At 46.9% G+C, this 101,714-nt stretch overlaps 2 protein-coding genes across 4 annotated transcripts in view; both read right to left on the reverse strand.

The window, feature by feature from the left end:
• The window catches only part of KLF11 (Kruppel like factor 11), a 9,350-nt gene extending 7,840 nt beyond the window's left edge, over window positions 1–1,510 (reverse strand). Inside the window, exon 1 of the mRNA XM_041756525.1 lies at window positions 1,301–1,510. Within this exon, the coding sequence (XP_041612459.1) occupies window positions 1,301–1,342 (42 nt within the window). The 5' untranslated portion in view covers window positions 1,343–1,510. The remainder of the gene's footprint in view (window positions 1–1,300) is intronic.
• A 32,801-nt stretch (window positions 1,511–34,311) lies between these two features.
• GRHL1 (grainyhead like transcription factor 1) lies at window positions 34,312–85,830 on the reverse strand. Of its 3 annotated transcripts, none has more exons than XM_041754186.1 (16): window positions 85,673–85,830; window positions 82,142–82,328; window positions 79,342–79,412; window positions 76,722–77,112; window positions 75,636–75,712; window positions 74,057–74,213; window positions 73,753–73,864; window positions 72,656–72,750; window positions 52,896–53,054; window positions 45,493–45,580; window positions 44,115–44,254; window positions 42,633–42,670; window positions 40,385–40,476; window positions 39,969–40,054; window positions 37,124–37,188; window positions 34,312–35,960 (listed from the first exon to the last, which is right to left on the reverse strand). In XM_041754186.1, exons 1-16 carry the CDS (start codon window positions 85,690–85,692, stop codon window positions 35,846–35,848), a joined length of 1,893 nt encoding a protein of 630 aa, XP_041610120.1. In that variant the 5' UTR covers window positions 85,693–85,830; the 3' UTR covers window positions 34,312–35,845. The 3 variants fall into 3 exon arrangements, 2 of the variants coding, with proteins under 2 accessions (XP_041610120.1, XP_041610119.1); XM_041754185.1 differs by having other exon boundaries at window positions 75,636–75,739; XR_005987690.1 differs by lacking the exons at window positions 34,312–35,960; window positions 37,124–37,188 and having other exon boundaries at window positions 40,016–40,054; window positions 44,111–44,254; window positions 75,636–75,739.
• Between the last annotated feature and the right edge of the window lie 15,884 nt (window positions 85,831–101,714).

Here is a 101,714-nt window from a genome sequence, read left to right on the forward strand (position 1 = left end):
ATTCCCGCTTCGCCCGCCCCAACACCTTTCCAATTTGGCTCCGCCCCCTGCGCAGGCCATCTCAGCTCCGCCCCTGCCCCGCCCCTGCCCCGCCCCCCGCGTGCCCCCTTCCCGCCAGCTCCGCCCCCTGCGCAGGCCATCTCAGCCCCGCCCCTGCCCCGCCCCCCGCGTGCCCCCTTCCCGCCAGCTCCGCCCCCTGCACAGGCCATCTCAGCCCCGCCCCTGCCCCGCCCCCCGCGTGCCCCCTTCCCGCCAGCTCCGCCCCCTGCACGGGCCATCTCAGCCCCGCCCCTGCCCCGCCCCCCGCGTGCCCCCTTCCCGCCAGCTCCGCCCCCTGCACAGGCCATCTCAGCTTCGCCCCGCCCCATGCTCCGCCCCCTGCCCCCGCGCGTGCCACCTTCCCGCCCGCTCCACCCTGCCCCTGCCCGGCCCCCACCCCTTCCCACCGCCCGATCACCGCCCCCTGCGTGCCACCTTCCCGCCAGCTCCGCCCCGCCCCATGCCCCGCCCCCTGCCCCCGCGTGCCACCTTCCCGCCAGCTCCGCCCTGCCCCTGCCCGGCCCCCACCCCTTCCCACCGCCCACTCGCCACCCCCCGCGTGCCCCCTTCCCGCCAGCTCCGCCCCCTGCACAGGCCATCTCAGCTTCGCCCCGCCCCTGCCCCGCGTGCCACCTTCCCGCCGGCATCGCCCCGCCCCATTCCCCGCCCCCTGCCCCCCGCGTGCCACCTTCCCGCCAGCTCCGCCCCGCCCCTGCCCCGCCCCTGCCCCCGCGTGCCACCTTCCCGCCAGCTTCGGCCCCTGCACAGGCCATCTCAGCTCCGCCCCGCCCCTGCCCGGCCCCCTCTCCCTGCCCACCTTCCCGCCCGCCCCGCCCCTGCCCACCGCCCGCTCGCCGCCCCCGGCCCCCGCGTGCCACCTTCCCGCCCGCCCCTTCCCGCCGCCCGCTCGCCGCACCCCCGCCGCCCGCGTGTCGCTCTCCCGCCAGCCGCGCCCCGCCCAACGGCCGCCTCCTCGCACGGCCCGGTGACGTCATGGCTGGAAATAGCCCCGCGCCGGGAGCCGGCGGCCGCTGCGGAAACGCCAGACAAAGCTACGCGCAGGGCGGCGCGGGGCACACGCCCCCGGGCAGCAGGCGTCCCCGCGCGGCCGCTGCCCCTCCCGGCTCCGGAGCCCGCAAGGGCCCCCCCGGTGCGGACGCGGCCGCGGCCGGGCCCCGCGCCCCCGCCCCCTCCCCGCGCCCAGGCCCCGCAGGGCGGCACGTCCCCGCCTCGCCCCCCGTTCAGATGGGCGCTCACTCACCGCACGCGCGTCGCCCGCGCCCCCGGAGCCCGCGGTGTGCATGGTGCCGGCGGCCCGGAGGCAACAAAGCAGCCTCGGGGCGGGAGCTCGGCGCACGGCTGCAGCCGCACGTGCCCCACGGGCGGCGGCCACCCGGAGCTGCTGCGGCCGGCGCGAGCCTCCGCCCGCCCGCGCCGCTCTGCCCCGGCGCGGCCCTCGCGGTGCGGGAGGGGCGGGGCGGCCGCGGAGGGAGCGGCCGCGGGGGCGTGGCGCGAAGGGAAACCAAAATACACCGCGCCCCGTGGGGGCGGGGCCGGGCGCCCGCCAGCCAATCCGCGCGCGGCCTTTGCGCCGCCGGCCAATGGGCGCCGCGGGGCGCCGCGTGATCGGAGCCTGGCCGCGGCGTGATCTGGCAGGGCGGGATGCGGCACGTGTTTTGGTCGGAGTCGGGGGCGGGGCCTGAGGCCCTGGAAAGTAGGGGAAAGGTCCCGGCCGCCGCGGCGGCAGCGCTGGCGGGAGCCCGGCTGGACAGCGGGGCGGCGCCCGGGGCCCGGGGAAGTCCCGGGGCCTGCAGGCCGGCGGGGCGCGGGGCGTGCTTACGGGGGTCCCGCCTGCGGCCGGCCTGGTGCGGGCCCCCGGACGTGGATCGCTCCCGCGCGGAGATCTCACCAGGTTTTGCTTGGTTGTTTGCCTTCCTTTATCTCTGGTTGGCTCCTAGGAGCGCATCCCTGATGGGGAGGAGTTTCCCGGTGACGTTCCCGCATCCCCGGCTCCCTTCTGCGGGCGCCCAGAGCCCAGTCTGCCTTTGACCCTCCTTCCCAGGCAGCTCTGGGCTCGTTTCCACTCTCTTAGGCAGGGAGAGGGTGAACCAAGACCTGAAAGGTGCCTGGCGACACCCTCCCATTCTTCCCAGACACCGTGTCAGCATCACCCCCTCCAAGAAGTCCTCTGACTTGAATGAGAGAGAGACCCACTGGCATCTTCCTCCCTCCCTGTACTTGAGTTGCCCCTGCCTGGGTGTGGCTTACCCACTTCTGCAGCTCTCAGTTCTTGCAGGCTGTGTTTACTTGTACCCCTACAACCTGCAGCCCCACCCCCACCCCCGTGGGACAACACTTCATCCACCCACAGGGCGCACAGTTGCTGAGCTTAGATACGGGGTTGGTGCGGCGGAGGGGCAAAGGCCACGGGGAGGAGTCCTCAGCCCTAAAAGCAAATGACTGGGAAAGCGGAGGATCCCATCCCTGCACTGTGGATACTGTGCTCTGAGCTCTAGAAGCCCAGGGCCCAAGGGACAGGCCACAAGAGCACGCAGGGCCTCCCCCTTCTGCTAGTAAAGCAGTGGGTGAGGCCCAGGGGTCTATGCACTGCCCCTCCCCGCAGGCCTGCTCTGGTGGGGTAGGGTTGGGGGTAAGCTAACTCCTCTCCGCTTCTCCTTCCGCCCCTTCGCGGCACCTTTCATGACCTGTCGCTTTTCAATTTTAGTTATTTGTTAATAAGCTCCCCGCCAGAAGGAACCCTCCCTAGGCTAGGGAGTTTATCTGAGCCACTCTGAAGCCCTGGTGCCTGGCCCAGTGCAGGCACACAGTTGCCATTGGTTGAATGAGCGAACAAAGGCAAACACGGCTCCCTCCCAACCCCCGCCCACGCCCCACCCAGTCAACTTGGACATCCTACAGGCACCTCTAATTCCATGTCCTTGACACTGAACTCCCAGTCTATCCAGATCTGGACTTCTCCCCATCTGGAAAGGGCATCACCAGATACCCAGAGACTTCACCCAGAGATTGGAGTCACCCTGACTCTTCCCTTTCCTGCACTTGCTTCCCTTTGACAATTCCTTCATGTTCTTCTCCTTCCTAAATATCTTTCACCTTACTAGCTCCTTCTATCACCCACTCATGCTCCAGCCCAAGCCACCATCCTCTCTCACTTGAGTTGTTGCCACCTGCCTCCCAGCACATCTCCCTGCCTCCGGCCTCACTGCTGACCATCTGCCACCCTTCATCTCACTGCTAGAACGATCTTCCCGACGTAGAGATGGTACCAGAATGGTATGCAAACTCACAGCTGGAAGCGAAGTAGTTCCAAGACTGAACCTCACTCCTTAGGCAAGAGTCCATGACTCTGCATAACTGCCCCAGGCCAGAGCTTTCTGCATCATGCTGACCAGTTCCCCAAATCCCTTTTCATGCCTCTGTTGCTCCAGTACAGAACTCTGTGCTTACAGTCCCCAGCCCCACGTCGGGTCCAGTCACCCTCTTCTGCTTTGCACATGGTGTGCCTTATGCACAGCACATGGCAACCCTTCTCTCCTTTGACTGTGAGACTGTGACTCCTCAGTGAAGCCCTCCCTAACTTCCCTACAGCAGGAAGACAACTCAGCAGAATGCTAAGTGCAGGGCCTGGGAGTCAGACCTGGATCCAAACCCCAGCCGTGCCAGTGTGGCCAAGTCATGCGGCTGGAGTGTCTCCGTAGAATAAGAGATGGCAGCTGCTCGCTGTGAGCCTGGAACATGAGCTTCTCCATATCAGGCTCTGTGCCTGCTCCCCAGACAGCAGGAATATCTGGAAACTTGGGCAGCAGGCGGCTCCAGGGCTCTTCAAGCAGAAGGCTCTATCCTTCCCTTGTCTAGCCCATGTGACCGACAGACAGACGGACAGGTCTTTGCTCATGCCAGTCCCTCCTTATTTCTCTCTCACCTCTACCCAGATACTGCTTCTCCACGAAGCCTTTCTTCACACACATACATGCATGCGAGGCTATGGTGACACCAAGCCCTGGATGCTGGTCCCACGTGGCGTCAGAGGGATAGTGGCATGTTTGTAAACCTAAGACAGCTACAAGTCATTCATTCACTGGGAGACATCACTGAGGCCATCATCGGCACCAGACCCTACAGGCCCTCAGATGGGTGTGGACAGACTGGATGTGGGCACACACAATGGCCACTGACCAGACTGCCACCATAGTCCATTGTGACCTTCCAGAATCTGTGCATGTGCAAACATGCCCTTACATGACAGTCTTCGCGCATCTTCTGAACCCTGCTTGGTCATTTCCAAGAAATAGATCTCATGACTTGTAAGGGTTAAATAATGTTCCATTATATGAATGTATCCTAACTTACTTAAGCACCCCTGGTTAAATCAGCAGGGTGTTCAGGTTAATTCCAGCTGCCCAGGACGTGATGTCCGAGCATAGCTGGCCCATGTACGAGGACATCTACAGGATCGCCTCCTGCAACTGGAATGGCTGGGTCAACTGTCCCAGCATTTCTTCTCTGCCCTTTTTCCTTTAGATAAATTCCGGTGAAATACAGTACAGATCCAAGAAAATGTGGAAATGAAAGGGTACAACTCACTGAATTTGCACAAGGCACACACTTGATGTCACTGGCACCTGGATCAAGAAACAGAATATCCTAGAAGCCCCACCCTGACCCCAGCCAGGACAATCCCTATCATGGCTTCTAACACCAGAAACTTTTGCATATTTTGAAACTTGTACAGAGAGAATGCTTTGGTTCTCTTTTGAGTCTGGTATGTAGTTGTGTGTAGTTGGAATTATTGTATTCTTGTTGCAGAACATGCCATGATGCATTGGCCCATTCTTCTGTGGATGGACTTCAGGATTGTTTCCAACCTGGGGCTGCTGGGAATACGGCTGCTGTGACACTTCGGATACATGAGTACGTGCATTTTAAATTTAGAAAGATGGTCATGTTTTCCTGTAAACGTGAACTCGTGCCAATTTATCCCACCAACAATGGACTGCAAAGCCAGTCCCTTATTTCTTCACTAATCCTGGGCCTTCTCAAATTTTCTGACCTTTACCGAGCTAAGTGGAAAAAATGAGAGCTCATACTATCATATTGCATTTCTCTGATGGGAGTTTCCTTCTGAGTTTTTCATATGTTTAGAAGCCATCTTGATTTCTTTTTCCATGGACTTTGGAAGGAATTTTAAATGACAGTACAGAAACTTGAGCATGTTTATATGCTGGAGACAAGAGGCCAGTGGAGAAAAGTGAATGATGCAAGACAGGGGTTGGGAGGATGGGGGGAGGGGGTGAGGGAAGTGTGTTGGGGAGGGCCAGGGGGACACGCGACAGGAAAGTTGGCCCTGAGCAGGATGAAGGGCTTGCCTTGTGGGAGAACATGGGAAAGGAGAGGAAATGGCTGGAGATCCAGGATGATTCTGGGATGGAGAAGATAGAAGGCCCAGCCAAGGTGTTTATGTGTGATCCGCCTTCCTGGTGATGTGGGAGCTATCCCTGGGGAGCAGGCCCTGGTGGGATGAGAAAGATTTGGAACAGACTCAGACAGTGACAGTGATTGCCCCCCACCCTGAGGTCCCAGTCATAATGGTGGAGTGACCCTGGACCAAGAATTAGGCTCTTGCCCTAGCTCCAGGGATTAAAGTGCTGGGTCACCTGGGGTGGGCCTCTTCCTCATCTTTGAGCTCAGTTATCTGACTCAGCTCTGTGATTCTAATCAGTCCCAAACTATGATCCAGTTCATTGCCCTGGTTTTGTTGCATTTTTTTCCCCACCTAGCAAAGTACAATTTAAGGACTATAGTTTATTACAGAGATCATATCCTCTTAATTTTTTTCTTGTTAGAATGTCCTGAGTCTTAGGAAGAGGTAGTGAAAGCAGATGGTACAGAATGCCTTAACCTGTGAAAGCAAAACATTGGCAGCTCCCCAGATTTTTTCTGAAGTTTTATGGTCAGTGAAATGCCCAAATGTGGGAATCTGTAGGCTAGATGTTTCCAGAGGCCCATTCCATCTCTGACAGCCAGGATTCTACAAGAGCTGGCTGGACTCCTTTCCATGTGGAACCAGGAGGAGCTGATTTCAAAGCCAGATCAGAAACAGGTGGTTGGAGGGGCGCCCGGGTGGCTCAGTCGGTTAAGCATTTGCCTTCAGCTCAAGTCATGATAGCAGGGTGCTGGGATTGAGCCCCGAATCCGGCTCGCTGCTCAGTGGGGAGCCTGCCTCTCCCTCTCCCTCTGCAGCTCCCCCTGCCTGTGCTCTCTCTGTCAAATAAGTGGATACAATCTTGAAAGTAAAGGAAGAAATGAACAAACAGGTGGTTGGAGCTGACTCCACTGCACTCTGGCCCCGGCCTGGGTGCAGCCGAGATGCAAAGACCCATGGCCAGCAGACCCATTCCTCCTCCTGACCCTCAGCACCTCTCCCCTGGGACACTGACTGGCAGTCCCAGGCCTTGCCAGTTTTTGAGGGTTTCAGCTTTGGCCAGAGCCCAGCTGTGCAACTCAGAGCAGCAAAGTAAAGCAGGCAGGGGGCAGGGTGGAGGTGCAGGTGGAGCTGACGCGAGGGGGAGACCTGGCTCCCCTGGGCCTGGGTCCCATCCTCCCCTCTTCCTCCTGGGTTGGGCTCACTGGCTGGAAGCCACACAAGGACCAGAATGTGCTGCAGACCAACTAGCTGGTTGACTGTGGTCTGGTTTACTAAGCGGCTTACCTCATTGCTGACTGATGAGAAGATGGATTAATGAATCACCAACCCATCAATCTCCCATCTGTTGAGTAATCGATCCACCAACCTGGCAGTGGGTGTCTGTCACCCCTAACACCTTAGGGCCCCTGTCCCTCTAGCCCTGCCAGGGTGCTGGCACTGGGGGAGCAGAGGGGCTTGGGACAGCTGAGGCACACATCATCCTAAGCAACCCCTTCATTTTACAGATGGGGAAATTGAGGCCATTTTACAGATGGGGAAATCGAGGTGTAGTCTACATGGAGCCACTTTGCTCAGAAGAGAAATAATAATGATGTCTGATGCGCTTGAGTTATAAGAAAGGTTCAGCTCAACAGATATTAATTAGGTACCAAATATGAGTCAAGAATTGTGCAAGGCCAGCTCTTCCTCCCTTTTAATCCTCTGGTTTGGCCCCATTTTACAGTGAAGAAACCAAGAGCTACAGAGGTGGAGCCATCTGCCTGTCTGGCGCTGCTGGTGCCATTTGTGCCACGGCCCATCTCCTGGACTTGAGTCCAGGGCTTCTTTTTACGGACTCTCTGGCAAACAGGCGGTAAGAAGACAGGGGAGTCCCTGTAAGTGGGCCCAGGTGACAGGAGGCGCTGCTGCAGCTCCCACCAAACACAAGGGGATGGCCGGATCTCGCCCCTCCAGGGGAGCGGGTGAGGAAGCAGGTGGTGCCTGGTCATGTCCTCCTGTGACTGTGTGTCTCCAGGCTGGAGCACAGCCTATATATTATGCCTTCAAACCTTCCAAGAGGGAGAACCAGTTTGTACCTATGGGTCAGGTCCCCAGGCTCCAGAAGCAAAGCCATGTGGGCCTCAGGCTGCAGCTTTTGCCAAAGGAAAGCCTCAGGATGGGTCCCCTGGAGGCTTCTTTGCAGGGGGGCCTTGAGAGCCCAGGCACGATATAGTCTCTTGTGTTGGGAAGGAGACCCCTACTGTGTGCTGGGTGCTCCGGGACCACAGAGGAAGACCAACTCTTGCCCTTGAGGCTCCACTTGGCGAGAGAAACCGATCCACAAACAAGGGAATGTACTATCCACCAGGCGCCTGCTGGAGGCATGAGTGCAGGCAGAGCAGAGGAGCCCTGGCTCCCTCCGCCTGCAGAGCTGGGGAGAGTGGTCCGGCACCATTTCCCCCAGGAGCTGTCATCAGAACTAAGGAGCCAGTGGGTGGTAGACGTCTGAGGAACGGAGGGGACGTTTTAGTGCTGACGACACACCGTGTCCACATTGCACACAAAATGGGTGCCCGATAGAGTGAAAAGGCCTTGGGAAGAGACCTAGGAGAGTATCCAGGCCAGCTGTCCTCACACGAAGCAGCACCAGAGTTCCCTGGAGGGAGTGTTGTTAGAACACAGACTGCTGGGCTCAGGAGGTCTCGGATGGGGTCTGAGAATTTGTGTTTCTAACAAGTTCCCAGATGTTGTTGACACCACTCTTCTAGGGCCCCTGCTGTGAGAACCACTGATACAGTCCGACCGCCTCATTTGGGGAAGAGAAACAGACCCAGAAAACAGAGGCATCTTGTCTAAAGTGTACACAGAGAAGCTACTAGAACCCACACCTCCAGACTGACTCACCAGCTCAGTGCCCTCCACCAGGTGATAAGGCCCCCTAGATGGATGCTCCAGGGCTGCTGTCCTGGGGAAAGCCCAACAGAAAGCCTTTGGCGGCCGGTATGGCCCTGGACAACAGCACAAACCACCCGCTGGCCTGGGAGGGCGACGATCCAAGTATCCCCGTGGCCACCCAACCCGCCTGCCTGGCCACCTGCCTGGAGCTGGGTAGGCTGCCAGCACGGCTTCTGCAGCCACCCAGGGCAGGCCTGGCCACAGCCCAGACAGGCAGCGGGGCCAGCGGGGCGGCGGGAGAGGAGCATCTCCCGGGCGACTCATCCCGCCTTCCTGCCCAGGGCCTCCCAGCGCCCTCCGTGGCCAGCAGCACCAGCAGAGGTGGCACTCGGCCCCCTGAAGCCCCCCTGGCAGGAGGCAGAGGGAAAGGCAGTGAAGCAGCTCCCAAACCTGGAGCCCTGAGTGCTTGCTGCTCCCAGCTCTGCTGACGCCCTGATGCCGGAGCGGAGGCCCAGAGAGGGACCCAGGCAAGGTGCCCGGGACAAGTCGGGGCGGGAGGCATTTCCTAAGCTCATCCCGGCTAGGCGGGCTGCTAACTTCTTGGTGAAGAGTGAGCCCGGTCAACACCCTCCTGCTCTCCAGTCAGAGTGGCTGGAGCTTCCAGTTCAGGGTAGAGACAAGTGGAAGATGGTGATGATGGTAAATGTGAGTGAAGAGAAGCCCCATGGAGACACCGAAGAGGGGCACGGATGGCAGCCTCGGTGGAGGGGGCAGCACAGCTAGCTGGGGCCTCCACCACCAGTCTCTTGGTGGCCGGGCAGCAGCTGGCAGTGGGACCAGCCAGCCGGCTCCTGCTTCTGCCACGCTCAGCCCTGGGCCGGGGCATCTCCCGCAAGGAGTTATAATCCGACCCTATGGCAGGTCAGGGCCAGGCCGGCGGGGCCACAGGAACAGGGCAGAGCTGATAGACATAACCAAGCCCTGGGGGCAGGGGCTACCCTCACTGGGGCTCAGGTGTGTCGATGTTATAAATCCCTGAGAACAGGCGAGCCGGGCACTTCGACCCTGTGTGATTCCTCCTGAATTCCACAACCCTGGTCGAATCGTGAGTATTGTCGGACAAACCCAAATCAAAGGACACTACAGAATGCCCTGACTCTTCAAAGGGGTCAAGGACAGACCGAGCAACCAACCTAGATGGGAGGAGACTAGAGAGCACGAGGATGACTGTGCTGTGGTCCCTTGACAAGATCCGGAAATCGTGAGAGGGCACTGGTGGGAGAACTAGTGAGAACTCCGAATAAGGTCTGCAGTGTGGTCTGTAGTGTTGTTCCAGTGTTGATTTCTGGGTTCTGATGAGCGGACCCTGGCATGTAAGATGCTAGCACTAGGAAGGCTGGGTGGAGGGTGTGCCAGGACTCTCTATACCATCTTGGCAACTCTTCAGTAAATCTAAAATCATCACCAAAAATGTGGTTAAGTAATGCACTGTGAGAAATGCCTTGGAGCAGGTTTTCCAGGCAGGGGGTGTGTGTGTGCACGCGTGTGCATGTGCAGGTTGGGGAGTGGTGCTTGTGTGCGGAGTGGCCATGGAGACTCAGGGGAGCCACGAGCGTGGCTGGGTCTGTGTGCGAGGGGGTCCTGGGAGGCAGGCAGAGTGGCTAGGGGCGCAGGCTCCGGGAAGCCACAGTGAGGAGTTTGGGTTTCCAGGGAAGGGATGTGTTGTGCCAGCCAGAGCTGACAGCCCAGCTCTCAGGGGAACTGGATGGATGCTTGAGGTGCTCCATCAGCAGCCATCAAGTCCCTTGGCCGCTGAGCCCTCCTGCTCCTGAGATGTAAGGGAATAGCTTCAAGTGCTCAAGTACAACTCTTGTCCTGGTTGGAAACCCGCGTCCTTCTCAGCACCATCAGGGACCTCCAGGGCCATATCCCTCCCTGCTCGTGCAGATTCCTCCTTCTTCCCTCATCGCCTGGGCCTAGAGTCCTCTTGGACCAGCCTGATCCTTCACAGCCAAGCACATGGACACATGTCACAAAGGTCACAAAGAGGAGGGGGTACAAGTGAAGGCTTAACACAAAGTGGAACGATCCTGTCATAAAAGCCCGAGTCCTTGGGGCACCTGGGTGGCTCAGTCAGTTAAGCGTCTGACTTGATTTGGGCCCAGGTGCTGAACTCAGGGTCCTGGGATCGAGCTCTGCATCAGGTCCCTGCTCAGGGAGGAGGCTGCTTGAGATTCTCTCCGTCTCCCTCTGCCCCTCCCCCAGCTTGTGCGTACACACATTCTCTTTCAAGTAAATAATCTTTTTTTTTTGTTTTTTACGATTTTATTTATTTATTCACAGAGAGAGGCAGAGACACAGATAAAGGGAGAAGCAGATTCCCTGCGGGGAGCCCAGTGTGGGACTCGATCCCAGGACCCCGGGATCATGACCTGAGCAAAAGGCAGACGCTCAACCGTTGAGCCCCCCAGTTGTCCCTCAAAGAAAGAAAAGCCTGAGTCCTCCATCCTCCAGGAGCTGCTCTCCGTAGGCAGTGCTCCCGTGTCTCTCCTCCCTGCCTCCCTCACCCCGACCCTCTCCAACCCCACAGGGCTCAGGCCCCGGGGCCCTGTCTCTACAACCAGTGACCCACAGACCTAGGCAGGTCTCTCCTCCAGGAATGGTTCAGCGGCCAGCTCCGGGACAGACGGCCTTTCCTCCCGCTACACCAGCCGTGAATGGGGAAGGAGGACGACAGACCTCCCCCCGCAGACGGCCCCCGAGGGGCGAGCTCCCCGGCAGGAGGCCTACCTGAGCCAGGCCGGGCAGGTGCGCACCGGGCCTGAGAAGATTGCTGCCTTGTGGGGTGGGCTGGCTGCCTCGGGTGGGGTGGGCTGGCTGCCTCGTGGGGTGGGCTGGCTGCCTCGTGGGGTGAGCTGGCCGCTGAGGTCCCCAAGCCTTGGGCAGTTCTTGCCAGAACAGGGGAGCGCCAGCAGCTGGCCTCCCTGCCCCTGGCAGCCCCCTGCCCCGACGGGTCCCTTCCTCCTGCCTCAGCTCCCTCTGCGTCTGCCACGGCCGCACACCGGGTCCTAGCTGGGTCCCTCGGTCCCGGCGTCTGTGCCAACCAGCGAGCGGGGCCGCCCGGCGGTCATTCGGACGCTCAGGGCCCCCTGCCCCGCGCCCGCCGAGGTGGCAGCCCCGAGGGCTGGCCAAGGTCCAGGGAGGAGGCCCGAGGACCCTTGTCAGTAACTAAAGGCCCGTGGGCTCTCCTCGCCGGATCGGTCAGCGTGCATAGGTCCCGGCCTCCCTGGCGTTGGGAAGCCACCTCCGCTGCCTCACGCAGGGAAGCAAGGCCCAGCAGGAAACACTAACTTGTCGGCAGCCTCCCGGGGCCTTCCCCCTCTCCCGCTCTCCCGCTCCCGGGCGGCCGCAGCACGTCGGGCCTCCCTTACCGGGGCTTCCTGAGGCCTCCGGCCCTGCTGGCGCCTGGAGAGCCTGGTGCCTGGGCCCAGGAGGAGGCCCGATGGGCTGGGTGATGCAGCCTCCTCGCCCCCGTGGGAGGACAGCTTCCCAGAGGCCGGAGTCCCTGACCTGAGCGGTGACCGCGGGGCCCGCGGGAAGCCTGACTTTATTGTGTTTTTTTTTAATTTTTATTTATTTATGATAGTCACACACACACACACACACACACACAGAGAGAGAGAGAGAGAGAGAGAGAGAGAGAGGCAGAGACATAGACAGAGGGAGAAGCAGGCTCCATGTACCGGGAGCCCGACGTGGGATTCGATCCCGGGTCTCCAGGATCGCGCCCTGGGCCAAAGGCAGGTGCTAAACCGCTGCGCCACCCAGGGATCCCGGAAGCCTGACTTTGTCCAGGTGGGAACCCCTGACCTCTGCTTTGTCCGATCCCCAGGCCTGACCCCAGGGCTCAGGCAGGAGTCGGGGGCTGGGCACGCTCGGGCTGTAATGGTGTCCCTCACGGCAGATTTACAAAGCACTTCTCCTTCATCACCCCCTCCTGGTCACAGGCGGGCCGTCTCCGCGAAGGAAGGAGGCTGAGAGAGGCCAGGCGGTTCAGCCTGGGAGGGGCTCTCGTGTGTCCCAAGTGTCCAATTCCGTGGTGCTCTCCACGTAGGCTTGCTGGGAGAGCCTTGCAGCTGGGCACACCTGTCTTCACCAGGCCTTTGGGGTCAGGGGCTAGGATGCCTTGCCCCCAGGGTGGACCACCAATGCGCCTGGCCAGCCATTCAGAACAGCAGCCGGAGGATGAGTCGTGGAGGAGCGCGCAGCAGGGCTGGGCACAGGCTGTGCAGAAGAGGACACGGGCGGGGGATTTAGAGCCCGAGGCAGGTGGCTCTAGACAGTGGCAGGCTGCTCCTGCGTCACCAGCACCACCTGGTAGAAACAGCCTCCAAGGTGTGTGGGCTGGTCCCCCGATGCCAGGCTGACTCTCAGGGGGTGCATGGGAGTCCCCTGGAGGGTTAGTAGGGCAAGATTGCCCAGTGGCCAGGGGGTGTCTGTCCTTCCTCAAGATGGACCAGTGATGCCACCTGCACGGATGCAAAGGTGACCGGCTATGACTCGTGCGTGCTTCCCACATGTGAATCCAGACCACCTCTGTTCCCTCTGCCACGAGGACGGGGCACCCTCAGAGGCAACACCAGCTACTTGCTCCTTGAAACACTGAGCAAAAAAAAAAAAAAAAAAAAGAAACACTGAGCAGATCTTCTCCATCAGCGCCAGGTGGGACCTGGCCTCAAGGTAATGCAGACAAACGTCCCTCTGGAACCTTTAGCATAACACGTGTGTAAAGGATCAACTCACACATGGACACTGATAAAGCTTTGGACTCCCACGTTGTCACTCCTACTGTGAGGAGTAGGAACAACACGAATACTAATAGTAAACAAAAAATCATATTCCCCACTATTTGTCACACGAGGTGCACCTGTCACTGTCGGCACACTTAAAAAAATTATTTAAGAGAGAGTGAGCGAGAGAGGGAGAGGGATCACAAGCAGGGAGGAACAGAGGGAGAGGGGGAAGCAGGTCCCTGTTGTGCAGGCAGCCGGAGGCAGGGCTCGATCCTGGGACTCCAGGATCATGACCTGAGCTGAAGGCAGACGCTTCACCCACTGAGCCCCACAGGTGCCACAGGGCATGTGCTGACTTTGCCTCATAGGTGCAAATGACCATCTTACAGAGGACGAGGAAGTTGGGGAAATTGCCCCAAAATCATGCAGCAGGTTGGGGGTGGTGCAAGCCCTGCCTTTTGCCTCCCACCCTGGCCCCCTGTTATCGTCCAGGCCCACACTGAGCGTGACCACCAAGCCATCATGCACCGCGGCCTAGGAATTCCTGGGTTAGACCCTTAAACGGTATCTGGTTGTGGCTGGTCCAATTGAAGATTTATTTTAGTAATTTATGTAATAATTCAAATAAGTGTGAATATCATTATTGCAAAAGCAATCGTCCTCATTATACAAAACAGAGAAATACAGAAAAGCACATAAAAAAATACAATTTCTCTTCTCCCTCCCCCTCTCTGCCTCTCCTCTGTTTCTCCCTCCCTGCGCTCACGCTGTGGACAAACAGCACAAGTCTTCCCCGCTTCCCAGCAACCTCGCTAGGCCCCTAATCAGTGCCAGGCTTTTTTCTATATGTAAACACACACATGTGCACACGTGCATGCACACACACGTATGCACATGCCCGCGTGCACCCCCCACCCCCACGTTTTCATTGGGTTGGGTTTAGCTTTCTGCAGTCACACACATCTCCAGGGCGGTAGGTGTCACACCGCGGTTCTCTTTCCCTCCTGAGCATCTTCTGTCCAGGCCAACACTGACTGCCCTCGCCCTTTTGTTTTCTGGACCCTCAGGGGCCCACTTGACAGCCCAAATCCTGTCCCTCCAACTTGAAGATGGGAGTCGTCATACTTCCCTCCGCATAATACCCTCTAGCTCCATCCACATCATTGCAAATGGTTCAATCAGAGGAAGACAATTGTCTTATGATTTCACGCATGTGGAATATAAGAAACCTGGTCAAACAGAGGAGCATAGGGGAAGGGAGGGAAAAATAAATGAGACAAAATCAGAGAGGGAGGCAAACCGCAAGAGACTCTGAACCCTAGGAAACAAATAGGGTTGCTGGAGGGGAGGGGAGTGGGGGGGATGGGGCCACTGGGTGATGGGCATGAAGGACCCCACGTGAGGTGATGAGCAACAAGTGTTCCACGCAGTTGACGCATCACCGAACTCTACCTCTGAAACCGATAATCCACTAAATGTTAATTAATTGCTTTTAAATGTAAAAAAATGTAAAAAAATGAATACTTTCCTAGCTGAGTTGTTTCAAGAACTAGAGGTTTTGTTCCACAAAACAAGGCACCTACAGCAATCCAGTTGTGCCCACCCAGAGCAGGTTATCTTTTCGGTTTCCCTGGGCCCAGCCTTCCCCTCATGTCAGGACTGGCTCATGCATGATGTTGGGTGGAGGGAGCTCTTTATTTTCTGCAGAGGGGAGAAGGCGACAGCTAGTGATCTCACTCTGGGGGGCTGATTGACTGTCCTGAGTGTGGGACCCCAAGAAACCCTGGTGGGGGCAGGGCAATCCCACAGGCAGGGGGGGCACCTCTGGAGCTCGGGGGCAGAAAATGAGCTCCCTGAGTTTGCACCCCCAGGCTGGCAGGCCGGCCCCCGGTTGGGTGGTCCCTGGGTGCTCTCGGGGAGCACGCTGTCCTGCAGCCGGGCCTTGGTGCATCTTTGGACACAGTCTCACTCTTTGCTGCTCGGGTGCTGCAGCCCAGGACTTGGAGACCATTCAAGTTCCCAACCCTCTGGCTCCCTGGCTCCAGTTCACAAAGCTCTGGGTGGGGAAGGAAGGAAGGGGATGAGGGTGTCACAGGCCCAGGGCATTCTTCTGGGTGGAGGCAGGTCGGAAGGGGTGCTGGAAGCTCCCTTTCCCACAGGGTCCCACGGAGGGCTTTGTCTAGTAGTCAGGGAGCAGGAAACTCCCCACCCTGGGGAAACTCCTCCCCACACATGGCGGGGGCCCAGCCACCACTTCCCCTGCAGAGGGGTACACCCAGGCTGAGCGCCTCAGCAGCCAGCGGGGAGTGGTCCTGGGGAGGCAGGCCCGTCTCTGCCCCTGACTCAGTTTCCCCTTCCAGCTGTGAGAGGACACTGTCAGTATGGTGGCAAAGGGCCAGCAGAAGCTCAGCTAAAATAGTCCACGGGAGCTTCAGCCGGCCTCTCAGGATTCCAGCAAATGTCTGGGCTCCATATGCCCTGGCATCCGTAGCGACTTTGCTCCCAAGATCGCCCCATTCGTGCACGCCTCCCACCCCTCATCTAGAGGGCGTGGACAGGTTAAATGACCCCTGCCCCCAGGGATGGGCATGCTATCCATTAATATGCACCCCCGTGAATATCCATGCTATTCACTTCAGCAGACCTCTGAGGTAGCAAGCTTCTGCTGTCTTCCCAGGGTACACACACAGTCTGGGGGAGCGTGGGGGGGACACGCAGGTGACCAGGGGTTGGGGGCGGGGCCAGAGGAACTGTGTGAGGCATGGGGAGCCCGCGGCAGATGGTGCTCATTCCAGGGTCAGAAGGCTGCCTCCTGGCCATGTATGTCTGAGCCGAGCTTCGAAGAGGAAGGGGAAAGAGGAAGAGGAAAGGGGTGTGTGTGTGTGTGTGTGTGTGTGTGTGTGTGCGTGTGCGTGTGCGTGTGTGTGTTGGGGTGCGGGGCACAGAGAGCCAGAGGAAAGTGAGGAGATCACAAACATCTGAATATGAGAAGTTGGGGGATTGGTCTCCCCCTCACCACAGATAGGTGGGAGTTGGTGAAAAGGCTCATTTATAAGATCAGGTTATCAGGGGCCTTACAGGCCCTATAGAGGATTTGCATTTTATTCTGACGACCAAAAGCAGGCGTGATGGGTCTCCACTAGGGGAAAAGGTGATCATGTTTGCACTTTGGAACCATGCTTCTGACCACAGCGTGGAGAGTGGGTTGGGCTGGAGCCTGGTGCCAACCACTCTGCAGGCAGCTGCAGGAATTCTCGGCCTCAGGGACAAGACAGGGGTGTTTTAGCTCTCTACTCTGTGTGACAAATTACCACAAACGTAGGGGCTTAAAACTATATGCATTTATGGGATGCCTGGGTGGTTGAGCATCTGCCTTCAGTCTAGGGCCTGATCCTGGAGTCCCAGGATTGTGTCTCGTGTCAGGCTCCCTGCAGAGCCTGCTTCTCCCTCTGCCTGTGTTTCTGCCTCTCTCTCTCTGTCTCTCATGAATAAATAAATAAAATCTTTAAAAAACCCACAAAAACAATATGCATTTATTGTCTCAGTTTCCATGAGTTACTAAAAGAGCAATCTGGACGTGGCTTAGCTGGGTCTTCAGCCTAGGGCCTCAGTGATCTACACTCAAGGTGGCATTTGGGCCGAATCTCCATCTGGAGGCTCGCCTGGGGGAGACTCTGCTTCTGTGCCCTCTCAGGCTGTGGGCACAACTCTTCCACTTGCGGCCGGCCGCGTGGCTGAGGGCCAGGCTTCCTGCCGGGGGCCACCCTAGGTCCTCGAGGCCGTCCGCAGCTCCTGGCCGCAGGTCCTCTCTCTAGTCCTCTCCCACAAGTGAGTGGGGGGCAGCCTGTCCTTGTATCTGGCTCCCAGCTCCCTCTCTCTCCCTCTCTTCCTTCTGCCTCCCCCTCACCATTCACCCCTCTTCCCAGCTCCGGGTTCCAAAAGCCTAAGTTCACCCTAGAGGGAATAAAAAGGATTCAGGGCACCCCGTGTTCATGGAGATAAGGCTTTTCCACAGAACCATCTGCTGCACAGTCCTGGACGTGCCCACCTGCCTCAACCCTAGAGCAGGAAAAGGAGCCACTGCCTCAGCCGAGGGCCTGGAACTAGGGCTCTTTGCTACCGAGGTCCACACTCACGACACAAGGGTTCTGGGCAGCCCCAAGGTATCAGGGTTTCCACCGGAGAAACAGAAGCAGCATGTTCGTGTGTATGTAGATACACGTAGATACCTTCATATGTGGGTGTGTAATGCAGAAGCCAATTCCTTGCAATACGTTGTTTTAGGTAAGTGTATAGATGAGATTTACATATTCAATACAGTATTAATATGGGGAGAGAGAGAGCGAGAGAGCGAGAGAGAGAGAGCACGAGGAACTGGTGGGCACTGCTGGCTGGGAGAAGTCCACGCGGTCAGCAGCAGGCTGGACCCTCTTGGACGGGACTGTTGCCACAGTCCACAGGGGGAGTTTCTTCTTCTTCTTCTTCTTCTTCTTCTTCTTCTTCTTCTTCTTCTTCTTCTTCTTCTTCTTCTTCTTTTCTTCTTCTTCTTCTTCTTCTTCTTCTTCTTCTTCTTCTTCTTCTTCTTCTTCTTTTCTTCTTCTTCCTTCTTCTTCTTTTCTTCTTCTTCTTCTTTTCTTCTTCTTCTTCTTCTTCTTCTTTTCTTCTTCCTTCTTCTTCTTTTCTTCTTCTTCTTCTTCCTTCTTCTTCTTTTCTTCTTCTTCTTCTTCTTCTTCTTCCTCTTCTTCTTCTTCTTCTTTTCTTCTTCTTCTTCTTCTTCTTCTTCTTCTTCTTCTTCTTCTTCTTCTTCTTCTTTTCTTCTTCTTCTTCTTCTTCTTCTTCTTCTTCTTCTTCTTCCTCTTCTTCTTCTTCTTCTTCTTCTCTTCTTCTTCTTCTTCTTCTTCTTCTTCTTCTTCTTCTTCTTCTTCTTCTTTCTTCTTCTTCTTCTTTGAAACTTTGTTTGTGCCACCCAGGCCTTCGCAGGGTGGGTGAGGTCTGCTTTCACTCCCTCAGCTGGCGGTGACCACCTGGACGACGTCCCTTCCCAGCAGTCTCTAGCTTCCTGCTGCTTGAATAACGGGATGTGTGTGCATGTGTGTGTGTGTGTGTGTGCACGTGCTAGAGTCTGGCCATGTTGGCACGTGAAACTGGCCACACTCCCCGGGCAGAGAGCTGCTGGAAGACAGGTCGGGAAAGACAAGCACCAGAGCCTCAGCCCTGGGGACCATGACTTTCGGGGGCCACCAGCCTCACCCAGGTCATGGCCTGATTCTGCCCTCCTGCTCTGGCCTTCATCTTCCAGCTTCCCGGGGCTGCTTTGCGTGTGCATGGGTGTAGGGGAGGTCCGGGGTCACAGAGCAGGCTGCCCCGTCCCCAGGGCTTCACGGAGATGTGCGCAGGTTCCCCCACAGCTCAGGGGTCGGGTGAAGGGCTTCCCGTCGGCCCGGGGCTGAGCTCAGCGTCGCTTCTCAGGCCCTCTCTCCGCTGAGCAGCTGTTGCCCAGAGGCCCAGAGGTGGGGAGAGAAGCTCCCATCCCCACACCCCGGGCCCTGCTTCTGGAGCTCGAAAGGAAGAGAAGAGGAGACCCCAGAGTGCTTTGCACCCTGACCCCCAAGATAAGGCCCAGCCGAACTCTGCGTCCTGAGGAGAAAAGTGTTTCTACCTCATACAGGTCGCCTGCCTGGAGCTCCGCTACCCCCTCCGAGCTGCTGATCCCGGTTCTGCAGGTGGTCACCTGCTGGAGCAGCTCGCACCTGCCACTGCCCGCATTTCCTCAATTCCAGGTTCAGTGATCCCAGCCTGAAATCAGCCCCGATGGGAATGTTGGCAGACATCGGCGGCCGCTGCAAACAGCTCCCTGCGCCGCAGTTTAGAAAGTCCCTGGGCTGCCCCCGCGCACAACCTGCCCATCCTTCAGTTGGTCACCAAGCAGTTAACCCTGGTACCCGTTGCTCCGCAGCTGGAGCTGGAGTCCCAGTGGTCCCCTCAAGATCAGAGGGTGGCTCCCGTGTGACTCCTCACCGGTGCGTCTGTGAATGCCCTCAGCTGTCCCCAGGACGGCCCAGGCTTGGCCCCTCTGGCCGGGACGCTGACTGTCCCCCCACCTCCCCGCCGAGAGGCCTAGGAGGGCAGGTCCCACCAGCGTGGTCCCTGCTACACCCTGTTCCCATGGCCCCAGGCCTGGGACGTTTGCATGAACAGCTGTTGAGCAAGGGAGCTGAGCAGCACACTCGTGTGCACAAACACACAGGCGATTTTCGCAGCCTGCAGACGGGCCCAGTCTGCCCCGGGTCTCAGGGACGTGCAGTGCCTGGGGGGGTGGGGGGCGGCTGGGAATCCCGGGGGGAGGGCGCCGGCACCCCGGGTCCTGGGCCCCGGCCTGGGTCCCCTGGCCCCTTCCCTCTGCTCAGTGGGGAGGAGGTGGGCCCTGTCCGCAGCCTTCCCTCCCAGAGCCAGGCCCCGGGGCCCCGGGCAATCGGAGGTAAGGGAAAGGCTGTGGGGCTGCTGTGTGGCTCTTCCAGGAAAAGGGGGCCGCCCTCCCAGAAGCCACCTGGCCTCGCTCTGGGGAAGGGGGCGTCCTGCGGTGGGCGATCCCGGGGCACGGGGCGGCACGAGGTGGGCCCAAGCCCCCTGCCTCCCCTCCTCCAGAGGGGCCGGTCGGCCAGGGCTGAGCGGCCTCTCCCTCCGCGGCTAAACGGCCTCCAGCCTGGGTCCGGGCCCCACTGCACCTCTGCTCGCAGGGCTCCCCCTGCTGCCCCCTCCTGCCCCCCACCCTGTCCATGGCTGGGTCTCTACCGCGGCCTTCCCAGTCTTCTCCTACCCCATCTCCTGCCCGCCTCGTCCAGTGGAGCCAGAGTCCTCAGGTCTAGAATCTTCCTGCTCAAGGCCCCTCAGTGGTGGCCCCCTCCTCCCTGGGAGGGAGCGATTCGGGGGCCCAGGCCCAGCTCTGTACCCACAGCCGCTTCCTGGCTGAGGCATGCAGGTGTCCAGGGAGGGCCTGGGGAGGGTGCCCGGGTCAGCCGGCAGAGGCAGTGGGAGGGCAGCCCGGCGCTGAGGGGCTCAGCTTGTGCCCACCCTTCTGGGGAAGGAGATCCTTGGAGCCCCTTGAAGGAGCCCCAAGTGCCCGTACTTGGTCCCCGCATCATATCTGGGCCCACCCTTCCCAGGAGGCTCCTGCCAGCCTTCTTGAGCACCGTCACCTCCTCCATGAAGGCTTCCCAGATCGTGGCTGCACCCCCAGCCCTCCCTGTGTAGCCCCTAAAGCTCTAGACGCTGCCCAGATCTCCAGGATTTCTGAGACACTGGGGACATGTGCACACGTGCCCCCTGCCCTTCTTATCTCTGGGGGAACCCTGGTCAGGAAGTCTTACAGGGGGCAGGCTTGTCTCCTTCTGCAGAAGCACAGGGCCAATCCTCCCCACCCCACCGGTGACCGCAGCCGAGCCTCCACCCGGAGCGACACCTGGAGGGGGGCCCGGGGGGCCGGGTGGGAGCCCTGTATCCACCTGTGACAGGGTGGGGGGAGGACATGTCCTAGGCAGCCATGGGCCTGCTTCTGGGACACGGCCTTGTCCATGGCTCCTGCCCATTTTCTCACTCTGGTTCCTCAGCTTTCTGCCTTCGAGAGTTTTCTTTCCTCTGAAAGCAGGAGCCATGCAAAGCCAGGAGAACCCCCCAAACCCGGCAAGGCCCAGCTTCAAGCCTCCAGCCTGGGTCCGGGCCCCACTGCACCTCTGCTCGCAGGGCTCCCCCTGCTGCCCCCTCCTGCCCCTCCTGCCCCCCACCCCATCCATGGCTGGGTCTCTACCGCAGCCTTCCCAGTCTTCTCCTACCCCATCTCCTGCCTGCCTCATCCCTTCCTCATCCCTTCCTCTCCTCCCTCAGAAGGCTGCCCCCCGCCCCCTTTCCAGGGATTCCAGGGTGGCCTCAGGCAGTCCCTGTGCCCCACTCTTCCCAAAAGCTGTGGCCAGGGCCCTGGCAAATCTGCCCAGCTGACCCAGCCACCACCACACACACACACACACACACACACACACACACACACGCACACACTTGCGCACACATGCATGTGCACACGATGGTCGTGCACCTGTCACCACCGCTCCTCCCCCACGGGAGGCCTTGGCTGCCACGTGAGGTCCCATGGACCCCGAGCCGTGCCCCTCGCAGCACCGCTGTCGAAGGGTGCTCCTTTGCTGAGCACCCCGTTTCAGGATCACCTTTGGCTGGGTTCTCTAACCACACTGGAGCCGAACCCGCTTCCCTCCCTGCTGCCCCATCCCCTCCGCCCGCAGCTCTCAGGCCAGCATCCGTGGGAGGTGCTCCCCGCGAATCCCCCTCCAGAGCCCTGGCTTCGTCTACACTGGCAGGCCTCTACTACCACTGGTGAGGTGAACCAAGTACCCCAGCCGGAGAGACCCCCGAGTGGATGTCAGACCATATTTGACGAAGCTATCAGGCCAGAGAAGTCTCCGGAACCTTCCTGAGAGGGAGGAAGCCCGCCCTGCGCCCCCAGGGGGCTCCTAGAAGCTAGAATCGGGGGCAACGTCTGGGGCAGGAACATCTCGGGCTGGGTGCGTGTCGTTCTGCGTGCGAGCAGCTCAGAGCCGAGAGTGGCTTCTCCCATCACGATTATGTTGGCTCCGATCGCTTGGCTAAGGTCACGTCTGCCTGGTTCTCCGCTGTACAGACACTTTGAGTCTGTGATTAAGAAATATTCTGAGGGGTGGTACTTGAGGGTGTGTAAATACCTGATTCTTTTTTTTTCTTTTTAGATTTTATTTATTTATTCATGAGAGACACAGAGATACAGGAGAGGGAGAAGCAGGCTCCCTGCGGGGAGCCTGATGTGGGACTTGATCCTGGGACCCCGGGGTCACGCCCTGAGCCAAAGGCGGACGCTCAACCGCTGAGCCCCCCAGGCTGCCCTAAATACCTGATTCTTAATAAAATTCTGATGTGTTCCTGTGTTAGTCTATAGTCGTGTGGGGTCGTGATATTGTTTTGTTCTGTGACGGTCACTTATTCTGAAGCTCCAGTCGTCCTAGATTCGTCCAGTGGAGCCCCTTCCAGGTGGCACTTGGGTCCCTTTGCCATGTCCCCAGGCTCCTTTGAGCATGTTCTTGCTTTTTCTGCCCAACAAAGTGCTCCGGGCTCATCTCGTGCGCTCCCCCCGCCTCATCCCTGGGATTGGCCGCTTCCCCCGGGGGCCCTGGCTCCTTTTGGTGGGAACAACTCCAAGAAGCCCAGGTTCAGGCCCCAAGTGTACACGCTGTTATCAGGGCGCACAGCTCCCAGGCCCTCTCACCGAGCCTCGGAGAAGAGCAGCACGCACACACACTCACACATATGCATGCACACATACACACTCATGTAAGCCTCCACACACACACGCATATATGCCTATACTCACATACACACATATACAGTGCACGCACACACATGCACACACATACACACATGTAAGCCTGCATGCACACACCCACACACATATATATGCCTATACTCACATAAACAATGCACGCACACACATGCACATACACGCATGTAAGCCTGCATGCACACATACACACATGCATATATGCCTATACTCACACACATATACAATGCATGCACACATATATGCATGTACACACATACATATACGCATGTAAGCCTGCCTGCACGCACATGCATGCACACATATACACACATGCCTGTACTCACATGTATGCACACATACCTACATATGCCTGTACTCACATACACACATGCACACATACATACACATATGCCTGCACTCATGCATGCATGCATACACATATGCACACATACACATGCATGTCAGCCTGTACTCACACACATGCACACATACCACATATGCCTGCACTCGCTTGCAGGCATCCACGCATGGTTTGCCTGCACTCACATATATGCATGCCTGACCTCATACACAAACACACACACACACACACATGCCTATCAACATTTATTCCTCTATCTGTAAATACTGAGAACTTGGAGTTCCCACAGGGAGCTTCTCCAGTTCCAACCAACAAGGTAGGTCCGCTCCAGTTTCCTCTGCTCCCATGCTTGTAACCCTGCTCCCAAGGGGGAAAGCCGGCTTCCTTCCATTATTTATCCCCCTCACCGGCTGGCCCTCCCCGGAGCCACCCACCCACGTGCCCTCCTCTCAGCTGGCACGGCCCACAGTGCTGTCCCCGGGCCAGGGCCCCTCGCCCGATCAGGGCTCTGACAGCTCTCATCAGCCCCCCACCACGGGGACCCCCTGCACACCCTCCACCCTGATGCCGCCCTCACCCTGCTCAGGAGCTGCACCCACCCTGGGCAGCACCTCCTCTTCTGCTGGGACCTGGCACCACGCCGTCCCACCTCACTGCTCAGTCTCCGACCCCGGGCCAGGCCGTCTCCCCTCCCTCCCACGGACCTGTCAGGCTGGAGGTGCCCCCCTTACCCCGCTGTGTGCCAACACCCGCGCTCACCACAGTGTCCCCCAACCTGACAGACACCTCCCTTGCACCCCCCTAAGGACTTGAACCCAGTCAGGCTTAGGGTTAGGGAAGGAAGTGAAGGGGATGCTGGCAGGGGAGGGGAAGAGTTGCTGTTTTGTTCTTTGTTGTTTGTTTGAAGTAGGCGCCGTGCCTAGCTCGGAGCCCAATGTGGGGCTCGAACTCACGACCCTGAGCTGAGATCAAGAGTTAGATGCTTAACTGACCGAGCCCCCCAGGCATCCCTGGTTTTTCTGGTTTTGTTTTGCTTTTTTGAGCTGCTATTTCTTGAGAGAAGGTGGAGGGTGGAGCCTGTGTGCCACGAGCTCTGGTACCCCTGCCGTCCCGGCTCACACGCGGCAGCCACACGGGGCTCAGCCCCTGACACGCACCGTCTCGGTCCTCACACGAGCCGACGAGCTGGCTTTATCACGGCTCGGTTCTCAAACTGCAAGCCCGGAAGCTCGGGGAAGGCCCGCGAGCATCCCGCCCCACGGCAGCCAGGCGCCGGCCCCCCGGGATGTTTCTGGGTGCCCGCGACACATCTAGAAATACAACTGGGTTCCCGTCTCCCTGTCCCAGGCTCCCGAGCTCTGCGCCCTCCTCACCGGGAACGACATCCTCTCAGGCTCTAGAGAAGGGCTGCAGCCACCCACACCCCGCAGCCTATGAGCTCCTGGGAGCGGGCCCCTGGGGGACAGGAAGGCAGGGAGCAGCCCCCCGGGAGCTGGACAGGTGCAGGGGGACCAGCGCTTGCCAGGGCTGGGAGCTGGCGGAGACTGGCCTGGGGAGGGCGCAGACCCAGGGGATCTCCGTGGGTGGCAAGGGGACCCCACCTCCTGGTTTGCTTGCTAAGGCCCACTACTCAGAGCACTGGCTTGACTCCGGGGCCTCCGTCCTGCAACCCCCAAGAGGCTGGGGACGCTTCTGTTGCCAGGCCTGACAAGACAGCAGGCCGGGGGCTCCTTCAGGGAGTGGGGGTGGGGGGCACCTCTGATGTCTGCAGGCTTCCATCTAATGGGGTTCCCTGGGAAGCTGGGGTGAGAGGCGTGACCCAGGGAGGGTAGCTCCAACCAAGATGATAGAGGCAGGATCGGAGCCTGGCCCTGTGCCCTCTGGGAAGAGGCTGGGAGCCCCTGACTCCATGCAGCCCATCATCCCCCACCCAGATGTTTGTTCCAGGGTCCAGGCAGGGCTTGGGGTTGGGGCTGGGCGTCTCCAGGGCTCAGTTTGGCCCCTGTTTACCTCTGTGCCTTAGTTTCTCCATCCTCAGTCTCACTCCTGGAGTGGGAAGACCCGCAGTCCTACCTGGGCCCACCATGGCTCTTTGGGAAAGCCCCCACCCCAGCCTGTGTTGTCACTGTCTGTCTTGAGGAGGGTGTCTGGGGAGTGAGGGATCAGGAGCCTCGTGGGGCAGTGACACGGCCAGAAGCACCAGCAGCTGGGTCTGTGGTGCCCAAGGCCGGGGAAATTAGAAGCAGCCAACAGAGGCTGGGGACACAGGGAGGGTCCCACGATGACTGGCCCATGCTGTTGGCAGCTGAGACAGCGGGTCAGGACCAGTGCCCACCAGCGACATTTGGGGCTTGGACAAGTGCCTGATGATGGACAGGGCAGGCACCGTGCTGATCTGGAGCCGGTGCTGGGGGTCCTGGCGCACAGAGGGTGGCCTGTCATCCTGCCCCCGCCCGGGCCCCAGCCTCAAAGGCCTGCGATGGGCCTCCTCGGGGGCCAGAGTTCTCTCCCCTTCTTGCTCGTGATCCTCCGGCCCAAGCAAGTAGAGGGGAAGCAGGGAATGGCCTGGGAGGCCCTGTGCCAGCGACATGTGACTCCTGCAAACTTTAGGGGCCTGGAATCATCTGGAGGCCCTAGCTGGAAGTGGGGGAAAGGTCTCAGCGTCGCGCCAGGCGTGGGCTATGCGCCAGGGGCAGCAGGAGAAAGGCAGCCGCCGTCCAGCTGGGCCAGACGCCCACAGGCCAGCCCCTGGCTGCCAGCCACCTGGGAAGGCTGCACAAGCCTCACACAGGCCCGGCCAGCGTCTGGCCTCCCAGGCCGGCAGGCACAGTGTGAGAGACCGTGGAGGGAGGCCTCGCGGCAGCCGTGCATCCCCTCCTGCCTCCGACCCACACTTCTCCCCTGGCTTCCTAACAGGAGGGGTCGCTGGGGCACCTTTGCCCTCTGGAGCCACAGCCCTCCAGCCCGCATGGTCTGCAGGATGTTTGCTTATTCTTATCACCGCCAGCATGCAAACAGAGATGAAGTGCTCCGTGTTGGCACCTGGTAACTGGGCCATCGGTGTGGGCCACCAGACTCACCACGGGCTCCCTCTGCAGCCAGGGGACAAGATGTCCACTCCCCGGTCTGGCCCAGCAGGACGTGGACATGGGAGCACCCAACTTGTTGGGAGTTGAGGAACTGTAGCCAGGAGAGCTGGCTGGCCTCAGGTCCCAGGAGGCCAAGGAGGGCTGTGACCATGTGCAACACCCTCCCTGCATGGCTGAGCCTCAGGTCTGATCACACGGGCCACCCACAGTGCCCACGTGGGGAACAGGGTCACCCCGAGACACCACCTAGGGATGGGGAGCTGGGAGGTGGCCTGCACGCCTCCCAAAGGGGTGCTCTTTAATCTTGCATTTGACCACAAGTCAGAAACAGAGGGCCGGCCGGGTCTTCAGGGGCCCTTGGCTTATTCCCGGGCACCTCAGGCCTGAAGGGGAGCAAGCCTGTGCATTTGTGTGGGAAAATGGTTTTATTAAGACTTTACTTTTTGACAGCAGTGTTAAGTTCATAGCAAGATTGGGAAAGCACAGAGATTTCCCATATACTTTTCTCCAACACACGCACGCCTCCCCATTATCACATCCCCACCAGAGGGTATATTTGCCCCAAGTGCTGAACCTACACGACACACCATCGTCACCCAAAGCCCACAGCTGACATTAGAGCTCATTCTCGGTGCTGCACCTTCTACGGGTTTGGACAGTCGGATGACGACGTGTGGACATGGATCCATCATTGTAACAGCCTAGAACACTCTCGGTGCTCTGAAAGTCTTGTGTTCACCTATTCATCGGTTCCCCATAAACCCTGGAAACTCTAATCTTTCTTACTGTGTACGTTGCTTCACTTTTTCAGAATGCCACGGAGTTGGGATCCTGCAGCACGCGGCCTTTGCAGGTCGGCTCCTTTCACCTAGAGATATGCATTGAAGGTTCCTCCGTGTCTTCTCCTGGCTTGGAGAAGCGCAATTCTTTGTAGCACTGAAAATATCCCATTGTCTGGATGGGCCATGGTTTATTTATCCACTTACCTACTAAAGGACACCTGGGTTGCTCCCAAGTTTTGGCAATTATGACTTAAAGCTATTATAAACATCTGCGTGCAGGGTTTTGCGTGGATATAGGTTTCCAGCTCCTTTGGGTAAATACCAAGGAGCGTGACTGCTGGATCCTATGGTGACAGAATGTTTAGTTTGGTAAGAAACCAGCCCGCGGTCACTTCCAAAGTGGTCCCACCGGTCTGCATTCCCGCCAGCGGTGAGTGAGCGTCCCTGCGGCTCCCCCCGCCCTCGCCAGCAGGCGGCGGTGTCCGTGCTCTGGACTTGAGTCATCCTAGGAGGTGTGCAGGGGCATCTCTGTTGTTTCCGTTTGTGATTCACTAATGACGTATGACATGGAGCATCCTCCTAAATCCTTACTTGCCATCCGTGTATCTTCTTTGGTGGGGGCGTCTGTTACGGTCTTTGACCTATTTTTTAATAGGGTAGTTTGTTTTCTTATGGTTGAGTTTCAAGAGTTCTTTGTATATTTTGAGTGACAGTCCTTTATTTGATGTTTTTTTTGCAAATAGTTGCTCCCAGTCTGTGGCTTGTTTTCTCCGTTCCCTTGACATCATCTTTCACAGAGGAGATGTCTTAAATCTCAGTCAAGTCCAGCTTATCTGTGATTTCTCTCATGGATGTGCCTTTGGTGTCGAATCTAAAAAGTCCTTGGCACACCCAAGGGCATCTGGGTTTTCTCCTCTGTTAGCTTCTAGGAGTTTTATGGTTTTGCACTTTACATCTAGGCCTGAGATCCACTGTGCTGCTTTAAGGTCTGGGTCTAGAATCATTTGAGGGGAGAGCTCTGCCTCCATTCCAACAGGTACCACGGGAAGTGCACTCGGGCACTCCCGGCAGAGCCGTGTGTGTGATAAACTCCCTGGTGAGTTTTAAAACCTGAGACCAGAAGGAAATCATGGCTCACTCCTGCAGATGGTTGTTTACAGGGAGAGGCCTCTCCCAGCCTAGAGAACAGGCCAGCTGGAGTTCTCAAAGCATTTTTGCATCCGATAACTTCCCTGGTCAGTGGTTTAGGTCCTGACATACACTGAGACAGAAAGGGAGGGTGGGAGAAAAGAAAGAGAAAGAAGGAAGGGAGAGAGAGAGGGAAGAAGGAAATGGAAGCAGGAAAAGGGGGAGATCCTGGAAGGAGATAGGAAGTAAAAAGCAATTATCTTGCACTGTTTTACTTTTTATCACTTAAGATTTTCCTGAAAATTAAGCAGATTGTGTTTTTACCCCCCAGTAGAGCCAAGAAACCAGGTCATGCGAGAAATTGAGAGATAGCCACAACGTGACTCTGACCTGCCGTGTGACTTCGGGAGGACCCTGCACTCGGGCTGGCGTGCGCTCATGTGTGAGGCAGTTTCCCTGGGCTCTGGGCTTAATTTCCTATAATGAGTAACAGGAAAATCATGCGCTGAGAGGAGAGGTCAGAGGTCGCTCTGACCACTGAACTGACCCTCCTTCGAGGACGCATACAGCACTTAAGCCTGATTACAGGTGTGCACCTGCTGGGGCTGCTTCAGGGAAAGAAGTCACATCCTCCTTCCCAATCAGCAAAAGAAAACCCAACCACCAGATTCACTCCCCTTCCTCAGCATTCTAGAAGTTGGAAAAGAGAGCAGTAGAGCGTCTCTGTAGTAGCAACATACAAGAGAATGTTCAGGAAAGTGGGTGATCTTCCAGGGGTTGCCAACCATTCATTCATCTCACAAACACTGGACTGATTGGTTCCTTCAGACACTGAAAATTTATTATTTTTTACTTTAGAGAGAGAGAGAAAGAGAGAGTGAAAGGGTAGGGGGAGGGAGAGGGAGACAGAGAATCCTGAAGTGGGCTCCATGCTCACGTGGGGCTCGACCCCAGAACCCTGAGACCATGACCAGGGGTGAAATGAAGAGTCAATGTTTAACCAATTGAAGCACCAAGGTGCCCCCCAGTTTTTTCTAAGTTTAAAAAAATTTTTTTATTCAAGTGGGGCTCAAACTCATGACCTGGAGATCAAGAGCCCCATGCTCCTCCGCCTGAGCCCACCTGGCACCCCAGTCCATGAACGTGTATTGATCATCCTATCAACCGGTGCCTCGGCAGGAATCAGATGACACGCTCAAGACATCGTAACTCAAGGAGGGACTATTTATAAAGGGACTATTTGCCAAGATGGAGGGAGGCCGACACCACGGATCCACACAAGTATCTACAAGGTGCCAGGCATTTCTGTAGGCATTTGGGACTCGTCAGTGAACAAGTCAGACTAAAGCCCTTGTTCTGCTGGAGGGAACATTCTAGCAAGGATGGTACATAGTAACCAATGAGTGTAATAATCAAGTATAATATATGGCAGGTTAGCAAGTGGCATGCTACGGAAAAAAGAGTCTGGGGCGAGAGGGAGGTAGGGAGGGGTGGGAGGCTGGGGGTGGATCACCCGGCCCCTGTTTCTGTGGCTTTTCTCCCCTCTGCACACAGGTACTTCCTAAGTGTCTAGGGCAGTTGCTATTTCCTGCTCAGCTGATCACAGCCTCATCAAGGGTGGGCTGAGTCCACGTCCTGTGGATATAAGGGAAGCTCGTGACGTACAGGAGGCCCTACAGACGGGCCTGATCAGGGCTGGAAAGTCAGGACAGTCCCGAGGTCGCCAGGGAGTGTAACGGTGGCCCTGACAGCTGGAAGCAAACGGCCTCGCATGAACTTTCCACACAGGGATGTGGAGAAACGAACTCGCCCACAAGGGCAAGCCTCAGACTCAGCCTTTCACTCACCTTCTTAATGCCACTAACATCCCATCAGGCCCAGAAAACGTGAATCTTTCTCCTCAGTAACATGACCCAGATTGGGCAGATGTCTCAGTCGTGGTGGTTTTATTAGGCCGACACCTGCTGTCGACATCATGTAACCTCAGGAGATGAAGCCGCGACGAAGGGGGAAGTTCCAAACAGTGAGAAGGCTGGAATGGCTAAAGAAGAAGAGAGGGCGGAGGGTGGTCCGGGGTGACGTCAGAAGGGTGAGTGGCACAGAGCCTGCCTACGTTAGAAGGGCTTTGGCTTTTCCTCTGAGGGAAACAGGGAGCCACTGTAGGGTTGTGAGCTGGAGTGGTTTAATCTGATTTACATTTCAGAAAGATCTTTGTGACTGCAAGATTGGGAATAAAATGAAGGGGCCCCTGGGTGGAAATACTGAGTCCGGCTGGGTGATTGCTCAAGTCCAGGCAAGAGATGGCAGTGAGCAATGGCTATGTTCTGGGTTATGTTTTCAAGAGAGAAGCAGCAAGACTTTCTTAGAGATTGGGGGCAGGATGTAGAGAAAGGGAGGTTGGTGATGGCTCCAGTTCCTGTTCTGGGCAACTGGAAGCACAGAATGACTATCGCCATTTGCTGGTGACCTTCTCTCTGCTGAGACCCTGCTGGGCACAGGCTCAGTCAGAAAGGCCCGGGCATGCGTTCCAGGCCCTTGCAGTCTGGGGCAGCGGTGGAGAGGAGTGTGGCCGGACAGCTCAGGAGGTAATTACCACATGACACTATGGAGGCGCCAAGGGGGATGTCGAGACTGTGCTCGTGGGTGCGGAAAGGAAAGTGCCCAGCAAAGCTCTCAAGCTGGTGATGGGTGAGCAGGGTCACAAAGGATGGAGATAGGAGCGCCTGGGTGGCTCAGTCTGTTGAGCGTCTTGACTCTTGACTTCCACTCAGGTCACGATTCTGCAGTTGTGGGATCAAGCCCCGTGTCAGGCTCCATGCTCAGTGTGAAGTCTGCTTTATATTCTCTCTCAAATAAATAAAATCTTTACAAAAGAAAAAAAAGAATGGAGGTAAATTCTCCAGCCAAGACAGGGAGGAGACCCTGAGGAAGCAGAAAAGACATGGGCACCAGTCAAGAGGAATCGTGAACAAAGGGCAGGACTTCTAAGCTCGGGGACAGGCTCTCGGGCTGGGGGCTTGGCAGGCAGGATGAGCCATTTGTGGTTTATCCTGACAGCGTCTGACCCACAGCTGAGGGAGCCCGATAGCCCAGAGGGCCTGGAGGTGGGTGAGCTACTGGCTGCAACGGAAGCTATTGCAACATGGAGACGAAGACAATGAGAGGAACGGAGGAAGATACGCCAGCCCCAAAGGTCTGGCTGGAGGTGGGGGATGACAGAGAAGGCAGTCAGCAGGGACCACGGTTTCCAGCTTGGCGGTCATCACAGTGGGAACCCCGGGAGGAGGCACATGATCGAGAAGGACAAGGTTCCTGGAAGCTCAAGTGTCTAGCGGTGAATGTCCAGGAGGTGGTTAGATCCAGAGCTGAAGGGAGGGCTCTAGATTGGAGAAAGGAATCTGGGAGTTGTGGCTGTTCAAGTGCCCAAGATCAGAGGACAGAGGAGACCACAGACTAGCCCCTGGGGACAGGGACACTTCAGAGCAGGAGTGGGGTCAGCAAAGGGGTAGCCGGAAGTGGGAGAACCAGGGAGTGTGCTGCCAGGTAAACATTCTTCCCTTCCTTCTCTGCCTCACTCCCCCCCCTTTCAGTTTCCCCAAAGGCCTAATTTCTCTTTGTGAGGCTGTGTTTGAGAGAGGGCTCCCATCCCGAGGCCATAATGGTTCACCAATGGACATTAAGTGGGGATGATCCAATTGGAGAGAAACCCAGGATTTTTGCTGGGAATCCTGCATCTAGGATTTCTTCCACTTCTGGACTTGAAGCAGGAGACACGTAGTTTAAGGAATTGCTGGCAACCACCTGGAGACCATAGAGAGCCAAACTTAGGATGAGGACCCCAAAGGAGGAAAGAAATTAGGTTGCTGGTGACACCGAGCTCCAAGATCGAGCTTTGCCACTTTTTGTTGACTTCTGTGTTATGTAAGTAGTACTTCCCTCATTGTTTAACCGGCTTAGAGTATTTCCAACACCTGCAGCAACCCAAACCTTCCAGAGGACATGCCTGTCATGACAGCCACAGTAATCGGAAAGGTTCTTCAATGGCCAGTGCCCCACAGAGAAAAAACCAGCAATCAGGTACCCGGTAAGCAGGGAAAGAGATTCCAGGGAAACAGCACAGGACAGTGGAAAGAAATGGTTTGGAGTCAGATGGGCATGTCTGTCTCTTCCTAGTGGTGTCATCTCCTGAACCTGAGTGTCGTCTGCAGGGTAGGGCTATGTCCCCCTTTCATTAGATCCTGTGAGGATTAAAGGGTGTCGTCAAGGAGCTGGTACAGAGATAAGTGGCAGGGCAATGTCGGGTTGCAGTGAACCGAAGTGCACAAGAAATGAGAATGGAGGGATCCCTGGGTGGCACAGCGGTTTGGCGCCTGCCTTTGGCCCAGGGAGCGATCCTGGAGACCCGGGATCGAATCCCACGTGGGGCTCCCGGTGCATGGAGCTTGCCTATGTCTCCGCCTCTCTCTCTCTCTCTCTCTCTGTGACTATCATAAATAAATAAAAATTAAAAAAAAAAAAAGAAATGAGAACGGATTATCTCCTTCAAGGGCAGAGGTACACAGTTGGCAGAAAATGAAATTAGCAAAAAGCCCGAACGTGCAGTTAGGCTCAACTTCGCTCGCACAGAAAAGCACAAATCAAAGCAGGAAGATGTCGGGAATCAAACGCTCATGCTCAGTGGGAAGGCGTGTAAATTGGTTTCGCTGAGGGCGACCTGGCAGTGTCTATAGAACGTTTACTGAACATATTCTGATTTGGCATTCTTCCGCCAAGAACTCATCCTATAGTTTCCCTTTACAAGTGTGTAAGGACAGACAGGTCAGCCTGTTTCCTGCAGCGATGCTTGTGATGGCAAAACCTGGCCCGGACATCCGTCAGTGGGCTCGGATTAGGGAAGAACACTGAGGTGAGTACAGTGCGGTCATTAAAAACATATCTGAAAGATAGTGGTGAATGGGAACCCTTGCAAAAAAAAAAAAATAGTACACTATTTGTGAAACAGCATGAATAGCACATGAGTTTGCAGCAAGGACTCCTGCACGGCCATGGAGAAATTATTGCTGGTTATCTATGGGGAGTGGGATTAGGGAGGTAGGAAATTTCCCCGAGAAATCTTCCCATGGAGCTCAATATTCATTCTAATAGCTTGGTTTTTCTTCTTCCTTAGCATGTGTTAGTTACATTTATAATATGGCAATTAAGACAGAATTTGGCTACAAGAGTTGAAGGGGGTGATGGCTGAAGAAGTTGAAGGCCAAATGTGTGGGAGGCAGGAGAGACAAGAAGGGAGAGAAACCATCTGTGTGCCTTCTGTGCCCGGGGAGGCAGGAGGCGTGGGTCCAAGCTCTGACGATACCCCGCACTGACCAGGGGGCCTCCACCTGCTACATACTGGGGACCGAGATTTGCAGGGGAGATGCACACAGTGCTAACACTGGGTGACACTGCTGTACTGCTTCCTTATGAGCGGTGGGCTAGAAACCGTGCCCAGGAGTGCACTCTGCACTGTCCCACCAAGGCACAGTCCTGCGTCTGCCTTCTCCTGGGGTTCCTTCCCTACCCTGTCTCGTGGGCCTCAGGAAAGCACCTCTTCTTGAGCACACTCTCTTAGGGACTTCTGCTCTGTTGACTTGATGTAGGCAATGTCTACCCTGGGGCCTGCTGGTCCAGGTCGAGGCCAGACTGTTTCATGAGCTTCTGACTTGTAAACAGTCTCTCTGTTGTCAAGGGAGAAAGAAACACAGCTGAATACGGGAAGCTCAGGGGAGCAGAAGGGAACCCGTGGAGCTCCTTGGAGCTTCGGTGAACGTGGAGTCCAGCAAAGGCTCCGAGCTGGGCTCTGGCACCACCGAGTGACGAGGAGTGGAATCTGCCCCGAGATTCTTGACCTGTGGCCCGAGGATTAGAGTGGAAAATGAAGAGATGTCACAGGAAATCTATCAGGAGTTCACTTCATTAATTTGATCATGTATTCATTAGAAGTTTCTATTAGCGTTTGTCATATTTAGGCCTTGGGTTACCTCAATAAGCTCACAACTGCTGTTTGATTTAGAAAGTCTGGTGAACTGAAACATTATTGGTCGATTTTAAATCAAACATTTTCTGTAAAGCTTTTAAAAACTAAGAACACTGAGGATCTTAGGTCTGAAAGCGTATACCTTTAGCTTTAGTGGTTAAATTTTCATTACAAGCTGAAAAATTATTCAGGGCTCCCTTATTTAAGAGCTTGGGTCATTTCAGACATCCATAAGGAAAAATCAAGATGAAGGAAAACACAGCAGTATCCATTTGAGAAATGAGAAGAAAATGCTATGGAGGTTCCTTTCAGCTCTATTAGTTTAAGATCTCACATTCTGTATTACTGACTAATGAAAGGATAACATCAAACGGAGCAAGAAGAAATGACATGTTATGAAATAGACATATAAAATTTAATCCCTTTGGTTTAAAATACATCTTCAATGATACAATTAAAAACAATAAAGACAAAAGCTTATTTCATAAACAAAATATAAAATAGTTATGACCCGTGTCCCATATCTTATCTTAGAAAACCAGCAATTTAGTTCACATACTTCATTAGAATATTTTAATGTAAAAATGTCACCATCAATCCTACTTATACAAATGACCTATTCTAGCTCCCTGAACCTAGATACCCGTGATTTTATTTGTTATAAAATTACACTTTAGTACTTTCATATATTTAAAAATGTGTACAAAACGTTCCCCTGCCATAGTAATACAGTATCATAAACTCACGAATGCTTTCTAGAATTGTTAGCATACAAGTCAATCAAAGCATGAAGGCTCTGAAACATGATAAAATAGAAATCATTTCCTAGAAGAGGAAGATGAGAAAGGACTCCACTTTGGGTCGTATCACCTAGTACACAACAATCGCGTGTGTGTTGTCATGACTGTGTGTTCACTCTCTTAGGTACGTAGGATTGACATTAGCCTACATAACAGCTAGTAGTCGCAGTAGTGTTTTTTTCCTATACTTCATTTGTTAAACAGTGCAGAAATCCGAGTAACACTCTCAAGAGCAAACAATCTATGCCATTTGAGAAGGTTTTGCTATGCTCTGGGATGACTGCTGTTTAGGAAAACACATCTAGTGAGTTCCACTAGGCACAGTACTCAATCTGCTTGGTATACATTATCAAAAATAACTTAACCTTTCATTTAGGGGAAGTCTTCAAGGTAGACCTTATTGCATCTCTTCACTATATGTACAGACACCACCTTTATATATTATCTATTTGTATTAGACATGTATATACACATTTACAGACACAGGCCTTCAAAAATGTATTGCACTTATATACAATGCAGCGTTAGCTTAACTGATTCATACTGTAACCCATTTTTCAGTTCTTCATAAGAAAGGCGGTTGATATGTTCAAGAAAGTTGCAAAGAAAGATTCAGTAACATGCCCTATTTGAGTAAACATTTTCTGGAGGATGAGAGGCTGAGGGAGAAAGGGCGCATCCTCTCCTCTTTGGACGTTACTCCCGCTAACCTGAGGCAGGCAGAGTTACACTGAGTTCAGGCAAGGGCACGAAATCCTTAAACCCAAGCCCACTGCCTTTTCTGACTTGCGCTAGTGAGCAGGCCCACCGACACTGAAGAGGCAAGGTACATATCCCAATATTTTTATAAATGATGTAGCAGATCTTCCAAAGGTTCCCAGAGAGTCTATTAAATCTTAGAACAAAGTTTTCACTTTTAATCCTAAGTATTTATATCAGAAAATTCAAACATAATGGTGTATGGATTTCTGTCATCTGAAAACGCCAATGTAGTATGTGGAATGCTATCTATAAGCCACATGCAGCACCGTCTCCAACTCGAGAGGAGTCCCTTCCGTTGACATCCACCCATACCTGCGATGTACCTGCAGCTTGCCGAACAGTAGGAGCTACGTCACATCTTCCCTAAGCTCGCTGGGAGTGGCAGGCCAGTGTGCCCTTAGATCTCGGTGAGAGTGAGTCTGTAAGACCCCCCCGCTTCTTCAATCTGCAGCTGGAAGGTGTCTTCATTGGAGTAATGCTTCACGATGTTGTCGTCCATGTTCACCAGAATACTGGAAGAGGAGAAACAAGACAGGTCTACTCACTCCTGCCAGCTTGGAAGTCAGGCAGACCCCAAGGCAGCGTGGCTGCTAACCAGCTGCAACATGAGAGGTGCCTTCTTCATACAGCTTCCTGTAGCCCCGATTCCCTCGTCTATGAAATAGAGGTAGTCTCAGGGCCTGTCCTGTGAGACTGAGGACTACGTGAGGGACTCAAGTAGAGTTCTTATAAGAGTGTCGGGCCAGCGATAAAACAAAGCACACTAGCTTATTTACTGTTATTACTGCAGCATGTAGGAATCACTCATAAACGGGAGCTATTACGATGCACAAAATAAGTCTACAGAAGCACTTCATTGATCCAGCTTTAGAAAGTATATCAGTAAAATTAACCAATGGGATCTGAAGCCACAGCTCCCTGACCAATGATCTTCCCTGGTAAGTTATCCTCAAAGTTTAACTGATCTACTAGTAAGTCCAACCCTTCCCATTGGGTTCACCTAGAAAATTCCGATTAGGATTTGCTTTAGAATGAAGTCAAACGATTCTTAAGCCAAACTCTGCTTATCCATATCAAACAGCATAGTCACTTAAATGAAACAAAACTAAAATATTAATTTCTGGACAAAGAAGCAATGTTCTACGATTGAAAATGTGAACAAGGGCAGGAGAATACAGTAGAAGGAGCATAAGTTGAACCTGAACTATGGCCTTGGCACTAACCTGCTACTTGATCCAGGACATACCTCAGACATTCCTCAGCTGCCTTGTCTATAAACTAATGAATATCACACCCAGCTCAGAGGATAATGTGAAAATTAAATAATATGTGAAGTATCTGATCCAGTGCCTGACTCATGACAGGGGCTCAACAAATGGGGTAGTGCTTGTTGTTATCCTTACTAAATTTCATAATGTGCTCTGGAATTTGGAGCCACTTCGCTGCTGCTACGCATAAGAAGAGCAAATAAAAATTGCATTTGAAAAACGAAGTCCACAAAGATGTCTTAGAAAGGTAGATCAATGTTGTGTGGATAATTTACGAAAAAAATACATCCTTGCATTCATGTTTCTATAACTTTTTCTAGACTGAGCACAAATGCATGTGAATCGCATTAATGTCACATAATATTAACATTATTCAGAGGTTACTAGGAATGCCAATTAACACTTACCCTTTTTTACATTTCTTGAATATTTTCCCAATCTTATCATGGGGCACATCATATTTGTCTGAGATCTAAAAGAACAAAGAAAAATAATTACAAAACGCTGATCTCAAGGCTTTAAAACACAAACTGTAACTATAAATACTGTGGTACAATCACTTAGATTTCTTTCAAGAATGCATGTGCAAAAACATGCATATCCCAGGGAGGGAGTGTGACCTCCCTCTGGAGGGAGCTGCGGTCAGGTGCTTGACATCTTTCCCTAGCTTACTGATGTCTCTCAGTGTATTGTATGGTCATCTTTTTAAAAAATGACTACTTTATAAGCAGTTTTAGGCTTGCAGGAAGATTGTGTAGAAGGTACACAGCTACTCACTGCCCCACAGCCCCCCCAGTACTAACATCTCGTATCAGGGTAGTGCTTTTGTGATCATGACAAGCCCACATCGCTACAATATTATGAACTAACACCCATAGTTTACAGTCAGGCTCATACCTTACGGGCTGTGAGAAATGAATAATGACATGTACCCACAGCCATCACAAGTACTTTGATTAAGTGCATAAAGACCCTGCTTTAGGGTCAGACACATCTAGTTTGAATCAGCTCTGATTCACTTTCAACACGAATAACTGTTGGGACCCTCAGCCTCCCATCATCAGGAAAGTGAGACTCTCTGTGTGCCACAGGACTGCTGCAAGGATTAATGCGTGTTCAGCACAAGGCAGGAGTTAACTTCAGATACAGAATTACGAGAAGGAAAACATTTTAATGTCCCACAGCCCAGAAGAAACATCAAAGTCCCTGATCACAAACCAAGACCTGTGCTACTGTCAGTTCTAACTAGAGCTTCTCTGAGAGCAATGAAGACTTCGCAAAAACCCCAAAGGCCTGGCTGACGTTGCTGCGGCTGCTGGGGTATGGCCCTCAGGCCCTCCTGAGCCTCAACTCTCCCACCCTCCCTTTTATGATCTGTGAGGATCCACACAGCAGTGAAATTAGTGCAGTATCAAGTGTTTAGGTTTCCTTTTAGAAGACAGAGGCTATCTTTAAGGAGACAGAATGAATTAATCCAAGAATAAGCTAATTCAGTCTACATCAAATGCTTTATCTGGAGTTGTGCAAACTACCCCCAAACGGGGGTTACTGCCAAGCCTCCATCTTACAAGACCAAAATCAGAATAGCACTGAGAAAGGGGTCTTCGGAAGCCCAGCCTGCAGACTGCCTTCCAGCTAACAAAAACACCCATTTCAAACCAAATCTAAGCTCCCAATATCCAAACAAATCCATTTCTTTTCTATCACTGAAAATAATTCCTTGTGGATCTGTGAAGCGCCGATTAGGAAACCCCAGTCCTGAGAGACACATGACACTGACAAATTTTTTATGGGTTGTGAGCACATTTTATTTGCACAGTAAGTCTCAACGTTTTTCATTTCTTTTCTCTCCATAATTAAGAATTTGCACACTTCTGAAAACATGAGGCAAGGTTATCAGAAGACAGGGTAGACAGAGTAATCTAGGAGAAACTGCACAATGCTGAGAAACAACAGAAAAGCAGAGGCTAATAGTGGTGTTGGCTTTGGCGGGGAAGGGAATGTGTTCAGAGATGCCTGGGAGCTCAGGGACCCCCGAGAGACCATGGCTCCCCCAGTCTACTGTCCCCTCACCCTGCTTTTTCTCCATTGCATTTATCAGTGCCTGGAAAATTACTTCCTAGTTTCTTTGCCTATTTTATTGTCCCTATGTTTCCAACTGGACCCTAAACTCTATTAAGCAGCGTGTCACTTACTCCTGTAACTCTAGTAGCTAGAACAGAACCTGATACAAAGCAGGTGCTTAACAAACATTTGCTAACTAAGTTCAGCACGCTACAGTTGTCCAGGAAACCAAGGGAAACACATTTCTAGCCCAGCGATGCACATGCTTTGAGCTCAAAGATGCCTATGATTTAGGGGGTTATTCCTAGGATACAGTGCTGATTCCTTGCCCTGTATCCCAGAGCAAAGCCAAAATGGCCTTCTTCTCATGATATCTCTTGCTGAAATTCCAGAAGGGCAGGCTGGGGTCAGCTCAATGCTGAGGTCTTAGTGGGAAGGATTATGGTTATCACTGGCTATACGTCTACACTTTCTCAAATAGGCTTTGGGTAAGGACTGGTCATTCCCCAGGATCAGGAGTTTCAAAAGCAGACCAAGGAACCACTGTTTTTATGCAGGAAATTTTTAAAGATTTCTATTTGATTAATAATAAGTTTTGTTAGCTTCTAATGATTTGTTAAAGTGCAATTTCCCTTTAACCAAGTATATTAAGGCTATTTCAAGGGTGCCTGGGTGGCACAGTCGGTTAAGCATCCGACTCTTGATTTTGGCTCAGGTCATGATCTCAGAGTCCTGGAATCAAGCCCTGAGTCACACCCTTTGCTCAGCAGGGAGTCTGCCTGAGATTCTCTCTCTCCCCCTCCCTCTGTCCCTCCTGCTTGTGCTGCCTCTCTCTAAAATAAATAAAATCTTAAAAACAAAAAACAAAAAACCCCAAGAACCAAATTAACAAAAAACCTTACTTCAAAGATCATCACAAAAGCACTCGATTCAGTTGATAAGACATTACTCAGAAGTCACTATATGCCAGCTAGCGTGCTGGGTGCGGTGGTGTGAGGCCCTGCGGTGATGGCCTTGCAGATGACTGAGGTCTACACAAGACTGGATGAAACATGGGCTGTATCACAGGCACAGGCCTCAGAGATTTCAGTATAACTAGGAATCTGGGTCTTCTGATAAAATTTGTTTCAATGGAATTCTACTTAAGTTTAACTTTCTAAAAAGGGTTTCCAAGTTTATACTACTTACAGCCTCCATCAAGCCTTTCAAAGATGGAGTCTTGAGCATCAGGGCATCAAAGACTTCCTCTGACTCCTTTCGCACGTAGAGTAGCACTAATTCCCAGCCAGGAGTAAGGAGGGGGGAAGAAAAAGGACAGAGTTATTCATATAAGCAAAATGAGAGAAAAATCTGGATACTGGTTAAAATAAAGAGAGACATCTGCATCAAGAACAGTAAACAGGAACCAGTTTCAGATGCAACTTGAAGAATACAGCTTCTTTTAAGTCTGCTGTAAGTCCAAGCTTCAAGCCAAGAACTGGTCTAATGGAAGAATATTCAAGAAAATCAAGCTAGACAAGATTTGTTTGAGCGATTCAGGCCTTTGATAGATTCAGAATTCACCTCTATTTGACAACTCCCACAAGAAATGTAAACCAACGCACCTCTCTTTGGTTCTTCTATCCGAGTCAGCTTAGCAGGAGGTGGAATTGCAAAATCTTCCTCCGATCCATATGGACCCCTTTTTAAGTTAGATCTGCAGGCAATCCAAATGATGTGATTAGTGACTTCAACTTAAATCACTTGCAGAAACAAAAAAGAACTTTACTGTCTATCACTCAAGTTTAGATTTAAAATGACCGTTCTTTTATCTGGTCCAGCTTCCTTAGTTGTGGATGAAAATCTGAGGCCAAAGGAAAGACACGGACTAACCAGCTCATACTATTTAATGGCAGAGCTTGGACTATACTCAGGTCATCTGCCAGATGCCCTGCCCCAACTGCTCTTATACTAGATCAAACTGGATTCTTAGGAACGGAGGGCTTCTTTTCAGGAAGCATTTTATGGAGGTAGGATTTGAGAGAGAGATATACAAACAAAGGTGGTAACAAAGGAGAGAACATGTCAACAGCATGGGAAAGTGTGGCCAGCAGAGCTAGGCTAGATAAAACAGAATGCCCCATAGGAAGATAAATCCAGAAGGGCAGCCAGGACAGTAGAGTGAGTATCTTAATATCTTGATCATCTGGCTGTAAGGAATTTTAGACTTATGCTGCAGGCTTTAGGAAATTTTTCAAAGTTTTGTGAAATGGGAATACTGTAATCAAAGTGTGCGGTAAAGACTGGAGGAGACTCCAGGACCCACAAGCAGAAGAATCTCTGAGAGGACTCTGGGGACGATCACAGCATAAAACTCAAAAGGATCTGAACACGGCAGCGTCAGTACAAATAAAAAGAGGAAACAGACACCAGTGTGTCTGAAGAAAGAAGTTATGGGGCGCAAGCTCCATGTTGTGAGGGGGTTCAGTGTGGGTGAGCAAGAGACTAGTACAGTAACTGAAAATGAAGAAAGTGAGTGCTTGGTTGTGAGCAGAACAATCACTTCAAGAATAGAGGCTGGGCCTTAAAATACTGTCTGTCTGAGTTTCCAGCACATACCAGGCCTCCCATAAAAGCACCTGCAGGCAATGTCTGAGCACACAGAGGAGCATGGCCTTCAGAGAAAAGGCTCCCTGTGTAACACAGGTCTGAAAGGGGAGTCCCAAAGATGGGATCGGCCCCTCAACATGGTGGAGCACTGATAAGGGTGGCTGCCGGTGTGGGCAGTCAGGGCACATGGGCCGGGGAGAGGGGTACCCACATGTCAGGGGCAGCAGCACCTCCACAGCAAGGAGCACACCCAGGGCCGGGTTCCTATTCCAAAAGGAACCAGGATTTCTTGGAGAAGAAGCTGATCCTCAGGTTGGGGAAGGGAAAGTCCAAGGACTTCCAAGTCCCTGGAAGACACTGTGCCTGAATGCGATGGAGTGCTCAAGGGGGAGGGGAGCACCCCAAAGGGACTCAGGAGCAACTTGAAGGACTCCGCTGACCATCGGGGACAATTTGAGCAAAGTAAATGATAGCAACATTTGCAAAGTAAATAATTTGCAACATGAGTAAAGCTGGACACTATGAGTCCATACGAATAATAAAGAAAAAAATGAGTAATTTGAAAGCCTGATGAAGAATGAGATTTTTACAAAGCTTACAAAGCACCTCCCCACAGACCACTTCTTACAAGAGGAGGACAAGTGCCCTCGCAGTGGAGAGGCCTGGGAGACACCACCTTGATCAAGTGATCAAAGTGAACAGCATTAGCAGGAGGTAAGTCAAAATTATGCCACCTGACAGGACACACTGAGAATGCAACATTATGTCCAAGACATTCCTGCTAAGATGCATAATTACCTGAATCTAATCACGAGAAAACAACAAATAGACCCAAACTGAAGGACATTCACAAAGCAAGTGACTTGTAATCTTCAAAAGTATTAGGTCAGGAAAATCAAGGAGACATTAAGACTGTTCCAGACTGAAGGAGATTAAAGAGACAACTATCTACACGGCGTGAGTCTGAACTGGATCTGTTTCTGCCATAAAGGACGTTATTGGAACAACTGTCAAAACTTGAATGGGATGTGAGGACTGACAGATATCAACATCTTGTTAATATCCTGGCTTTGTTATGTAGGAGACTGTCATCCTTTGTAGGAAATACACACTAAACTGTTTAGGAATGATGGTCACTGAGTCTGCAGCTTACTTTCAAATGGCTCGAAAAAAAGGAGTTCTTTGTATTGTACTTGGAATTTTTCTGTAAGTTTGAGACTGTTTAAAAGAATTTATTAAAATAAAATAAAACATAAACCTTACCCTTCACCCTCCAATTCTTCTGAGGCAATAGGAAGGACCTAAGACCAAAAAAAGAGAAAAAAAAAACAAAGAACAGATTGCTTTTCTAGCATATGCTCAAAATATTTCAAACCATAAGTAACTTATTTCTAAAATGAAAACAATTTTAGGGATCCCTGGGTGGCTCAGCGGTTTAGCGCCTGCCTTCAATTCAAGGTGTGATCCTGGAGTCCCAGGATCAAGTCCCACATCGGGCTCCCTGTATGGAGCATGCTTCTCCCTCTGCCTGTGTCTCTGCCTGCCTCTCTGTCTCTCTCTCTCTCTCATGAATAAATAAAATAAAATCTTAAAAATTTTTTTTTTTAATTTGTCTAGTCTAGTACAAAATCCCTTAGTCTTGTTTTTCAGTAACCAGATTCTTATAGGTATCTTGAACTCTAAAGCAGGAGTTGGCAAACTAGGGCCCATGAGCCAAGTATGGCCCAATGCCTGTTTATATAAATATTTATTGGAACATAACCACACTCATCCACTGGAAGGTTGTTTATGGGTGTTTAGGCACTACAATGGCAGAGTGAAGAGTCACAACAGATACTATGTAACTCCAAAAGCCTGAAATATTTACTATCTGAGCCTTTACAGGAAAAGTTCACTGATCCCTGCATACCCCAAAGCTTCTCATTAGAAACTGGATACATGGTTGGGGTGCCTCAGTCAATTAAATGTACGACTCCTGACTTCGGCTCAGACCATGATCTCAGGGTTGTGAGACAGAGCCCTATGTAGGGCTCTGGGTTCAGTGACGAGTCTGCTTGAGAGTCTCTCTCCCTCTGCCCTTCCCCTGACTCACATGTGTGCTGTCTCTCTCAAATTAATAAATAAATCTTAAAAAAAAAAAAAAAAAGGAAAAGAAACTGGCATTGGCAATACCCTCCCAACCCCAAGAACTGTAAAAAAATCATTAACCCGTGTAAATCTGTGTATGGCAGACTATCTTCATATATTTTTGAGCTCTACATAGAAAGCTCTGCATAAATATGCTCCACTCTATCCAAGCTGCTATCTGTACTAAGCTTCTGCTCAAAGGAGGCATGGCTAGTTGTGAACTTTTACAGTAATTGCCAAGATAGGGCCATCTGTGCCAATTATGATTCAGTAACTGGAACCATGAAAAGAGCCTTCGGATGTTCTTTCTGATGTTCAGAACCTGTGAGGTAAATCCACAAGATCACAGATTCAGACTCTAAACTATATTACTATTCTAGCATTTTGAAAATGAACTAAGACATAAATACATACATACATAGTGAAGTTGAAAGGTTCGGTACTTCATTTTCAGCAATAATGCTTATACCTAGTTTACTGCAAGGACAGCATGTCACCCCAACTGAGTATTCCAAAGTGACCCATAACACTGGTCAAACCTCACTAAATTTTGGTTTCTGTTTACCATGAATGTCAAAGACTTTCTCTTGCAGCCACCCTGGGATCCTGGTTACCTACGTGAGTACCCCGCTGAAGGTTGGCAAAGTGCACATCCGGAATGAAGAGGACAGGCTGAGTATCAAGATCAATAAAGGGCTTGAAAACCGTGATATCCATTCGTTTGTGAGATGGTAGCAGTGGCACTTTAACATCAGAAACTGAAAAAAAAAAAAAAAAAAAAAAAAAGACACCCTAGTCAACCACTTACATATACATAATGGATGCAGGCCATAGAGCATTCTCTTCAAATTTAAGAAACTTAAATTGTAGCACTATATAAGGTACAGGTCATGTTGCCTAAACCAAGAGGAATATCACAGTTCATGTGAAGAAATATGCTGCTTGTATTTATACTAAAATCAACCAAACATCTTAGCAAAATGAAAAAAGGCTATTTTTAAACATACACAGAAAATGTGGAACAGAGGCAAAGCATATTTCATTTTTGTCTGAAAGGCTAAGACTTATAACTGTATAAACATCATTCAGAACTAATTTCACCTTAGCTACCCCCTGATTAAATAATTCATATTCTAACAGCAATGTACTCTTCACCTTGAGAACATACACCTTTATACTTCCAACTTAACCTCACAACTTAACCTCAGAGAGGATCATAGTTAAGCGTGACTGTCTAGGCTTTTTATTAAATTATAGACTCCTCTTTCTCCTGTCATTTGCCCTGAAGTCCTCAGTGATGAACTCTCCTGGCTAGCTCTCTCTGAAGTGATATTGGGAGTCTGTACTTTGATGCTAGTTGGAGAACCTAACGTGCTGTGCTGCAGAGCAAATGTCTGCTGAGCCAGATACTAGCAGCCCACACACCACAGATGAAATACGACTGCCAGACTGAACAGTGTGGCATTCTTCCCCCTTAAAGCTGGGAGATACAGGATTTTGTGAATATGAGTACTGGTCACATAAAAAAATAAAAAATAAAGAAACAAAGCTTTCCTGATGAAATGTCCAAACAGGAGCCCTACAGATTCTGAAACATTAGAATACTATACATAAGAAAACTGCACTCATTTAGAAGTAAGATACCCTGAAGTCTCAAAAGCATTATTATTATTCTTAAAAATCTAGACAAGTCCCAATTTTATCATCAGTTATTCAGACTAGAGGATATGTTATTTTTCAGGACTGGAATCAGTATCCCAAACTAAAGCTAAGAGCCAAAATAGTCTGAACTCTGGAAAAACTCAAGAATCCTTTTCTGTAGTTCCCCAAGAAAATTTCTTAGATCGGCCATTCATCTGACTTTGCCACTGGTAAAGGAAGGAATGCTAGCACCTCACAGCATTAAGTATCTACTACTGTATCTTTTACGTGAAAACTCTAGTCACCATTCTGAATGGAAAGGTCTGAAACACTTGGTGGAAACATTTCTACTTACAGGCATTCAACTGGGAGCTGGGGTCAGTACACTTGCCTTTTCTTTTGCTTTGTTTTCGTTCTTCATCCCTGATTTTCCTTTCAGCTCCCTATATGTCAAGAGAAGACAAGGCACAACTCTGTTTAACTAATTCTCTTTAAAATAGTTCATTCTTATCTAATGGGGGACAAAAGATCTCCCCTTTGGAGATGAATTCCCTTAATTATGATATTTATGGAACTTACCATAGTAGTTGCCTCTAAAAGTCCAAGTGTTTTTTTTCCATTCCCCTCCCCCCTTTTTTTTAAAGAGCGGAAGGGGAAAGGGGCAAACGGAGGAAGAGAGACAGATTCTTAAGCAGGCTCTATGCCGAGAGCAGAGCTGTACTTGGGGATCAGTCTCACAACCCTGAGGATCATGACCTGAGCCAAATTCAAGAGTCAGATGCTTAACCAACTGAGCCACCCAGGTGCCCCTAAAAAGCCCGTTCTTAAAACTACACTTAACTATGTGAAATCATAGGGAAATAACATTTACTTAAAGAACGAAAGCAAAACTCCCCTCAACAATGGATATGATCAGGTTAAATGAAAAGCTGAGAAAATCTCCTAATGTACTACACTGCCTTCAAAAACATGAGTGGCTGTTCCCTTTGTCTAGTAGATAAGTTGAACCTGCTTTGAGTGTACTTTCCTATATGGGCAATGTTATCGCTGAAAACTATGATTCTGTCCAAGGACTTGGCATCAATCAACTGACAAAAATGACCAATTATAACTCCCAAAAGCTAATATTTAAGTAGAAATCTGAATAACCATTTAAAAGAGAAAAAAGTATACTCCTAACCCTATTAAGAGAACATATATACACAATATATATCAACTATACAAAGAATGGCAGTGCCTTGCAATTGAACCCACAAAAATAAAAAACCATTACTATATGACCTATAATTAAGTATAATAAAAATATAACTATTAATCATTTTGTTTCACCTGTTGGCATTTTTTTTCTGGGTAGTACAGGTTTCTTCACAAAGTTACCCAGTTAAGTATGAACAAGTAACTTGTTTTTCTGCAAATAAACTCCCTGATATCAAAGTGAAGCAATAAAAATCATCCCACATATCTTGGCACTATTATATAATAAATATAATAAAACCACATTTTGAAAAACAGAATACAAACCACCTTCTGCCTCTTCTAGAAGGTGTAAATATACTAACATATTGGTAAACATACAACCTTTTTTTTTTTTTAAAGATGTTTTAATTTTATTTTATTCATGATAGAGAGAGAGAGAGGCAGAGACACAGGCAGAGGGAGAAGCAGGCTCCATGCTGGGAACCCGATGCGAGACTCGATCCTGGGACTCCTGGATCATGCCCTGGGCCAAAGGCAGGCACCAAACCACTGAGCCACCCAGGGATCCCCTACAACCTGCTTTTATACAGATTGCTCTGTTATGCTGATGCAAACATCATATTCTTGACACAGAAAAACAGGTTGATATCCCCAATCTCCCACCAATTACCATATAGTTGGTCTGTATCTCTCTCAATTCTTTCCAACAGTCTAACAATAACTTCATTTGGAAGGTAGTTTTAAAAACTAAGACATTCCCCTCCATATTTATCAGCTACATCCATAAAGAATAAAGAACTTGTGCTTCTGTAAAGATGGGACTGGACTGTCAAGGACCAGACTCAGCCTCCACCCTGAAACAACTTCAATATAAAACAGACAGATGCATGAGGATTTTTAAGGTCAAGGCCACCAGGCAACAAAGAACAGAGATCCCTGAGAGAGAGGAAAAAAGCAAGATGAGCTCTTCTGGGGCTGACTGCCTTCACAATTCCCAGGCTGTAGCACAGGGAGGGACGTCCAGAGGTCTGCTCCATCCAGGTTCCCTGGATAGAGAAACGAGTTGAAAATCCAGACAGATCATGGAAGCAGGACGAAGTAGCAATGTGGAAAGAGTTACATGAGAAACAACCCCAGAGATCTTTGGATGGTCCCCTTGAGTAGTCAGTATAGTACTGAGAAAGAAACAGGTATAAGGTTGGTCCCCCTGAGGTTGAGGGAAAGCCCTCAGAAAAGACTAGAGGATAGTGACTGAAACTCACACAGGGAAAATAGTGCCTCTTCCACTGGAAAAACTTCAAATCCCCAGGGTAATTGGTAGAACAGTCAGGAAAACCTCAACTCAGTAGTGGAGAATAATGAGCTGATACTGAGCACTATACCAGACTCACCTATCAGACTGTAGACGTAAGACTTGAAAGGATCAAAATGTTTCCAAATAACTTCACAACTTCACTAGCTCTCTCAGGACAAAGCTCAAGAAGATTCATAAGATTATAAAACCACCTAGAACTAGACAACATAAAACTCACAATGTCTATCTCATTAGGTTACTGGGCAAGTAAAGAAAGAAGCAGGAAAACATGAATGTATGAGGATACCAAACCACTGAAACCAACCCAGAAATGACACAGAATTCAGGCAAAGACATTAACATGGTTATTATAACTGTATTCCATATGTTCAAAAAGTTAGTGGAAAAAAACACATATTAAGACACAAAAGATGTAAAACAGACCCAAACTGATCTTCCAGAGACAAAAATTACAATGTCTGAGATGAAAAATACACTGGATGGGATTAACGGCAGTTTAGACAGGGTGAACAGAAACACTGATGAACTTTAGGACATTACAACAGGAACTATCCAAAATGAAACACACAGAGAAAAAGTAATCCTAGAAAGTGACGAGCAAAAAAAAAAAAAAAAAAAGAAAAGAAAAGAAAAGAAAGTAAAGAGCATCAGTGAGCTTGTGGGGACTTTAAGCAGCCATAGAAGAACATGTATAACTGGCATTCCCAAAAGAGAATGAAAGAACAGCCATGTTTCAGGAAACAATGCCTGAAAAATGTTCAAATAGGATGAATACTAAACTCAGAACATGCAGCTCAATAAACTCTAAGTACAAGACACTTATTTTTTTTTTTTTTAGTACAAGACACTTAAAGAGACACATCAAATTGTTGAAAACCAGCAAAAAGAGAAAATCTAAAAAGAGTCATAGAAAAATAGACACATGAGATACAGAAGAACAAAGATGATGATAGCAGATATATCACTAGAAATGGAAGCTTGGGGCGCCTGCATGGCTCCATCAGTTAAGCATCTGAGTCTCAATTTTGGCTCAGGTCATGGTCTCAGGGTCGTGAGATCAAGCCCCACATCAGGCTTTGCACTCAGTGGGGAGTCTGCCTGAGATTCTCTCTCCCGCTGTCTCTGCTCCTCCCCTAGTCATGCTCTTTTTCAATAAATTAATACATAAATAAAATCTTACCCTCCCCCCAAAAGTAAGCCTGACAACAGCAGAGTTATGTCTTTCAAACATTGAAGGAAAAAGTAGTCAGCCAGAATTTTTATTTTTTATTTTTTTTTTTCAGCCAGAATTTTATACCCAGCAAAAAGATCTTTCAAAATCAGAGGTGAAATGCTTTTCAGACATACAAAAGCTAAAAGAATTCATCAGCAGTAGACCCTGCAAGAAATGTGAAAGGACGTCCTGTGAGATTACAGAGAGCCATTTATTCACACTTTTCTGCTCTCTCTCTCTCTCTCAACAACTAAAAGAGGCTGATCTTGCTCCATCACCTCACCTTTTTAGGCAGTGACCTAAAAAGTTAATCTATGACATTCATTCCTGATTATAGCCACAGTGAATATTACTCAGATGGAGAAAGCTATCTGCAGGAAATAAAGGTCAGTGACTTTTTTCTGTATAAGAAAGAACCCTAGATATACAGATATATATAAGCCCACAGAAAGAAAAATCACCAAATTTCCATTGGTTAGAGATCCAATTCTTGTTCCCGTTTTCTCTGAAAAAGTGTTAAATTGCTGCTGCTTCTGCATTAAGACAAAGTTCCATTTATTAAACCAGTCGACCGATTCATAATAAAGTACTGGTAAAACCTTCTTAAAAAACAAACAAAAAAAAAAAACCTTCTTCTTAGGAGAGAAAAACAACGTAAATACCTCTGAAGGATACCAAAAGATGTCTTATTTCTAGTTTCTTATTGTGGATGTGGACCAGATTCCTAAGATATGAGAGTTTTAAGAGCAAACACAGAAAAATGAATTGACAGACACCAAATAACAGGTAAGTCAAATCTCAGAAAGGAGAGCATCAAGGAGGCAGCACCAGACAACCCAGAACACCAAAAGCAATCACAGTCATAAGGGACGACAGAAGTTAAAACAACATGTACGAGGGCAGCCCGGGTGGCTCAGTGGTTTAGCGCTCCCTTCAGCCCAGGGTGTGATCCTGGAAACCCATGATCAAGTCCCACATCAGGCTCCCTGCATGGAGCCTGCTTCTCCCTCTGCCTGTGTCTCTGCCTGCCTCTCTCTCTCTCTGTCTCTCATGAATAAATAAAATCTTAAAAACAAAAACAAAAACAAGATATATGAGAATCAAGAGTGGGTGTGAGGTCATAGAGGAGTTTCGTGTGGTTCAAAGAGTCAAGGACTTTGAAAATTAATTATACACAGCAATATATAATATTTTCCTCCCATGCAGAGTTTTATATCAACCCATAACAGCTCTGAGATTAAAACCCAAGGATGGGATCCCTGGGTGGCGCAGCGGTTTGGCGCCTGCCTTTGGTCCAGGGCGCGATCCTGGAGACCCGGGATCGAATCCCACGTCGGGCTCCCGGTTCATGGAGCCTGCTTCTCCCTCTGCCTGTGTCTCTGCCTCTCTCTCTCTCTCTCTCTCTGTGACTATCATAAATAAATAAAAATTTAAAAAAATAAATAAATAAAACCCAAGGATGAAAACAGGATGTAAGTTTACCTCCCATGTCCCCTAATCACCTGTGATTATATGACACACCACTGCTGTGTGCCATAAGGGCTGCAAAAGGGACCAACAATTGTCATCCCTGAGATGATCTCTGCTCCAGCAAAAAAGGAATAAAAATGGGTCAGCAATATTTTTAGGGGCCTTAAAAAGAAAGCCATACCTTTGGAGGCTGAGGGTATGTGGGCATCTAGATAGGCCACACAAAGCACTCTTAGGTGAAGATGCCTGGTTTCTAACCACAGTGTTGTATGATTTCCTTTTTACAACAGTACAGAGCTTACACACATCATGAGAAAATAATGACTGGCCTGCACAGTGGACATCATATGTGCGACCTTGGATAACACGCTCCTACGACATGGGATCTAAATGAACAGGTGAGGAGGCAAGCAGCAACTCCAGAAGATGAAGTCAGGTGTCATCCCAAACCACACTCAGTTTTGCAACTCTGAAGAAAAAGGCTTTCTGCTTCACCAGTATACATTAGCACACATTCACACAACAAAAAACTGGTTTGTAAATTTTGTACAACCACTGATTAATAACTTTGTAAAATTCATGAAACTTTCCCTCTGCTTCATTTTCTATATCAGCAACCAATACAGGAGCTTCCCTCAAAAAGTCTCTCATTAAAACCAAATTTTATTTAAGATCATGTATTGATACTGTTCCTGCTCTGCAAAACTGCTTATACAGCTTTTGCCATCGGATATAGAAAACTCCAGTTCGTGCTGATTCATGCTGACATCATTTAATACAGCCAATATTCTAAGTGTTTGATCCATGGACTGGAATCAGTCCACAAACTGTTACAGTCCAGAAAGACATATTAGAAAGAGAGTAGGCACTTGGGAAATAAAGAGAATAACTATGTCTGTTGAATCAAAAAATTAAAAATTGGGGCTTATAGTTTGTATCTCTTCTTCTGGCTCGAAAAAGGAATGTGGTGTGAAGGAAAGAAATCTGATAGTGAGGAATCCCTGCTCCCCATTTGATGTGACTCGTCACTTGTCAAATGCAGTGTATATGGAGAGTGCTGTGCTGGGTAGACGAACAGCCCCTGAAGCTATCCACACCCAAATCCTCAAAACCTGTGAATATGTGAGCTCACACAGCAAAGGAGACATAAGGGGGCTAATCAGCTGGCATTCCAAGAGGGCAAGTGTCCAAGATCATCTGTGTCAGCCAAGGATAATGGCAGGGGTCCTTAAAAGGAAAAGAGCCAGATGAGGAGATGTGGCAATGGGAGCAGTGCCAGAGGGATGTAATGTAAGGCTCCTGGCTCTGAAGGTGGAAGGGGCCACAAGCCAAGGAATGTGAGTGCCTCTAGAAAGTACAAAAGCAGAGAAACTGATTCTCCTCCAGAGACTCCAAAAAGAGATGTGGCCTCTAAAAGCTGGATTTTAGTCCAGCAAGATCTCAGACTTCTGACCTCTAGAACCATTCAATAATAAAAGTGTGTTGTTTGAGCCACTAAGTTTGTGGTAATCTGGAAACTGCAACAACAGAAAACGAATACAGCCTAGCACATTACCAGGCACACGGTACTCAATAAATGTTACTGAATCTGGGTGTATCAGAAGGCTTTCTGAACTCAGAAGGTCTCAGGCTGCTCCACTGAGGCCACATACTATGTTCTGGTCCCCAGTGTGAAAATCAGGACAGCAGACCTCTGATAGCACGTACACTTCCAGTTTTCTAGTACCTTCTAGAAATCTTAACAACAGAGAGGGCTGTTTTTTAAACAGGATAAAAAGAGGGGACTGGCCAAAAATATGGTCCAATATTTCCTAAGTAGGAAAAGTTAAAGTCGCCTCAGTCTTATTTCATTGGAGCACTTGTTTCTCTGAGGCTGCTACTGAGTTCTTGGGAAGAATACAGTCTCCAATCTTCGAGACACAGAGGGCCTACTAGCTGCTGTCTGCAGTTCATTCCAGCTGGGCCCCTGGCTCTGCACCTGGCAAAGTAACCAATTCTTCTCCAGATAAAAGAGATGACATTGAATTCGTTTAGGCTTATACTTTCTCTTCTTGCCTACCTGCTACTCTAGAGACGAATCTGAATCTCATCTGATTCAGTGAGCTGGCTGACAATTTACCAAAAGCCCAGAGGGAGGTAAGCTAGTTAAAGGACAGCCCTTTACAGTCATCATTCACATGGAGCCCTCAGACACAAAGCTCCAGAGCTACTGCAACCCCTGCCTACAAGTCTCAGTAAGCAGAGGGGCCACCCAGGACTGAGCATAGCCCCACACGTATTCCATGTGCGCCACCCGGATTCTATCAGACATGCCCAACAGAATGGATTCATTGGCCCTTCAAATTTTTCAGTTAAAACAAGATTTTTTTTTCCTCCCCTGTATAACGTGTCTATGCATGGCTAAAACAATAATTTCTAACTTTAAATAAGCTATTTCATATTTTATCAGCAATACATTTATATCAAACTTAAATATGAAAAAGACTCTTGGTCATTCTCCATGAGGAAGAGTATATCTCACATGCTTTATTCTTACTGTCCCTACCCAATCTGACAAGCTTACCTTATCACAGAAGACTTTTATCTGGCAGTATGCCCGATGCACAGGCTTATTGCTACGGTTGTTATAACTATAGGTATCAATTTGAATATTAAGAGGCAACCCCTTCACGCCTTTCTGAGAAGAGAAATCTGTGCTTAAGCAGTTCACAGAGATGAAAACCTGAAAAGGAAAAAAAAGGTATTATAAACAATAGGCAGCAACAGTCAACCTTAGCACAGCTTGTAAAAATACCAACATCCCCAAAATTACTCAAATATGTTCTAAATAAGAGCTCAGCTGCTCACTCAAAAACAACAACAACAACAACAACTTTTTTTTTTTTAAATGAAGGGCTTATTTTAAAACTACTTCTGGTCATAGGAATGGCAGACTTTATTTAAAAGTAAAAAAATAGCAGCTTTGAACCCGTTGATTTTCCCTTCTGGAATATTTATTTAGCATCAGACTATGGAAGAGCCCAGTTGTCTTTCTTGATGTCATTTTTACCAATGTTACCAATAGCACAGAGATACAGAGATGTTTTATAGCTTAGTACAAACTTTGGGAACCTGCCTCCATTTATGTCTACACTACCTCTAAGGATAACTGTAGCAACCGAAGCATGCCCCAGTATTCTGGAATTTATGAACTCAGTGAGTCACATTATTAAAAGTGGCATGTTATTAAAGAGGCATTACTTACATTATTAAAGTAAGTGGTTAGGAGAAACCCAAGTGAATCTTTGTACAGCAAAAAAAAAAAAAAAAACATGCTCCATTTCCCTCTTTCTTTTTAATTGAATTTCGATTTGCCAACATGTAACACCCAGTGCTCATCCCATCAAGTGCTCCCCTCAGTGCCTGTCACCCAGTTACCCCATTCCCCCGCCAGCCTCCCCGTCCACAACCCTTTGTTAGTTTCCCAGAGTTAGGAGTCTCTCATGTTTTGTCACCCCATTTCCCTCTTTTTTTGTGATTATGGATTTTAACCTCGCCACACAAGGTCACAATCAATGTACAAGAGCTCCCTTTCAACCATTGAGCTTTGTAATTTATTTCTGATGCGTGAGCACCACACAGTGGGGACTATTGGAATTACAGTTGTAAAAATCAGTGCCTTCCATAGACCAGTCAAGACCCTCCCGCTGGATTCCTTCCGGTCCAATGGCCAACAACCCCTAAGCCCCAACAACCGAGAACAGATCTACCACAAGCAGTGTGGGGTGCCACTGGCTGAACCAAGACCCAGACACAGGGAGAAGTTTAAGCCAGAAAAGCTGGGGTAGGGGAGCTTCTAAGAATGTAGGTAAAGAGAAGGGGGTGGACAGGTAAGAAAACTGTAACCATAACGACAAAAAACGCTCTCTAGAAGGTTTGCAAATGCTGAAACAGGGGTTTTATTCTTGCTCTAGTCTATATGCTATTTCCAAGAAGGAAAAGACCCAAACACCCTACAATGACTGAGAACTCGTCCACATGAACAGACTGAAAAGTCATCCCTTACCCTGTCCCTGCATTAGCTCTCCACTCAGGCCAGTCTAATCATGGCCCCTAAGAACACATTTTACTGCTCACTCCTGCCTCTTGTCTTTATCCTTGTCCTTCTCCCTCCTCCTGTGTCCCTCCTGTCCCAGTCCAAGTCACCCCGCATGTCCTCTCTGCGTCCCCACATCTGCAGAGGTCCAGCTCTGGAGCCATCTCCACAGAGAGTTTCCATTCACCCCAACCTGTGTTGTAGAGGCCACAGCAGTGCATACTTAGGGTTCCATACCGGCACTGGGCACCTGCTTTATACACATGATCTCATTTCACAACCTTGAGAGACAGTGTTAATCCTTTTATGGGTGAAGCCCATAAAAAAAGATTTAAAAAAAAAAAACTGTTGCCAAGGTAGAAGGCAAAGGGCTGGAATTCATATCCACAACTTCCCCCCCTTTATGCCCTGCAATCTGTCTTTCCCAAATCAATTTTTTACCCTAATCACTTTTTTTCACTACGGGAATGGTTTGCCATTTTTACATGTTTTATGTTTTATTTACCTGACTAGACTGCAAATATTGTAAGGCTAGGTCCATATTCTTCATGTGGCAGCTTTCTCAACACTTTTAGCACAGTGCTGGGTCTAGGGCTACCTTTTCTACTAGCCCACTATGATTTTTCTTTCCAGTTAACCCATTTTCAGGAAATAAACAAAATGCTTTCATTTTTAAAAATATCTAAACCTAATATACAGGCAAAAAGTGGCATGTATACATTTCAAATCCATTACAGAAACTTTGTGCTTTGACTTTAAATCTTTTCCTATACTGTTGACCCTAGAACAATGCAAGGGTTAGGAGTACCAACTGCTTGCCCCCCACCAAGAGCCAAAAATCCACATATAACTTTTGACTCCTCTGAAACTTAACTAGTGGCCTACTGTTGACCAGAAGCCTTCCCAATAACATTGCCGATTAACACATGTTCTGTAAGTTATACATATTCTAAACTCTATTTTTACAATACCTTTTTCTTAACTTTCTCAGTTATCTCTAGGCTACGCACTTCATCTACAACTTTTTTCAAAGTGTTACAAATCTCAAAAAAATTTTCCATTTATTGGAAAAGACCAACATATAAGTGGGCCTCTGCAGTACTGTTCAATGGTGAACAGTATGCTGTTAAGAAACACTTCATATACAACTTACAAATCTGGGTTAAGGAGGTAGGTTATGAAACAGACAAAAGATAAACAGGCACAAGACAAAAAGAAAGGCCGACACACAGTAGTCCATGCAAACTAAGCATATCAAGTAACCAAATCATCATATTTTTCATTTTACAACCACATGAGAAAGCTAAATTTTTCTCTATCATTCAAGGTCACATGGCTCAATTTATGACTCAAAAACAGCAGCCTGGGAAAGTTACACTTAACCCTCAACAATTCCAGGAAGTCTCTGACCCAAAGTGATATTCCATTTACAAGAGGATTTCATGGTAATCCAACCTAAAACCTAACCTCCCCTTGCTTCCCAGTGTCGAGTTTCTATTCAAAGCAAAAATAAGCAGGAACCAAATCCTAGGATCAGTATAAACATGGAGTCTTCGGAGAGATGTTACCCTATTACCCAGGATTATTTACAATCGGTTTCTTAAACATGTTCTTCTCCTATTTTTAAAATCAATTCTTTCCAATCTTGGCACTGTTTCTAAATGCAACAAAGAAAGTTTACAGCATTTCTAACTCAACATTAAAAAACACCACCTTGTCTAGATAAATACATAAACACACCAATAAAGTGAACAAGATGTGCGATATAAACATGCCAGCCCAGGGACATGAAGTACACAGAGGACAGTGGCCGAAGACCTGCAGGAGAGAAATGAAGGCAGTGCTCATGAAGCCTCTTGTAGCAGGCTCCACAGCAAGAACAAACAGGACAGTCATGGGTATGTGCTGCTACCAGTGAAGGGGACATATCTGCTAGCTTAAGCTTCAACCAAAAACTAGCAAGGGTCCAAGATGGCTTATGTATCATGCATCAGTGGTCAACAGGAAAGGCTTTGGTCTGAAAACGGAAGCATCAGAGTTTTAGCTCCATCACTAATGAGCTCTGACCATGGAAAAGGTCCTTACCTGTTAAATGCAGGTTGAATTAGATGGGGTCTAGATCACTTCTAACTCTTGAGTCCTATTATTACATTTATATTAAAAGATTATGAATCCTTTATCCCTAACTCTGTATTTATTAGTGACAATAATTTTGTATAATACATTTATCAATTTTTTTTACAAATCATATTATTTTAAAAGAACCATGTAAAGTTTCCATTTCCAGTAACAACACGAACTACTCATATAGAATTAAGAATCTTATAAAGCAGAGATTCATAAAGCATGGCGCCAGGAGCATCAGCACTGCCTGGGAACCTGGTTGCTTCATACCCCTGACTCAATGAGAATTACCCAAAGAACATCAGCCCTTACTAGAGACAGTAAAGCCACATCTAGAGGTTCTGCTCTCATTGGCCTGGGTGGGTTCCAGACACAAGGCCTTCTTGGGTGCTCCCTAGGCAATTCCAATGACCAGTCAGGAATAAAAGCCACTGCTGTCAGGTGATTAATCTTATTAATCTTCTATATACTTGTACTTTGATCCACCAAACATCTCCTTTAGCTCCCAAACTTTGAAGTGATTAAAATGAGCTCTCACAGTTTCCTTTCTTTAAAGAATTCAGATATTCTTACATGTATTTATAGGTATCCTATCAAGTTTTTTCATTTAAAGAATGTTAAGAGGTACAGCCCTATCAAATAAGAATATTCATTTAACCAAAGGAAAGATAAAGATTGAAGGGTCTGTTCAACCTTACTATTCAGTAACACGATGCAAATTTTCCCCAAGAATTCATACTTCATAAGATAGTGACCAGAAAATTTAAAAACCACCTAATAAAAATCTACCAATCTATGCTTCTGTTTATTCCTCACAGGACATTTAATTTTCTCAGGGGGTGAACCGTGTGTTTGGGTGACCTACGGTGTCATCCCACCAAGCTGCAAACCCCTGGAGACAGAATGCTCCTTCAATCCTGTTTGTTCTGGTGCCTGGCGCACAGCACATGCTTAACATGTATGTTTTTGACCAAAGATGGAAAATGCAGAGGGAGTAGTGAATAAATATGGCTGAGAGGAAGTATAATGCAAACATATATACGATGCAGCTGTCATTTATTTACCTAAACCAGGAGACGGCTGACTTTTTCTATAAAAGGACCCAATGGCGTTTCAGCCTTCATGGATGATGATGTGCAACACAATAAACCCCACGGTAACAGTGCAAAAGTAGCCACAGACAATAAGCAGACAAGTGATGCGGTGGTATTTCAATAAAACCTGACTTACATAAACAGCAGCTGGCTGGCCAAGAGTTTGCAGAGTGCAGTTTGCTGAGCCCTGATCTAAACAAACCCTTCCCTAAGGTGCTCAAACAATAATTTACCCTTACATCATCGCACTGTAAGTTAACAGCAACGAAGTATCATTTCCCTTTCTGTCATTCAATATTTCCACTTAGCACACAAGTGACTTCCTAAGAAGGACCTCTCGCTGTCACTCACACATGGAGCCGTATTCTTTATTCATACCCACACTCACAGAGGGGACCGGCGTAGTTTTAAGGGAGAAGCTGTTTCCGGGAATCTTATTGAGGAAGGTGACAGATCTTTCATCTGTAGCACCCAAATACGTGAGAGGACAAGTGTAGAAACATGAGGCAGAGCTCCCCTCTAGGTCCTGGCGCAGCCACAAGACAGGCAAGGTCTGTTCCTCACAGTGTGAATACTTGGGGTCGGTTCTACCCAATGGGCAACCCCCCAAAAAAGCAGAACAGGCTGAGTCACCCAAATCTGGATAACACAAAAGTTCAGGTCACAGTCACTCTGCAGAGAAAAATACTTTCTGTGACACAGTTACAGAAAAACTGCATCTCTCCTCTGAGGGTAGGAAAGAGGTAAAAACTAAGATAATTATTACAGACCTTCAACTCCTCTATAAAAACACATGCAGTGATGACCTTTTCTCTGCTTTCATGCTTCCTTGCCACTGATTTTGAGGAAACATTTGCTTTTATTCAAACAAACGAAACATAAATCTTACAAGATGAGCATCTAATGTTCCAACCAAAATTATTAGAAGAAAAAAAAACTAACCACAAAAAAAAAAAAAAAAAAAAACACAAAACTGCTCAACAGGTCAAAGATGCTCTGCAAGATTCCTTTTCAAATGTCCAGCCCAGTTTTCTAACGTAGTTCCTCATTCTTGGCTGAGAATTCACACACTTAAAACTTTTCAAAAGATTTAATTTTGTTTTCAAACCTCAGTTTAAAAAGTGAGGAAAACAACAAAAATAAAGATTTATATTATCAAAGGATTAACTTGTATAGATTTTTTTTTTATTCCAAATGCTTACAAGCACAGAACCAACAAGAAATTGGATCTTGAACTAATTTATGATGATTCTTCCAGGAAGCATACGGCAGCCGTGCACTATTGTTCACACAGCTGGCTGGTCTCTCTACTGCTACTCCTCAAAGGGGAAAAAGGGAGTGGGCGAAAGACACCAGGAAACAGTAAACTCAAAACACAGGCTGCCACCAGAAGTTCATTTTCCCAGCCAGTGAAGGGAATGCAACTGAGGACACATTTTACAGACCCAACTCACTCTTTTTGGGCAAACCAAGGCACAATTCTGGTAAAATATGGTAAGATATGCTAAAATATGAAAAAGAGTAGTCAGATATATGAGCTTTAACAGGTGAATTTCATTTGTGGGGAGAAATTATAGAAATATTTTTCACCCACCTAATTCACAGGTGTTAACAAAGCATTTAAAATTTATCAGTCAAAAGTTACAAAAATTTTAAGTAGTTGAGTCAGAAGCTAAAGAGTGAAATTGGCTGACTTAAGTACGCTAATTAGGATATTTTTCATCAACAAAAAGGCTGTTCCTTTAAAAAAAATCTACTATAACCATAATACTCGTTCTATATTATTATTTACATATAAGAATCTGACATCCAAATAATATAGTCTTAATTTTTTTTCCCCACTGAGAGATTTGAGTAGAATTTTGCATGTTTTTATAACACTGCTGCTATAATGATGAAGATAATTTTCTTTTACTTTCATAATTTGGTTTATTCAGTGAGTAGAATAAAAAATTTCAAAATGTGAACCTTCAGATTTGCTAAGAATATGAGCCACCCTCATAACAGCTTGGACAAAGTTTTCTTCTTAAGAGATCTGATTTTTAAACTAAAACAGTAACAAAATGTGAGGCCCATCAGAGTATGTGAGAGGTCACAGGAACTCATCTGCGTAACATCACCCTGACAGCCGGGAAAATGAAAGAGCCCAGAAAAATCATGAACACTTTTGGTGGTCCTCCTCCCTCTGAAGGAATTCAAATTATCCAGAATCTAGCTCCAAACTCCCATTCCAGTTTCACCCATCCTTGACAGGAATTTCTACACTTTGGAGATCTGGATTTTCTCTATCCCTCAACTTTAAAATAACTTTTATTCCATTCTCTACTGATGTGGCTCATTGAAAAAGACCCAGCATCAGTTGATAGAACTGCTGTGAGAAGCATCCCCTAATGACCCAAATAGAGTTATAGCCTCATTTTACTACTACTTAGCAAGTAGTAAGTAGCCCCCACTCCTCCCCTGCACCCAAGACTCTGCATTTCAATTAGAGTAAAGAGCCCATCTCTCTATACCCCCATCAATCACCTAGGTCAGGAAAAGGAATCAACAAGTGCCCTGAACATGCCACTTCTACTCTTCTGTCACTCTGCACACTCTAAGTGCTCTAAGTCCTTCCATGGCAGAGACTGTTACCCATTTTTAAAGTGCTTTCCAGTGTTTAGTAAGTACATTTTTTTTTGTATTTCTCCCAATGTCTATTACAAAATGGTCCTGAATTAAATGTCAATAATGAGAGAAAAATCATGGAAATGCAAAAAGTCACATATTACCTCCAAATCTTAACCTTCAAATCCTCACAAAATTTTAAATATACACAACAGTGCCCCCTACAAAACAAAAACACTTGACAAAAAAAGAGCTAATATCAATTTGCACAAATTAACCCTTCTTTGTCCCAACCTCTAGTAAAGAGCCCTCTGAACAATAAAATGGCTACAAATCAGATAATGAAATGAAAAGAGACTGCTTCGACATTAGGCAATTGTCAACTATAGTATCACTGTGAATCTTTTATTCATACTAAAACACTTCCTATAGCTCACCACTGTCTACATAACAGGGACTAAATTCCTCAGCATTCAAGATGCCATATATGTGACACCAATCTACCTTTCTAGCCATGTTTCCTACTACCCTACTATACTACTTCTCAAGTGTGAACATATATATTATTTATTTAAAGATTTTATTTATTTGAGAGAGAGAGAGTGTGTGTGTGTGTGTGTGTTCAAGAGATTACACGAGAAGGGGGAGGAGTAGAGGGAGAGGGAGAAGCAGGGTCCTACTGAGCAGGGAGCCAGACACCTGGGCTTAATCCCAGGACAACGGGATTCTTTTTTTTTTTTTTGACAACAGGATTCTGACCTGAGCCAAAGGCAGATGCTTAACAGACTGAGCTACCCAGGTGCCCCTATGTATCCTTTTTAAAAGAGAAAAAACGGGGGCGCCTGGGTGGCTCAGTCAGTTAACATCCAACTCTTGATTTCTGCCTCTGTACTCAGCATTGAATCTGCTTGAGACTCTCCCTCTCCCCCTGCCCCTCATCCATACTCTAAAGAAAGAAAGAGATAACACCCGGCCATCCCCTCACCACTGCTCACCTCTGACCTCAGTCAAGGTCCAGCAGTCTCAGTTCTGCACACCTACCTGGCAAGACTACTGGCCCATTCTGGGCTATGAACGCTTGGCTATCTTTTTATAAACAGTGTCATCTCACTTCTCTGATCCTTTTTTTTTAAAAAAATGTTTTACTTTCTCTCTATTGAGACAGAGCACAAGCACAGGGGAGGGACAGAGAGAGAAGCAGACACCCTACTGAAGCTCTATTCCTATATGTTTCCTTCTATCAATATACTTACTATGGTGGCAATCTCTTCCACTAAATTCTGAGTTTTCTGAGACCTGGGCCATGTCTTATCTTTACATTCCCAAAGCACCCTGGCAGTGCCTGGTCAATATGAACCACGTGTTCACTAAATGAATGACCCCAAATTCCTAAACTGCAGCAAATAAAACAATATGCTGCCATGCCATGATATTTGAGCTATATTTACTGCATTCTTACAGTGCACCTGACTCTCACCCTCAAAACAACCTATGAAATCAGTACTATTGTGACCTCATTTCACAGATGAGGAAACTGAGGCATAGCGCTTACATAACTTATTGCCCAAGTTCACAGATTTTTTTATGTTCACAACTTTCCTCCAAGTGGACCTCAACACCTACATCATCTTGGTAGAGAGCAGAATGTCAAGCAACTTTTTATACATACTAGACATAAAATAAATTATCTGTTGAATGGACAATTAAATAAACATTTCAAGGCTCACTGACCATATACATATCTATAGATAAATAGAGAAAGAGAGAAGGTAAAAGATAAAGCCACATCATAAGCTATGAGGTGATTTCCCATTACATTTATCCACTTTTACACTTGAAAATGTTATCTACAGTGACCATATATTACGGAAATTGCAGGTAGCTGACAATTTTGCATTTGATAAATAAATATGTTATCCCTCACTTGCAGCTTCATGCCATACTAATGGGCGTGGTACTTTCTACAACTTTCTTAGATTCGAGTGCTGTAGAAGACCAGTCCCAGCTCTTGTTTTTACTCGACACAATATCTAGGCCTCTATATGTCAAAGCACCTCTGTAGACTAAGCTATTCCAGTTGCCTCTTTTCCACTTAAATTCATAACAGGTAATCTGTGAGGAGGGGGAAATAAGGAAAAAAGGAAAAAAAGATCCAATCAAATGGACTTTGCAAAAATATTCAGGTCCAATCTTTTAAAAAATCACATCAAGAGCATTCTCTGCCATAAGCCTTCTCTGATTCCTTCAGTTGAAAGTACTTTTTTTCCTTAGACATCGTCAACATTTTTTTTTTAACCTCACTTATGACCTGTATCATTACAGAGAGAGTATGATCTCTTCTGAGGACAGGCTTTATGCTTGAATCATTTATTTATGCCCTCACAGTTCTTGCACAGAGAAGTACAATAAATGCTGAATGAAAGAATGAATGAATGTATAGTTAATAAAGTACAACCCTTTACTTGACTTCTTAAGCTAGTTCTTCTACATAGTAGCAACAGATTAATTACTTTGTTAGAATTTCCTGGAAGGATATTAATTTAGAAATAAATTAAATTGGTCAATAATGACTGAAATAAAACAATCCTTCAAGAAAGAATGGTGTTTTGCTCCTGCCAACCAGATTATACTCAGTAGACTTTTGGAAAAGCATAAGCATATGGAGCTGAGAGCATGCCTAATTACCTACGTCAATGTTATATACTGCCATTTGTGTATTACCACGCACAGATAGTTCAAGTGAGTTTCAACTGTCTGGTAAACATAAGCAAGAAAAGATCTGTTAGAAGGAAGAAAAGAAACAAAAAAAGTAGGTTCATTTATCTATGGAAGATGCTTCAAAAAACTGATAACTGAAAAATATTTTATATTCCAAAAATGTACTTCTTTATTTGTTGTATACCCTAAAAACATTTACCTTTAGCATGAGCACCATATGGTTCAGACTCTGGCTACTCCACACCTTCTAACTCAACAGAGATAATGTTCAGTTGTAGCGCTCTGAAGATACAGTGAAAGATATACGGGAAATAGAAGGCAAAGACAAAAAAAAAAAAAAAAAAAAGGCAAAGACAAAGCCAGGACCCATGTCTCCTACTCCAAACTCAGGGCTCTTGAAACCACACTGCCACCATAAAGCACAGAGAGCTGAAGAAGCACCTCATGGAAAAATTATGCAGGGAAGCAGAAAAGTAGGGAAAAAATGACCCCCAAATGGCTGTGAGCAGAGGTTGTTTTTTGATCATAAGGTATGAAATTAAAGGTCCCTTTCCTTCAAATCAAAGCGCAATCTATGCCCAATTCCGATTTGGCTTCATATAAGTCAGAAGGTTTAGCTGATGACGTGGGTCCTCAGAGAAAGCTGCAGCCACCCTGGATATAGTCCCAGTTGCCTCTGGGAATCTTTATTATTTTAATCCAATCTGGTATTAAAATTCAGCTTAGTCAAATACAGATATAAAGTTTATAATTCTATTCCTAGGATGTAACTGATCTACTAAATTGTACGTAGACACCCTGGAACAGATTTTAACTGCTTCCCAGATCAGTCAGAAGATCACTCCAAAACATATCTAAAAGAGCTCTTCTTAGTTAGAAAACTCCTAACATTTGAAATTACAATGTGAGGTCAAAAACAAAGTTTATTCACACCTTAAAATCCAATAGCTCTAAAAAAAAAAATCCAATAGCACTAATTAATGAGAATAAATCACTATTTTTCTACTATGTTGATATGAAGTTATAAATGTCGACTGAAGCCAGTGATAGCGGGAACCAGTGTAAGCCAAAGAATAAAGATCCAATTCTTGGCTAAAGTCTAAGTCGACAGGAACATTTATTGAGCATTATATAGCAGATGCTTAATCCTAAACAACATTCCTCCTATCCAACCAAAACCACACAACTAAACTAAACAAACTCTGTTTATTGTAGTTCTGTAAGATCCCTATAGCTCCTCTACCTATTCTGTATGTGCAGGCCTAATTAAGCAAGCCCAAGAAGGTATCAAAGACTGAGTCATAAACTCAGAAGTAGAATCCAGTTCGGCTACTGATACATTGGATAGTCCTAGAAAAGTCATACTTCCCCACTACTCTGATGATGTGAGGTGATTAAAAAAAAAAAAAAAACCTTCTTACAGAATGATCACAGCCTGAACTAGAAGCTTCCAAATGTGACACCAGGATTTGCGTTGTTTCTCAGACTATCAAATGACCATCTAGAGGTAAGAAAAAGAGTTGAAGGACTGAGGGTAAGGAGGAGAAGGATCTAGGAAGAGCAAGGCACTAACCTAAACTCTTCTCACCTCTACGTGGGATGTTTCCCTGAAGAAAACACAGGCTCTAGTAGTCCTCACCCTTCCTGTGGCCTCAGTTCTGCCTTCCCACGCCGCCCACATGGCAGCTCCAGTTTCTACACAGACTGCAGAGAGCCAGGGGAAAAAAAAAATCACAAAGACAAAGAGAAAAGGGGGAGAGAGAGAAACAGAAAAGATGATGGGAAGAGACACACGCAGAGACATTCCAGAGGTTCCCGCATACTAACTTCCCTATGTTATATCCTTGAAGCAGGACCTGATGAACTTAAGGATATTTGGCAGATACAGTGATTTGGCACCTGTTGTCCCAAATAAGTAGGATGTTTGTTGTGAAATATGCAGAACTGGATGCAGGTGTGACACAAGACAAACACAGATCACATTCCAGCATCTCTAGGTTCAGAACTGACAGGTAAGCATATGGGTCATAAGGGCTGACTTTGGCAGCAGGCAAGCTAACTTCCAATCAAAATTCCTAATTATAAGATATTTTCCATCTTAAAAAAACTAAAGAAAAAAGTCCTGAGATGAGTAATTAGGGAGTTCACTTATATTTATTAAAGGATTTGGAGTCTTGCATGAAGATCATCAACCATCTGAAAGAAACATGAATCCAAGGCCCCCTACTGCTCAGATAAATGCAGTCACTACTAATAATGTCAGGCCAGAGTCAGAGCTCTCCAATTATCTTACAAGGAGCAAAATTGGTTGAAATGACAGATTTATAAAACCACTTTAGATGGAATTTCTAGGAAAGATCTGGAAAGGAGGGTTAAGGTGACAAGTTGTCAAAGGACAAAGTTCTGTAGAGGAGCTCAGTGTTTCTTGACAGTGGCAGGATGGTAAAAGGAGCAAAATTTGACAAAAAAAAAAGAAAGAAAGAAAAGAAAGAAAAGGAAGGAAGGAAGGAAGAAAAGAAAGAAAGAAAGAAAGAAAGAAAGAAAGAAAGAAAAGAAAGAAAGAAAGAAAGAAAGAAAGAAAGAAAGAAAAAGAAGAAAAGAGAAGGAAAGAAAGAAAAGAAAGAAAGAAAGGGAAGGAAGGAAGGAAGAAGAAAGAAAAAGAAAAGAAAGAAAAGAAAAGAAAAGAAAAGAAAAGAAAAAAAGAAAGAAAGAAAGAAAGAGAGAGAGAGAGAAATATAGGTGACAGCACAAATGGTGGCTAAGCAGACATGATGCCTCAAACCTGTTTCTCAAGATACAGGTTTCACTACCAAACCAAAGCTTTCTTCAGCTGCCAAGTGTCTCCCTTATCCAATCAAAAACATCATGCGCTAGGCTCTTACCCTCAGGCATGTGCTACAATAAATGTGTGCTATTGTTACCTGCGGATTCTGAATTTCCACCAGCATTCAGTGCATTTTATTTTCCATCTGGCTGAACCTCTTGCTTAGATGCTAGAGTATACTAGTGAAATACTTTCAAGCCAGAGTCCAACAAAAAGAAATATAAGAAGTTTCAAAGAGAAACCTTCCTTACAATCAGACCCAGAACAGTTTCTTCAAAATAAACTTTCTAATTGCTAAAAATTTACTCCGTACCAGCTAATTAAAGGCATTCTCCACAATTTCCAATTAAGAAAAACTTCTTGCCATTTCCAAAACTGATCAAACTAAAACTCTAAAGACTATTCATTTCCTATAAAGGAATGTGACTATGTTTCTGGCACCAAAAAAGTTTATTTTTTACTTTGATAAATATGTACCTTCAAACTGCATGAACGGAAACTCCTGGAGAAAGGTAGGACAATTCAGAAGCCTGCTCAGCTACCACCCTGTGTTCCCCCTCCTCACCCTCCCCACCACCTGGGTTACTTAAGCCAACACAGGGATAATTCCACTCAGTGGAGTCAGCCTTGTATCTGCCTAGACATTAAAAGTCTCTTATCCTTTGTTTTTAAAGCAGCAATGCTTCCTGACTTCTATTTAGGCCAGGGAGTATAAGCTTTTGTTTTAAATCACCTGCGTGCATTTAATCGCAATTGCAAGTAAAATACTTGACTCACTTCTCTCCCTCCTCCCTCCCATTCACACTGGAAATTTAAAGTTGTGAAACAAACCAAACCTGTCCCTACTTAATGCAACCAAACATGGCAACACCTTACTTTAATAGAGCACTTAATTGATGCTTCACTAGAATGGAATCCCTATAAATGCATGCAATATGCTCAGTCCAAACAAATTAAAAATTACTCTCACAATGAATTCCAGATATTATGCTTAGACAAAACAACAAACTGTTATTAAACTCATAAACCCGCATCCCACAAGCACCTACAAAAAGTCTTAAGTTCAAGTTACCAGAATGGTTACACCCCTCTGACAGAATGAACTCTGCAAGCCTCAATAATCCCTCAGCAGGAACTCCACCACTTTCTGCTGAGATGATAAGACAAAAGGAAAAGATACCAATGCTGCATCCACACACAGGCCCCTCATGGTAAAACTGTTCAGAACCCCAGTCAGGCTGTGCATTCTATTTTAATCCTCTTCCTTTTGTAACATGAGCCTCTCCATGACACATAAAACATTTGGCTCAGAACGCCTCGCGTTCCTTCTTAAGAGTTGATCGATCTAATTAAAAGTAAAAGCACAAAGTGCTCTCATTGATAGGTCTTTTTCCTCTAGAGAATGGGAATGCTCTGGTTTTATCTTATTTCTGACTGCCCCTACCTTCCCTTCTCACTGACTAAGAAGAGACAAAACGTGTAGAAATTGGTTCTGTAACCCCCACAGGTTAAGATCAGGCCACCAAGAAAAAGATGTCGTTCTGTCCATCTGCAAAAAATCCAATCACAGACTGAAAAGGAGCGCTGCCTTTGAAGGTCTAACGAAGACTCTTAACAGCCCTGCAGGTAAAAGGCCAGGTTGTCTTAAGCCACGGATGCACTAGACAATGAAACGAAATGAAACTCCACATCTAACTTCTTCTTGATGTTGCAGGAACTTGATGCACATCTGACAGTAATCTCTCTGCTGGGGAGTTTAAAAATCAAACTTGTCAAGGGCAGCTGCACCACAAAACACAAAACACCTTCTGGTGTAAAAATTGAGAAGTCATTTTGGGAAAAAAATCTGTTAGATATTTTGTATCCCTGGGGTCCATTACATCTTTAAAAGGTTTGCTTTATATTTGGGGTGCCTGGGTGGCTCAGTCAGTTAAGTGTCTGACTCTTGATTTCAGTTCAGGTCATGATCATGGGCTCTCTGCTCAGCAGAGAGTCTGCTTGAGGGATTCTCTCCCCCTCACACACATGTGCACATGGCGTGGCTCTAAATAAAAATCTCTAACAATAAATAAAAGATTTGCTTGATATTCATGGAGATCATAGCTACATATAGATGATCAAAGAAAGCTTGAGCTCTGCTCTGAACTACAGCTGTTTTCCTATTGCCACACTGTCTAGGTAACTATAACTCAGTATGTTTCTATTCCATCAACAGAGATCCCTTCCTATTAGTGTTCCTCTGGGTGGAACTGGCTGGCTGGCCGAGTTTTCACTCGATTCCAGTACAACTATAATTTCTATTTCTCTGTAGTCAAACATCACTTATCCAATAATCAACATAAATTATTTCCTGTTAGCAAAGCGCTCTTCTACTACAGAAATTTGTAACAGTGAAGCCATAATGCTATTCTATTAATAAGAATTGTTATACTTTTAAAGATTTTGTTATTTTTTAATGTAATCTCTACCCTTCAACATTGGGGCTTGAACTCACAATCCCGAGATGAGTCGAGATGAGTCGTATGCTTCACTGACAACCAGCCAGGTGCCGGTTTGTCAAAAGCACTTTCTGTCCATTTCAAGGTCTAGATTCTTGCCTCTTCAGACAGCCTCACTGTGATGACCAAGTAGCAAACATGTACTCATCCAAGGGACTAAGTGCTTTTTTTTTTTTCTAGGTACTGAAAAGGTAAGCACTGCCTCATTAAGTGCAAACATAGGTAAGACAACTCAGCACAGTGCCTAGCATAAAACAAGCATTCAAGGAAGTTAATGAAGTTAATTCTCTCTCCCTAACTTCTGTTTTCTCTATTTATTTTAGATCTTCAGGCTTTGAGAGGCCCTTACCTCCTATCACTAACCAAATCTCAATGCTATTGTAAACTCTTACATTTACAACCCAAGCAAGAAATAAAACTCAAGGCCAAGATGTGCAGGCTATCCAGAATTAACCACTGAGTTCTGGAAATACTGTAACTGGATAGGATAGATGGTCCCAATTTAAAAATTATTAGTGTCTCCGAAGCTCATCTGTGAAGTGGCATAAACACCCTTTCCCTTAGAAATCATGATGTTCTATTTAGGATCTCAGGCTTTCCCACAAAAACCTATTTAAGCCTACAATACACCTGAATTATAACACTGGTGTCATTAACCTGGATTTAGCATAGTGCCTTGCTCATGGCAGGCACTAGCTATTTGCTGACGTCATGAATCCCTGCGATGCAGGAGGTGTACAGTGAACTCTGGACAGAATCTTTATATAGCCCAAGAAGGTGTGTACCTTCTCTTATCTTCCTCATGCACCCTTCTCACTTCCTAGTCCTCTTTCCCATGTGACCAATGCCCTCAGAACTCACAAATTCTAAACTTCAGCACCTTACCAGAGTTCGACCTTTTACTGTTTCAAAGGTAGATGCTTCTCCCTGCCAAAATTACCTCAAGCAGCTGATCTCACATGTACATCGGAAGGAAAGAAATCTGATTATAAAGGTATTCCACAAGGGATTTTGAGAGTCTGATGGACTTTAATTTGTCCAGAGATTTCTGCCTCTTTAAAAGAAACCTGGCTACTTAGACAAATCTAACTTCATGTGGAAGACAGGAAAATGAATTCAAACAGGTTAGGGCTACCTAGGGGACTGTTCCTAAGCTATCTCTGCTTTCAAAGCAGCTTCCTCCTCCTTGCCACTTTGAAAACTCATGATTTTTCACAAGTTCTGTAACTCCTTCAAGTTCCTATGGTAATAACAGGTATATGATAACACTGATGGATGGGAGCATATACAGGGACAGCATGAGGTAAGTGTAGTTTGGGCAGTGTTCTTCCCAAACTGGAACATAGGCCATGGCATTCAAGATTCAACCTCTTATGTCCTCAAAACATAGTCACCTCCAAAGAGAGATACAGAAGCTAAAGGAAGATTCAGATGTCAACAATGGGCCAGAATTCTGGTTTTACTCATCCTGGCATGGCCAAAAGAGGATATGAGATTTTTTTTAAAGCATACTGGGGGAAAAGGGAATACCACATATATATAAAAAACCCTTATGTTTATGGGGGAGAATGAACAGGAATTAAGAATCCTAAATGAGAAGAAAGTGGGCGAAGAAAGTAGGTACTTTTGAAAAAGAACTAAAAATAAAAAAAATCTACACAAGATTCTGCATGTACACTTGTTCACTCTAGCTGCCCTGGGGCACCAATTACTTTAAGTGTAAAAACAGAAAACATCAACTTGGCCAGGACAAGCAGAGAATCTAGGTACTGAATTCCACCACACGCTTGAAGCTATGCCTGATAGCAGCATCAAAAGGTTAACAGCCTCATTAAGAAACGGCACCAACTCCTTCTGGTAGCAGGCGAAGGTTTAAAAAACCAAGTCAGTGCTGGGGGTCTGGAAGGCGAAATGAAAACTGAATTTACCTACATCAAGGAACAAGTAGCTATTAAGGCTACTTAAGACACACCTCCAGCAATATCTCTCCTTAATACCAATATGCCGAAGGTCCTCAGAATAAAAGCAGCCATTATCCTGGCCCATCATCTGGGCTTTCATTACTCCCACCCTGAAGAGTGACACATCAGACAAACAAAGCACCCTGCCCACATGCAGGGCCTTTCCGCCCAGATCTCCAGGCACTCTGACAAGTGCTTATTAATCTTGATGACATGCCAGTGAGAAAGAGAGTTGGCCACCACAGCCTTCTTATTTTCCTAGGGTGATAAAGGGGAGAAAATTGAGCTAGTGAACTAAGGGACTAAAGCTCAGGTCACAGATAGGACAGAAAAGTAGACTCAGGACTTACATGTTCCCAATCACTTCCTCCACAATTTCTCAATTAGTCCCTAATGGCAAACAGGAAGTCCATCTCTATTTTGCTTTAAGAACAGAAGCACCCAGAGGGCACAGGGCCAAGCGTTCTGAGTCCTATGATATTTAATTTCAAAATAACTGTAACAACAATTATGTAAAATGAAAAGTTTCCTTTTCCTCCTAACAGCTCTTCTGTAGTGAATTCAGGGTTTAATCAAGCACCAGCCTCTGGATACAACCTGAGGATACTCGTATAGGATTGGGGTGATGGTTGGCAAGAAGACCTCAGCGCAACTGCAATTGCCTGTACTTCCTTACAGACTGGCAGACCTGACTCGCCACATCCTCCACTGAAGACACACTTTTGCCTTAGACAGGATGCCCCCAATAAGAAAGGAAAGCAAAATAAGGTTGACGGAAAATAAACAGTTTCTAAAAAAAAAAAAAAAAAAGAAAGGAAAGCAATTCTAAATTATAACACCAAGTTAACATGGTTCTCAAGAATCCAGTCATATGATTTTTTAAAAAGCAACCCTAGGGACGCCTGAGTGGCTCAGTGGTTTAGAGCCTGCCTTTGGCCCGGGGCGTGATCCTGGGGTCCCGGGATCGAGTCCTGCGTCGGGCTCCCTGCATGGAGCCTGCTTCTCCCTCTGCTTGTGTCTCTGCCTCTCTCTCTGTATCTCTCATGAATAAATAAATAAAATCTTAAAAAAAAAAAAAAAAAAAAGCAACCCTAGGCAGTAAAAAATCAAATTATGCAATAATACCTAATGCTGTCTTATTTCATCATTGCTAAAATTCCTGTTGAGTAAGTAAAAGAAAAAATAAAAAGGCTGAGAAGGACAGGAAGGTGGTCCTCCCTTTGCACCTGGTCCCTGACGTAGAGCAGTGCAATGCACAGTGCATGTCTGCAACATGTACTAACCATCTGCGCCACCCGGACTGCCCACAAATTAATATGTTTCAATGGTGATCCCTGAGCTCCCAGTTTTTAAACTAACCTAAAGAAAACACTAAACACCAAAGCTCTAATAATTCAGTGAAAGAGGAATTATACTGAAAGAATGCTGTAGGAAGGGCAGAGATGACTTAGTATGCTTAATTTTTCTTACAAGGACCAAAAGCTCTGAATAGAATGACCCAAATGACCATGTGAATTGGAGGCAATTCTTCATGAGGAAAAGCCTCAGAGAGAAAACTGTACTCCAGCTGTATGTGAAAGTAACAGTAGGAGAGTAGAGCTATCAATAACTTGTATATAAGGGCCTTTCTGAAGAACTCCAACAGCTTCACAACCCACACAGTGTGCCCGCAGGAGACAGGAGGCAGGTATTAACGTCATTCTGCAATGAGAATAAGGAACACAGGGAATGAGGTGTCAGGCACCCCAACAAGCAGTGCAAAGTGGCAGGCTCCCCCCCAGTCTGTGGGTTCACACACTGCAACACATGTGCTGACGCAGGTCGACAAAAACTGTCCCTTTTGGAGGAAGGAGAGGGAACAAGGACAGCTTCATAACATCTGGGAGAAGCTGTACTTTCAAAAAATGTAAAATAATGAAAAGAGAGAAAGTTGAGAACCCATCTGGGTCTGCTTACTCAGAAGGACAAAGCTAATGAGACAACAGCTACTACTTCTCCCAAAGTCTTGTCTCATTTTCTTTTTTTTTTTTTTAATTTTTTTTTTTAAATTTATTTATGATAGTCACACAGAGAGAAAGAGAGAGAGGCAGAGACACAGGCAGAGGGAGAAGCAGGCTCCATGCACCGGGAGCCCAACGTGGGATTCGATCCCGGGTCTCCAGGATCGCGCCCTGGGCCAAAGGCAGGCACCAAACCGCTGTGCCACCCAGGGATCCCTTTGTCTCATTTTCATGCAGTTCATGACTTAATGGCTCTAGTCTATCTTCTTATCCAGCTTATTTTCCCTATTCCTTAGCAAAAGAACAAAAACATGTAAAACCATAAAAAAAAAAAAAAAAACAGTTGTCAAATCATTAAGCTTCTCCCACTTTCCTTCAAAAAGCTGGAAGCAGAGGAGGAGCCCCTGGACTCCATTACCTACCTTTGCTTCATCATTAATGTCCCAAGTGAAGGAAATGGCATTATACGCAATCTCCTCAATGTTACTGATGGTATTGAAGCTCTCTTTATAGTCAGCTACATGAGCGATGAAAAAGAAAGAGAAATCATGATTTCTGGTTCCAATGTGAGATTCTAGCGGTTCAAAGTAAGATTCCACTCCCCATATTATTGCCTCTGAAAAACTTAAATTAACATTTTGTTGATATTTTTAACCCTTTTTAGGGTTCACAAAATGAAGAAAAAGAATCACAAGATATTTAAAATAGAGGTAAGCTTAGACAGATTTAATTTTTTCTCATTATGTCAAAATTGAGATACTTGGAACTAAAAAGTTTAAGTAATTGTCCCAAGGTCACAAAACTAGCCTGGAGAACCAAGATTAGAACTCAGCTCTTTTACGTTTTCTGAAAAGAGAGTATCATGTTACAAAAGATGCTAAGATTAAGGGCCATCTTGTGATATAGACAATGGTTTTATACAAAAATTATACACATGGCAAAAACAGACATTCTCATCAAGCCACTTCATTAAATATGGATTTGCACAGGTCTGTTGCTATAACCCAAGAGATCCATCTCTGGGTCTCTTTAAAGACAGAAGAGAAAAAAAAAAAAAAAAAAAAAAATAAAGACAGAAGAGTCCAGCAGTGCAGTTCAACATGTAAATGAGAGATTGTTAGGTAAGTGCATGCCAGCAGTATTTGCTTTTACTTGTTTATTTAGGTTGTTTTCTCCACTCTACCATCATCTACGGATAATCTGGTATCTCTTAAGAAGACTCTTCACCTCAAAAACTCTGCAGACCAAAGAACAGGACACTCTTATGTGAGCAAGCTATAAAGCTTCTGGTCCCAGTGTCATTTGGAGAGCCACCGCCTGTGCCATACGTCCTTATGAAGGAAGTAATGTTAAAAGCACTGATTCCAGGAGGCCGAGAACAGGGTTTGGAACAGATCAGTAGCTGGCATAAAAATTCAAATGCTTTCGGCAGGAAGCTGATCACTGCCAAAAATAATTGGAATGAGAAAACTGGATGCGTGCACCTCTGGGAATAAAAGCTGGCCCCACAGCTCCTTACCTATATCAATGCATCTTTGTTTAGCTGTGTGCTGCCGGGAGTGCCAGTACTTCCAATGCCTTAACTGATCTTCTCTGCTTTTGTCTTCTGCAAAAACCACCATGATCACACTCTATGAAAGAAAATGCATTATCACATAAAGACACTAAATGGTGAGTCTCTTTTGGCAATCTTACTCAGTGTTATATTTTACAGTTAGGGCTAAAAACTGCAATTTTGGATCTTCATTTAGATCTTCTTCAGACCTGGGACTATTAAGCTCTGATCAGCTTTCCCAGAGAAGAGAACTAAGAACAGAACTTACTCGGACTTTGCTGATGGGCCGGTGGATCCCCTCACTGCTGTTCACCTCTTTCAGAGTGACAGGATAAAACTGGCCTTTGTTCAGGTATGTCATGGTGCTATCTCCTGGTTTCTGTCGAAGTGATTTTGAGGCTTCTAGGGTATATTCGAAGTTGTTCCTAAAGAACAAAAAAGAGTCACAGCTCTCTAATCCACTCTTTTGGAAACTTTCTTTATGCTTTAGCTCAATCTTGAAATGCTTCTATGTGGATGTATGCAAATAGCCAACTATCAGGAAACATACAACTGACTGTCGTATTATAAATAGCATTCGCTACTTCTTACACCATAAATATAACCTTAAGCAATGCAGATATTCTCAACTCTCATTTGCGAGGCTACAAAATGCCAACTAGAAATTCTATGAAGTAATAAAGTCAAAAATTCAAAGTTTGGAAGCTAAGGATATTAAAGATAGTAAAGTAGCCAAAAAGGACTTTGGAAGGCAATCTCACAAGATACTACTGCCAATTTGGTATTTACCCAGCAAAGGTTGCAAACAGGTGGCTGGTAGTCCTCTGATTAAATTCGATTTGGTCTGCACAGCACTATTTTATTGTTTTTGCTTGTAATTTAAATGTTTTTGGATGAGCACTGCACAGTTCTCTACAGTTAGTATCACCTTAAAGTGACATGCATGTATCTCCTTCAAGTTGTTTAATAACCTTCCTAGATCAGGGATCGAAAATTACACCTATTCTTATAAATAAAGTTTTATTGGAATACAAACATACCCTTTATTTACGTACTATCTACAGCTACTTTTGTAATGCAGTGGCAGAGATGTGCAGTTGCAACAGAGGCTCTAAGGCCCACAAAGCTTAAATATGTATTAGCTGATCCTTTACAGAAAAAGTTTACTGACCCCTATCTTAGATCCTACAGGCATCTGAGTTTGTGACTCCTACACCTTGAGGTAGATCTTTAAGGAAGTATAATTTCCATAAAATCCTAGACTTTTAGAAATCAACTGTTTTTACTTCAAGATATAACATACAAAAAATGCATAAAACAAAATTATAAAATGAAATCGTAAATGCTTTTAAAAAACAATTGAAGGTGTTTGTACATTTTCATAATTAACTTGGAAGATATTCATATTCCCAGTGAGAGGTACAATTTTGTGAGGTTTTAAAAGAAGAGGCTTTCAGGTCAGAAAAAAGCTGACTTCGTTTATTTTACCATGAGTGAGGCTAATAAATAAAAGCCTTTATCCACTTGATGTTATTCCTAAATTCTCACAGAATTATATGCTTTAGGAAACAGAAGGGAGCTCAGAGATCTAATTTAATCGCCTCATCTCTTCTTTTAGACTCCATTCTACTACCATCACATAAAGAAACTGAAGGAAAGAAAAAGCACCAACACCAGGAATTAAGGAAACATGAAACACAGTACAGAGTTCAAAATTAAATGCACTAAAGCAAATGTCCTCTAGCAAAGCTAATACCACCAAAGCCACCTCTGATTTTCCAGTATCAAATTAACAAAAAAGTCATAAAAGCTGAAAGTTAAAAATCAAATTAAAAGACAACTATTACCCAGAAACACTGTCAAAAACATAGTCCTCTGAATTCATGCCAGGCATCCGGAGACTGAGATCCGAAGGGAAGAAAACCTGAAATATCAACGTAATAAGCCACAACTATTTAACTGGTTATCAGGCTTACTAAAGACCAATATGTGGTACAGCACAGAAGTATGTGGCTTACAGCAACCCACTACTCATTCAATATTCATTTTAATAAGAATTTTAACTCTACAAAAAAATTCTGAAAGAAAAGTATCTGTTTTTATATGCCACTCGATTAGATGAGGACAATCTATGCAGGCACTCCCTCAGAGTGCTGTCTTACTCCCCTTTTCCCAACTTCCCCACACATCTCAATTCTGTTCAAACTCTAGAATCTGCAACCGAAATCTTGCGATTACAGGGATCATCACACCAAGTGAAGGTACAGTATCAGGTCTGCACCACCGATGATGGACTGGTGCATTCTTTCAGAAAAGGCTATTCTATTCCTAACTCCATAAGCCAGACGGATGTTCCTTTCCCCCATGAGACATTAAATATAGCTTCTTCACTCCCTAACTTTTTTCATCACCACAAAACCCCCAAAGCATTTAGAGTTAATCTGTAAATTTTACACAACGCATTTATCATCAAGACCTACTGCTTCCCTGACTATACTACCAACCAAGAGAGACCAAACAAATACATAAGAAGTCATTTTATATTGAGACCAATTACAGGGATCTTGTTTTGGTCTAGGACAAAAGCTGAAAACAGACTTATGTGGAGATATCTGTTGTTGATGGAAGATTATGTATGGGGTTCTCTTTTTCCAACAAATCACTTAGCTGAAATCATAATTGTTAACTCAAATGCTGGTAAGATTAGCCATGTGCCCTTGATAATAATTTCTGGTTTTGTAGGTTTAGTTTACAAATTATACCCATGGGCCTTTTCTCGTTTAAAAAAAAAAAAAAAAGGAAAGAAAAAAATCTTTTGTTCCTAATCCATTCATTTCAGGCTGAGTTTCAAGCTTACATAACAAGGAAGAGGTGGAACCCAATACTTATACAAACACACAAAAGTCTTAGGAAGATGCTTGCATTTCCTGTACCTCCTGAACGCCTTCCTTGAAGGTCTCTGAGAAGGTAGAGTCTGGAGTTCGCCTTTGAGCATTTGGGGGTTGAGCACCAGAGCTGAACTGGTCAGCATTAAGATTCCGGTCGAAAACCACCACCCGCTCAGTGGGCTCAGGATGATACACTGCTGGAGAGATTCCCACAGCAAAACCATGGGGCTGGGTTTCTGTCTTGATGGAGTGAGTAGGCATTGTTGCTATGGAGACAGTGACTGTAGTATCAGGAGCTGTTAGATGGCCTCTCTTATCAATGCCCAGTTGGTTGCCATGGGGAAGGACAATGTTAAATGGCACATTTTTCAGTACTTGCACTCTGTTTTCTCCAGCAGAAATGAGGGACTGCTCGGTCACATTCGGTATGCTGTTTCTTTAAGAAAAGAAAAGAAAACTGTGTTTTCAAACTCAATGAAACTCACTACTTCCCCACACATACAGTTCTTTAACAATTTTTATTTTCCTAACGGCAATGGGCCATTGGGTCCTGTGCAACAGTAATAATAATAATTAATAATAATAATAATAATAATAATAATACACTTGGAAGAAACCAAATAAATAGAAAATGGCAATGACAACCCATTACGAGAGCAAGAAAAAGAAAGACTTTGTGGTTATCAGTCATAAAATCCAAAAGTGTCAGGCAAAATTTCATTGAAGTATAGAGAACTCAGAGCTCTCCTCTACTACACTTTATTTTCAATAATCCTAATACAATGGTCATATTTCACTAGAAGCCTGAAGCTACAAATGTAACTGGCTGGAGCTTCAAGCTTCCACCTTGGTTCAAATTCTGTGACACTTGGTGAGCTATTTTATCTCTTCGTAAGTACACATATTCATCTATAAAATGGGGGTAATAAACATATCTATCCTCACAAGGTGGTGATGAGGATGAAATGAGATGATACACTGAAATATGAATAATAATGCCTGGCACACAAGAGTTCAGGAAGTATGAACTATTATCACTTGGCCACCACTTTTCCTAGTATCTATGCCTATTGGGCTTTCTCTACCACTAAAGAAAAAAAAAATACCAATGTTTACACTGTACAGGTAGATATATTTGCATACAATTATTTTTGGTTTAAATATCCTAGACAACAGAAGATGATTTCTAGTCCACAATAAAATTAATGAATTTTCAAAGCCCCCTCAAACAATATAGGCTGATACCTTTAAGGAAGAAAGCAACTTGGCAGTTTTGTACATTTCGATCAATGAAATGTTCAAACCTGAGAATTTATGAAAGAAATAGAGGAAAAAGCTTTCTAGAAAGTTGTTTGTTGAGGCTCTGTAGTAGAAAAAAATCACAGCTTTAATGTTAGGATAACTAAGTTTTGCTTCAAACTATAGCAAAATAAACTAATCATTAATTTAAAAGTTGGAAAAGAGGGAAGAGTAGATCAAACAGGAGGAATTATGTTAGTAACTGTTGAAGCTAATAATGATACACACAGGCTTATATTTCTTTACTTCTGTTGTTTGAAAATGCCCATAATAAAAAGTAACATAATAAAAGCCTGTAAGCCCTTCTCTAAAGGGTAATTATGAAGATTAAAACAGCAACATGGAAAACACTTATGGAAGGGATTAAGTAGAAGAACACTAACAAATGTTATCTGTGAATACAACCACAACCACATAAAATGTGCACCAATACCCAAATAGTAAATAAATAAATGGTTCAGATAGTGGGATTATGAGTGATCACTCTTTCTTTAAAAATATTTTACTCTTGGGGTGCCTAGAAAGCTTAGTGAGTGACCCGTTTGACTCTTGATTTCATCTCAGGTCATGATATCAGGGTCGGGAGATCGAGCCCCATACCGGGCTCTGAGCTAGGCATGGAGTCTGCTGAAGATTCCCTCTCTCAAGCAGCCCCGGTGGCCCAGCGGTTTAACGCTGCCTTTAGCCCGGAGCCTGATCCTGGAAACCCAGGATCGAGTCCCATGTTGGGCTTCCTGCATGGAGCCTGCTTCTCCCTCTGCCTCTGTCTCTGCCTCTCTCTCTCTGTGTCTTTCATGAATAAATGAAATCTAAAAAAGATTCTCTCTCGCCCTCTGTCCCTCCGTTCTTGAACTCTCTAAATAAAGAAATAGATAAATAAATTCTACTCTTCTATTACTAATAGAACACAGGGAAATTTAAAACGTATGTTTAATTTTCTTTTTTCATGGCTATAAAGTCAAGCCTTAATGTTCTGAAAGTTTTAACCTAAAATAACTTCAACAGAAGTATGGAATACTGCTGTCTCGTCAAGTTTTACTTAGACCATTATTCAACATCATTGGTACTTAATTTGTTTTAAAGGACCCCCACCTTTGCCTTAAGCCACACCCTTCTTAAGAGAAACTCAAAGACAAATAAGGGAACAGTTCACTTACATTATTACTAAAAACATTCCTCCACAGAAAAAGAAAGTTAATGCTTTGTTTTGCAGAAAGGATCTAAAGACACTGGCAACTTCTCAGAGCAACAGAATCATAATTATCACCTAACTCTTCCACTAGAGCTTTTTCATTTAACTCCTGCTTTATTTTCATAGGACTCTGTGAAAATACAGTACTATTCTATGCTCTCTATCAGACATTACCTTTTGCTGTGGTCTGGTTCTGGGTGCTCAACATCTGGCTTTGCTGTTGAAGACCTCCTCTCTCTTGGCACCTTAGATATTAACAAACATAACAACAATTTAGTTCTCACTTAGTGGAGTATAAATACAGCCTCTTAATTTTCAGTTAGTTCAACCATTCATATGTCTACTTGATTGCCTACCAAATGCCAGGCTGCAGGGATACACAATGAATAAGAACAGTGTCTGTCCTCAAGAGCTTACAAATCTGGTCACCAGATTAATATGTAAAAACTGACAATTCTTTAGTTGCCAGATAAACTTAGGGCATCACAAATTTACTTTGTCATTGAGTTTGGGTTTCATCTCGTAAAAGACATACCTCTGGCTTGGTTTTACCCATTTATCCACACAACAGAATAAAGAAGTTACTGAAAATACAACTGGACTCTCAGTGTTCTCACTCCTTCCTTTCAGATCAAATGCACAATCAAAAGGATCAGCTATACCAACAGTTCATTTCCAAGATACAAGTGCTGGCTTCAAATGACAAATTTCTTCAGATACTCTGGGATTCACACAGCCTGGTACCCAAAGGACAAATCGAACTCAGTTTGTTCTGTTTTTGATTCTGCTCTTTACACAGGAAGTGAAAGGCTAACCTTACAGGCGTAATGTAGACATCAACCCACCTGAGACTAACTCCAAACATGTACCCCAAAACTGCTAAGTGTTTGAAACTGTTTTCATTGTGAATGTATGAATATAATTACCTTTAAACACAAAATAAATTGTTTTGTGAGTTAATGTGCTTTTAAAGCTTTATCAAAGCTATTATGTAGGGGTGACTGGGTGGCTCAATTAGGTGTCTGACTCTTCAGCTCAGCTTAGGTCTTCATCTCAGGGTCATGAGTTCAAGCCCCAGGTCAAGCTTCACACTGGGCATGGAGGCTACTCAATTATTATACAAAAACAACAGAAATGCTTATATCCAAAGAACTGAAACAAATCAGTTCATTTAAAAAAGAAAATATCACTACACCTATCACAGGAAGCCTGACATATTAGTACTAAGATTGTTTACCTTAATGGACAGACATGATGTATAAAATATTTTTTTAAGATTTTATTTATTTATTCATGATAGACATAGAGAAAGAGAGAGAGGCAGAGACACAGGAAGAGGGAGAAGCAGGCTCCATGCATGGAGCCTGACGCGGAACTCGATCCCGGGACTCCAGGACTGCGCCCTGGACCAAAGGCAGGCACCAAACCGCTGAGCCACCCAGGGATCCCCTATAAAATACTTTTAGGATCCTTTATTTAAAGCACATACACCTACAACCCCAGCAATCATTACATCAGTCTTTGTCACTAAACTTGTTGGTCTTCTCTCATTTTCAAAAGTTTAGTTAAAATTATGTAACTTCAAATTTCATAATTAATACTTAGAAACTTATGATTTTTACACTGATTGAGTCAATAAAACAAGCCATATGAAGAACAGGTATCTCATAAGTTCTACTTCAAAGGAATTCTTTGGCTCTACTTCCCAGGCAAAGATTTCTTATAGTATCATTAGTTACTACACAAGTTTCCCTTCACATTCAAATTAAAAACCAAGACAAAACTTACCTCAGTCTCTCAAACACAACAAGCTGGATACATGGCCTCATATCAGAAAATAATTAAATATTTTGTTTAGGTCCCACCCTAATTCGGTAATCATAATTAAGCTATCTTCTTTGCGTTTTTCCCTCTGCAGTTCTTATATTCAGGAAGGAATATAGTGCCAGAATGTAACAAAAGGCAAGCAACTGGTGAATCTAGGTGAAAGTATCTGGGAGTTAATCATCCAATTAAATTTAAGTTTTCTCTAAATCTGGGAGTTTTAAAAACAAAAATATGGCAAAAAATAAGCTGTGATATATAGCCATCACCACATACTATTATTGGGCAGAAAGAAGAATGCCAAAGAATAAATCAAGCAAAATACGTTCCATAGGAGACAGCATGGCAGCTGAAGAGGATGACTTTGGCACAATCCAGACCAGGCCTGAAATCCTGGATGTAACACATACTAGTTGTGTGACTTGAGAACTTAATTTTTTTTTCCCCATCTGCAAAGCAGGGATCATACCACATATTTTGCAGGCTTTCTGGAAATCAGAAATAACATGTATGCTGATAACATGTCTAGTGTGATACAAATAATCAGTAAGTGGTAGCTAGTATTATGAGGACGATGATGAGGATACAGATCTCCAGACAGGAACATCACATAAAACTCCAGGCAGAGAACAGATTACTCAAGACTCATCTATAGAAAAGGCAACAAAACACATCCCTCTCTTAGAACTAGAAACTCCAAGACTAGAAAATAGCTTTTTTTACTTCACAAATCCTACAATCAAATCAAAAGGCTCTGTAATATCATGTAAAGAAAAGGAAATCATTCCACATAAAGGTTGGAGCACAGGTAAATGAACCACTCTCTACTCTTCGGGGCACCGAGAAGCACCTTTAGTAAAACGTTCAATCCCAATACGACACATCTACCATCTTCTTTTATGATAGCTTCACCTTTCAGATTGAGCTAGAACAGCTGGCTACTTCACCCATTTTAAAAACAACCCTTTGATTCTATGATTGTAGATTTTCAGCTTTGAACCACAGTAAGTCAAAGCACTCATTAAACTATTTATAGTCACTAGAGAAACAACTTGCATTACATTCTACCAGCAAATTACTGTTTTACATGCTGTTGAATCAAGTGCATCTTGGACTGTCGTTAGGTTTTTAAAAGAGGAGGCACGTCTACCTTGTAATAGTCATAGAGCAAGCCCAGTGCAGCTGCACTGTCTTCATCTCCATTGATGCTCATCATCGCTTTGGTTGCTGCAGTGAGAGGGTTTTCCAGGAAAGATTTCCAGGCTTCATCCTCACTCGTATAGGAGCGCCGCTGTGGATAAAGTGCTTCATTCTGAAGAACCAACACTGGCCGTTTGCTTCAGAGAAATTAAAAACATATATACACATATATCTCATACTTTTTACCACAAGGCACCATAAGCTAATTTTTAAAGACCGAAACAACCAATTCTTTGATATTTCAATAAAACAGCCCAGTGACCCACCCCAGCAAAGTAAATGAAGACAAGACCAGTAGACAACCCACTTGAATGCATGCCAACAGGTCCCCAGTAAGATATATGGTATTGAGGCAGCCAGGGAGCCTGAAGTCAACCTATATATGTGACCCAGGATATACTATTTGGCAAAAACAAAACAAAACAAAAAACACTCCAAGAAAATGCCAGGCTATTCAAACATTTAAGTAAACAAACACAAGGACAAAGTAAGGCAAAACAGAACATTCATTCTCCTCAGACATCTGCAGACAGGACTGTACCCTCTTAAAGAGAGTATACACGATTCAGTCATCATGCTGCTACATGTTACTTCCCTCTTCCTTCTGTTGATACCATGCCTTAAAAACTTTCCTACCCACAAACCAGGGAGAGAGGAGGAGGGGGCGGAAAGAAAAAGAGCTATTTCGTTTAATCCTCGGGGGTATATGAGAAAGTTAGAATATTCTACTGATTACCAGCAGATTGAGATGGAATGTGGCCAAAGGGGACTGTAAATCAATAAGGAGGCATAATTTTCTGGCATGGGAGTTAACTGTTTATCTCAGAGATAAACACTTAAGAATCTACAACAATAAATAAAGCCACTGAACAAAAAGAGCTTTTTAAGAAAATAGGTGGGAAATCTGTTTTTAAAAATCTTTACCAGATTTTCATACTGGGTAAGAACAGTTTCATTTTAACACTGTAGTCTGGTGGGGAAAATCCAGAAAATCAACGGAGATCTTAGTCAAGTCTTACAGAAGATTTAATTTTAAGGATTAAAACAAACATTACTGATTCCCAAAACTTGAAATGTAAACAGTCTCAACAACTGTTCAGTTGGTATTATTTAATAAGTCAATAAGAAAAAAAAGTGGAACATGAACTCCAGCAAAATGAAAGTTTTTTTTTTTTTAAGGGAAAAAAAATTGTTAATGTCCAAACCTACTCTGAATTATCACTATCCTAACAAGTAAATTTAAGGATCAGCTCTCATTGCAACACACAAATGAAATATGCAAATGGCCTAAAGGTGACCTACCTACTCTAAAAGTGAATGTAGAAAGATTGATTATCTGTTCAAGTAATCAACAAAGGTTAGGGTTTGGCAGTCACTCAGGCCCTTTAAAAAACAGATACAGATTTTCAAAAAGGAGAACATCTTTGAAATGGGGTGGGAACACGGACCCACAACTTACTTTATCCTCAAAATTAGGTTTTATTTCAAAGTCAATGTTTTAAACTCATGTCTCAGCATAAACTCCAAGGCATAAAATCCAAATACTAATTACATTTAGTAGGAAAAGCAAGCACTCTTGAGGGGGTATATCATTCTAACACAAAACAAACGAATGAAAAAAACAATGAAGCAGTTTATTTAAAAATGAAGACTGCGTGTATTAATCTCAATTTCACAATAAATAAACACACACACACACACACACACACACACACACACACACACAAGGGGCATTCCCTACACCTTTAGGAGCAGTGTGTAAGTAAGAGCCACTGAATCAGTGGTATCTTGAGGTGATTTACTGGTGTACTGCTAAGCTATTATTAATAGTGTAATAGCTACTTCCAGAAGATTATGACAGCACTTGGCTCATTCGATTCCCGTAATGCTAGTTTTTCAGCTTCCCTCTCTCTCCTACCCCCATCCCAAATTTGTACAGGCAACAGAAAATATTTTCTGCAAATGGTTTTTGTTTGTGATCACCCTGGAGGTGTCTTACATTTTCAAAGCATGCCTAAGGCCAAAATTTTAGCTTTGGAAATTTGCCTTATCTAAACCATAAGTCAAGAAATAAACAGTAACCAGGAGCCTTAGTCTACTTCCTCATATGACAGTCAGGCAGTTGCTAGTCCCTAAAGGCCCATCACTACCTCTCCTAAGTCTTAAACTCCCTCCACCAACGATCTCTCAAAAAACTTCTGAAATGTATTTCAAGTCATGATTTAACTGCACATTCTACAACACGAGATCTAATCCACTTACGGCGTCCCATACGGTACCTAACCTCCCAAATCAGAAAAAAGAGCACGAAAAAAAAGAAAAGAAAGAAAAAAGAAAAAAGAAAAAAGAAATAAAGAGCACGCTTAATTAATAATTCTAAAACTAGAAGGAATACCTCTGGTCTGGATTTACTGGAGTATACGGATTGGTTTGGTGCGCAAGTTACTTTTTCCTTTCCTTAATTCATGCTTTAAACTCGGAACAATTTTACATTTGCAGAAAAGTGGCTAAGGAAAGGCAGAAATATGCCTCCCCCAGGGTCCCTTTGATGTGACCATCTTTACATGACCACCTCGCATTTGTCAAAAATATTTCTTTAACCACAAACTCCGAAAGACGTATTAGTACAGTACGTTCTGTTTATCACGGCGATTTCCAAGATTTCACCCTCTTGATATTTTCTGAGGATTTTTAATTACAGTAATCTGTAATTACCATCAATGATGCAAGTGGCAAGGTAACTCCTACAACAATTTTCTCACTCACACAGCCAGCGCGGGGGGGGGGGGGGGGGGATGATGCCAGGACATCAGAGCACTTCAACTTTTCCCTCAATTTCTCCTTTTGGAAGTTCTAGCAGGCGGACGGAAGGACACGGACAAGGGATCGATCACCCGAGACGTCGTCTACCTCCCGAGCCGGGGAGCCGGTCCCAAAGAGCTGGCCGCGACCCCCTGAGCAAAGGGGACCCTGACGGGGGCGGGGGGGGGGGGCAGCGGGACGCCCACACGTCACCGCCGCAGCCCGCGGGCGCCCCGTGTCTCCCTCCCCACACCCCGGCCAGCAGCAGGGCGCAGACGGGGGGCGCGCCCGCGGGGAGGCCCCCCCCAAGGCCGCTGAGGCGGAGGGGGCTGAGGAGAGAGGTCGCCCCTCCGGAGTCCAGTCTCCAACACAAGGGTCCCCCAGGGGCTTCGGGGGAACAAAGGCGCGGGGGGGGGGTGCCGAGCGCCGAGGCCGCTGCGGGGAAGAAAGTGGACGGCGAGACGCGCGCCCCCACACGCGCGGCCTGCTGCGCGCCCCCTCCACCTGGCCTGCTCCGCGACCCCCCCCGCCCCCCGCCCCCCGCCCCCCGCCCGGGCTCGCCTCCCACCCCCGCCCCCCGCCCCCCGCCCGCCGGGCCTCGCGGCAGGTGCGGCCGGCCCTGCGCGCCGCGGCGGCCTGAAGCCGCCTGGCCGGACCCGCGCGCCGCCGCCTCACTCACTTGTCGTACTCCTGTGTCATCGCGCTTGCTCGCCGCTGCCGGGCCGCAGAACTGGACTTTCGGGTTGGGACAGTACACCCGATCCGGGGGGAGGAGGCGGCGGCGGCGGCGGCGGCGGCGGCGGCGGCAGGTCCGGAGCGGCGGCCCCGACGGGTTGGGTTCGCTTTTCTCGCTCTGAGCCGGCTCGGCGCGGGCTGCGCGCTCTGGACGCCCGGGCTCGACCGCCCATTGGCTGGCGGCGCGCCGGCCCGGGGCGGGGCCTCGTGGCTGGGCGGCCGGCGGCGCCGCCTGATTGGCCGGCGCGGGGGGCGCGGGGGCGGGGCCCGCCGCTCCGCGTGGCCGCGTCGGTGCGGCGCGCCCGGCGCTCCTGGCCTGCCTCCCGCCGGGCCTGGCGTGGCCGCGCGGCCCCCGGCGCGCTCCTCCCGCCCCGCCGCCCGCCCACTGCCCGGCGCTGCAGTCGCGGCCCTTGGCGGCTCGCCCGAGGGACTGGCCGTGCCTTGGCGCCGCCTCCTCCGGCCTGGGTGTGTGAGTGTGTGCGTGCGGGGGGCGGGGGCGGGGGTCCTTCCTCCGCCAGCCCACCGGAGCCCTGCCCGCTGCGGCCACGGAGCCCCCGCCCGCCGTCCCCCCTCCGTCCGCGCCCACTTATTTACGAGGCTTTTACCTGCGGAAGCTCAGACGTCCGGGTCCTCGCCGAGCGCCCCGCAGCTGTCGGGCTGGAGAACCGCCGCGCGCCCATCTTCCATTGTCCGCTATGTGCCGGCCTCCTGACCGCGGTTGCCCCTCGCGCGGCCGGGGTGGGACCTGCCGAGCGGTGGCATCAGCCTCCAGCCGCGGCGCCGGGTCCGGTGCCCGCGCGCCCTTCTTCCGCGCCGCCGGCCCTGCCCGTCTCCCACCTCTCATCCCTGCGCACCCCTTAAGCCCGTCGGAAACCCCATCGCCCCATCGGGGCTTGCACCTCTCCCCCCTCCACCGCCCCCCCCCCCCCCCCTGCAGAGCTCCTTCCTCGGGCTGCATCTGCCGCCCGCCGCTGGGCCTTCCGCAGCCCCGTAGCCGGCCCTCACGTCCACCCTGCCCTGGCGCCAACTGTCCTGAGCTGAAGCTCTCTCCTTCTCCAGGGGCTGCTCGCTGGCTCAACTGAGTCTGGGCTGAGAGAAGTCCTGTGCGCCAGGCATCGTTGTAGATGCTGGAGATAGATCGTGAGCATGTCTCCCTGCCTGCCTGCCTGCAGCATGGGGGGGGGGGGGGCGGACAGACCATAAACACAATGAGTAAATTGTATGGTGTGTTGGACAGTGGCAAGTTCTGCGGGAGAAAAAGCAGAGCAGGCCGCTGGAGAGCACGGGTGGAGCCCGGGTTGGAAGGCTGAGGAGGAAAGAGGAAAGTCCTTCGAGGAAGAAGTGGGGGGAGGAGGTGGCGGAGAGGCAGAGGCACACTTTTGCATAAAGTTGTGAACAGTGCACGTCAGGGGTCCCCCGTGGCCAGAGGGAGACAAAGTGGAGGATGGGGAGAGGTAGGACTTCGTGCTCACTTTGGTTTTTACTGAGCGAGACCGAGGGCTTGGAGTAGAGCAGTGACCTGATCTCACCCTTTTCTTTAAATAATCTGGGTGGTGGGGGCACAGAGGTGGGGGCGGTGAGCCCAGACCAAAGATGACAATAGGTGTGGCCTCGGGTGGGAGAATGGAGTAGTGAGAACTGGTGGGATCTACTCTGAAGGCACGATTCATGCTGGCATGATTTCCTGAAAATTTGATATAAAGTATGAGAAAAAGAATCCGGATGCCTGGGTGGCTCAGCGGTTGAGCATCTGCCTTCAGGTCAGGTCAGGTCGTGACCCCCGGGGTCCTGGGATCCAGTCCCTCTGCATCAGGCTCCCCACAGGGAGCCTGCTTCTCCCTCTGCCTATGTCTCTGCCTCTCTGTGTCTCTCGTGAATACATAAATAAAATATTAAAGAATAATTTTTTAAAAATTTTTAAAAAGAGAAAAAAAGAGTCAAAGACAACTATAAGGTTTTCAGGTAAAGGCTGGAAGGAGTGATTTGCCATCACTGAGTTGGGGAAGACTGCCGGCATATGTCTGGGGGAAGTCAGGAGTCCCATTTTGGACATAAATTCAAGACTTTTATTAGAGATCCAAATAGATGTATCGGTAGGTTGGAAGTGAGTGTGGAGTCCAGGGAAGAAGGGGTTGAGTAGCTGTGGGGGAGTCATCAGCACAGAGATGGTCCTGAATGTCAGGATTAGAAGCATCTCCACTTTGGTGAGGGAGGAAACAACGGGACCAACATGGGATCCTGGAGCTCCCCGGGAAGGCTGGGAACAAGAGGAGCCAGCCGAGGAGCCAGAGGAGGAGAGATGACCAAGGCAGGAAGAGAATGGAAGCATGAGGGCTGAGTAGGGAAAGTGAGGCAGAAAGCATGGTCAGCTGGGACACGTGCTGCCTGGAGGTCTCATGAGGTGAGGATTTAGCAGCACGGGAGGCCCCTGGGTCTTCATTCAGCACCAGCTGCCTCTCAGCCATTCCCACGAGTTTCCTGCTCCCCTGGGGCCCTGAATCAGCATCCACAGACACTTCTCACTGTCCCCTTCCTGCTGTTTCCTGCTTCCATCCCCTAATCCTGGGTACAACACTAGAGCATGGAGTCTGTCCTTTTTTCCCCCTTATTCATTAGTTTCCTGTTTAAATAAATTGTATTTTTTTAAGTGAGAGAATGTAGGGAGAATACTGCTAATAGGATAGGCGGGAGTCATCAGGGTTGCTCTGCTTGAAACGCCTCACAGTGGGAAACTGTCTCTGCCTCAACTTTCCTCTTCTTCCTCTGCCGCACCTCCAGATGTGCCCAGGGTCATCTTTCTAAAGCACAGAGTTTAGATGGCGTCACTCTAGTACACTCAGATGAAGTTCGAGCCCCTTAGCAGCCTGTGTAGATGAACAGCTCCACCTGCCCTCTTGCTATGCTGCTCCTTCAGGTGTTGCTCAGCACCGAGAACCACCCCTGCCTCCAATTCCCTGCTCCTCCGCTTCCCACTTGGCCCACCCCGCTCAACCTTCCAGACCCAGCTGGGACTCCCCGTTGCTCCAAGGGGAGCTCCCTCAACTCCTAGGCTGGGTCACACGTCCTGTGCACACCCACGGTCCCTTCTGCATCACCCCATTACTGCGTTTACCACATTCTGTTTGTAATAGGCGGATTTTCTGTTTGTGTCTCTCTCCACCATGTGGGGGCTCTTCATGAGAGGGCAAGGATTGTATCACTTTCATCTGAAGGTCCCCAGCCTCGTGGTATACACATAGAAAATATCCAGTACTTACTGGATATTTCATTGAATGGGCACATTCCTCTGCAGGCACCTGTTCTGACTCTCTTCCCTTCTCCATCATGTCTTCAATGGATCTAAACGGCCTTCCTGTTACAGAGATTCTTGCCTCAGTCCCACTGCCTGATACAGGGTAGGTAGGCACAAAGTAAATATGGGATGAATTAATAAATATCAAGCCATAAAAGCAAAAAGAACAGTAAGGGCCTGAGGTTGTTAGACCTTAGGTGTATTAATAAAAACATTTGGCCTATTTTGTAAATTTTAATATAGGCTTGTTGAGCTTGTCTCTAAGAGTTCCCTCAAACAGAAGTTAAGATCCATCTATCTGTTGGCAATACTTTTATTATTTTTACTATTTTTTAAGTTATAAAACTCATACGTGGTCATAGTTTAACAAAAAAAAAAAAGCAAAAAAGAAAGAGAAGTAAAGGAACAACAAAAAAAAAATGAAAAAGTAAATTTAAGTAACACAGAAGGTTTAGAGCACAGAGCCTCTCCTTCCTCCATCCTATCCCTCTCCCTGGAGATAATTCCTGAGAACAGTTTTTGTTATCTTCTTAGATAATGCCTCCTTGTATCTACAAGCATACATATGTTTTATTTTCTTACACGAATGGGATTCACATGGTGCACGACCCTCGTCAGCTTGCTTATTTCCATCTCTTATGGTTTAAACATTTTCCACGTGAGCACATACACATCTGCACTTTTTAAAAAAATCTAGGGATTCCTGGGTGGCGCAGCGGTTTGGCGCCTGCCTTTGGCCCAGGGTGCGATCCTGGAGACCCGGGATCGAATCCCACGTCAGGCTCCCGGTGCATGGAGCCTGCTTCTCCCTCTGCCTGTGTCTCTGCCTCTCTCTCTCTCTCTCTCTGTGACTATCATAAATTAAAAAAAAAAAAATCTACATATTATTTCTTTGTATTGATGTGTGATCATGAGACCCTGTGGGTGAGCAATTAGGGTTTTTCTCCTCAGTTTTTCACAACTATAAACATTCTGCAATAAACATCCTTTTAACTATCCACTTTGCACACTAGGTTGGGTATGGCTACTGGGTAAATCCCTAGAATTGGAGCTTCTGTGTAAAAGGCATGCAAAGCTGCGATTTTTAGAGATCTTACCAAATTGTTTTCCAAGAGCTTGTCCCATTTGGATACCAACCAACAGGATATCGGAGAGTCTAGAGTGCCTTACCCTCACCAACCATGGCCATTATCAAACTTTGCTTTGCCAGTCTGTTAGATGAAAAATAGTATCTCATTGTTTGATTTGCATTTTTTAAAATTATGAGTGAGGTTTAGCACCTTTTTTTTTTTTTAATTTATTTATGATAGTCACAGAGAGAGAGAGAGGCAGAGACACAGGCGGAGGGAGAAGCAGGCTCCATGCACCGGGAGCCTGATGTGGGATTCGATCCCGGGTCTCCAGGATCGCGCCCTGGGCCAAAGGCAGGCGCCAAACCGCTGCGCCACCCAGGGATCCCAGTTTAGCACCTTTTTATTTGGTAATAATTCTTTTAAGCTCATGGATGGAGTTGTGTTGTGGGGGTTTTGTTTCGTTTTGTTTTGTTTTGTTTTTTGTTTTCAGAGAAGGAGGATCTTTAAGGCACCTTCACAAGTCATGGGTTTCCAAGCAGAGAGTGTGGAGGTAAGAAGGCAGGGCTGATTGATTAGCTTACGTGGGCTCTGGCCCAGGTTCTCCTGCTTTCTGGGCCTCAGAAGAAGGAAGACTGGCCATCTGGTCCCTTCCAGCTCCATGTCTCATGACTCGAAGGATGGCTGCTAGGAGTGGTTCTGATCTTAGCTCTCCACGGTTTACGGAATTGAAGTCCAACCTCCTTAGCCTGGCATTTCAGTTCCTTCTCCATCCAGCCCCTACATTCATTTCCAAGTGTATGTCCCAGTTAAAATCCCCCGGTCAATGCTCTGGACCCCCTCACGGTGTTCCCTGGGATGTCCTGTGATTCCAGGCCTCTGGTTGCTTCTGTTTTTCCTTTCCCTCTCTCCACCGCACCATCCCAAACCACCCTGGCCTTCACAGCCACCTCCAAAGCCATCTCCTCCAGGCACCCCTGCCATCCCATCTGAACTTCTCCCTGGGCACCTCAGCTGTGCCGCTAACAAACCGCTCATCACAAGCTTCTCTGCCCTCCGGTTCATTGGGGTCTGCGTGAATTTGAGAGAATGGCTTTCTGGTCATCAGATCTGGATTCAGATCTCAGATCTGCCTTGTATTTTTACCTTGAGCAGTCTACCTCACTGCCAGTCCTCAGCTTTCTCTTCTGTAAAACAAGGAAAACAGTATCAAGTTTTGTGGCATGAATTAAGACCATGTGGTTAAAGACTCTCCCACAATGCCCGGCACAGAGACACTTGATGGTCGGCCTCCGTCTTCTTTAGAGATGAGGGAACCTAGTCTAGTTCCTCCAAGTGTCTCTTCGTTGGTTATGCCACCTCACCTTCATCACCTGACAGGCCATCTGCAGGGCTCATCACGTGTAGGGCCCTCGCTCTGATGAAGCAGCCCATATTGGAGAGACAGTTCAAGCAGTTGCAATGGCAGGGCCTCCAAAGCCTGACATTGGAGAGTCAGTCCCGCCCAGTGTACCAGAGCCATCGTGTCTCTCGTTGTGACATGAAAGCCTTCCACTCTGGAGACATGGGGTGTGGAAGGGAGAGTGTGGAATCCCCACCCTTGCCTCCCAGCTCTGTGACTTAGGAAAGTTACTTAACCCTCAGCCTCAGTTTCCGCAACTGGGGGATGTGAGGTACTAATTCCTATCACCGAGGGATTTATCTGTTTTGTGAAACATGCCTCAAACTATGCCAGACCTATTGGAATTCAATAAATATGAAGTGTTCCACCTTCCCATTTATCCTCACTGTATTTATTACAAGTTGATTAAGGGACAAAAACTAGATCTCATATAAAAAACAAAATGAAACCCAACCCTCCTCATCTAGCATAGCAATAAGCATATTCCAGAGTATCAACAGTCGTTACTCAGGACGGTGATGACATTAGCCTCATCTGGGCAGTACTCATTGATCAAAGATCATACCTCGGGTCCTTTGACTCTTAAAACAAGCCTCTGAGGTAAACAAGGTTATGCCCCACCTTGTAGATGAGAAACGAGGTCCAGAGAGATCAAATGACATATTCAGAGTCTCATAGTAAATTCGGGACTTGAATCCGGACCCTTGTTTCCAAAATCTTCACATTCCCCTCTTGGTGGTGGCACTGCCAATATGAGAATATTTCTGTCTGACATTCTGGGTTTAGCCTGTGGCCCCATTGTCACACAGCCTGGACACTTCACATGTGGCAGAGCCATGGCTGGGGCTTCTAGTGACAACATCTGGTGCAGGGGATGGCGGTCAATTATTCCCTAAATGGTTTCTCCAATTTTGAGAACATGGCAACTCAGAACTCTCTCTCCATTTTTGGGTATCCAATGCTCTATCTTCCAATGTCCCTAATGGCCCTGTGCTGAACAAGCTTGTTCACTGAGGCTTCGTCCCTTCCCTCCCACATCAGCCTGTCATGCCAGGATGACTGCAGTCTCAGGTGAGTCTTGTTAAATACCTGGGACTCCATCCAGACTCTCTCCCCGTTTCTGAATGGAGGCAGAAGAAGCTATGTCAGGTTGGGTGTCACCCTCTTGCTGGCAACTGGAACCTAGATATCTCACATTCTTTTCTTATGGCTTCACACAGATCGATCATTCCAGTGAAGGCTCAAGAGTTACAACACAGCTGCCAGAAAGCCCGTGGCTTAGACATGCTGGCCTTCCCCCCTCAGTAAACCTCTCTTGTCTGTGACTAATCCTGAGCAGGGAGGAGCCATCATGCTTTGCAGCCATCTCAAGAAAGCGCTCCAGGCTCAGGAGTGGGAGGCCTTGGCTCAGCTTGCTGGCTCACATTTGCATTTTTCACTCTTTGAAGAAAAGGTGGCTAGTGGTAAAAACATCTTCATTATAAAATGTCTATTGAAAATGGTAGCATCTCACCATATTTTAATAAGAGAGAGAGAGAGAGATTATCCTTCCCTTTATAGGAAGGGAACAAGGGATTAAGTTGCTTCCCCAAAGTTTGACATTTTATTAACTCATTTTTTCTAGTAATTCTTCCCCAACTGAGTTTCTTTTTATTTGAAATTTGAGTATTTTGTGATTCACCTTTGGTTATCTTTGCTAAACACTCTGAAACTGTCAATTACAATATCTGCAATTTTGAATTACTCTTTTTGGTGATAGGTAGAAAAAGGAAGAACTGGGGGTTGAGAAAAGGAAAAGGGAAAAAAATCAAGAGAATGTCATAAGAATCAAGAGAGGGAAACGACATGGAAGCAGTATTGGGGTTGCAGGATTGTTCTTCGTGGAGGGACAGGGCTGTGTGTGCAGTCTGAAAACACCACGAGCACCACACTGGTTATATCACTTTGGAATTGAGAGGCAGCGGAGCATTACTTCTCAGGTGTTCTATCCTCTAAAAGCTCCTCAGGGCATCACAAAACTCCAAGTGACTCTATCTGGGGCTGTCGTGGGGATTAGCAGATGGGGGCACTAACTGTGAGATAGGAAATCAGAGCCTTTGAACACATAGATGAGTGGGCAAAGCACAAAAACTGCTTCTTGGAATGCACACGATCCTTAACAAAGCAAAATGAAAGTGCTAGCATCGCATTGAAAATGCAGAGAAGAGACACCCTACAAAGTTTCTGGTGGGTGGCAAGTAGAAATTAACTGTATGGACTTCATTATCTGAAATTAGGTGTGTGAAATCTCCTAGATGTGCTTCTTCTTTGGCACGTTACTTATATTTTTTTAATCTCTGTGAACTCTATTTTTCATATAAGACCTCAGGTTTTTTGCCCTTAAAATCTGCTACCCAGGGGCACCTGGGTGGCTCAGAGGTTGAGCGTCTGCCTTTGGCTCAGGGCGTGATCCCAGGACCCTGGGATCAAGTCCTGCATTGGGCTCCCCACGGGGAGCCTGCTTCTTTCTCCCTCTGCTTATGTCTCTGCTTCTCTGTGTCTCTCATGAATGAATAAATAAAATCTTAAAAAAAAAAAAACAACTCCTACCCAGCTCGAGGGTGCATGTATACATGACTAACTCATGGTCTGGGGTCCAAGTTGCTCAGTCTGGAGACCTGGGTGCATTAGCACTGATGTTGTAAATGCCCTAATGGAATGTGTGTCATAAGCTTAGAGAATGATGGATTCTGACTGGGGGAGCCGAGGTGAGAACATGGCATTTGAGCAGAGTCATAAAGGAAGAATAAAGGGTCCCCTGAGATGAGAGGAAACATTTCTGATAAAGGATACAGCATGAGCAAAGGCCCTGAGGTGTGAGATGTTGGGGTTGTCCAAGAGCCCCTTCTCTGCGGTGGCGGCAGCTGGGGTGGGGCAGGTGACAGGAGGCACTATGCAGGAGCCACAGGCTGATGGCCCTCCCAGGCTAAGCCATCAGGCTGTCAGCAGCAAGGAGCCATCAAAGAGTGCTGAAGCTCAGAGCGTCATCAGATCTATTTTGGGGACTTAACTAGCAGGGACAGGACAGGGACAAATGAGAGTGGTTGTGTGCACACAGGGCAGGAGATGATGAGGGCCTGAGCTGGGCAGGGACTATGTTGTCAGAGGATTGGACACTCCCAGAGAGGTCCTTGGTGGTGGAACTGTCAGGGCTGAGTGACAGAGATGTTGGCTGACAGACTGGGAGGGGTTGGCGATTTATAGCCTAGGCGATTAGGTGAATGGTGCTGTAATTGAGATCCAGGGAGCACGGAGGACAAACAGGTTCGAGGCGGAGGTTTGGAGGAGGGGGTGTGAGGAAACATGCCAGGCATAACTGCTAATGTTTTTTCCTTCTTCATGGTAGCATGTGGGCTCCTTTGATTCCAAACTGACATCGGTGGGGCTTGGAGCCTTGAGAGGCAGGGCCGTAAGTTGAAGCCTACAGGTTCTAGTCTGCCTGGGATCAGAACTTCTCAATGTCCTTACTTGTCAAATAATGTGCTGCATCGTGGAATCATTCAGGGATGAAAAGAGGTGGTATATGTCGAGTGCTGAGACCGGTGCCTGGCATATTCCAAGCGACATGATAGCTGTGGTGTTGCCATGGGTATACCTCAAGCCGAAGTCATACCCCTTTTCCCCCCTTCTGTTTTAAAAATACTTCAATTTGGGACACCTGGGTGGCTCAGCAGTTGAGCATCTGCCTTCGGTTCAGGGCGTGACCCCGGGGTCCTGGGATCGAGTCCCACATCAGGAGCCTGCCTCTCCCCTGCCTGTGCCTGTGCCTCTCTCTCTGTCTCTCATGAATAAATAAATAAAATATTTTTAAAAATAATAAAATACTTCAATTTGACTCCAAACCAACATTTGGAAGGCTGACAACCAGGTTCACTCATCAGGCAGTGATGCTTGCTGTGCACAGCCGACGTAGAAAGTAGGAAGGTGTTTGTGATCTTTCCCTTTCTATCGTCATTACTTGCATCAGAGCCACTTACTGAGCATCTGTGGGATGCGGGGTTCCATCCAGAGCATGCGGAACGACCCGGTCTCAGAGGCTCGCCGCCTGGCCAGGTCAACAGGACACGTGCGGAAGTAGGCTCCACTAAATGCTGAACGTAGGAGGTGTTGTAAGAGCTGAGGAACAGAAAGAGCTCTCCCTGATGCTGCGGAAGGACTCGGTGGCCTTTCAGCCAGAGGGAGGACAACGTCAGCCAGGGGACCTAGTGAGCTGGGGGCCAGAACACGGGGACCAGGTGGCAGGACAGACAGCAGAATTATGGTGCGTGGGGGGTGGGTTGCCAGGTGATAAAGCTCGGACTCTGGGGCCACCCCACCCACTCTGACCCCCAGGCTGTGATGAGGAGGAGGCAGGCAGGGGAGGCAGGAAAGGTCTTAACAAGCACCACCTTGGTCAGACGCAGATCCCTGGGCTGCACTCGGAGAAATTCAGCAGAGAGAGACAGTGAGAGGCCGAGAGGGGCTGACACATGCAAACTGTTTCTGGCAGGATGGCCAAGCGGGGAGTGGGAGGAGAGGGCCCAAGCAGGGTGACAAGGAACCCCAGGCCGAGGAGACCTTCCCAGGGAGACTTTCTTTTATTCTGGCGTGGATTTCAAAGGAGAGAAAGGGGAAAAATAAGTCAACATGTTTATAATATGTTCTTATCCTTCAACATGGTAAAGAACACATTTTTTTTCTACTTTTAACCTTTGAGTTAAAATCAGAGACCACCTTTTTCATTTTAGGTAATGTTTAACTTAATCACTTAATCTGAGTTAATGTAGACAACAATGGTGACAAAAGGTAATTACATTTAAGTGGAATTCTAACTTAAAAATTCTTTTGGAAATATCCATGAGTCACCCAGATCAACGCAAATATCCATAAAACCCATACTAATTGTTCCAGAGGAAATAATTGTTGCAGAAGGGCAAAAGGCCAAGTGAGCTGAAATACCAGGTTCTTAATTTGTAAAGTCAATAAAAGCACTCTTTTGTAAGTTCTTCTCAAGTCATAACATATTATCAGGTAAGTCTGGCCCTAAAATCACTTTATGCTTAAATACTTCACCAGGGCATAAAACAAGGGAACATACATTAAGAGCTTATTGAAAACATTTTGTGAGAGACTTAATTCTATGGGAACTTAGCTTTCAAGAATATAGAGGCATTTAAAATGAAGGGAAAAAAAAGTCACTGGCTTCATACCCAACATGAAAATATACACTTTTAATTATCTGCAATATATAATGATTCATAGAACTTTGGAAATTCTACTCAAAGTTTTAAGACTTGGAAATAATGCTCCTTCTCTCCTAAGCAATAAAGGTTCCTGTATAAATACAGGGTTGAAAAATACTGAGGTAACAAGGAACTAACTACAGACACTCTGGATAAATGTGCAGACCCTGCTGTCCCAGCCCTGGGCTCTCCTTCCTTCAAGCTCTAGAAGGCTCCACGTCTGTGTGGCAGTGACAAGACTCTTCTGGCCCCAGAGAAATGCTACTGTTCAGTGAGGTAAGGGACATAGCAGCTCTTCACCCTGCTAACCAGCATTAAATCCCCATAACAATGCCAATTTACCTGATGCAGGAAGAGCCTAAGTTGGCAGGTGGAAGACCCTCCTTTTCCTTTCAAGTCAAACCCAGAATCTCAAACTGCCAAAGAAAGCCACATTTTCCTTTGAAGGACTAAAAAAAGCAAAACAAAACAAAACAAAATAAATAAATAAACACCCCCAAAACCCAACACCTATGTTAAAAAGTTATGAGATATCCTTGTAGAGTAACAAAATATTTAGGTCAGTGTTCTGTATTCTTTTTTTTTTTTTTTTAAGATTTTATTTATTTATTCATGAGAGACAGAGAGAAAGAGAGAGAGAGAGAGAGAGAGAGATTGAGGCAGAGACACAGGCAGAGGGAGAAGCAGGCTCCATGCAGGGAGCCCGACGTGGGACTCGATCCTTGGTCTCCAGGATCAGGCCCTGGGCTGAAGGCGCCACTAAACCGCTGAGCCACCTGGGCTGCCAAGTGTTCTGTATTCTTATGGGTAAAAATTCTCATTGTACCCCACTGGTTTAATTCTTTAATTTCAAAAATTTAGAAGTTTGTATGTTAATCTACTATAGTCAAACTTTTAATTCTACAGATGAAGAAGGATAGATTTATCTGGAGACAGTGAGAAAACATGCAAAATGTTCAGTAGGTAGATAGATGTGGAGTAAGTGTGCTTCACACAGCTGTTTTCCATGAGGTTTTGATGATCCAAATTTGATAGACAATGAAGAACATAAAATTCTCTCCACTTCAGCACATATATCCTGTATTTGCATGGCTCTGAGCATAGACTGATGATCACTGACACAATTGAAAGACTGTTTTCCCAGCAGTAACTTGCTTTCTATTCTCACTCCCCTGGAAGTATCTGCTTTCCCACTATTACAATAGTTACTGGAACTGAGATCATGTGAAATATTACTTGGTTTTATTTCCCTTTAGGGTGGTCACCTAATTTGTAAAATTGTATTTCATTGTAGAGGTAAGGAATTTAATTTTTAAAAAAAAAAAACAAGTTTTGTTCATTAAAGAGATGCCACCCAAATCAACAAATATCACAGGTCACTTTAGTGGCAAATAATTTATTTGCTCCCCCTGAAAGGAGATTAAAAAGTTGCTTCCTGCTCCGGGCAGGGGCAGCCTGGGAACAGGGGCACACCTCCATGCCACCCCTGCCAGCTGTGTTCTCTCTTCCTCCTCTGTGGTCCTGTTGGCCTCGATTTGTACACCCGGCATGGCACTCAGCCTGCTTCTCCCTTATTTCATCATTGAGCACCTTTCTAGTTTAGAAATAAACTGAGGCAAGTATTCAGGCAGAGATAGGCTGTGAGGAGACCACTTCAGAGTGCCCTGTGCCAACATGGGGGGGCGCTCCGGCAAAGGAGAAACGGCTGCCCCCTCTGCTAAGGCACCCTTGAGCATGGAGGTGATGCAGAAGCACCTTCATTCTCGCAGAGTATGGGGGGGCGCTGGTGGAGCTGAGCTCCAGTCTTTCTGAGCTAGTGGGGGCTGAGCAGAGGAATCAGCACCCATGACCATCTGCAGAGGTGCCAAGGCCCTAGAGGACACATATAGGGTGGAGCGCTTCTCTCATCTCACCCTTGAGCCCAGAGGCCATCTAGGGAAGATGGATGAGAAACAGCCTTAATAGGGATTTCAACTTTCATTTTGCTATTTATTCCAAGATGGCTGTTTTAACCCTGAAGAGATGAAGATATCTTTCAGTGGTAAGATTAAAGATTCAAAGCAGTATCTTTGCTGCCCTCCACCCCTCCCCTACAGAATGGAGAGTAGGGAAATTTACAGATAATAAAATCAAGTGGCATTAATTTTGCCTATCGAATGTGGTGAAATAAATTTTGACACTGCTGGGGCACCTGGCTGGAGCATGTGACTCTTGATCTCAGGGTTGTGAGTTTGAGTCCCACGTTGTATTTAGAGATTACTTAACAAATCTTTAGGGACACCTAGGTGGCTCAGCAGTTGAGCGTCTGCCTTTGGCTCAGTGTGATCCTGGGGTCCTGGGATGGAGTCTCCACATAAGGCTCCCCATGGGGAGCCTGCTTCTCCCTCTGCCTATGTGTCTGCCTCTCTCTGTGTGTCTCTCATGAATAAATAAAACCTAAAAAAAAAAAAAAAAAAAAAAAACTTTAACAAAAAAATTTGACTCTTCTAACATTGTAAACTTTGGGAGGAAAGACTGATTAAGTCTCAGGAGAAAGTGTAGTGCAGCAGTTTATTTCTAGCCTTGCTGTGCAACTTTGCTCAAATTATTCAACCCCTCTGTGTCTTGGGTTTCCCATCTGTAAAATGGAGTAATAGTGCTTACATCATGCGGTTGTTGTGAGGATAAATAACTAATCTATTAATTTGACTCCATTGTTAATATATATGAAAAAATATATGAAGCGCTGAGAAAAATGTCTGGCACATCAGACATTATGCAAGCATTTATTACTATTAGGTCATTCTGTAAGACTAGAACGGATCTGGATGCTAAGAGAAAGCTCCTAACAATGCACTGGCAGTAGACGATCAACAGACATTAGGAATTGTTTTACCCATAACATCGTATTTTGCACATATAAAATGTTAAGACTAGAGAGGAGGGCCACATGTACAGACATTCCTTATTGCCTATCAACAGTCCCTTTGCCTTTCCCTAATTGCACCCAATTTTGCTCAAATATTAGAAAAAGATCCTTCAGCCTAGGGTAGGTAGAAATGCGTCATGATCAGCTAAAGCAGTCATGGTGATCCTACTCCCCTCTGCTAGCGATGGTGCAGTTCTGGCCAATAGAATGTAAAGGAAACTCTGCCGGGGGCTTCTAGAAATGGTTTTCTCATCAAAGAGACTCTTGAGAAAGTATTGTCATAGTTCCCTCTTTCTACCAGGATTTGTTTGTGTGGAATTGTAGCTTCCATCTTGTTTGTGACTGTGAAGCAGCAAGCTGAAGAACAAAAGGCCAACATGCCGAGAATGGCAGAGCAAAAACAATCTGTGTCCTTGATAACACTGTTGAGCCACTGAACCAAATCTGGAATGCCTTACTTCCAGAACATTTATGTTACAATAAAAAAAACACACACTTCTGGTTTGATAGTTAGGGATTTTGTTAATTGCAGCCTAAAAGCATTTCTTCCCATTCTATGTCGTTTATTTTTGGACCTTACTGATATGTGATTCAGCAGTGGTTTTCACATTAGTGTGCATCAGAATCACCTGAAGGGTATGTGGAAACATAAACTGAGTGTCCAAACTGGCAGGTCAGCGATAGGGCCTGGAATTTTGCATTTCTAGTAAGTTGTCAGGTGACATCAGTGTTGTTGGTACAAGGATCACACTTTGACAACCACTGTGGTAACTACTCAAGACATTTTTATTGAATTAAATTTACCAAAATATCTACAACTCTTCCTTCTGGTAATGGAGAAAATAAAGCTACAGAACATTTCTTACAAACATGGATGCAAAAATTCTTAATATTTCAGTAAATCAAACTCAACAATATGTAAAAAGGATGAAAGATCATGACCAAATGGGTTTATCCTAGGAATGCAAGGCTGGTTTAACATTTGAAACTCCATTGAATTTCTTATTAACCATATTATGAAAGCCATATTAATTGGCTAAAAAAGAAAAAAACATACTATCATCTCATAGATTCAGGAAAAGCATCTGAAAAACAACAACAACAAAAAAACACAACATAATTCCTGATTTAAAAAAAAAAAAAACCTCACTGCAATCTAGGAGTAGAAAGCAACCTGGCTGAACAACAATTAGCATTCATGGAGACCTCAAACTCTCCAGAAGATCCCATCTGGCCTCACAGTTTTTAAATATGACTTATATTCTGATGCTCCCTACATTTACATTACCCCAGACCTCTGAACTCTAGACCCCTGCCCCTCTAGCTTTAGACTTGGACATCTCTCTGATGTCTAACAGGCATCTCAAACTCAACATGCCCCAAACACTTCCCAATCCCCACTCACCTGAGTTCCCCTGTGATGTAGGGCCCAAAATTAAGGCCTGGTATCATGTGCTGCCTTGACATCTGGTGAAACTGGGAAGTACCCAAAATGGCCTAACTTTGACTTCCCCTCCCCACTCTGGTCCCACAGATCCCGGGGCTGTAATCAAACACACCTTATCAAGAGGACCAGGGGAGTTCCTCCAGGCCCATGGGATTATTCAAACAAGCCAGTCACACCCCCTGGCAGGAACCAGGGGGCACTCCATTCCCCGATACAACAAAGCCTGCCTCCCTATCCCTGGTTGTTCACTGTTCCAAGCATGACCCTCGTTGGGCCTGCATAGTGTGCTGCATCCTCTCCCAGGTGGGAAGTACATGTGATTAATTACCTAGTCAATCTCATCTATTCAATGCTGGGTAGCCTGTTTGGCTATTCCTGCAACCCTATAACACAAACTGGGTGATTAGGGGGAAATTAAAGCAGCCCCGTCTTAATAAATGGTACAGGAAAAAAATTGGGGCATTTTGATTTCTCACATAACCAATCTATCACCAAGTCCTTATTTCATAAGTGTAAACTATACCTAGGACTTAATCCCTTCTTAACACTTCCACTACAATCTCTGTAGTTCAAATCACCATCTCTTGCCCAAACCAGAACAGTAGT

This window comes from Vulpes lagopus, chromosome 5, assembly GCF_018345385.1.
Source record: "Vulpes lagopus strain Blue_001 chromosome 5, ASM1834538v1, whole genome shotgun sequence".
Classification (NCBI taxonomy): domain Eukaryota; kingdom Metazoa; phylum Chordata; class Mammalia; order Carnivora; family Canidae; genus Vulpes; species Vulpes lagopus.

What these genes read in the sequence shown, in the direction of transcription:
- GRHL1 (XM_041754185.1), bottom strand. Translation starts at nt 85,692, where the DNA reads ATGACACAGGAGTACGACAA. An exon ending in GTTTTTGACAGTGTTTCTGG is followed by an intron (nt 74,214 to 75,635) that starts GTAATAGTTGTC and finishes TTTGTTCTTTAG; the next exon opens with GAACAACTTCGAATATACCC. An exon ending in ACATTAATGATGAAGCAAAG is followed by an intron (nt 53,055 to 72,655) that starts GTAGGTAATGGA and finishes TTTCCTTTTCAG; the next exon opens with GTTTTCATCTCTGTGAACTG.